Source organism: Ptychodera flava, chromosome 4, assembly GCF_041260155.1.
Source record: "Ptychodera flava strain L36383 chromosome 4, AS_Pfla_20210202, whole genome shotgun sequence".
In the NCBI taxonomy this organism is placed as follows: Eukaryota; Metazoa; Hemichordata; class Enteropneusta; family Ptychoderidae; genus Ptychodera; species Ptychodera flava.
In genome coordinates, this window is record NC_091931.1 from 37,168,326 (window position 1) to 37,298,325 (window position 130,000).

At 38.0% G+C, this 130,000-nt stretch overlaps 7 protein-coding genes and 1 long non-coding RNA gene across 8 annotated transcripts in view; 7 read left to right on the plus strand and 1 right to left on the minus strand.

Annotated features, from left to right (window-relative positions):
• Positions 1-1,346, minus strand: part of LOC139131648 (gamma-aminobutyric acid receptor subunit alpha-2-like) — a 39,973-nt gene extending 38,627 nt beyond the window's left edge. The window contains exons 1-2 of the mRNA XM_070697802.1: positions 1,105-1,346; positions 714-887 (exon numbers count right to left, since the gene is read on the minus strand). Of these exons, the coding sequence (XP_070553903.1) occupies positions 714-787 (74 nt within the window). The 5' untranslated portion in view covers positions 788-887; positions 1,105-1,346. The remainder of the gene's footprint in view (positions 1-713; positions 888-1,104) is intronic.
• On the plus strand, positions 1,291-8,654 carry LOC139131649 (uncharacterized). Its single transcript, XR_011552176.1, has 4 exons — positions 1,291-1,418; positions 5,883-6,053; positions 7,210-7,443; positions 7,808-8,654. It is a non-coding gene; the product is annotated as an uncharacterized lncRNA (long non-coding RNA).
• Positions 8,655-46,450: 37,796 nt separating this feature from the next.
• On the plus strand, positions 46,451-65,305 carry LOC139131650 (uncharacterized). Its single transcript, XM_070697803.1, has 9 exons — positions 46,451-46,575; positions 46,746-46,996; positions 51,396-51,543; positions 54,883-55,125; positions 55,799-56,020; positions 56,531-56,697; positions 57,085-57,251; positions 58,128-58,300; positions 60,914-65,305. The coding sequence occupies exons 1-9, from the start codon at positions 46,506-46,508 to the stop codon at positions 60,961-60,963; spliced, it is 1,491 nt and encodes a 496-aa protein (XP_070553904.1). The 5' UTR covers positions 46,451-46,505; the 3' UTR covers positions 60,964-65,305.
• Positions 65,306-67,884: 2,579 nt separating this feature from the next.
• LOC139131651 (histamine N-methyltransferase-like) lies at positions 67,885-72,222 on the plus strand. Its single transcript, XM_070697804.1, has 3 exons — positions 67,885-68,168; positions 70,682-71,002; positions 71,485-72,222. Exons 1-3 carry the CDS (start codon positions 67,958-67,960, stop codon positions 71,847-71,849), a joined length of 897 nt encoding a protein of 298 aa, XP_070553905.1. The 5' UTR covers positions 67,885-67,957; the 3' UTR covers positions 71,850-72,222.
• A 5,745-nt stretch (positions 72,223-77,967) lies between these two features.
• On the plus strand, positions 77,968-86,218 carry LOC139131652 (histamine N-methyltransferase-like). Its single transcript, XM_070697805.1, has 3 exons — positions 77,968-78,233; positions 81,332-81,645; positions 85,587-86,218. Exons 1-3 carry the CDS (start codon positions 78,023-78,025, stop codon positions 85,644-85,646), a joined length of 585 nt encoding a protein of 194 aa, XP_070553906.1. The 5' UTR covers positions 77,968-78,022; the 3' UTR covers positions 85,647-86,218.
• A 5,791-nt stretch (positions 86,219-92,009) lies between these two features.
• On the plus strand, positions 92,010-95,821 carry LOC139131654 (histamine N-methyltransferase-like). Its single transcript, XM_070697806.1, has 3 exons — positions 92,010-92,093; positions 94,163-94,483; positions 95,079-95,821. The coding sequence occupies exons 1-3, from the start codon at positions 92,036-92,038 to the stop codon at positions 95,441-95,443; spliced, it is 744 nt and encodes a 247-aa protein (XP_070553907.1). The 5' UTR covers positions 92,010-92,035; the 3' UTR covers positions 95,444-95,821.
• Positions 95,822-104,049: 8,228 nt separating this feature from the next.
• On the plus strand, positions 104,050-112,013 carry LOC139131655 (histamine N-methyltransferase A-like). The gene is made up of 3 exons (XM_070697807.1): positions 104,050-104,263; positions 107,526-107,846; positions 108,202-112,013. The coding sequence occupies exons 1-3, from the start codon at positions 104,053-104,055 to the stop codon at positions 108,561-108,563; spliced, it is 894 nt and encodes a 297-aa protein (XP_070553908.1). The 5' UTR covers positions 104,050-104,052; the 3' UTR covers positions 108,564-112,013.
• Positions 112,014-129,395: 17,382 nt separating this feature from the next.
• The window catches only part of LOC139131656 (histamine N-methyltransferase-like), a 10,026-nt gene continuing 9,421 nt past the window's right edge, over positions 129,396-130,000 (plus strand). Inside the window, exon 1 of the mRNA XM_070697808.1 lies at positions 129,396-129,611. Coding sequence (XP_070553909.1) covers positions 129,470-129,611 — 142 coding nt within the window. The 5' untranslated portion in view covers positions 129,396-129,469. The remainder of the gene's footprint in view (positions 129,612-130,000) is intronic.

Sequence of the window (130,000 nt, forward strand, 5' to 3'; positions counted from 1 at the left end):
CGTGTAGTCAGCAAGGGTTACAGCTGGTTAACGCGAGTTCGCTTGTGTTATCTGGAGAACCATATGTCCAAGATAAATGTAATATATGCAAACTCGCACCTCATCAGTCTAACACAACCACCCGACGAGTGTAGCCAGCTACTGGTTTATACTTGTTAAAATGGTATCAAAATTAACTTCAAATACAAAGTAATAATATCTGTTGCTTAAGTTTCATGCATCCTGCAATCTTCAGACAGAAGATAATCTGTCTGAAGATTGCAGATATTATTACTTTGTATTTGAAGTAATTTGTGTTTAACGCTCTGCTTTCCGCATCAAGCACTGTAATTTTCCACGAGAACATCTGTATACTTCGATATAATATACATATATATATATATATATATATATATATATATAATTATATAATTATATATATGATATTGTAAGCATAGGGTTTAACGTTGGTAAACAGTTCAAGGTAGTGCTAGATCTAGGCTGTAACAAGCTGTAATAGTTGCATGGTACCATTGAGAGTCTCTTCTCGCAGCTACCATATAAAAATCTCGTTTGCTATGCTTACTTGAAAACCATGAGCCAAAGGTGCAATTTTCTCCAATGGTCGATATGTATTATGCTGTTAATGAAACGTGATATGCCAAGTCATCAACAAGTATAGACACAGAGCTGGAGATCGATTGAATGATGGAGTTAATGGATTTCTGGCCTACCTATAGCTGTAAATCAATTGCAGCAGAAGAAATGCGCCAGGGTTTCTCAAAAGTAGGGAGGCTTTCTCTAACATGTTGCTTCAGCTCGACGTCCGGTAATCTCACAACGGGAAATGTTCTATCCTCGTAGCTATGTCGTGCAAAGTAGCGCTATTCTGTCGCCCAAATGTGTTCCTGTAACGAAAATTAACGCATGGTAGTCTGTTTAGAGGCGACGCAAGCCTTATTTCAAGTACGCATACAATCAAACAATCATCCGTCGCGTTAAAAGCATTCATCTGGGAGAACTGTAAATATCGTATTGTTCTCACTCTGTTTTCGCTTCGGCATTGTCCATCATGGCCCTGGTTTTTTAAACAGCCTCAAATGCAATTAACGGATCAGGCCTTACCTGTTGTCTTGTGTTGCTCAGCGAAACTGACAGATGCGATCTATCGGTGTATGATCGCTTTATGAATGAGCTGTCGCAACGATTCGGTGCGGCTAATACATCAGCTTGTTACGTGACCCATATCCTTACATGACGGCTGACGAGAACAAACAAACACCTCTTCAAAATCGCAACGTCGGAGGGCCGTTCGCAGTCAGGCGCCGTCAAAATACAACAGCCACACATTCACACTACTGGATAATGTTTCCCTTCGGGATGAATTCTGGGAAAGGTCGAGGGCGAAAATGACTGGTGATACGCACCGCAACAAACGTGTGAGTACCCTAGTTACTGCGAAGTACAGGCCAGTGATTTTCTCTAAAATATTTCCCATTAAGGATTTATTTTTGTCACTTAAATATTCCAAGACTCGCCGGAGGTGAAGCTAGTGTCGTCTGCTGTAATTTTATGGTTGGACTGTTCGTGGGCAAAAATTCCGTCAATTAGTCCAGCAGTAAAAGACAGTGTCGGTTGATTTGTATTATTTGGACAGTTCGTGAGCGGTTAGGCTTGTTTTTACAGATGGGCCCCGTCAGAGACCTCGGCGTGTCTCGGCTGATTTCAAGCCACTTCGTTTCTGCATCACGTAATGAAATCAAATGAAGCATAATAACATGAGATATCACTGTCGAGTTTCACTGTCTTACTAGTTCTATTTGGTCAGCAACAATTTTCCACGCAATATTTGCAGGCACCGTTAAGGGAATGATAACCCGGGTATGATATTTGAAACTTCGCCGGCGGTTTTTAACGAGCATATTTCACGGACGAAGGCGCGTCGGTCGTGCAGACAGTCAGGTCGAAAACAAGATCTGATCACTGTCGCTATGCTACCAGCTCATACCAAAGACATTAATTGCGTAGAAATGGCTCGTAAGTGGAAACTGTGGGAGGGATACAATTGCACACGAATACTTATACTCGATGAATAGGGCATTAATTCGATACATAATTGGAACATAATTACAAACTTTGAAATAGATGATTCATGAAGCTGCTGTATACTCCAGTAACCGTGGCAAAATATCATGTGGCCTGACACAATACGACAAGGAATAGGGGTATTATAGAATAGAAATAAAAAGTAAATTCACATCTCAAGAAAATGAAGTGTGAGTAATCTTAAGGCACAGAGTCGCCGCCGATAAATTATTTAAATGGCTAAATATAAACCCTTAATACTCAGTCTCAACTACAGTGAAATAATAGTAATTTATGTTGTATCGTCATGGGTTTTCATATCCCTGTAATGATAAAGGGCTTAGCTGTAACTTTTAATGATTTTTTCACCGTTTTTAATACTTTTAAAGTGAACTGCTGGTCCGAACTAGAACTCAAATTTAATCAATAGCAACGCATTTTACATGTATAGACACTATTTTTACAACCCAAATAGTGATACAACTTGGTTAGGGGATTAGAATAAATAAGAACCTGCAAACGATATACACAACAAAAGTGGTGAAAAAAAATCATCAAAAATTCCAACTATTCTGTATAATGCAATGTCTGCATTCGGTGTACGTTTAATCTCTTATCTTTTTATGTATAGAAAAGACTAAGAAAAAGTTTTAGCAAAAGTTTGAAAGTTTCGAGGTGTATACTGCTTCAGTGTGTCAACACCGTTAACATCTGCCTCTGTTTCAGCTGCCGAGCCATAGGATGACACTTCACGGGCGCCCTTGTTCAAAATTTGAATGTTTAAGGTAGCATCCCCCTCTCCGTCTGTCTGTCTGTCTGTCTGTCTGTCTGTCTGTCTGTCTGTCTGTCTGTCTGTCTGTTCTCTGTCTGTCTGTCTGCCTCTGTGTCTGTCTGTCTGTCCGTCCCTCCGCCCCCCTCTCTCTCCCCTCTCATCTCCTCTACCCGGACAAGCATTCAACGTAGTTGTAGCTTCTACTTATCAGTTACTGTCAAAGGTCAGCGTATGCACGTAGATATTACTATGGAAACGACCATCTCACTTTGGAACCTAACTCATTTGACACCAGTTGATTGCGAAAACACTACGGGAAAACAGCAATCTCGATCAAAGAAAACAATACCGACAGATGGACACAAAAAATATTTGTTTAAGGGTATATCATAACTACATGTGGCCAAGTGGGAACTGTGAACGTGAAATTCTGCTAATAACGCCACTGCTGCCTAGAATTACAAATTGCCAAGAAACTTTGTACCAAGGAGAAGTGTCCTTTCACAAACTTCCTGACAGAACCTTTTTCCGAAACAGTCTGTTTCAGCAAAAACTTCCTTCTCCAAATCGAAACTTTCTTACTCGGGACGTGATTAAAGATGGCGGGCGGTGAAGGGAGGAGATATGCAGTAAAACTATCTTTTTGGTACCCCCTCCCCCTTTAAGAGATAATATATTCAGTAAAATTGAACATTTTTTTTACAAATATCAATCTGTCTGCTTCTGGAGTAACATGTGTAAATATTGTTCTGTTTCTGGATTGAGCGACTGGAGACAATAATTAACAAAAAACCAAACAAACTATTTTAATGTGCTTTTTGACATATTTACTTTTGTTGTAATGTCTGCAATTCATATTTTCCCCAATTTTTGCGCCACTTTCAGAAATTTCAGATTTATGGCGTTTTAGTTGAATGGGCGGCAAATCGCACCTTTTTAATGGACACCTTGAGAAAACACTGCTGACATGTGACACGTGTTCGCAATGTCTAATCAGCCGTATCATATCAATCCAACTACTACAGTTTAATTCGTGACCTGAAATACTCAGAGAAAGTGGAGCATTCAGCAGCCAATGAAAAAGTAATATAACTATTGAGGTAACATTCGCAAACCAATTTAAAAAGAAAAACAGCAAAAGAAACCCCCAAACCGCTTAATGGCATCGTTTTCGCAAAATGTCGAGGACGAGAAACCGTTCATTTCTTTTGGCCTTAAGGTATACATTTGATTCTGGGAAACGAAGCACTATTGAAAACGTCATCCCATACATCAATTTCATAAAACTTTTAGTAGATCTTTTGCATGACTACTTTTTAGATGTGGGTCACTGAAGAGGTTAGAATTTAACGAGAAATGTAATAAGCTAAGTGTATCTTATTTCGTAGTCATTCTAATATATTTGACCTTTGAAAACTCCATCGAAAAGCTTTAACTTTCGCCTATGTTGGTTCTCAGGTAGCTGTAGGTGCATTTTAGCATTAACAGTAAGTCTCAGGGAAAATTTTATTTTAACGGTTGTACTGATTATATTTGCATCACACGAATTGGCATCTGCTGTGAAAGCTCTGGCAAAGAGGCCTCTACGGCTGTAATTGCTTCCAGTAAAGTTGGGAAGAAATCACTTTTGAGAGAGACAGGGCAAAAGAGTGGAGAGGTGCAAAGGATAATAGATCTACTGCGCATGCCCTAAGTGATGCAGGTAACTCAGTTGTAGCAGTCCGACAAGAGCTGGTGATGTCATAAAACAGACCCTCGACACTCTTTCGCTCGAAAAAAAGCATGGATTCAGTGATTGCGTAATAATGTTTTAAAAGACACTTTTTTCGGGAAAACCACAGTGCACACGACGGGACAACGTTTGATAAAAGTTAATTTTTTCTTCTTCAGTGCGTCAATAAGCGTTTCCTAACCAGCTGCCTCAAACATCCGCTATTCAGCTTTTTACTGCTGATAATGAATGTAAAGGAAAACTGCTTTGATTTTTTGGCTTATGAATTTAAAACCGGACTGTAACCCGAGCTACCAATGTGATAAAGATGAATTAATATTCTTAATAGCCGTAACTCAGATGCGATCCCCGGTCGTCTATCACTCTGCATAATTACGTAGGAATGCATACTCACAATTAGAAATTTTACACCCACTGAAGTTTCCGGGCCGGTGACATGTATCGCTGACAAAGCATGTCAGTGCTGTTTGCACCATTATTTGAATGCAGTTACGAATTCGAGGCGCCATCATGATTTAAGACCGATGGGAGCGGATGAATATTGTGGGCCGGAAAATGAGAAGTTTCAAGATTTTACTGAAAATGACACTTAAGAAGGGGAAACGGAAACATAGAAGAACATTCTTGTACATGAGTCAAATAGGATAATTTTTTGTCATTGTTGATGAGTACTAATTAGAAATAGTGTTTGATTTAGCATCTCCAACATTATTATTATCATCACGAGTACACTGAATTTCAATAGGGTAGTCTGAGTTATACGTAATTGTTATTGACATCAAAGCCCTAAAAACAAGACGTCCGAATACATATAAGATTACATGTAAGGTACTGATGTATCGGTTTTGAAATTTCAACCGCAACTAGTTAGAGATCTGTCAATGTTCCCGAAACTACATGTATCAGAATCCTACTGAGGGAACGTTTTTTTCAGCCGAACTGTACAGAAATGACAAGGTTCTGTTATCATGAAGACAGCAATGTTGCTATATGAATTTTTGAGGATCTGCGTGATGATGAGGATTACCTAGTCTTCTGTCTGCTGGGTGACATCCATAACGATGGAACTACGTTGAGAGAGGGGACTGTCAGGGTTTTCAGGCTCACCCTCACAGGATCCACAGTTGTTACCAGGGGAGGTGGGGGGGGGGCTGGCTCACGGACGAATACCCCAACAGATACATCTAAAAGCACAGTCCCCAATCCCTGATCAGTTCTTGTCGATACTGATATTTACTTTAATCAGTCCTTTTATTTTCGATTTTCCATTGCAATATTCATCCAAAGTAATCAATTTGTATTATTTTATTATAGCTGCTGAGCAACCAGCGACTTCATTAACACGAACTACACTCCTAGACCAGCCAATCTCTTATTTATAAATCAACTCTCATTAGTTCAAGAACTTAACACTTAAAGGGAGGGATATCCGAACTGTGCTCAAAGGCCATATGGGACATAAAAGACTGAAACACTGTATCCAAGGTACGTTGGCGATTGATGAAAGTTAAAACATGTTTGTCACTAAACAGCTTAAAATATAAATGTTGCAGCTATGTTGACGTGATGCGTCTACTATATCGTGCATGAAATACACTGTTTGTAAACAAGAAAGTAGCTCGGGCACGATTCCGACGACACTGTCCTTTTGATCACGTAACTTGAATGTTTCATACTTTGAGCCGAGTGTATGGATAAACACTGGTAGACTTTAGTAATCATCACATGATATATAATACAATCAATATTTATTATTCATCACTATTAATTGAAACAAAAGAATCTGTATCTTTTGGTCACAGGTAATTTTTCACTGTTTTTATTGAGTAAGTCAACTACAGATTTACGTTTAACTGCCTATAAAGGACGTTTGCTCATTCAGTAACGGGCTCTCAATACAGTCCCTTATGAATATTTGAATTGTTAATGCTTTCCCTTGACTGAACAATTCATTTGCATGTACCAGTAAAATATTTAAGTCGATTCAGCCTGCATCCTTGTAACAATGTTGGTCGCACATGTGAAGGCTCTCCTAAGTGGCCAAATACTGGGCAGTACGGCATGCTGTGGGGAGCAAAGCAGAAATCGGTAACACAACACAGACAAGTCTATCAAAGGTCACAAATGCCGCCCTTTTACTATTTCTGTATTCTAACGAATTCTTATAAATGTTATAGAAAAACTATTATCTCTCTGTTAGCAAAATAAAAATAAAATCAGGGGAGGGGTTACTTAATTTTCTTCAGAAGGCTAGGGATTACTACAATTTCTTAATTGAGGCAAGGGGTAAAGAAAAAGAAAATCCGCAAGATTTTATCTGTAATTTCTCTGCCCTAGGCCATAAGTAATGATGGCTCCCTAAACACAGACATACCAAACAGTAGTACAGATAAAATAACATTCAAATACATTTTCAAAGCACTCTGTCAATTCGAGTCAATTTAGTGGGAGTAGCTATGACTATTTATACAAGATTAATTTTTTACGAAGGCTAGACATTTTCTAAAAACGCTCTCTTTCAAAACCTTCTTTTCTGATGAAATATTGGAAAAGGTTTTGTGTACGTGATATGAGAAATCCCCGTACGGTGCCGTTCCTTGGTCTTTCAAACGATGTATTAATGCGTAGTATCGTATTTCAGACATACGAAGACTCTGAAAAGACACAAAAGAGAACGACAGAGATTTATTCATAGGCCCAGCGGCACAAACGCGCAAGAATACACAGAGGTCATCAAGGTACTTCGAGGTCAAATTACAGAGAAACCAATCGCTTCTTCGTTTTTCCCGGCAGACCTCCACGGCGGGCTGACATCAAGACGGGATATCTAGTCCGTTGCAAACTAGAGATATTGTTCGAAATGAGAGCAAGGCAGGTAATTTTCCCAGACGGAGATAATGGTCAATTTATTTTTAAATGTGTAAGGTCATGGCGAATACGTCTACCCCGACAAAAGCCTATAAAATCAAGAAATGTCATGTATTGCGTATAACATATGAGGTACATAGAATACGTTTAAGACAGTGATATAGAGAAAACAAAATTGGCTGGTAATTAGCGGTGACTCTATATAATATGTCTATATCACTAAGGTCGTCGGCAATTTTAAGACAATGCGTTCAAAACTTCACTCATGGCTGAGGCAGGATAGACTGCGAGGTAACAACGAGAACAATACTCAAAACGATATCGGAAAGCTTTGCTTGTAACATCGCTTATTGTTTTTATTTCTATTACAGTCGTGATGTTGTCGGAGGTAGGAGCAACAATGATGATGACGATGTCAATGATGGTCACGACAACGATGCAGACGACGACGACCACGACGATGATGATATTTACAAAACCCCCAGAGTTTGCTGTTATGGATGTGAGATGTCAAGGATGTTTCGCAAAGTTCTTCAATTGTCTTTTCTCTCAAATCTTCCAGTGAATGAGACATCAGCATCCAGACGAATCAGAGATTAGCTAGTATGCACCTGGAAATTCAAAGACTAAAACATTTGCTCAAACTTTCCTCAAGGAATGTTTCAATCATTCTCTTTCAAAATCAAGAATAAAAATCGGGGGTCAACTCGCAAATTTTGGTACTAGAGAAACAAATTACCCAAGATTTGCTGATATTTTACATTCAAAATGGCCGCCATCCCTGTGTTAACTCCATAGTGAAAAATAATACTTTCGAATTTCTAAAAACTAAGACCGTACGGTTAAAAGTTTTCTAAGATCGAGAGTTTTAAAATGAACCCCTACAAGTGCTAGATCAAAACAGATTTGAAAAAAAAAGAGTCCAAATTTCTGTCCCCGAGGCGCGTTCTACCGTAAAGGTGCTTCACCAACTGTATCTGTAAATAAACCTCTCATCTGCATTAACATTAATTAACTAATTGATTGATAGATTGATTGATTGATTGATTCAGGGTCTGGACATATAACTTTTTCAGCGAAGCAAAATGCTAGCACAATGTAAATAAGCAATGTCAAAAAGCATTTGTGCGAGAATCAGGGGTTGAAACCTGCCACTTTCTTTTATTTTCATTTTTATTCTATAAAAATGTCATAACAAATATATTTTTAAATGGGAAATCATTTCGTTTGTGTCCGTCGTTCTTTGGGGCGAGTGCCAACCACATATACATGTACCACAATCAGTAAAATACATCCGCACAGTTAGAGCAATAGTAAAGCAGACGTCAATGTGGCCAGAGATCAAACCCACACCTTGTAATCTAAAATAGCTCCTTTCGTGAGCTATCTCATGATAAAATAATTTTTTTACTTCGGGAATTTATAGAGCATCGGAGAAATATTACCGCCCTCAGTTAATCTTCTGCCCTGAGTGATGATCTCTTGAATGTTACTCATTAGACAAAGGTCACGAATGTGAATCCTAGGTCACCACGAGATAACATGTTTCACTAGAGCCTATTTGTTATACTATTAATATGCATACAACGTCTACGTTGCTTTACAAACGTGTTTAAGCGGGCGTGCATGCCGCGTGTGTGTTTTTAAAATTCACCTGACGAGATTTGTTGAAAGCCAAACTCCGCAGGGAGCCAATGTTTCACAACAAACACGGCTCCGCTACTCAATAAAACCAAATATTTGCTTAATGGTTACGATGACGGCCGAAGCTTTCACTGTTTCGTGTGAAGCAATATTTGTTTATCGGTTAGACATTGAAGTGCGTGTACCGAGGACTCGAGGGAAAAATCTCAAAGACTTGAATGCGATGCCGAAGTTTACTTACTGGCTGGCTATAAATAATTTACTTCACCGAGCCTTTCAGAAAATTTGAAACTAGGAAGATACCATAAACGAAGCGAAATCAAACAAGGCAACACTAAATCAAAATATGAAAAATGCATCGCTTAATACATCCATACATTCGTTGGATTTGAGATCTATATTTCATGTATAGAATTCGAAGAAACGGTAAATCTTAGGTATAATACTAATCGTGGAAAATGAATCGTTGTGTGTAAAATTTTAACCGGCAGTATATATAATGGCCAGTAATATTGCATGGCAAGTAATATTGCACAGTATTACTGTTAAAGCCCCAACTCCCGTATAAAAGCGCGAGAACCTACGAGAGTGGTCATAATGGTGGGATATTCAAACGTACTCGGTACGCTCTGGACGCCGTCCATAAAAACCGTTAATTAAGAAATCTAACGATTAATTTTTTTCTTGGAAATTGAGGGATATGTGTATAAGTATTTGGGGCACAATATACTTGGTTTCTGACGAAATTAAATTTGAAATGACGTCTGGAACCAGAAAAAGGATAAAATATTTGCCGGTAATATCGCCGGTATAACGTTCGATGTTCAGTTTGAATCTGCATGATTGACATGATATGCAAATTGCAAATGAGTCATTAGCGATACTTGTTTACTTTTTCCGTACGTAGCGTTGATTGTTCAAGGCGGGAAAAACACCAAATACTCGGAGCGTACCGAAAGATACAAACGCACACACACTGTGTATAACAAATACATGCAAACACATTTGATTCGGTAGTTCTCTTTTTGGAAAATTTGTTGGTCCTGAAAAGGACCGTTTTCATTTGTGTTGGCCTACCTGAGCCGTACATTTTACAGACAGGAAGGCCTATACTGTCATTCATGCCCGGCATAAAGTACGTCTGGTATGTTCGGGTTGAGACCACGGACAAGTACCAGCACAAATTCTGGCATGATCTTTCACTTTGTCTACACTGTCTGTATATCTTCTATCTTCTTTTCAAATGTCAAGTTTTACCCTCTAGTCAACGTACTGTTGAAAGCGCAATCATCGCAATGCGATATGCGTAACTATCGCTTCTTTATAGCTGTTTCCAAAAGTGATATACATTTTTTTTCCCGATCTAAAGCCGTGCATGCCTATGCAACACAAAGCGAACAAAGTCAAAATTCAAAAAGACAAGTAGCCTCCAATGTGCTGACAAAACCGGGATTTTTTTGACGCCTGCAATCGCCTTCGGCATATTCGGTCGTCACTGTGCTGGGTCACTTATACTGATCTCAGTGATCACACGTCGAGTTGACAAACGTCGCCGGCGGCAGCTGAGGTCACCGTACTAATCAGTCCCATAAGTTGCACTCAAATGTCCGCGCTCGATCCCCATCACAGTTAGCTCCAATTCATTCCTGGCAAAGAAAATTCCCGTGGCTACCTCTAGTGCTCTCAGTGACCGCTATCTTCATAAAGCCAGCTGACATAGTGTGATTAGCAGTCTGACTCTGACTACCACGCGTTTGTAATGAATAGTATCGCGACTGCGTGGAGAGTGTAGAAGTGCAGTGCACTCGATTTTGGCGGGATCGTTCAAAGTAGCGAAATACTAGAACTCACCATTTTATAAGGAGGGATGAACATTGAAACGAATGCTCGGAGAATTTATGAAATCACTTTATTCTGATTTTATTTTTGGTGATTAAATATTAACAGGTTTGATTTCTAAAATAAGTATTTTTCAGAAGCTTTTTGAAATAATCATAAGACAACAAATCGACACCACATTTCATTTCGGTCACCATAAAACTTGTAATCGAAGCCGGGGAATAGTCGTCGGTACCCTCCCATCCGACAGCGCCGAGTTCATGAGACAACGAAAGTTTTGAAAAGGAAACTACAACTACCATCCAAGAACTGTGGAAAACTACGTTTTATAATGGAGACACAGCCCTGCCTCGCTGAACTAAGGTCGAACGAGGAAAGGATTGTTTGTAAGACAAAAGCTCTACAAAATTTGGTAGACGACTTGGCCGTTGAGCATTGTGGTAAATGTCCGTCGTCCATTGAAATAACCACACTCGATAAATTTGGACATCTAGTAGGCGAATTTGCTGTTCTTTCAGAACTGTTTTGATTTTTTCCCGTTCTTTCCTGAAATGCGGCATTTCTAGGACGGCGTTTGGACAAAACGGTGCTTCATTATTATCTTCAATCAAGACTCCCTGCAAGAGTGATGTACACTATATATACTATGACTGAGCCGAGGAAAACCCCGATAATAGATCCCGTGGCAGAAAACTACATTTTCTACGATTTCTGCATCGTTTACCCGTATACAAAGATGCGGATAGCTATTGCCACTGTCATGATATGCATTATGTTGAATCATTCAAAAAGGCGCTGAATACAATGACAAACGCTTCGTTTTCGGACGAGAAACGTATACCATGACGCATGAGAACTAAGGAGTGTCGATCGATCGCCTGGCAACGTCATCACGGTTTGTACAAATCCGAGGCGACGCCGCGCCGAACCTCTGCTCCAGTAAGACTTCGAAAAAGTCTATGTTCAAGAAAAACCTATTGGGGAAATGAGTGGATGTAACGTATGGAAAGTAAACCGTAAAATTGGGTGAAAATAGTATACGTAAAGTCACCGTGCAGTCAATGTTTACAGTATGTGGCGTGCACGTTTTATTTTTGGAGGTGTTCAACCAGCTGTTTTAATTTGCTACTTTTTGTTCACAAAGAAACCATATTAGTTATGTTTTGCTCCGCCCATTTTCATCGATTTTTCTCGGTAGGGCCCTACCGAGAGTTACCGGTTTAATTAAACGTTATCGATGGAAATGCTATCGCTTTGTTTGACGTCAGGATTCAATATTGAAGATTATTCAGCTGATTTTTTCCTGCTAAGTGTATCCACCATTCCCTCATTTAATCACCCAGGTAAATTATGGGGATTTAATCAAGAGGGCTTGTTTCTTTTGTTGGCGTCTTGCACTCGTTCTTAAGCGAAACGGGCAGGAATAAACGAAGCCTTCGAAAAACCGCGCGCGAAATAGGAAAACACAAATGGACTCTGCTTATGAAACGTCCTCAGGTTCAGAATAACTGTTGTTATCGTGATTTTACCCATTCAGACAGCAGAGATGAGGAGAGGGAAACTTACGAGAGAGATTCTACCGTCGCCGCCTTTGACAAACTTTGCTAACCCCGGCATCACCAGAATGAATGTGAGCAATGTTGTAGGTGTTGTATAGTCATAAGCATTATGTTTGATAAAGATGATGATAATCATGATGATTTACATGATCTTTTTAACTTTTAATTCGTCATCCATACATTCTTTCTCTTCAAGGATATTTTCACCCGCCACAGGGGATATAACACTGATGTTTGATCGGTGGAAAATTGATCTTACATCGATCAGCATAACATTCGACTCATTATTACTATTTTGATTAATCTTTCATAGGGTAAACAGTCCTCTTTCAATATTTTAAATAGCGTCGAATGTTAATTGCCCATCATCCTGTCTGTTATTACCCGGTTCACAATCTCTTTGGTGACTCCATTGATGCCCGTTAATTTAATTTGTTTGCGCACGCGTGGTGATGACACTGGCAGATTTCAAGGTGAATAGAGATCTCGCGATGCTTCAAAGTGAACATGATGATAAAAGCAGTAATCAAGGTAGTTTGCACCTCGAAAGTGAAAGACTTAAACTTTTGCTTAAATTTTCCTTAATGAATCTTTCAACTTTCCTCTTTTAAAATCACGAATACAAATTTGGGGTTCCCGTGCAAATTGTGGTACTATAGAAACAAGTTACCCAAGATTTATCGATATCTGAAATTCAAAATGGCCGCCGCCACCCCCTATGTTAACTCTACGGAGAAAAACAAAATTTTTGATTTTCGAAAAACTAAGACTGTGAAAAGTATTTGTACACCAATGAGCCCCCACCCCCACAAGTGGCAGATCAGAAAAGAACTGTAAAAGTTTAGAAGTGGTAATATCTGTCCCCGAGGTGCATTCTACCTTTAAGTTAATGACAGTCTCTCCTTTCAATGATTTTACAGACTGTCTTCTAGGACGATTTATGACAAAACCCATCATTAACACGAACACTGTAATGAAGCTACATTATGTAAAAGGCACCACTATACAGATGGATTAATCCGTCATGTGGGAATCCATTTCATTCCGATTCGGTGTGAAATACAATCCGTACCCGAGTCACCTTTCGCGCCGCCAATGTCTACGGGGTTAGGTGTGTGATAGACCTTCCGTCTCCTCTCCCTTGTCATTTACAGCTAATTAGGTTCCATGCCTGTGTCGACGTAAGGATAATCAAGTAATTACCGAACGACTGTTCTCTTTCGTGACAGGCGTCGTTGAAGCGACGTTTCGACGTTGCGAGAGGACTGTATTCGAGAGCTAAAGTGCCTTTCTTACAGCCATTCACTCCTGTGTACCGTTGGATTTAAATGAGCTGGCACCTTGTACAGAATTAAAATTACCCAGGAAAAGTGACTGGAACAGATGTAATTAGCGAATAAAATGTACCACATTTATCGTTATATTTCTCAGGAATCGAATGGAATACTCCCTCAGTCCTCTCACGGTTCGGCCTCATCGCATTGCTCCTTCTGAGAGACGCCCACCGATTACCATTAATACATATCAAAGGAAAGAAAATCTGTGTCCTGGTTACCCCTGCACATAGAATGAGTGGGCTGCCGGCCGACCAGACTTACTTATATACTTCACGATATCGATCACTATCAAAAGAAACGTGCAATTAATTACCATGGCGTCTTCTCCTAGCGCAGTCACTTTAATACTTTGATCAGCACAAAGAACGGATGATCGGTTCTATGATGACGGGATCATCGGCAAAAATAAATCAAACCCGTGGAGATTTTTAAGGGAGCAAAATAAATAGCTTCATTTCCTTTCTGTTAGCGCTAATTAAACTTACTATAGTCATACAGAGAGGCAATATTCTGTGTGTGCATTCAGTTTTCTGTCTCCTCTGTATCTAGACTAGAATTCTCAAAGCATTTCTAAAGCGCTGGAACGATTTGCCATATGAATTTTACTTGTCATGCATATATGGCGATTATATATATATATATATATATATATATATATATATATATATATATATATATATATATATATAGTCATACAGTTTAAATTCCATCGGACGGAAATAAGTACAGCAATGGTGTATAGTAACGTCGTCATGCAAATGCAAAGAGTAGATCATTATGTGTTCTCTAAGATGGTGTCACATGAATGATGAAGGTATGGCATCAGCAGGATTAGTTTATAACAATTATCATGTAACAAAAAATGAACATCATCAAAAGCTCCGTAAGTGTTCATCAGTTATTTATGAAGGCGACTGTTTCTGGGATTTGAAAATAATACAGTCAACCACCACACCTTAAATTATTCGGAGTCTGATGTAATGTTTGATATCTTTAGGTGTTGTGTTGAATTTTTCAAAAAGTAGAGGATATCTTGACAAAGCTTTATGAAACTGTTTGTTGATTTTATGTTGTTCTCCCCCTTGAGACAGCATCCTGTTGCACAGCCTGGCAACTTTCGGAAGAAAGTCTTCAATAAGAAGTATTGCACGAAGAACACTCATATATATATATATATATATATATATATATATATATATATATATATATATATATATATATATATATATAATATATATATATATATATATATATATATATATATTGTGCCATTATGGTGATAACCGGAGGGCACATTGTATACATTTTGTGTATATATATATATATATATATATATATATATATATATATATATATATATATATATATATATATATATATATATAAAATACATCGTGCGTTTTTACGCCTTATTCGATTCTTGGATTGTCTAATTTATATGCAGCATGCATCGTATACTACAGTTTTACACAGCTTTATTAAAGCCTTGACTTGTCGTAGGAATCCTACGCTTGTATGAATACAAGGTCATCAATAGACGAAAAAAAACCCCGGAAAATATTTATTTTTCAGAAAACAATACAGTATGATCGGTCTCGTTTTTCATATATTTATGTAATCTTCGAATTATACAGCTACCTTTCCGACATCATAACCAGTATTTGGCTTTATTTTGCAAGAGCTATATATTTGTCGCCAAGAATCGTCTGAAGTTTGCTTTTTATGGTATTGAACTTTCGGATGCAGTCTCCTTCCACAGCTTATATATGGTGATACTTTCTGTGCCTTATTGACTATCTGGAGCATTTTTTATTCAGAAAGCGAGTCAAAAACGACTTCTCCAAGTTGAAGGAGTAGATCTTGTGTTTCAAGAAGGGAATCTTCGATGAAAACTAACCAGAGAAACATTTACGAGCGATTACATAGCAAACAATCAAAACGCATCAGCTATATCGCGAATAATTTATTTGCCTTTTCCTCCCACGGAGAAGTCTAAAATGTAATGTTATACACTGTTTACTGTCGTCCGTACGATGATAAGATATGTAACACTGATAGCGAAATTCTCCTGAATTCCCGGTTGACGCCGAAACTGTCACAACGCTTACATCGTCCTCACGGAGAATGCACTCGGGGCGTGGGCACATTTTGCGGAGTAAGTGAGGAATGCAGCGGAGATAACATTGATTTTAACTCGCGCTGAACGGCAATCAAAATTTTGTGGATTTAGGGATTCGGAGTATCAGCCATTCCAGTGATCTTGTTTTACTGCTGAGACGCTTTCTTGTCTTCCATCGCCGATCACAGAAGTCCGAACGATGTAAGACAACCGTAATGCAAGCGTTCAGAACCGAAGTCGAGGATTACTGTGAGAGCACGTAATTGATATTTTATGAGTCCCTGGCCTCGAAGGCAGGAAAGGGTTAGAGAAAAGTGTATGAAATTTACTGCAGTTAACTCATGCAGAATTCTCTTTCAAATATCTGACCTCGAGAATCTATTGACGGAATCTGGCTGCCCTATTAGACATATATACGCAAATGTAATAAAATTACCTCGAATGTCACATCTGACCATACACACGGTGCTGTGCAGATCTGATTATCAAAAATTGAATTTTCGCGCAGTTACTTGAAGTCGTGTGAGATCTCGCGAGACTTAAACATTGAATTTGGACTGGTTTAACAGTTGTACAATAATCCAGGCATGGTGTTACATTGCATGTTTGTATAATTCAACCGAAAAAGGACTTAAGTGCAATTTCAAAATTGTTCATGGTCTAGCCATAGTACGGCGTGAAGCAGTCGCCACCTGACACAAGCCGAAACCACGCAAAATCCCGTAGAGTCTCCCGCAACAGGGAAGACATTGAAAAACACTACCCCACCTGTTTGCCTGTCCTCTGTTGTGCCAAAATCATAAACTGTGCACACAACCTATTGCACGATGAATATCGCTGACTTTACATAATTTATTAGATGGTGACGCGTGTCATATCGAAGCTGCCTGAAGTTATGCTGGCACGACATTATTTTGAAATATGTGGGATTAGGATTAGAACAAGAAACCTATGCTCAGAATGAATGCACTGATGTAGCATATTTAACGTCGCCCATATTCAATAAATAATTTTTAAACTGGAATTGATATTGTGTCAGTTGTAGGTATGCAATTATGACTGCACTGTGCCATCTGTGCAGATGGAGAACCTAATATTATGATTTACGCTTTATAATGATATTTAGATCTGTATAAATAGAGTTCATCCTCCTTTCAGATAAATCATTTCATTTGAAGGGAAATGAAGAGCCAGCGATATCATCGTGATATGCTCGGATGCCTGTATGTTGTATGAGTGCTGATTATCCGGGCTCTATTTGTGAAATTTGCGCAGAGTGTTTGATGTTTCCATATTAGGCTCAACTCTTGAAGTGCATACATCGTTGGCCCTTTGATCTTTGACCCCGTGGTGACCTATGACACCATGTGAGGGGAAGTCATGGTCCAATGGATTGAGAGTGCCCCCTCAGTGTACCAGTGAGAGCTCTGAGTCTTTTTTTCCATAAAAACCATTAGATTTAACCACTGCTGCATTTTCTTCGTTTAAGGCATGCTTAGTAATGATCTTATAATAGGAAGGTGTCTTAACAGTGTATATGTAGCGGTCAATAAACGTATGGTTGCAGGTTCTTTTCAAGTTGACGATCAATCGGATTTCGTGTCATGTATATTGATAGAAACCAAACCGGTGTTTGAGCGAACATTTTCTTCACACACTTCTTTATAAACTCAGTGTCTAATAATACTGATGACGATGCAAGTGACGCAGAAACCTGACAGGGCTATTTCATTTTTCACTTCTGGGTCATCAGCAGGAGAATAACCGGTTAATAATACGAGTGTCAGAGTGTATCCATGCGTACCGTACGGTAAAGCAAAGAAGACAGATCGGAACGTCTCATTTGACGTCACACATGTATGAGACAATTTCTATGTGTCAGCTGTTGTTCATCACCGTATACATGTAGGCAGCGTGATTTGTGGAATGCGTATAAGGGTGTTTCCCGCCAAAAAGCCAAGATCGTCACTTTACACATTCCAAGTGTCAAATACCATATCATTAGCATGTTTGCGACCAAGTCGTGAGACCCGAATAAAAGGGCATCTCTCGCTGTTTTTGCATTTTCGACCTTTTCTTGCGTTGCTGAATACCTTGAAAATGATCAACGAACTCAAGTAACGTTTACACAGAAGGCCATCTAAGGAAAAAACGATACCTGTTCCTCTTTTTTGACACGTAGTAAAAGCTATGCCGTGGTGCGATATTTTTCTGTCTTATTTCCCGTAACCACTTTCGTATGAGATTACTACAACAATTATTTTATACAGATTGCAAATATTACTTGATTTTGTTTGTTAGCATTTCTGATTGGAAACACAAACAGAAACAGAACAGAGAGAACGTAGTTTTACACATTATAGTGTCTATTTTAGCCTATTGTTACATACGATTGACATGTATAATAGGGATGCGCGGGATGGCCAGAAACAAAGCTAATGTTTCGGCTCAATGTGACACGCCAAGATTTTAAATTCGTTGGAGCAGTTGCGCATTCATTTACATGTATTTCCAGGAGATACCGAAATACAGAACTGCGACGTGTGCAGTCTGATGTCGACAGGGGTATCTGGCAAGCCCTCTATAGTCGCTATGACGCAGCATCGCCATATATGGAAATAATGCCGCTCATTCGAGAACCCTTAAATAACACTATTTCATCGGAGGTAGTAGTTGCCTAGTAAATAATGCGACAATCTAAATCAGGTGCCTAAGATGGACTTAACGGTATCCAGATAAAGTCAATATTTATAATTCTAGATTTTTGATTTATCTAACTTATTTTACTTTACATCTCATGTCTTTTTTACATAAGTCTGTGCGATCAATTTCGCATCAGGTGGTGCCCCCTTCCTGGATAGAAATGAAACATAGAAACTAAAAGACAATTTCAATTTCGTGATATAATATTTAAGATAGCCTGCGTGACTTTCTTAATAATTCCTGTAGGTGTTCCTTTGTTCCATTGTGCGATATGTCGTACAAGGTACAATATGCAAATTTGGGCTCATTTTGCAAATTGCAAAGACCCGCCAAGCTGTAAATGATTCAGCGAAATAGCCCGTCGCGTTTTGGTGTGGGCCGTTCTCTCTCTTGGGTATATTCAATGCCAGTTGTCCCTCGCGGCATTTCATTCAATTTTTATGGTGATCGGTCGTGGCAGTAATTTTCCTAGCAAAGTAAGTTACTTTCCACCGGTTAAAAAACCGCTTCCAAACGCACCGAGAACGGATCTACTTGGACACCTGTAACGCTTCTAGGCTAGGACTCAGAAGATCGAAGAACTCGTATCGTTGGGAGAAGCTATCTCTGTCAGCACAGACGATGGGACGGAACTACATAAAGAGATACCGTGTTTTTATGTCGCAGAGACATATCTCAGAACGTATAGATATAGCATGTGTCTCAATCGAATATGTAGATAGCAAGGGATGGAAAACGACACTGCATCAGATATATCACTGTTTGTACGTCTTTAGTAGAAAACAAGCGATAACGGTATCTCAATAGTCAGAAACAAAACATGAACAAAGAAACGATAAAATATATGAATGGTTTCCACCTCATGTATTCTTTTAATACAGGGTGCTTCTCCCAGGGTACATTCCCTATTGCTTGTGACGAAGGACGAATGCACTGCGGACAAAATTTGCGACTGAACCTAGGTGAATGGCAAAGCAACGGTAGCAGACTATACTGCGAACGTGATCCCAAAGGCGCTATATTATGAGCTTCTGTACGCGGAGAAGGGAGAGTAGCCCGCTTAGTTTTTTCCCGCGATTTTACAGCGCTAATACCCACGTGGGTAATCTCAGCTTTGAATGCATAACATCAGTAAATCCTCCCCTAGAGCTATACAGTACATCGATGCAAAGAAACAGTCGAATGCCGCGTTCTCTTCCTAAGCAGAACACTTTACCTGATTGCTTTGCCCATTGACGCTGTTTCTTTTTTCCTCGTTTTTTTTTTCATTCAATGCTTATCGCAATTTCCCTTCGATGTTTGCAGATTTCATCGTCATCGTACACTGCGGGAAGAAAATGGAAATTACACTTGTCGAAGCATTGCCTCAAAGTTGCTACGAAACTGAAGCGGCAACAAAGAGAATAATATATTTTCTGTGAGTTTCAATTACTTGGATTTGTTCATTGCCTGGAGAGAAAGTTTACACCTGATCGTCGACGTACGTGTCTGTCGAAATCATAACACGCATGCCGCATGCTTAGCTGGCGAGCGGTATGAGGCAAAATATTTTTTCAAGGATACTGCGGCTGAGAGCTAACGTGATAGTCCGACCAGAAAGTGAACTCCAGTCTGCTCTTGTTGATGCACTCGCGCAGGTCGAGGCGCCGCTATGATGTTAGATGGCTTGTTACGTGACACAGTAAATCTCTCAGCGTGATGAGTATTTATGCCTGTAGCATTAAATGTCTGAAATAGTTCCAATGAACTATTACATGTACAAGTACTATGGCAGGCACACTAAACGTTATTGGTCCCACAGAGGAAAATTAAAAATGATACATATTGACATCCATTTCGCAGACAACGTATTTACATCTACCGCGGTGGCAAACTCAAATAAATCCTGCATTTATTTACCTGTCAAGGGTAACGACTGTGGGCATGTAGACACCATGTCCTTTCTTTTACGAGTGTCAGCTATTTCGAAAACACCGTGCGGAATTCGCTCTAGAGGGCGCAGTCACCGCAAAGCAGTTAACGCGCGCTGTTTTAAGTAATGTTAATCCATTATCGTCACCTGGTGATGATAGAGATAAGTTATCGTTTTTCATGACGTCATTGCACTGATAAGGATCACTACTTGTAGGGAAAGATATCAGATCACCTGTATCTTCTGGATTACACTGCGGATGCCAAACATGGCAGTCATCATGATGGTAATCAGCCTCATTTATTTTGAAGAATCATCGAATATGACCTGTGGTGTAAATAAAATTGAAAAATTTCCTGGAGAATGTACTAATCGAGAGATTCACACTGTGATATCAAACAGCACCTTCCTAATGCAAGCATGCACACTCTTGAAATTGGCGTCTGTGACGTGAAATGTGCGCTGAGCCGCTTAATGGCGAATAATTTCTCATTGTTGAAACCTTCCGTGTTTCAGTTAATTACAAAATACTTCCACCGTGTCGAATTCTAAAACCATTATAAACAATAAAAAAACGTGGGTGTTTTTTGGAAGACATCGTTATGTCTTGAAGACTAATGGTGTATTCCTTAGACAAATGGTGTCTGCTAATGGCATCGGTGATATTTGTTTTCAGGAATATTACTTTGACCACTTTGTGTCACGCTTTGTAGATTTTCATGTGCATTTCTACAGTGTTGGAGATCCTTCCCTCCCTGTGTCCAACATCCATCAATTTACATAGCAATGTCCGTATGTGTTCCTTTTGAGGATTTTATCTTACAATCATTGATATATCCGGCTTTTTGTCATTGTTTATGTGTGTAAACTCCTCTGAAAATGCATTTATGCCATTATTGCTCTGATTGTAGGTTTTTATCACGGATTGATATCATTGCAAGCAGGATAATTGAATGTCCCCGTGACAGTCTTACTAAATCCTCTTATAATACCCTCATATATCTGTTATTTCTAAAGTCTGCATTCAACATGAATATTTCAATATAAAATAAGGCATTGCAATGGCTTTAGCACGTCCTGTGTAGCAAACATGAACTGAAATGTTTGTGGGGGAATGACAGCATTCAAACTTTAAGCAATTTCGCGGGACGGCCGGGTAGTTGGTTCGGTGCCATGCGACAATCTGTTATCTTACGATTGCTGCACGTTCAAAATGTTAAATACACGATCTTTGTCAATGTTTTCGTCGACACATAAAAACTAACAGCTGAGCACATAAAGATTTACAGAAGAGAGGGACAATATTCACATGAGCGAAAATATCACTGTCACTGATGACTATTCGCGAAAATAGCGACATTATTAAGTGCGCCCTCAACGATCACATTTAACAAGTTTGTTGCTTTCTACTTTTGAGGACTAGATTTCCACATTCACGAAAATAGGCTCAAAAATGGCTGATTTCGAGATTCTTTGTCGGTATGTATATGAGCACGATGATGAAAATAATGGCAGAACGGGTAATATTGTACATGATTGCCGAATTTGATGATAGAATAGATTGAAATTAAACTTTAACTTCATGTTGACAATCGTTCTCGGTCTGCTGCAGTCGTATGTACATGTAGAAAGTGGTAGAAAGTGTAACGGTAATTTTCATTGGTTCACAACTCCTGACATACATTTGTTGGGGATCTATCCCATGCGCACCAATTCTACATGTACCAAGGGCCAATGCCTTTAATCTGGCATGCATTTGGACATTGTATCGTTTGTCAAGAATATTCTGCCTGTTAGTGTTACAGACTGGCATAGATTTTATTTTTCAAAGGTAAAATTGAATCTCCAGCACGTGAATGTAACGACTGCTTACTCACGTTTTACTTCATGAAGGCATTCATAATCATACCGCTCGGATAAAATTGCAGCAATCATATCTTTTACATTAAAAGTTTTCAATAGGTCATTAAGAACATTCAATCATTTTTTTTTTTTTGGGGGGGGGCGAGATTTTATGATGGTGAAATTATCATCAAAAGTTAGCATTACGGGGCTTTAAGAAAGTGATTAAATGGCATTACATACGGTTAAAATACTTTTTATAGTCATGTACAGTAAGCCATTTTCCTAGTACACGGTGTAACTTACATTGTTTTGAAATTTGCATACCCTGATCGTTCATTTACCTCTTGATTACCTGACCTCGATCAATATCGACTGTAGACTCCACTTCTTCGTCTCCATATGGATGAAATAGACCACAGCGCCCTCATGGGTCTCAGAGAGGTTCTGGATTCATAGAATCCACCAGCGAAAGCGAAAAGGCGTGATTGGAAAACGAAAGAATGTTCTAAGGGAAAGCTCATTATACCAGAAACAACTGACCGAGCAAAATGCAGGGACACAGTAACCTTATTGGTGATATCATGTGACGAAATCTGGCACGTGTCGCATCAAGATTGGCATTAACACGGGTTCGTTTCAGTGAGTCAAGCCGGTTTCTTTAAGGTAGAACGCGCCTTGGGGACATATATTCGGACTCTCAAACTTTTATACTTCTTTTCTGATATACCACTTATGGGGATTCATTTTAAAGCTCTTGGTGTCAGAAAACTTTTCACCTGCTTAGTATTTCGAAATTCGAAAGTTTTATTTTTCTCTGTAGAGTTAACACCGTCACAGGGATGGCGGCCATTTTAAATCTTATAAGTCGGTAAATCTTCAGTTATTTGTTTCTCTAGATCCAAATTTTGCACGGTGACCCCCGATTTTTATTCTTGATTTTGAAAGAAAATGGTTCAAAGATTCCTTGTGGAAAGTTTGAACAAAAGTTTAAGTCTACCACTTTCAAGGTGCATACTACCTTAAGGTAGTATTTGCTTCGAAAGTGAAAAACCTAGTTTTGCTCAAACTTTCGTCGATGAAACTTTCAACCATTCTCTTACCGAATCAAGGATAACAATTAGGGCCACTGTGCAAACTTTGACACTACAGAAACAAATTACCTAACATATACCGATATGTGTAGTTCAAAATGACCGCCATCCCTGTCTTAACTCTATGAGGAAAAATAAGATTTTCGAATTTATAAAAATTAAGACAAGAGAAAGTTTGTGTTACCCAAAGACCTTTAAAATGAGCCCTCAAAATCAAGCGAACGACCAGAAAAGTACTGAAAACAATTGAGATTCCGAATGGATGTTCCGAGACGCATTCTACCTTAATTAGATTGTCAGGCCGTTACTCTCATACGATGGTACTTGTGCGTGCATAACTGACCTATAATTAACGTTTCAGCCAAATGTATTCATTTCTGGTCCATATCGAATGTTATCCCAAGTATGGTGACCAAGGACAGTGATTTCTAGCTCTACTGTGGCGATTATATTATTACCTTGTACCTGAAGTAATTTATGTTATTATTCATAAGTCTCTGCTTTTTGCATACACACACACACACACACCACACACACACACACACACACACACACACACACACACACACATATATATATATATATATATATATATATATATATATATATATATATAACTATATATATATATAGGATATATATATATATATATATATATATATAATATATATATATATATATATATATATATATATATATATATATATATATATATATATATATATATATATATATATATACATATACTGGTTTCTTAAGTTTTGTCACCGTACTAGATGATAGCTCATGTTTGTCCGAATTTCGTTTTGCGCATTCGTACAAAAGTTGTGACCTCAGATTTTCTCCACTGACGGCGTATATTAAACCAGAGCCGATGGGAAGACTACAGGTGTTCCTGTCTCGGTAGCGTGCCGCATATTTCAAATTATGGTAATTCAATTCCAGTACTTTAGCAGTTAAAGGAATGAACAGAATATATATAAAGCGAAAGGAGAATTCTATTTCCTGGTTGGAATTTATCACCATTATGCAATAAAGGCAATCAATTGAAAAGCTGGCCTATCTTTCATAACACTTCAAATGTCCATCAATTCTACATGGAAGTTTTGCGTTCGAAGTAATGACGTCATTTAGATAGCCATGGAATCCTGCTGTGTATCAGTAATTACTGTATCTTTTCTCATGTAATTTTCTGTGATGACCCCCGACATGGTGCTCCCGCATTATACGGTCTATGAAAAGCGTCCAGTTCCGCTCTATTTTCTATGGTAAGGCTCGACAAATAGCTATCGTCTCATTATATCACCTTGCAGGCCAGGGGATGTCTTTGCCAGGAACATCAAAGCTATTCAAATTTTTCAGACGATCATTTTAATTAAAAGATTATTCATTATCTCCTCTCTATGGACTCGAACCGGGGCTCTAAACCAATCATTACATGAAACGGACACCATTCCGTATGAGAAACCTCAGTATAGCTTAACACAAAGTCTCTCCACTTGTGGAATATGTAATCCCCCTGGGGAAAATGTTACGGCATTTTCTCCGCGATGAAAAGATAATTGAGCTAGCTTTGTCGGAGGAAATGAATTGCGTAAAGCGATGTGGGATTATTGTTTAACAACTTTTAATCACTTCAAATAAGTACAAATGAGCACGCCGAGGGAATTCTATGATGTTTTGCAGAAACTGTCTTTACATCATCGAGATAAAGTTTCTCTGAATATATTGAAACAGCAGTTCGTTCTCTGCGTGGTTCAACGCTCCTTGTGTATTTTTGGAGTCTCTGCTACCGACGATTACTTCTATCTTCAACTGTCGAGCGTTTTTTACTCCGTCTCGTCATGGCACAAGGAAATGCCGATCAAATAATCACGTGATCTGTGTGAGTTATGACGGTGTTTACAGATAGGAAACAACTTCTACCACAGGGTCCTGCGAGCACTTAAGTGGCCTTGCACATAACAAAGCCTCTTTCTCTCAAAATCACATTTTTGTAAAGATTCATTCATTTTCTTTAATTTTTACCCCATGATTAGGTAGATTCACCTTTTAGCACGACGAGCAGCGGTAAGTTGGGAGAGACAGAAGAATATTTTTTTGTAAATCACCCGATATCCTGGCCTGCTCTTTTTTCCTGTTTTCAACTGACTTTTTCAAAACATTTAAGGTTCCATACAAGTAATTGACCTTTTTAATCTAACAATTCTCTGGTGGTCAATAAGCTCAGAACCCTCCTCAAAATATATATTTTCTGAGAACCTAGATATAGGGGAACATTTTGGTAACCACAGTGTTACCATTGTTAGAATTATCACGTGAAAGGTAAATAGCATAACCTTTCAAAAATCGGGTTTCCTTATGTTTTGTCTCAATGCTTCAAAATATCTGACTCAAACTTGCTGGAGTGCAAGCTGTCACAACGCTCTTCCAAAGTATGTCTCAGATGTTTTATATCTTGCTTAGTTTTTTTTGGAGCACAATCTCAAAGAAATCAACAAGGGTTAAATTCACCGCTCGGGAAGTTTTTTTGGCATAAGAATTGTTTCATAAGGTTAAAACAAATTCTGAGACACTCTTTTGAATATCCTTAGGACAGCTTGCACTCACTCAAATTTCAGCCACATATCTCAAAGCATTAAACAAAACATAGAGAAAACCGATTTTGAAAGGTTATGCAAATTATCTGTCACGTGATAATTATGTAAACAATAGTGACACTATGTGATCAAAATGTTCCCCTATATCTAGGCTTTCTGAAAATATATAATTTACCGGAGTTCTGAGCTTATTAACAACTAGAGAATTGTTAGCTTAAAAAGAACACGATTGGAACTAATTTGGGATAATTTGATTTTCATATTTTGCAAATTTCTAAAAAGTGTTAGGTGCCATATAGCTGAATGTTGGAATATCGCAAATTACTCATAAAAATAAGTGTGTAATATAAAATGAAAAGCAGATGAGATAACATTTGTAGATTCAATCGACATTATATATACTGCGCCTTCCAAATATCCCAAATTAGTTCCAATCGTATTAAGGTCAATTACTTTTCTTGGAAACTTAAGTACATTCTGGCTGGGTCAAATTTTGTGAAATTTTCAATCATGTCTTTTACATACTATACAACAAAAGAATAATTTTGTTTGGCAATAAAGGTCTTAGATTTTGAATACGAGTCATTCCAATTTTGCTTATTATGATTTTAATTAGGTTTTGAGTGTGAGTCTTTCAACCCCTGCTATTTAAAAGTGAGAATAGATTATGCAAAACAAAGTTGTCGTTTTTTGTAATTTACTCTAGTTTCAATTGAGATATCAAATGTTATAAAGTAGTATCAAGTTTTCGAGTCAAAATGGATTTTTATCATTAAAACCAAAATTAAGGTTGGTATATATCCCAAATATGTTTCCCCTTCATACTTCAAGCAAGCTATTGCTCTTATAGTAAACCTTTAGATTGTCGGCGTTTTAAAATATGTAGTATTTGGGGTTTTTATGTCACCTTTGACAAGAAATATTGCTTTTGAAAAATGTATGTTGGCTACGTGCAAAGCCACCTTAATTGACTCGTTAAATATGATAAATAAATATAGGATATTTTGCTAAACACAAGCCTAAGCTCTGTGGCCTTCTAGCGCTCTCCGTAAAGTGTTCATTTAGTCATTTTATTTACCCGTTTATCTAGCGGCAGAGTTACTATACAGTAATCTTTATTTGAGCTCATATAGAAACTAGTATGTTATTGCCTATTATTACACCTCACTCATTCAGCGTGCACTGCCATTGGTTAAACACGACTCACGTGACATGTAAAGAACGTGATGATGCCCTCTGCGAATGTGATGATGCCCTCTGCGAACTTGATGATGCCCTCTGCATTTGATATTACATGGATGACGTCATTTTACTTACTGCGCATCCTTTCTGCGCAAAACAAATTGTCGTTCGCTTGTTGTACTTTGCAGTCGGCAACTTATGGCTTCGAAACGTCATGCAGAGCTGTCACCGGCACAGTTAGACGATACTTTGATGCAAGTAAACAGCAAACGAACGAAAATGGCAACAATGAATGCAATTTCTGTGTTCAGCGACTATGCAAGCAACAAATTTGGATACGCCACCGAGGAAATCGGCAAACTTTAGCGGCAACCCTAGACTCGGCACTGACAACATTTTACGCTGAGGTCCGGACTCAGAAGGCGAACTGTACTCGAAGAAGTCTTTGTGTTTTTGTTTCTTTGCATGTTTGTAGTGCTTGTTCGGTGTAATAAAAATAATAACACATGAGAGCTTGGGCAATATCACGATTTTTTGCCTGCCCTCGGGCTGGTGGTCATGATCGAAATACTGATGATGCCCTCGCCTACGGCTCGGGCATCATCAGTATTTCGATCATGACCACCATCCCTTGGGCAGGCAATAAATCGTGATATTGCCCTCGCTCTCATGTGTTATTATTTAACTCTAATCTTCTCTATCGGTTGATCTCCCACGCTTGTAATAGTCAGCACCAACTGAAACGATTAACGATGCAAGACACTCGAGATAAAACAAAAAGTAAAAAAGTAAAAATGTAAATCCTAAATTTGGGAACTTATACCCCTTTTGATTAGGAGACCTCAACGGGTTTCTTTTGCTGAAAATAACGGTATCGGATGACTGCTCACTTGATATCGATAACCGACAACAAGTAGGTCACCTGCTTCGACAAGGAAGTGTGTCCTGTTTGAAGTTTACACCTCTTGTATCCTGCTTGTATCTCAGTGTGTCAACATCTAACTCTGGCCATTTTGCAGGCATTTAGTAATCTGCGCAATATACCATGCACGCAATATTGCGCCAACGGACGCGATAATTTTACTATGTGCGACGGTGCCAAACCGAGTTGGGTAATACTATGAATGACGGGGTTGGCAGCTTTGCAGTCCATGGCGCATTTTTCAACATAGCACAGAATAACAACTAAATTACTTGTCAACTTGACAGAAAAAAAGTGTTATGTACGCTTAATGTTAAATATATTCAAATTATGAATTGAAATGAAGTTTATGAAATCGAATTTAGGACGATCGGTGCTCGGTGGTCTCCGTTTTTTAAGTGAACCATTGCTGGTCTGCCCTGCGTGCAGTGATTACCTAGGAGCAACATCCAACAATCTCAGTCCTGTGCAACTTTCAGTCTGACCTTTCAAGATTAAACCCTTTACAAAGCACAGTTTATCGCCCCAAACTAAATATATCGTTATCATGTACACAATACCACATAACAAGAATCAAAATATTGGGCATGACGTCTGTAGTTTAATTTCAAACTGCAAACTTTATACACATGGAAAGAACGGTAAAGTGTCGCACTTGGTTGCAAAAACATCTTTGCGACAAAGGGATTGTAGGCCTAAATCACAGTGTTGGAAGGTTGTCTGTCGATCGTTTTCATTACCAGAAAGTCGCAGTGAAATATTACCGTGGTAACACAGCGTGTTGATAGACAAGTTGGCTACAGATGGGGACATGTGGATACGCTTTCCAATCATACGATCTCTATGTTGGAAGCAATTCACACTGAAAGTAAAGCCGAAAAGACAGAGTAAAATACTATTGGTTGATAGTTTTAGTTTTTCGCGCCATGATGCGATTCGGGAGCATCATTTCGAAGTCGATGTGCATGCCCCTGTGGCGCAATATTGCGATATTGCGGCGCAATGTTGCGTATTGCGGCGCAATGCTGCGTATTGCGCAGATTGCGCCGGATTAGTAAATGCCGATTTGGTAGACCATTACTGAATACAACCGCGATGAAAGAAACCGATGGTTTTCGCAAGCCTTTAGCTTCTGAACGCCAATTATAAGTCAACAATTCATTGTTGCCATGATCTCACCTCAAATTGTGTTTTTCTTTGCATTTGTAGATGACGCAATACATGCCATATAAGGAGAGCATAGACAGTGGTGACGTTACAATGCGTCGACGACCACATTCATTTTTTACGATCTTACGATCCGGAAACTTGAATAGATCGAGACATTTTCAATAAAAATGTCCAATCTCTTTTTTCACCCTGAGTGCCCCGGTTTGCGTTCGCAAACCTTTTAGTGTCAAACTTAGAGTAATTTGGAAAGTTTTTTGATTAATTTAAAGTGAAACCGTGATCTATAGTGATGGAAAGAGAAGCGCGATATCTGTAGGAAATGGCACTGCAAGGGTTTTAGCTCAGTCACTTAGTTTTCTACCGTCTTTAGTCACATTAGTGGGGGTCTTCACAATCAGCTTGTGTAGCCGCATTTGGTAATGTGGAAACCGTGTATTTAAAAGCCTTGAATACTGACAAGCTGAAAGGATACCTTGAAAAGTGAATAAAATTTCCTTTAAAGTAAGAATCATCGAACCGGTTAAAAGAAATAATTCAGACACACCATTATCCTATTTGTTGTCGTTGTCGGTAACCATTGACGGACATAAAAAGTTAACCCGTCACTTAGCACGCCGCTAGCAGAGATTTTTCCCATTTTACGCCCCGCTAACGTTTAATTTATGTACGCTTCTACCCGCACAATCAGCCAACACAATGAATTTCCGTGCTTTTTCCGTGTCAGAGTACCATTTCAAGTTACATATTATACATTGACATTTTTCACCAAGTTGTTTTACGAATAAGCTATGAAGATCATATTTAGCCTGTGAAAATATCTTCAAGCTGGTATTTGTCAATAATGCGAGCAATTAATATGAGATATCCAGCTTGAGTTAGGTCCCTTCCTGGATGACCATGATAACTAATACGGTGACTGCATTTTGTACTTTGAATTTACTGTCGAGATTCCAGTCGTAACTTCATCACTGCACATTTATCACGTGCCACATTCGAATTCAGGCCCTCATTGTTGTTGTACTAATTTAATAAAAAAGTACCGTTTTTGAAAACAGAACATAATCAAACTACAACAAAGATTTCTTAAAGGGAGCATGCCAAAATACGAAATGAAATCGATCATAAAAGCTTACTCTACGTAGTTTTTAAAAATCTAATTCTACGACGGTTACTTGAGAATTTGATAGCATTATTGCTTTATTTAAACCTTTGAAATAATGTAATTTAATTTCATCGACAAACACACTTTCTTTGAACTATAAATATCAAGAGATTATTTTTCTCCGTACCCACGCGTCTTAATGAGAACCTGGTATTTTTGTAAAGGCGTATTTTTCTTGATGTGACGTGCCTATTTTTTACCTAATATAGTAATTTATTTGGTTAAGCGCACATTGAAATTGCAGTGAAAAGCAGAGACAATGTTTTGCTCAGAATCGATTTGTCAATAGGGTTTATTTCTATGACGGTAGAAAATTTTCGAATTCAGTAACGGAGGAAAAGAAAATAACTGATCATTAATTTCATGATGGAAATGGACATACAATGAAGAAATCAGAGCTCTCTTTTACGGCATTCTGTTTTATTGGTTAATTTCGACCACAAAAGGCCAACAGTTTCACTTTTCACCTGTAAACACAGGACTCCGAGATTAAATAGCCAACCGATCATTCAAAGAGTAGGGCTAATTAAGTTTCAATGCAATTATTTCAAATTTCGCTTTCGACACATAAAAGACTTTGATTGCACCTTTATACTTTTGTATAAGAACTTCCCCCATGTTTTTACAAACACATCAATTAACCGAAAGAAATAGACGTTGACCCTTTCGCAAAGGAGTCTCTTGAATAACATGGCCTTTGAAAATCCAGACACCGGGACGAATGAACTGTAGTTTGTTACGAGGGTCATCGCTTTTCAGCTTGTCACTTTTATGTCAAACTGTACTGTTGGCGTGAAATGCCGCGCCGTGCTGGCATTCGGGTATTAAAAACCAAAATCAGCCATGGTTACAAAGACTGGAATCATTACGGTGTCCAATGCCAAAAAGTTTGGACAATTATCTGGAAGATGAAAGGCATTCATATGACGTAAAAGAAAAACCTATTTCAATAAGCCGACAAGAACCAAGTACAATCTTGACTTTCTATTCTTTTATCTGACACATGTGTCAGCGAGATTGTCGATATAGAAACGGTTCCCGACAAAAGTAAACCTCTTAGGAGTTTATAATGTAACGACAAAAGTAATCAGCCGGCCCGTGGCATGCATATATATATATATATATATATATATATATATATATATATATATATATATATATATATATATATATATATATATATATATATATATATATATATATATATATATATATATATATATATATATATATATATATATATATATTCGACTGTGGTTGGTCAGGTTGTCCCCAGTGTCGTCGCTTCCACTGTAACTCACTCCGTGGTGAAACCTTCTGTTCTGTAGCACCTGAGGAAGTCCTACTTTTAGGACGAAACGTTGTGCAGATATAATAAACTATTTGAACCAGCAGATTGGTACGTGTGTAATACCCTATAAACGAACATTTTGTGTGTATATATATATATATATATATATTATATATATATATATATATATATATATATATATATATATATATATATATATATATATATATATATATATATATATATATTATATGTTACTTAAGTTTTATGCATCCAGCCATCTTCAGACAGGAGTGAAAGGGTGTTTCGCTCTTCACTCTCATTTATATGGTTGGGACGTACCATTCTGTTTCTTTGTGGTGTTAAAATTTGATAAATGTTTGTTTTGGTGGCGACATTTTGAAACCAACTAAGAGCGTACATTTGTCAACATTGATATGTGTGTAGCTTTCCTGATAGATAATGATTGCATCGCTTGCTTATGGTAGAGTAACTTTGTCAATAATTGACCAGGAGACGCCATGCGATGGCAGGTAAAGAAAAACAGAAAAAAACACTCTTCTTCCTTTTGTAAAATGTTGTAAACATAATTATTACCCCTGACAGTTCAGTGAGAAAATTGTATTATATTACACTATATTATATTTAAGCAATAATGCACCCCTTCCCGGGCCATAATGGACTCAAGCAAACTTTGCACTCCATAATGTACTCGGCTTCGCCTCGTACATTATGTCGTGCAAAGTTTGCTTTCGTCCATTTTGGGCCGGGAGGGGTGCATTATTGCTATTATTTTATAGTTTTGGCAATGCCAGTGAATTTGTAGTTGTAGAAAACGAATAAAAAAGGAAATTTAAACTGAGTTTGAAGCCAGTGAGCGTCGTCCAGCATGATCGGCCCTGACTCCACACTGCACAGTGCACTGCACTGAACACGCACGTTCAGCACAAAAAAATGACCAGCACTTTCACAGTTCATTTTGAATTGAAAAACGATGTATTTTCGAAGGAAATGAAAAGTAACTGCATCCCTACCGTCTATATCAAACTTGAAACATCACCTTTAAATATCATGCCATTCAAAAAGTCGACACGGTGAAATGCCAGAGATGAAGAAAACGGAATGTTCATGCATCGACATCAGTATGATCAGCGAGCTGCATGCCATGGTATCAGCTGATCAATACGATCATTATTATGTCGCTAGTAGTACAGCATTCATTGTTAACGTTATCAACAGAGTTCAACATTTTTATTTAAATGTTTATATTTCAATAATAATTGTGTCTATAAATTAATTTTCGATGGCTTCTTGAGAGAGCTATTTTATTTCGGCGAACGACAGAACTGATGTAAACGGGTGCTTGAAAGGTAATTGACAAACATACTGGAGGTTTTTCGGTACCGTCGCGATCGACGAACAAAGGCAAGGTAAAATCACAGACATGGGAACATCAAAGTGAGACTTGAGTGGACACCGTGGGTCATCAGTATGTATTAGGGAGATGGTGCAGTGGCAAAGAATGTGAAATTTTCAGAAGAGTTACTTTCAGAATGTGCTTTGGAATACAATTCAGAATAACATTCAGACACTCACTATGTGAGATAATATTCTGTATATTCCAGAAGAGTCCTTTCAGAATGTGCTTTGGAATACAATTCAGAATAATATTCAGACACTCACTATGTGAGATAATATTCTGTATATTCTAGAACTAACAAGCTCTGCTTGTTAGTATGTATTGTCAATGTCACTGTTGGATGTTGTTGTCAAATGTCTGTGTACTAAGTGTGTGTATTCTGATTTATTTTGGCTCTTTTTTTAATTAGCAGCTGCAGTAAAGACACAGTGAATACCAGTACTGCAAAAGAAAGAAAAATATGTCAGAGATAGGTTGTCTAGCTATGATTCACTAAAATGATTTAAATTTCATATTAAATATTTTGATTTTACATTCAATGCACATTATGCATTTCCTCTGCGAACAACATTCTCCCAATAGCCACTGTAAAACTGAAATCAGATGGGATTCTTGATCAGTGTCATTATTCTAATTCAGCACAGATTTGTGCAATTCTGACATATAAATCCAATAGGAAACTAATACACCATTATCAGTTGATGTTTCAATTGCAGCTGGACTGCACAAAATTTACAATCTTTGTACAAAGTACCAACTATGTTATCATCACCACAAATATATGCATCAGAAATATCATCAGAATAATTTGCAAATTGTTCAGAAAGTTTAGAACACTGCTAAACAAATATGGACTAAAGAAATAAAAAAATACACACTAAGATGGGCTAAATTATTGAAATGAAATAACAAACCAGTAATTAATATGCATATGTTGAAACAAACTGTGGACTACACTTCATTTTTCAACATTTTAAACTGAAATGTTTAGCCATAATTTGAACGCCACACTATGACACAGAGGGTAATTTGAAAATTCGTTTTACAACCGAATGAAATTCATCGACCGTCATATCTTGAACACAGAAATGCCTTGCTATATTGTGAATATTTCCGGTGGCGATAGCCCACTGTCCATGCACCGCCGTACAATGGTCGGAAAGAAAAATGCGCCAGTTACATTTTGCAACACATGGGTTATAAACGTTTGATAATTGTTGTTTATTTAGAAGTGTTAAATGTCTTTACATATTCTTTGCCCCACTTCCGCACGCTCGTATTTCTCTTGATATTGCGTTTACTGAGAAAATTTACCTAATGGCCCCTATCGACATGCCGAAGGGCATGAAAACGCTTCCGCCAATCATAGCAACGATTACGTCTTACGATATCTTGTACTATGTAATGTCGAATGTATTGGAAAGCGTGCGGAAGAACGCTCAATCTGATTGGGCATAAAAAATGATGCCATTCGGGGAATTGTGTTTAACGGGAAAATGGCGTGGTCTACAAGTTCTATCGGGACATTTTGGCAAGTTTCACGATATCAGTGAAAATACAAGATATAGTAATTTACTAAGTGAAACCAGGAGGGTCATTGTTTTCAGACTCGGTATGCTAAAATGAAAATATATCCTAGTTTGAACCATGTAAACACCACATTTCGCTTACTCCGCTATGTCCGTGACGGCACAACCTTACAGGGGCCCCCGACTCGTACTCCACAAAAGTTACGATGCCCAAAAACAACAAAAATTCTCGCAAATCGGGGTTGAACTTTCAGTTTCCACTATAAGAATCCCAAGTGTGATAGACATCAGGGAACGGTTGTTTTACTTGACAGAAGTACCACCGAGACATTGATCCATGCCTTCGTCACATCCCAATTGGACTACTGCAATAGTCTCTTGTACGGAGTATCAAAAGAACAGCTTTCACGATTGCAGTCAGTTCAAAATGCTGCTGCACGTCTCGTTACACAATCACGCAAATTTGACCATATTACACCCGTGTTGATCGACCTGCATTGGCTTCCAATCGAAGCTCGAATAAGATTCAAGGTTCTGTTAATCACTTATAACATTATTAATGGTATTGCACCCATGTACTTGAGCGACTTAATTGAGTTTATGTTCCGGCAAGAAATCTCCGGTCCATGGAAAAGCTACGTTTAGTCCCGCCTAAAGGAAAGTATAATAGTCTATGGCCACAGGGCCTTTTCTGTTCATGCTCCCTTCCTTTGGAATTCATTGCCATCAGAGATTCGCTCTGCAAAAATGTTGAGAAAAGAATTGGTGCAAAAATAGCCTTTCCAGCCACCTTAAACGTTCTTTGAAGACTTACCTTTTTACTGAGTTTTATCATCTGTGATTTTAGCCATTTTGCTCATTTTACGCTGTTTTTACTTCCTTTTTAAATTTCTTTGCGATATTTGTGACTTTTTATTTTAAAAACTACCTTTGCTCTCATTTTAGTCATGTATTTTTTTTTCTTCAGTCATGTACAGCGCGCTGAGACGTTTGTGTAGTGCGCTTTAAAGAAGTTTTTGATAATAATAATAATAATAATTTTTAATGCACGCCCAAGCCCTAATTGTAAAACAATGGCGTCGTCATCACGCGACTAACATTTTCGAATGAACTCCGTGAATATTGAAAACACAATTACAGTCGATCCCTCGTAAATTTAGATACTCTTTTTAAACTAGACCATAATTAGGGCCCATATTGTATACTCGATGTGTGGTGAGATGTTGCCACACGTTTTGACACGACTTATCAGTGACGTGCTTTGGATAACTTTCGAGGCCGTTTCTTTCTGCACACAGCTTCTCAACTCTCATTCACTCACAGATATTATCGGTACACGCAAAGTTAACACATGCTCTAAATACAGATACAAAAATAAACCTCTTACCGAATGTCGTACTGGCTCCACTGGTGTGACTGTAGATAGACGTAGCAGGAACTGAATCTCGTAGCGACACACAGAAACCAAAAATCAGACCTCTAGCTCTATTGGCTCGCTCAAAATTAGATATGTGCATAATTAATGAGGAACAATATGTGGCGTCATAAGGTGTCCCATCATACCAAATATGAAGGGTGTAGCACTTGTGGTTACTGAGTTTTGGACAAATATGTATATTTGAGGTCAAAGGTCACCAAGGTCACGTGACATTTTGTCAAAATAATTGTAATGCTAATTATCCCTATATACCAAAAATCAGACCTCTAGCTCTATTGGCTCGCTCAAAATTAGATATGTGCATAATTAATGAGGTACAATATGTGGCGTCATAAGGTGTCCCATCATACCAAATATGAAGGGTGTAGCACTTGTGGTTACTGAGTTTTGGACAAATATGTATATTTGAGGTCAAAGGTCACCGAGGTCACGTGACATTTTGTCAAAATAATTGTAGTGCTAAGTTATCCCTATATACCAAAAATCAGACCTCTAGCTCTATTGGCTCGCTCAAAATTAGATATGTGCATAATTAATGAGGTACAATATGTGGCGTCATAAGGTGTCCCATCATACCAAATATGAAGGGTGTAGCACTTGTGGTTACTGAGTTATGGACAAATATGTATATTTGAGGTCAAAGGTCACCGAGGTCACGTGACATTTTGTCAAAAGAATTGTAGTGCTAAGTTATCCTTATATACCAAAAATCAGATCTCTAGCTCTATTGGCTCGCTTAAAATTATATATGTGCATAATTAATGAGGTACAATATGTGGCGTCATAAGGTGTCCCATCATACAAAATATGAAGAGTGTAGCACTTGTGGTTACTGAGTTATGGTCAAAGGTAATTGAGGTCACGTGACATTTTTTCAAAAAAATTGCATTGCTAAGTTATCAGTACATACCAAAAATTAAGACCTCTGGCTCTATTGGCTCGCTCAAAATTAGATATGCATATAATTAATGAGGAACAATATGTGGCGTCATAAGGTGTCCCATCATACCAAATATGAAGGGTGTAGCATTAGTGATTACTGAGTTATGGACAAATATGTATATTTGAGGTCAAAGGTCACCAAGGTCACATGACATTTTGTCAAAAAAAATTGTATTGCTAAGTTATCCATATATACCAAAAATCAGACCTCTAGCTCTATTGGCTTGCTCAAAATTAGATATGCACATAATTAATGAGGTACAATATGTGGCATCATAGGGTGTCCCATCATACCATATATGAAAGGTTTAGCACTTGTGGTTACCGAGTTATGGACAAATATGTATATTTGAGGTCAAAGGTCACGTGACATTTTGTCAAAGCGTCTGAGATATCTGCGTGAACGGATGGACTCACATGGATGGACTAACGGACTGACATGACCCAATCTATGAGCCCCCTGGACTTTATCTGTGGGGACTAAAAACTGTGTCACTGCATCCTTTTTGCAATATGAATACGATGAGAAACTAAATTTTTATTTTTCTTGGCCTTATACATGGGAGTCTATGGACTGCCTTATACATGGGAGTCTATGGACTGCCTTATACATGGGAGTCTATGGACTTCCTTATACATGGTAGTCTATGGACTGCCTTATACATGGGAGTCTATGGACTGCCTTATACATGGGGGTCTATGTAGGTGAAAACTAAAAAGTCCTCTAACACGGCCAAATTTGATCGCATTGTGAAACAAATCAATGTGCATCTGTATGAGGTAGAGTACTATCCTTGTACCAAGTTTGAACGAAATCGCTCCAGGCGTCTCTGAGATATCTGCGTGAACGAAAAAAGTCATAAAATATGCAAATGAGCAATTAATTAATAAGCCACACCCACCAAAATCTATCAGATCTAAGTCTCATCATAATAATACCAAATACCAAATTGCATGACATTGGACCTAAGGGTTCTTAGTTATGAGTGGAACAAAATCTGTCTACGGACGGACGGACAGACGGACGGACGGACGGACAGACGGACACACACACAGACATTGTGGCGACATAGGACACCTTTGGTGCTTCGCACCACGGTGTCCAAAAACGATGAATGAAAGTTGTCTCCGATTACAGTCAATGCATCAGAATTAGAGATGTTAGATCAACGGAGAGTCCACGGTCGTTATGATTGTTGGTAGTAGCTGACCTTGGACCGAGACTTTGAATGGCTCCGTAGTATATCCGTAGACACGGCACCGTCAAGGTTGATGACAGCAAGCCTGGCAAGCTGCCGTTGTTGGCCCGTTTACGGCTGGTTCGAGTAGCCCTTCACGCTTGCATCGTTTATAAGGCCACTGACATACAAATATGCCATGTGTCAAACTCAGTATCGTCTTGGAGTTCGCAAACGTACTGAGTTCTGTTTCACCTATACAGCAACGAAGCGAACCATGTTGTAAACAAACGTAGTAATACAACCAGCGTATCGGACGGGGACTGCATGCTGAGCGCCAGCCAGACAGGCGACAAGTGCGTGCGTGAGGACTCAAAAAATGTGATAATTGTACAGTAAGATATTATTATCAATATTGTGCACGATTATCAAGATTTATAGTTTTGTATATTACATGTTTATGCGATATTTCCCTCCTTCTAAATGCGGTCCTTTTTTCGTTTTCCAAAAAAACTTGCTCGCTGTGGGGCCGCAATGCTGAATAATGGGATGCATTATCAATAATAATCAGGGGGTATGACGTCACAAAATTCACTGGTATTGACAAAGCTATAATATAATATATTTTATTATATTATATTATATTATATTATATTATATTATTATTTATATTATATTATATTATATTATATTATATTATATTATATTACATTATATTAGTATATGCTATCATCCCCTCAGTTCATTGTAGGTTGTAACAACGCTATAGCAGATTATTCAAACATGTCACTGAAAAGAGTGACAATGTTTTCATTATAACTGATTGTGCGTCATCATATTTGAAGCAATTAACGGCATTTCGAAAGCAACTCAAGCGCTTACAAAGGTTCCCATTATCACATTCGCGTCATTTTAAAGAAATACAGCTAGTCTTCAGAGATCGCATGATCACATACATCACGTCGTTTTCACTGACAAGATAATCCTTTATTTGAGAGGACTCTTTCGCCCCCTGCTCAGTTAATAGTTTTGTGTTGGTATTTGTAACACCCTATGTCCAATTATCCGGCGAGAAGATTGTAGTGTCATTCACCGCATTGTCTACCACATACCGACACCGGAATTATGTTGGAGTAATATTCTCTTTGACACCATCATTATATCGTACACTCAGAAAGCTGTACATGTAGTTGATGCGTTAATGGATAGCACTTTGAAACACATATAAAGTACTCGTTCTAGCTGCACGAGCAGGGTCGTGTTATTGTATTTCGTGTCCTTGTTGCCTCCATGTAGCTGTGATTCCAAAGGTTCGTGAGCAAAGGTGCTGATAGCTTTAAAAAATCCGGTTAATGAACCTAAAACAAGAAAAACAACCAATTGTTATAGGGCTGAAGCATAAGATTTCGGAGATGACAATTTGCAATATGCATTCAATGTGTTAACAAACTAGATAATGTAACATCTGGGATAATTTCACTTAGCCTGCCATCCATCCAGGAAAGGCACGATCATCACTTCAAAACCCTGTCACCGAATGCACCAGCGAAAGGTACCAGCTCAGACGTGTCCATAAATCTGTCATCAAACACTCAACAATCCATCAGTATAATGCTTGAAGCATATATCGCATTGCAAACGCACATACTCGTTCATTCAAATACCGCTCATTCGTGTCTTAAAATAATTTAAATAGGTTGTGTATATTTTTAATATTTGTACTCATTTAATTTCTGAACTCTTGGCATGTCTATTTTTGTTTTTGTATTGATGATACTGTTGTCATGAGCTTCTGCGTGAAAATGCAAATACAAGCATCTTGTCTACAAAATATAAAATTGCCATTGAACACTGACACTGATCATTTTTTCTGACTCAGGGCTTCAAATAACGGCAATTTGATGACTCAGAATGCTAATGTTACTTATAAAACATTTTTTCATGAACCTTTGAGATGTGGAAATAATTGAAAAGTTTGTGTCGTTTTTTCGTCTTTATCACCCTGTAGGATATATCGGACAATAATTTATCTGACCGTACCCTCACATAGAGTACTTCACATATTGAAAAGCAGTATTTAATCAGTCACGCCAGCTACTATTTCGACAGTAATCGATGACACTCTCCGTCTGCTGTTGGCACACTTTATTCATCGTTCAAATATCCGAGATATCAATGCAGTTTCAGTGTTATTTCAACCATGGACTTGGACAACTGTGACTACCGCAGTGGTAGTCAGAGACTGCGATAGTTATCTGAGCCGAAGCACGTCAAACTGGAAAAAAATCCAAATCAATCGACAAAGCCTTTAACAAGCAAGTATTGAATGCTCACTACATACTCTAATAGAGTCACATGTCCCATAATGCAAGCGTACGTGCCGGAAGTCTACCTGTCTATGACCTTATATCGCGCAATCTAATGACCTTTAAATGAGTTATTAATGTCCCTGGCTGTAAGGTTATCGTACTTACCAACTCTTGCGAAGGAACCAGGATCATTATAGGGCATAGGCGGTGCTCCTTCTCTTCATTAATTGGGCAGTGAGAGAAATAAATGAACTGGAAAAAAACGGAGCAGAAAGAACTTATATGCACTACTTATATGTTCAAGGAACCTTCTGATACGAACATTTGTATTACACACATCATTACAAGTTACTGATATGGGTGTTTATGTTTGCACATGTCCTATCCCATTCTTACTTAAAAGCGAAATAAAAACAAACGAACAAACAAACAAACTTTCAATCACATTTTAAATCGTCATCCGACAGGCTGCTGGCAAGGAGCTGAAACCAAAAACGACAAAAACTGGCTAGTCTGTGTTTATCAGTGCGAATAGAATATTTCATCGCAACGCATCTGGTTGCTCTAGCTATGAAGGCCTGTATATTCCTCCTTCCTCCTTACTCTTCAAAGGTGAAAGGTAGACATTTGATTTTGAGTGGCAGACACTTCATACGCTTTTCTTTCTCGCCTTTCCGCCAAACACGCACCGCTTAATACGTGACGATCTGAATGAGAGTGCATACACTCACGGTAGTTATCAATCTATTACGGCTTACGAGCATGAAACAATTTTGTAAAGGTGATGTCAAATGACACAACATTCTTCGCAATCATTGCAAAGTCGACTTTTTAGTCTTTATGTCGCACTAGACTTAAAACATGAAGGGTTTTATAAAATTGTGCATTTACTTTGCCCAGGCAGCATTTTTCATCATTTTGAAATTATGAAACGTGGAAAGATCGACAAGCTTAAGTCTCTGTAAGAGAAGCGAAATTGCCTAAATTTACTGACGTTTTGATTCAAAACGATGCGGCGTTATTTCGTGAAGTGTTTCTTTGATTGTCACGAAATCAATTCGTGCAGGAGCTTGAAGTAAAATGTCAAAACGATGCGGCGTTATTTCGTGAAGTGTTTCTTTGATTGTCACGAAATCAATTTTTCACACTTTACTTTAAGCTCCTGCAACAATTGACATACGAATACTTCAGGTTGCACCGTGACGAATGAAAGAGAACTTGAGAACTCTAATTTTTCATCAAATTTGTTCGCAAGACGCATTTTAACTCAACAAACGGAAGAGTTTGTATTACTAGCATTACGTCGGGTGATATGTTCCTTACTCTAAATAAAGTTACGACGTCGTGATTGGCCAATCTGTGTTAATCAGTATCACGCGCGACATCGGTTTGGGAAGCCAAAGCCCGCGACTCGTGTTGCACATATCTAATCTCACACACGTAATGTTTTCGCATTTCCCGGATAAATAGAACTATTAGATAAGGATCTCCTTGGCAACAAATAGAAGCAAATTTCCGTTTTGCAGCCCGTGTCTCTATTTTATCGCCTGCGCAGGTGCGCTCATCTATAACCGAGCGAATGTAGTCACATTGCAAATAAACTATGTGACGTTTACACAATTTGATGCACACATACACATTCATTGCCAAATTTTATAACCGTCACTTTAAACACAAACGTCATAATGAATAAAAATAGTACAGTCATGTACAAGTACGTATGTATTTCCAAGGAAACCATTTGTCTTAAGTACAACGAATGTTAAAATTAGCCAGTATAAATTAATAATATGAGAAGCGTTTTAAATATTATTCCTTTGATGATATACCTTGTCGATTGATAAGTTTCACTTTAGAATTTTTTGGTGCACAATTTGTGTTCTTCATCATCATAGAACAACCACTCATATATTTTGGGTGTGGTACATTTTATCTTTGCCGACTGACTGTCACATGTCGATAAAATTCGATTGAAAAATAGATCTTTCCTAACATACCATAACATAACACGAAATACAGTACCTTTTTATGGTCAGCGACAGATGTATCCGTTGAGCGATATTTTTACTTTTCCTTTATTTTGTTATGAAATACTGACCATTATGAAACAGCAAAAAAGTAAGTGAGCGAGACCCAAAATAGATAGTGTGTGGTACAAATCATTTTTATTGTTGCGTTTGCTCAATAATACTACTGCTTTCAGATGTCTGGCTAAGACATCTGATCACGTGATCTGACATCGTCTCGTCCCGGGCAGGATAGATTGTGATAGAGGGACCGTGGTCAGGTCGTCGTAGCAATGTTTTGAGGGAGGGTCTCTGGCTAAAGAACACCCATGGCTTTCGAAGTTGGTGATCTGTTGGTACAGACTGGTGTCCATGTATGTTTTTCTATTTTTGTCGACGTGTATTGATTCTGAATTACCTTGTCATTCACATCACGTTACGCATACAATAGTTATGCTGTGAAAGGTTTTGACTGTTAGTGACGGAATTTTTATCATGGCACTGCAAAAAATAGACTATCTTCATGTTTTAGTTGTCGCGCAATTTTAATTTTTGGTTACATTAGTTAATATCCTTCAGGCAAATAGCCAACCGTGTGGACGCGAGCTTCTTTATTTTAAAACGAATTTTCTACTATGCATTCTAATTAGCAACTTTATCAAAAAACATTTTTCGCTTCGGTGAATTTGTCATGAATTTTGCCAAATATCACAACACGAAAAAAACAAAGACCCTTTAGAATACGCTAAATAGTCAAAAACGCGGTCCCCTAGGAATGCGTTTTGTGCGTCTTTACCTGTCTGTGAATTATCAAAGCCATGGGTAATATATTAAAGGGTGATAAACTATCTTCAAAAGGGAACCGGAATGAAATTGCTCTGTCTTACATCATTATGCTGCCTTGTTTAATTAACTACCATTTTTCATTTCAGATGCCCGTTGATGAATGAGTTTACTCCATTCATGCGTTGAATAGGGGTCAAGAAACTGGAGAAAGTTGAGTCTCTTCTGTAACACTCGCCTAGAGCGTTATCTGAATTTATTAATGCGATAGTTCTCTTCGCATGATTTGTCACTGAAATAACAGCCCTGGTGCCATGAATACATTTTCTATTACATTTGCAACCGTCAATCATGAATAACGATGCATGCATTTTGTACCAACTCTCTCCGCATCTCAGTAGGCTATCCAATGAAATTTATCCCTCAAAAGTAACTGCTCGAAGCAACTTCATAACATGTTGGTTCTTACAATAGTCGGAAAGTAGACTACAAAGGTATCCATACATACACGGCGGGAAAGCTCAATAATATCCCCGCATAGTGAATTAGGAAAAAAATTATGATGAAAAAGAAAGTTTCTCATGCGCGAATAGAGATACCAATTTCTTGCCGAGTGCCTGAGTTTAACGCATAAGTAACAAGATTTTCATTTTGCTTTAAGTCGTAACCCAGGTCGAGACCATTGGAAGAAATGTCTATAAGGGAAGAACCCATTCGAGGTACCTGTTATATACCTATTATTTACCCTCCTATACCAAATGCACTATACATACACTTACACACCTACACTATTCCTAACTGCTACTTACCGCCTCATATTCATAATGTTCTTACTTGCCGTATTGTCATTTCAGTACACAGAATTCGCCGTACATGTGTATTTTTTATCCTTACACAAATTGTCCAGCTGGTAAGAAGATGTTTTTGGTCAGATAGATCCTTCTGGCCAATGGGCCTTGGAATAGTTTGAGTTACTCTATAAAATGAAATACAAAATACATAAATTATGAGAGGAAATATTTCTCCGTTGTATATGGTACAGAGTGATCCTGTTTCACATTTTAATGTTTCCAAAGTACACCGTGTTGATTTCTTTGTTACCTCCTGCAATTGAGGTTTCACCACTGTGTTGATGGAATATTAACTCATCATCAATCTTCTTCACTGTCTAAAGAATACAGTGTATTGTTTACGGCATTGGACAGTTTGAAAAATATCATGAGCACGTACGCCAACCGTCTGTGCAAGAGTAAAATGCGCTGTACAGAAAGGCATTAACTTATGCAGCAATTAGGCAAAAAAGCTTCCTGGTCTAGTAGGTTAATAAAAATGGTTGTAAAATGTCGAACATTGTTACTCCCTTCTGTTAATGACGTCATGGCTGTTGCCCTGTCAGCTCTGTTGTATATCGCTGCAGACTTTCCACTTGTCCAACAGTTCCTCGGAAGATCGTAATGTTGCACCCAGCAGATAAATACGTTAAAGGATTACTTTTGGCAACCTTTGACAAACGATGGTGCTATAATTGAACTGACTCCGTGCGATCTATGTGTTTTGAGTCTTGAATTTGAGAGAAATCATTCCTTGCTCCTCTCTGCGTTATGTACATTTTAATAAGCAGCTCCGCATATCGAAAATTCACCTAAATTATTTCAGTATTTGATTTCTTTTTTGCGTCGAACTACGCATTTTAAAATAATTGACGAGGCTAATGGAATCTCATAAATCCCGAACCTACGACTGGAATATATTGCCAGCCATATGTCATGAGCCTTTTGTGCAAATTGAGTGTCGTAGGATAGAAAATACGGACACTTTTTGTCAGCTCTGAAGTGTTCTGACTGCACGATCGATGCCGTTTTTTTTATTCAGTGAGACATGCGGCTATAAGCTACAGAACATTCGTCGTGAAGACGGGAGTTTTTGTTGTTTTCCCGCTAAGTAGGCCATAAATTTTCGACAGAATAGCCCGGCTATATTGATACCACCTTCAGTGTGCTCGCACACACTCAGTAATGGAGAAGGTGATATAGGCACATTGTACAATGAAATTATCATATTGTGCGAAAACGCGTATGTTCGATTTGGCATCGTAAATTCATTGACTCAAGCAACATCAGCAATGAACGTCGAACTATTCTTATCGTAATCACGGTTTGAGAGAGCACTTTGAATGGTTAATTCTCGACCACTCTCTCGCGCAACAACCAGGATATCTGTTCATCATCGATCGCAAACCTTATGTTTTGATAATCCCTTTATCGAGGGAGAATTAGTACCTATAGACCATACGTATACTTTGTGCAAACGTTGTCATTCACTGTAATCTGTTATCATGTCCATTCAATGATGAAGATGTGATGTGAGTTGAACTTTTAACTGAGTAAGTAAGTAAGTAGACACAATATGTGATCGCTCATTCGATTGGTATTTTTGCAGATTTCAAAAACCGGGAAAGTGCTCCAACTGGATTAATGAAATATTCGCAGGAAGATTGGGGTCATAACAAATAAAGAAAGGTGGTATTAAAAATCTAATGAATTTCTCTGTTGATCCGCGTTTCTTTTTCTCGGAATAATTACATTCATCTCTTGATGATGTGTTTTGTAAAATTCCAGAGGTTGTTAGCGATTGCAACTGAGAGTTTAATTTTGGGTTTTAATGGTGTAGCCATGTACTGAATTCAGTACCAATATCAAGAATATACGTAAACAGACTCAGCGGCATTTTTGAACTACCAATGATCGTAAATACACCGAACACTTCGGCATGTAACCAAGTAATCTATGGTATTTTACATATCGACAGTTTAAAGGAAAAAACTGGGAAATTTTGGAAAGAAAAGTCGGGTAAAATAAAGGTCTGGAAATTCACCGACAGAGATCCAGAATATTTATAATTTCAACTCAACCGCAGGTCGATTCCGTGCGACTGAGCATGATGCAAGTTTACAGCATCGCAATATTTCGCGTGTCACCTATAATTTCCCCCTTCCACCCTTTCGTATAATGTTCCATTCCTGGTGGCATTACCTGTGCGCAAACGCGTTCTAATCCCTCCGGTGCTCAGTTCCGCCAGTGTAGTGAAGATGGACGTATTTTCTGGTTCCCTTCGTCTTGTCGTTTTGATTCTCTGCTTCGTCACCGCACAACTCTCAGGTAAATTATCCAAACGAATCCTTTTTTTAACCCTTGCAGTCCTTTTGTCGAGACAAATTTAACACCCTGAAGTATTTACAGGCTTTCTCTCTCCTCATCGTCTGAAGTGTTCTAACGCATGTCGTTGCGTATGCGTACTGCCAGACTTAAAATCTTTGTTTTGGCTGTAGGGTTTGTAACAGTAAGTGAGCCCTACGTGAGAGTTCTCAAGAGGGGCTTTTATCTCCGGCACCACGTTTTCCTGACGAAAGCCGTGGGCACACTCTTGAGCTGTGGACACCTCTGCATGAACACGCCGAAATGTGGATCCGTCAATTTCTCCAGGTCTCAGGGAATCTGCCAGCTCAGCGACACAGCGTCCTCGGACGTCGATGCCGAAGCTGATTACGACTACATGGAGATCGGGTACGACTACGAATCGGTCAGTAGGCATTTATTCTCCTCATTGCACTTACTCGGTACTCTATTAACATTTCCATTAAAATATGCTCACCGGTTGAATTTTAGGGAAGAATTAGGCATTGAATGAAAACAGACATCTCATCATCGCATTGTTGGCAATTTTCACCTTTCTATTTTTACCTAAAAAGCGCAATTAGTTTAAAAGATCAACGATGGCAATAATGAATCAACATTTTTGCCACGGGAGACAGTTACATTTAATTTGAATCTCAAAGGACATGAACAATATGTTGTGATATCAATCACACATACCGGGAAAAATTGATTATTATACGCAATTTTCAGTTTATTGTTACTTCGGGTCGTTTCTCGAAAATGATTAAGACTTGTACGCACGTCGCTGTTGGATTTTTAGTTTTGGAAAAAGATGTTGAAACTGTTTATTGCAGTCATTGTCTCAGGAGAAAAAGACAGCTCTACATAATGTACAGGAAGTGTTTGTGAAAAAAAATAGAAATATATACAGTATTATAATACTTCCACAACGTTCGACCACATTCTGTGGTAATCGGATCCTACCATTTACAGTTTGTGCACGCCACTCGTTTTCTAAAATTGAATAGAATGGTCAAACACTTACGTGAATAATCACTTTAACGGTTTTCGCATAATACAAGGTGTACTTGAAAAGTGTGAGTCCGCAAAACGTGATCTAGAGGACCCGCAGGTCGTGTTTGTTTGTCTATTAATAGCGAGTCGCTAATTTTAATTGACACCTTTTTATTGCTTTTGCTGTAAAACGGAGTGAACAGTTAAAGTGGCGTGCACACTTTGCCTTGAAAGTCTCACCTGTGTATTTTTAACTTGAGGACATCGCTGCACTGGTGATTACACAATGAACCGAAAGCAAAAAAATCATCAAGCTGTGTGTAACGTGGTTTTCACGCCATCAGATTTAAAATCCCATGAGTAAGCTGTTGATGAAATCGTATAACGTTTAGAACCATGACGCCTAGCGCCTTCATATCGATAACAAATTAAAGTAGGCTTCGTCTTGACGTTTTGTGTGTCCTATAAGAGGAAAAAAAACAAACTATGGAAATACTTGTTTAAAAAAATGGCCATTTTACTGCATTTCATTAATGAGGAATGCGTGAGTTTTCAAAATTATGTGATTAAAGAATAGTCATACTTCACTGCATTAAATTAATGTGGAATGCGTTCGCGTTCAAAATTATATGATTAAAAGACTTTTCCTCTGAGATTATGGTGTGAAATTGATCTTCAGAGAAGCGTGCTCAGCCGATGATTAATTTCTAAGCTGACGTCTGAGTAAATATGACCGACTATGACCGCTATGGATGTGGCGTTCGTTTTAAGCCGCCAAACAGTAACCCTGCCTTCTGGGACTTGAATTTACAATCGCCGAATTGAACACGACTGCTCGATATATCAGCACTTTGTGGTATATAGTGCACGATCCTAACTACATGAGAATTCACCGGCTCTTAAGAGTTATCGTAATACGTCTTGCATACGTGAGAATCAACAATGACATAGAACATAAATTTATTCCTATCACTAAAGCTCTATAAGCTGTATCTTTTGGCTATTTTTTCAGAACTTTGTTTTTTGGTTTCTCTACACTTTCTGCATTGAATCCCTAAACTGTGATTTAATGCCAAGTATTTAGCATATCGACACAACCTATATAAGTATAATCTCCATTGTTATTGTGACAATTGTATTCAAGTCCGGACTAGAATTCATTTGTAAACAATAAACAATGATCACTACACATATACAAGCTGTGTTGACAGAAAGAATACTCGAAATTTCAGCATGACAAATGGATTAGGGTCAGACACGGTAGTTGATATACAGAAGCAAAATACTGGAAAACTTGCCATAAATTATAGTTTATGTCCCTTTAAGACATGTTGTCAAAACTCGATTCTTCTTTTTGAAGCCTTCTGACAATATCAGCGGCCTGTACCATTTAACTCTGGACTGTACACGGTATTGACAGAATCACTATTTTCTAGATTTTTAATCGAAAACACAATATCCGTCCCTTGACCCTACCATTTCAACAACTTAGGGACAATTATTGAATAATTGACCAATACCAGCGAAGTTATTTTTGTTCAAGCAAAATAGTTAATCACTGTACGATAAAAACTAATTTAATTTTTTAATCTTTTCTCTCAATTATTTAAGTTAATGCCCCTTCAGGTGCACTCACTTGCGTAAAATGTCTGATGTAACAGTGTTTCCAAAGGAGAGAATGTAAAGGTAATGGATATAGATACAATTCAATAAATTTAATACCCGAAATAATGTGGGTTTTCCGGCTGATAGTTGATGTATCACAGTTGAGTTTTTTCTAAATGAGCGCTATCGAAAGTCTTTGACCCTCTGAGTCAAAGTCATGTACTAAATGTGCTTTTCCGGCAACACTGTGACCAACTTCAAAGGTAGTGATGTAACTTGTACAAAAATAACTTCGCCGGTATTTGTACAGAATTCAACAATTGTCCCTCGGTGGCTAAATAGGGTAGGTCATGTGACCTTTATTGTGTCTAAGCCATGAATCCAGTAGTAACCAAGCAACCAAGCCCCAGGGCAATTCTTAGAGTTGACTCATAGCGCACACTGTTATAGCTAAATATAGCAGTCATCTCTTTGGATGGAGTATATACGAACAGTGCAGCCTTGCACGTTGTACTCTGAAAAAATTCAACTTTCTTCGTTGCCAACCGCCTAGAATTGGTTAACTCCATGGCGGTTTAATGTTCCTGTCTCCCTGGTGTTTATTGAGTGGAAAATGTCGCTCTCATTCATAGTGAATGAATCAAAATCGAAAGTGTTTGCAAAGTGACTTATTTCCTTAATTTATGTTTTGCGTGATTTGATAAGCAGAATTCGATTAAGAGAAGTTGGAGTACTTTCCTTTTGGAACTAAAGCAATGGATTTACTTTTCCCTCTACAAACAAACGCTCTCAAAATGTAAATCGAGAATTCGCTAAACGAGACGAAACGTCGATACTTTTTAAGGGCGTTTAAACGTTAGTCTTTCTTACTTCCCTTTGCTCAATCATTTGCTTTAAGAACACAATCATATGCATGTGATGTCGACTAAAACCATAACAATGTCATTGATATCGTGGAGCTTTTTTGTTATATTGAAATCATTCGTGGTGATTTTCTTAATCTGTCGGTGGAACATTACTTTATGGCGTAGATAAAAACATTCTCGACAAAACATCACTAAAATTATCATTAGCAATATTGTACCGTCAGTCTGGCGAACTGCCCTGAGATTCTGTCTCAGAGTACCTAACCCGCCTCTCTTCATCTTGAGAAAGTTTGCTTGAATTTTACGTTTCCTCTTCAACAGCGTGATATAAAAGTTACCAGGGAGTGATATACTTTAAAACTCAGACGCCGGAAATTTTGGTAAAAGTACATATACCGACAATGCAGGAATGCAGAAAAAAGCTTGAATAAAAGAAATCAATTATTGCATCTTCAACGTCACTGTACGTGATATCCAGAAAAATTATCTTTTCAAAATCCTGATTTACCTATTCAAAAAGCCTGGCACACAGAATACAGCCGTTTTGTACTCATTCCAATAAAAGGCTCCCCGTTTATAATTAAAGGAAAAACAATTATTACTTGTGATAAAAATTGGCATCATTTTTGTGTAAGAAACACTAATGCATCTTCTTATTATATTCATTTTAAAATATGATAAGACATAAAGCATTACCCTTGAAAACATTTCTTTTACAACATTGAATGTTATTGCGGACAAAATGTAAAAAATAAAGAGTCCAGACATAGGGTAGTTCGCGCCTGGAAAGTGAAAGACTTAAACTTTTGCTCAAACTTTCTTGTAGCAAACTTTCAACCATACTCTTTCAAAATCAGGAATAAAAAGTCAGGGGTCACTGTGCAAAATTTGGTACCAGAGAAATGTTGCCTGATCTTTACCGATATTTGAAATTAAAATGGCCGCCATCGAGGGGGTTGAAAATACAATTCCCGATTTTTCACAAAAATAATCCTGTTGAAACATTATTTACTCCATGGACTTCAAAACGAGCCCCACAAGTAGTAGGCAAAAAGAATACTTGAAAAGTTTGAGAGTCCAAATATCTGTCTCCGATGCGCACTCTACTTTAAGTTCAGTCCGGCCAACAATACAATATGACATTACAATATTACATATAATATACCGACTGACAATTTAGAAGACGGGGTAGTCCACACTGCGATTTTGAGAAGAGTATAGGAAAATGTGTTTCATAAACAGAACACAAGTAAAGTAAACACAGACAACGTACATTTTATTCATTATATTGACACGGGGAATTAAAAAAAATCGCTCCAATGCGTTAATCCGTTACAGGCAAACGAAATCGGTAGCTGTGTTAATGGATGCTTGAACAACGCAACGTGTACAGTTATTTCAACGTGTGCTGATGAATCAGACAGACTGCCGTATCAGTACAGATGTGACTGCGTCGACGGTTACCGTGGACTCCGCTGTGAGAAAGGTAACTATTATAATTTACGTAATGTAATTCCGCGTGGAATGAATTCCAATGAAGTTATCGCTGACGATATTTCATGCCTCTCTCAAATCTGCTCTCGGGCACTTGATTAGCTCGCAAAGCAGCCGGGTCACAACCTTGATAATCTCCGAAGAATTTTGAATATCAGGACCAAAGTGCTTGTTTGTGATTTTCTATAGCTGCTAGTTCGGCTATTTTGTTCTGTAAGGCAGGAAAAAATCATCCCTCAAGTACACTACAACGTGACTACAGAATGACGCAGTGATGAGTGTTGATCCCTTTGGAAATATGATCGCGTGTTCAATTCACTGATCACTGACTCAATAACACCATCTTTCAGTCAAGGTCAGGGCCAATTCCATGATGTTGTTGATGGTATTTAAGCAAAACATGGCACGGCACAAAAGCATGTGCGTCACATAAACGAATGAATCAGTTTCTCTCAATATAATCCTCGGATAAATTGCAGCATGAATATAAAAGTATCAAGATTTGTCTATTGGTGTAACGACCGAGTATTTACCCTAGCACGAAATTTTGCAAAGGATGAGTCATAGTTCAAAAAATACTTTAATTATTTAAAATATAATGATTTAAATTTTTAAAAATTTCGTTACAAAATATAAATTTCATACGGTTTCAAATATTTTACATCGTATATAATTGTACATTGTTCTTATCTATCGTATATATTATCAATATTTCACTCACGTGCTGTAAAACGCTTGAGCGTTGACAAAGGAGCAGCAAATCGCTATACAAAATTTAAAGTTGTAAAGATTCATTGAACATTGATGTCGAGTGTACAATATCACTCTAAACCACAGACGATATGTGTTTGTGGTATACTTTTTCCCAAGTCATCACGTGTTTTAAACTAACTCTGTCGTCTTTGTGGAACCTCCGAGTCGGCGTATGTACACAGTACATTCTGCACAAGTGAATAACTTGTGGTGGCATCACTAATTCTCATCATTTTACAAAAAAGACGGATTTGTGCATTTTATCATTTACCCATTCCCATATTGCTACATCCTAGTGACGTTTAACGTAAAATATCAGCCGTGATATTTCACGGTAAACGTCGAGATATGCACGATGAACGTCATCAGTTTTAGAGTTTTCCCGAACTACATTAGCAGTTTGTTGGTAAACAACGTAAATAACAAAATGGCTGCCGCTCCCAGCCTGCGAAGCGATGTCGACGTAAAAACTTGAAGGGCTTCGAGGAACACGGGTATTTCTGGTTGCAAAATACGGAAATATCACGTTGAGTCTTGAAATGATTTCCCATGGTATTTTTTTGGTAAGTTCTAGCAAACATTCTGCCGTTCGCACGGCGCCGGCACTGTGCACGGTCTCCATCGAACAGGTAGTGAGCGCGTGGCGTGTGACAGCGATGTCGCGCGCGCGCGACGACTGTTGACATGGCAACTCTAAAGGTAAACTAACAAAATGGCGTCCCCTCTCCGCGCCAGCTCCGTGCCGTACGACGATTGAAATCAGGATAGATTTAAAGCTGAGCAGTTTTGATCGGTTACAGTTGTAATGGCATATTGCACCTTAAAATGTTCCTTATGTATGACGATTTTTGTATCCCGGTGTCTTTCTTCATGGATTTCATTGAAATATGGACGACTTGCAGCAATGTCGCGCGTGATGTTGACATCTTTGTCGTATACTTTATCAAAATGAAGCCTGTTCACATAAACATTCTGATATTTATGCGCAAGGTGTAATAAAGTAAAGCCTCAAAATTAAAGATTTTTCGTTCTATTTGTAAAAATTCCCTAAAATTATGGGCATGGGTATATGATAAATCGGTTATTACCCAATATCGCCTGTTCCGTGTGTCGTATCAGCATTCGTGTCATTTGTGCTGCGTCAAAAACTCGACTTCGTCTCGTGTCTGACGCAGCACAAATGACACTTATGCAGGAACAGGCGATGTTGGGTAATAACCTCTAATTATCACTACTATAGAATGCATTATTCAATAATTTGTGTTGAGTGAGGAGTCGAATACTCCACACAAGACTCTTTCGAAATATTGATAGCGAGGCATGTTCGTGTCTGTGAAAATATACAATATACTTGTAAAATTTGTATTTTCCATTCACGAGGGTAGGTCCTTAAAGTGTATCCAATGTCAGCCATAATTTCGTTCTCGACAAAAATCGTTTTCAGAAAGAAATACGACATCATCACATGAATTGGTGTCATTATCGTTATTTTGTATATAGTCCTCCTAAATAGTCGTTAAAATTAATCGATGTACTTTTTACAATCAAGAAATGCGTGTGTACAAAACAAGAATAAACCACGCTTGATAAGTTAAGACTTAATAAATACCCATTCGGGCAAAAGTTACGCAACTGTTTTTTAATGTATTGAAATTGATTTTCTTTAACCGATGGCGTTAACTCACCCGGTTCATGCAATGTTTGCACGAACATGTCACATTAAATTCCAACCAATAAGGTAATTATCCGAAAATTATCCAACAAATTCCTAACTTATTTCAGCATACACATTTCACATGCACTCCATAATTTTGCTTTTAAACTTACTTTCAAACGAAAGACACGCATATTCCTTACGAAGGTTTTCTGGCTGCTATGTTTTACGCTTTTAATTTCAGATTGAAATCATTCTTGAATAAGTCATCATCTTTATTGACTCGACTGCAAATCCTTGAGGATGAACTTCAACTTGATGATACATTACGAAAATATTTTGTGTTTTACGTGTTTGCGAGGATTATTGTATATCGGTAACCTGCAAAGAATTCCATTAAAGTCATGAACTTGAATAACCGAGAATCAACGGCATACCATCAATACAGAGCCCAACCCTCCTCCTGATAGTAAACACTCCTCTTTTAGGGGTGCCTGTAATAGTGCATAAAAACATGCATACTCCCTAGGATAGTATTGAATTGTACTACAGCTTAGCCCTGACCCAGCATACTTCATTCCCAAAAGCGAAGGTAAATCACATCGACTGTATATGTGTTAAGGGCAGTCCACGCCAACTCCCCTTACTGCACATGTAGTGCAGAAATTTAACTTAATATACAGTCAGTGAAACATCGGGAACATTACAACGGCGGTGACAAAATTACAAAATCTGAAAAAATATGATATATATAAACATTTTTTAAACGTTTCGGTAAGAAGACAACTGCGTATTACATTCCAGCGATGAATGACATAGCCCGGCGTTAGTTATATAATAAATTTGTGTTTGCTTGTCTATTTTTCCTTGCAAGATTTTCTTCTCGGAAATATAAAAATATCATGTCCTACGCTCTTTCTACAGAAATTGCTTACGTCAATGTCGCCAAGGGAAAACCTGCATGGCAAAGCTCAACTGTCTTCGGCGGTTCGGCCGATAAAGCCGTTGATGGAGCTACCACAGACCATTTCTACAATACTGTATACGGTAGTGGTACTGTGTGGTGTACGCACACACGCCCGAAAATTAACTCGTGGTGGATGGTCGATCTTCAGAGAAGTTATTTGATAAGATGGATCAATATTACGAACAGAGCAGACTGTTGCGGTATGGCAGCGTTGTTCCACCTACGCCATTATTATTAGTAAAGCGTTGAAAGCAAACTTAAGACTGACAGTCACCTTGTTTCCATGGTAAAATCAACAGATTGAGAAACGGAGAGATAGAAGGCATCACACAAACAGATATTATATCGACACTTCGACGATTGAGAAATTTAGTCTAATGTCACGGTGGAGAGAGTCCAAACCAAAACTGCCAGCCCCAGAAAAATATGAAATACTTGACAGCGATTTGTAAAATCATGTGAAAATCCGCCTGGAATATTAATCTAAATACGACAGTCAGCATGGCTAAATACAAATCTTTGCCTCATAATGATAGAAGTTGTTGCGCGACGTTGTGACCGTTTCCAAATATTGCTAATAAAATTTGCAATATGCACTCACTGAAGCAGCTTGGCCCTTTTTCCCGAAAGGCATGACAATCTGATCACTTGATTTAATAACTGCTTTTACTTAATTCAGTTATTTACTCTAAGGGTCAATTTACATGCGTGTTGCCAGGTGTCTTAAGGGGAATTTCTCAACCTCATATATAGTAGACTGTATACTCGTTATCCCTATCCGTTTATTATGACCTGACCTCATTTCCAATACTCATGCACACACACGTTTTCCTCGGGAATCTAACCCAATATCCTCGCCAATTTCCGTTTCAGAATTCCGGCTCCTTTCGTCGGAGGTCAAGGTAGGGTTCTCAAGTATCATGGATAATAATTTTGTCTGCGGAAACAAAATAACAGAAGTAAATATAACCATTTCAAGTCAAGTTCTCCTCGACTGCGGTAAAATATATGGACGGTATGTGAGCGTGAGGAGGACAGACGGAGAAAAGATGGGTCTGCAACTCTGTGAAGTCCAAGTTTACGCTGAAGATCCGGGTACGATAAATAGGATAGTGTATAACAGTGTAATGAAATTCTCCATGCACTAGAATAGGTTCTAATATCATAGCATCTCCCTGTGAAATAGATACACATGTTTCACGTGTAATCACACAGTGACCTTGTTAGAAAGCCTGTTCGAGCAACAATCGAATGAAAAGCAATCGAATCAGGAAAGATTTTTACATAAGCACAAAATCATGACTATAATGACATGTGAGCAATTCAGAAATTACATATAAATCATGGTTCATTTGAACTCAACACCGACGAGGAGCTCTGATTGAGTCGTATTGAATTTGTGCGCACAGACGAAGTCGGCCATGTTGGATTTACGCACCCAGATAGCTTCCGGTAATAGGTGTGCGGGTCGTTATTCAACCCCAACCTTTGTCGCAGTTAGTACCGACCGACACGGTCCATATTGATGATTGTTCCTGTCTTGCGCTCATGTACAAAAATGCACATAAAACACGTTGTCAATTCTAAGCTATTTCTATGTTACAGAATGGGAAACGGTTTTTCTCGGTGTCGGACGGTCAGGAATCAACCTTCATCGGCTGTGGCTTGATGGCTTACAAGTCGGGAATAAACCGAACATTGACACCAATGGCACTGTCAATAATTACGTCAACGGCATAATAAACAAATGGGAAAACCTTTATGTAAAATACGTGAGTAAAGCTTTAGGAGGAGGCTGTAAGAAAAATTATTGACATGATGGCAATATACGTAGAAATGTGCGTTATGACGGGAGAGTGAATCTTACTGTTCGGTTTCATTAACGAAACCAATTACGGCATCGTATTGTGACTAAATTTTTCATGAAAGGCACTTTGAGCCGTCCTTTAGAGTATGCACGTTTAAATGATTTAATAAGGGAAGGATTGCGAGCACTGCAGCACGCAACCATCAAAATCATCCATGCATACTTGATGTGTATTAGTTATTTTTTTGAAATATCTTGCCAGTGTTATAAATCCTGAAAGAGGGCACACAGAGTTGCCTGTCGCCCCCTTTGGTCGACCGATCACGCTGACAAGACTTTTCCTGTCTTGAAGGTTAAGCTGTCCCTCTTCAAAGATAGCAATGAAGTAGCGACTGTTGTATTCGATGGAATGGGTAGCACGAAGACCGACTGGTTCACATCCGAACGTATCCTAGCGTCTAGTTGGATGGACTTGACGAATGAAACTCAGGCACATATGGATGTTGGTAGCCAAGTCGGGTGAGTTGTTTTTTTTTTGTCAGTAATCGAGCAATCACAAGGAAACATGTAATTTAGACACTACATGATTTTAAAGTAAATGGCATGGCTTAAGAGAAACAAAGAATACAAAGTGAAATTACTTCACGGTGTTAAGCATGGTAATCGATGAATAGCGTAAGTCAGTGTTTCTGAGTGTTTGCCACCTGCAGCTGTATTGACAGCAAAATGACTTCATTGTTTCTTAACTGACATCTTGGGGACGGAACAGAATGTACCTACATATAGCAATGGTTAGACCCTTAACAGCGCAATTCATGCAATGACGCAGATGTTACGCCTTGAGCATAATAATTTTGATGCCTTTGAAAATACGCAATCGTCAGTGACGAATGGTTGATCTGACTCGAATGATTACTTTGAAATCGGTAACAGAATGTACTTTACATATTCTGAAGGCACAGCTAATGCAACCTTACTTGCAAGTTTGTCATAAAATTAACTTAATCTATCTCCTTTGATAATTATCATTGACCGTCTGGAGACAGTCGTCTACTCAGATGTGAGCATAATTGCGTTGTTTTCTTGTAAAATACGCTATTACACGCAATCTTGCAGTTCTTGGAGTCCTCAAATTGTTTTATGATTGCTTATTGCTTATGTTAAATGACTAAGAAATGATACAAGTACATTAAACCTGTGCATCTGGCAGTACTTCAGCTGAAGGCTTAGTAGTGTTATCTACATGATAAAACTAATTAAAATCATAACATTGCCAATAACATTACTGCAAGTATCATATTACCAGCATGATTTTCTTCATTGTTGACTTTCCTTTGATGTCTATTCCCTTCTGAATGTTTACAAACGTATTTCTCTTTAACGTACACTTTCAAGGAGCGAAGGGTTTTTGCTGTACGTCTCTGACGTCACAGACTGTTTGGTCCAATCAGGATGGCTTGTTTTACTGGAGGACACGACCGGCGGATGCGATTGGCAGACTGCTTATTCAAATACACCAGCCATTCTCTACAGTAACGCTGATACGTCAACAGACTGGGATAAATCAGGTAATAATTTTGATCTTGAATCGCGAAGTGGCGAAAGAGCTCTGAGGTATTTAAACTCGCGATAGACTGCCACCGTCACCTGTTGCAACTTGTGCGTCATAACGTCCAATTTTCAAATGTGTTTGACCACGTCACTGCTACGATAACCAATCTGCTTTAGAAACACCGCAATATTGTTTTTAGATTCGTGGTTAGGTTGCGTACAAGTCAGTGTTAAAACCCTCTCGGTAACGTCAAAATATAAAAACAAGTCTCAGTGTATTTAGGATTTTTTTGTTTCCCAAGCATTGTTTCTGTTGCGTGTATTTAATCAGAGGTAAATCGATCAGGCTTACCAAAACCATCTCTTAAACATCTAATGTTTGCGAGTAAGATTTTAGGCCCTTTTATCGCAGTTTGTGATACAGTATTAAGTGAAGAAGAAAACAGAAAAATGGCAGAGTATTAGTTGTCGAACGCTAAGCATCTACCGTTAGGTATCACCTTGGCTTTTACACCAACCCAAGCGCCTATTTTAACATTGCTAGATCGTCATAGTTGTCTTGAACCCCAAACCATGAAATTTAGTAAAATTTCACATTCTGTTGAAAAATTCACCACGGGCGTAAAACAGCAAAAAGAGCAGTGTCTGTTGTCCATCGACGGAAAGAAAACGGAATAGAAAGCGAAGGTTTATGGTAACATAGGGTTGGTTTCATAAAAATATTATGTAATCTTAAGAGAGTATCAAGATCAGCGGACAGGAAGTCAATTGCAGATCGAAAAAAAGAGTTCTTTGAAAGTCACCCAAGTGATATTTTATGGAAATAACAAATGCTTCCTGTATATGATTTGTCTAAAGTTTATTTGCCTTAAGAAATAATCAAACACGGTGCCTGCGTATACATGTGGCACCTCACGTTAAAAAAAATGTAAAAATATATCCTTACTCAAAGTAAGAATTCCATGTCAGTACAACAATAGATTTCTCTAAGATAACCTTGGGATATTCGACCAGTTTGAGCCGATTGGTCCCAGGTGCATACAAAATGTGCAATATCTAAGAAGGGACACTCTGCTACGCAACTCCGTAAGGCACCCCGTGATGGCCACGCAGTTTTCAATTCCGTAAGGCACTCTTAGTGAAGAATTTTTAGCCTGCTACGTATGACGGCCTAGAACCCTCCGCCCATCTTAATACAAGTGACATAATCAAAAGACGAACATCAACTCCTTAATATTCCATTCTTTACTTGCGGACAGTCACTCCTTCAGAGTTCAACGGAATCACCGAAGCTACTAAACCTACCTAGAGTATACTTCGATGGATTGTTTCCATTTCATATATACACTGAATGGCCAAAACTACTCAACACACAGTGGACTTGCAATTTATCAACAACCTTATTGTCAGCACATTAGATAATCCCTGCTCTGATAACAGCTGTCAAAACCAACCATGTATCACAATCAACCTCGGGCAACCAACAAACCCGTTCATGTTGCAATAGGTACATTTTTGGACTCTAATTGTGTTACGAATACCTTTTTCTGGTCTGTCACTTGGTTTGGGTCACTTCCTGTAAAGTCTATAGGGTAAATGAAATTTTCACTATTTTCTTGTCGTAAAAACGAAAATGCAATTTAGGGAAACATAGATTAATACGGGATATGATGGCCACTTTGAATTTTGAGTATCGGTAAATTTTGTGTAATTGTTTCTCTCAGCCCAAACTTAACACCCTGCCGTTTACTGTTGGTTAGTAAAGAAAATGGTTCTCATTTTTTCCTGGGGAATGTTATATTATCAGTTCAAAGCTTTCTGTTGCAACGAATAAATAGAATACACAGTCCGGGAAACAGCCAAACTAGTACAGAGGCTGTCGATTGATTGCGTCAAACGAGGTAATGCTTTGTAATCAGTATGATACATTGGTCGTTGGTGATATACATACATTTTATGCGGTGTTTAAGAAAACGTCATATCGATGCGTGCTTCTACGATATTAAAATCGATTTGCAAATAAAAGAATAGCAAGTATGCTTATTTTCTGCAATCTCCTTTTCAAAATTATTTTAGAACAAAACGTCGCCATAATTGTGTGGCAAAATTACTCCAGAACTAATCGCCGATCGTAATCAACGAATTATTGACAGTTCACTTTTTAAAGTATTTGAAAAATCATTGTACGTATATTTTAACAATTTTAAAAAAAGATTATTAAGGTAGTATGCGCCTCCAAAGTAAAAGACATAAACTTTTGCTCAGACTTTTCTCAATGAAACTTGCAACCATTCTCCGACCAAATCGAGAATAAAAATCAGGGGCCACCAAGCAAATGTTGGTACTAAAGAAACGGCTAATCTATCTAACATGTACCGATATTTGGAATTTAGAAAGGCCGCCTTACTGTGTTAATCTACGGAAGTTAAATAAAATGTTCGCAGAACTAAGAATGTGAAATTTTTCGTACTCCAATAATTTTAAAATGACCCTTCCCCCATAAGTGGTAGGTCGGAAGAGAATTTTAAAAGATTGAGAGTCCAAACACGGCGCATTCTATCTTAATAATGCATCTAACTCAGTGTGCTTCTATGCTTACAAGTGTAATGGTTGATTCCTGTTCGTTTCAGATAAAGAAGAAGCGGATTTCATGATGATAAGCCTATTCTATCAGTATTGAGTGAGCAACCCACTACGGACGAATCCCGGTAGTGGGTAGATGGATATTATCCGAGTTGTAGCGATGAACGCAAACTCGGTCACAATATTGTGTTGGATGATCACTGTTTCTTGATCATAACTAGGAGCACTTGCTCTCGATCTTATCGGGGGCGCATCTACTAGAAGTTGAGACATCTTGTCGAAGAGGGCGTAGCTCTCACGTACTACCATACCTTCTGCTGGTTGTGGATATATATAATGGCGACTCTTTAAAGACATCTATGGAAAATGATCATCAAAATCAAAAGACAAGTTTCATCCGGTGCAATGATGAAACTGGAAGATATGTGATAATAAACTTAATGTACTTGTTGATCACGGTCTACATCGTCAACAGAATGGCCAGGAGTGCTTGGCAGAAACGCGTGGGTGAAGACAACGCAATTACTATAGACGTACCGGTTTAAGCTTATTTTTGGCTTTGAGAATGATATACCGGACGTCAATTAAGTTATTACACAATGTCATGTACCAGAGTTTACTTGCGCCGGAGTGTTCGCGTACCATGTATTGATATTTGTACTGCAGCAGCGCAAATACCAAAACATAATGCCATAAACTTACGATAAAGATATCTCGTTACCCGGACTACTTTTTTGTCAACAGCAAGCATTGTCAACAGCAAGCATTTTATGAAAAAAACCCGAAAATTATCGGACTGTTTTAAATACTTCGCTAGAGAAACAACTTTTCGGCATGAAAGATTTCAAAGACGATAGCTACGACAATTAAACCGCGTTTCTATGTTGCTTACATTCCTACATGTTTGTAAAGGATTTAGCGTTTTGAAGACCATGTAAATTTTAAATGATTATTCAATGATGTTTTTGTACTTTTTCTTACCATCGTGATTGCACTAAAAGACAGATACCTGTTCCGCAAATACACTACATGTAGCTGCCGACCCGTAAACATGTAAACAACACCTTACACTACAAGTAGAAGGGGGGAGTTGAGACGTTGATAGAAACACTTGGAGGGACGGTGATAGAAAATACGTTCTTATTGAAAATAGCACAGATAATCATTAGATATACATTAAAAGGATGTGAAGATTTGGTACTGCTCCCTGTGGTCGTACCGGTATGATTTCTACGGTGTTTTTATTCGAACATATGTAATGATATCAGAACCCCATGGCGAGATAGTGCAAGCGCGCCTTACTGGAGGAATTTGGGGATTTGAACGATTTGCTCTGGGTACAGAGGGGGAATATTCCATTATTATTTTATCATCACTATGTTATAACGATCAATTAAAAGCGGCGTAATCAATTAAAGTGTTCCGTTGAAAGAATCCGATCGATTACCTCTGATGTGCGATATTTTAAGTATTTCTACAAACGGTACAAAGCCTAGCAGTTGGATAATGTCAAATTTGTAAACACCATTTCATTTTTTACAACACTTTTTGCGAAGTCGAAGAGTCGTGATAGTTCTCGCCTTCAACTCTAAGTGGTTCAAACCCTGCGTTAAACATTTATATCAATAGACAGAAAGGGTTCTTTCTGGGATAGTTTCCTGAACGGATGTAAACCAGTTCGAGTAAGGACACCCTGTGGGCCTTGACCGTCACGTGATGAACACATGACTAACCGCATGTACTACACAGTACTCCCCTGAGGGACCAATCAGTGGGGTGGCCCGGCAAAATCCAGGGGGGGTCATCGTAATTTTGAAATCCGCAAAGGGGGGTCATCGCTTTTTCACTGGTGGGAAAGGGGGGGTTTCACCACATTTTCAAAAACATAATACCTACAATAAAGTTCACTTTATGCCATGGCCATGATCGACCCTCTTTACCGGCGGGCCGCCTTCGGCGGCCCACTACAATAAATAGGTTTACTTCATGCGATGGCCATGATCGACGTTTGGCCTATGAACCTCTTTACCGGCAGGCCCGGACTTTGCCAATCCACTACAATAAGTAGCGGGCTGCCTTCGGCGGCCAACTCTTATTACAGTAGTATCTGGTTAAGTGCCTATCTCATCTTTGAAAGACCATTTACATGCTCGCGACCCTGAATGGTAGCACTGAAAGAAAAAGGGGAATTTGCATAACAGTGTGATGGACATGAGTTGTTAAAAATTGCCTTACAGTTGTCCTAATTAACAGACGTTTGCATGGATGAGGCTGAGAAGTTTGTGCACTGGCATCTCTATAGACTCTCCACAGTCGCTGTGCCTTGTTTTGTGCGCGCCAAAAGTGGGCCTGCATTCGAAGGCTACGCTATGCAGCTGTGAGCACATGCTGCCAGACACAGCGACTGTCAGTTCTTGCAAGGATATGAATATTCATAAGGATAGTGACGTCAAAAGAAAAACCTATCAAATTGGTCTTAGTGAATATTATACTAGTAGCTAGTAGACCTATATACGCGGTATGTTTTTATTTGTCATTTTACATTTTATTTGGCTATGGTACTTGTCATTTGTTTTTGATTAACGGACATGTGCAGTTCTATAAAGTACCCGGATCAGGCAGAAATCCGACCGGTCGCTTGCAAGAACGTCCAGACCCTGGGATTCGCGTCGCGTCTCTGAAGGGCGCGCGCGTGTTCCAACAGGGAAGAACGCGAATCGCAGGGTCTCTGCCAGACTAGTCATCTCTACTACACAGATAAAGTGCGCCGCGTACCGGAATTCAAATCCAAACCGTGCGGGTAAATTGACATATAGGTTTTGGTTATTTTTCAGCCTGTTGTGGGGGGGGGGGGTTCATCAATTTTTTTCGTCTGACAAAGACAAAGGGGGGGGGTCATCCTTTTTTCACAAAAAATGCAGGGGGTCTATATTTTTTTGAAAACCGGCGACAAGATTTTGCCGCCCCCAGGCCGTAAAAACTGAACGGTCCCTAAAGGCTGATATTCATACATGTGTGAAAAATGTTTCCACACGGTATAGCACATGGCAAGCAATTTTGGACTTGATGTAGCTACAAAACCCACAGCTTGATGACCTCAGTGATATGAAAGTTAATTAGGGCAGTAAGACTGGGAAGAACAAAATAAGGATAACATATTACAATCCACACATGCTGAAAGTCAGTATACGGCATGCAGTGCGAACATCCTCAGACTGCCCTATATGAGCTAAAAGACAATGACTCAGTCTATATAAAGGCAACGATGACGAGCAATTATGCGACTCAATTTGTTAGTCACATCATCATTATGTAAACAATTATTACAAAAAATCACCGTGAGAGCATTTGCAAATATGTAGGTTAAACAGAAAATATACACTTTCATGGAGTTTAGAGCTCCATTGTTACAGATAATCCCTAGTTTGGAAGAACGAAGGAAAAAGTTTCTATCTAGTGTACAACAGTCGTCTGCGTACGTACATGTAGTAGAGCTCAATCCTGCGCCGACGGCCGGCTGCACCTAGTGGTATACTTAGAGTTCACAGAAATGCATGATATGCAAAGTGGTCCTGAAAGGTGTTGATGAAGCTACATGAAGAGATGAAATGACAGAATAACTTGAAATTTGGTGTACAACAAAGATGATGACACATTAGAACTCAAACCAATGATGGCATTCAAGCCGAAGCTGATGAAAGCAATCTGCCAAGTCAACATCGCAATAGTTCTTTTATCGGTTCCATGATGCAGTGCACGCCAGGGTATACAAAGTGTACGTTACGCATAGAACTTCCTAGCCCTAGAACTTCACGTAGGGTATGTTACTCATAGAACTCTATGGCAGATTACACCCTGACCTAAATTTTCGTCGCTGATGGTTAGAATATACATGAGGCATTATTTGGCATTGCAAATTTGTGTTATTCTTCTATAACAATCCATTGTACAGCACAAATCAGTATGTTTTCGTTGTTTTGAGTTGTAAGTACGGTGTTTGATATAGCGACTGTAATGCATTGTGTGATAACCAGGAAAAGGTCTATACCAGTAGGTACAAGTCGAAACCAAATAGAGCATATCATGTCATGGAAAATTTCCGTACGAAAGGACGAAAGAATGAGCATATACGCTATGGTGCCGCTTTTATGATAGCTCGAGTAATGTAAGGAAATGTTATGGATGGGTCAAAGGACGAATTAGGGTTTACAATTGACGGATCAGTTCAACTGTTCTTCGCTGTCCCTCCAAATTCTACAACATTATTGTTTGATTATTTTAACGGGAATAATGAGAATTGCCAAATAATTTATTTCAGAATTCTGGATTATTGTGAAGAATGCTGCATAGTTTATTGCATATCTTTGATATTGTAATTTGCAATATGGGCCTGAGGCCTTAAAAAGCAATAAAGTATTATTCTTATTACGATTATCAATTAAACATAGCTGAAATTGATGTGAATAAATTCGATAGAAAGCTAACCATAATGCATTGCCTTTATCTGGCATTAATAGAAGCGCTGTTTACAATTGCGGCACGGTATTATTGAATATCACTTATCTCTTCCTGAGTCGGCTATTTCGCTATTTTTCATGCAATGTTTCTATATAGTTAAAAACGTGGGCTTATTTCCGTGTGGTATCGACTGCACATCCTAAATAATTGCCATAAAGCTTTCCGGCGAACATTGTGTTTGGTCTCGCTCCGCCAACCCGACTATGATTAGCTGATGGAGCTTCGGAAAAAGACACCAATGAGCAATTTTTATTTTTGGTGCTAGTTATTTGGTTTACCAATATATGCGATTTGTGTTGATTTTTGAGACTGTCATAAGGGAATGCTTAACAAAGTACGTTTCTCGAAAATGCGTTATGTTTGAAAAAATTGAAAAAAATTGGTAACAATCTACAGTTGAACTGAAGTTAAATTCAAAGTTAACACGATTGGAACTAATTTGGGACAATTTGGATGGTGAAGTGATGTCTATACAATCTGAAAACGTAAGCTAATCTGCTTTTTATTTTTACGTTACACACTTGTTTTTAATGAGTAATTTGTGTTATTAAGACATTCAGCTCAGGGCACCTAAGATTTTTGAGAAATTTGAAAAATATGAACATCCAATTATCCCAAAATAGTTCCAATCGAGTTAGTTATTCTTGACAAAATTTGTACAACAATGGGTTTCGATGACAAGATGACCTTTTTCTGCCAAAGGAAGTAGGATTTTTCTCAATGCTTACTTAAATCACTTTTTTCCGGAATCGATGACTAAGGGACTGGACAGAAATTACACTTGAGGCACATTTCATAGCAATTCAAAATTACAAGGAGAAAAGCTACAAAGTTTACTTTCAGTTATGGTTTTGCTTTTAGTTGTACAGATAGCATTATTATTGTTTGACGATAAACATATAACGGCTTAAAAGTATACATTTACTTATGAATATGTTTTAAATGCATACACACACTTCTCAGCACATTGGCACATAACTAAATAGAAAGTAAAAGGATAGAAAGCACAGCCACACATTAGCTAAAAAGAGAAAAATCACTGGATAAAAACAACGAAATTAACGAAGGGAATTATAGGAATTATAAATAAAACAGAGTAATAAAGGGTGAGCACTTTAATTGTCAACAGTTCTACCTGCCTTGATTTCAAATGACAAATCATTCCAGAGTGAGGGCGCACAAACAGAAAACATCTTCTATACCCCTATAGCGTTGAACGTAATTTGTCATTCTTTGGATCGCGGGTCTCTCGCCGGTACATATAATTTAATCAAATACCTCAAGGAAGAAACAGTTGTGTTTCCATGAACAATTTTGAAGGTTAACAAGAGTATGTTAAATTTAGTGCGGGCATCTACCGGTTGCCAGTGAAGTTATTAAGTATTGCTGTGACATGATCAAACTTACGAATACGAGAAACTAATCTCGCTGCAGCATCTGAAGAGACTGCAGTCGACAGAGTTGGCCCTTAGCAATACCAAATTAAAAAACTTTAAGAGTAGTCTAGTTGGAATGTCACAAATGCACGGACTATTTTTTTTATTTGTAGATCTATCAAGCAGTTAACGGATCTTAGCTATTCTATGTAGAGAAATGAAACGTTAAAATATGTAAAAATTTACATTAACAATATCTACATATAAATGCCCAGACATAGAACATTTAGTAGGGGAAAATAGTTTAAGGTTTACAACTAGACTACCATCTAAAGAGAATTGACATTTTTGGTGAAATTTCTATCACATATTTGTTTTTCACATCCGAGTCTGCAATGGTAGTCTCACTATTCTAATAAAAAATGCTTATATCTACAGGCCATTATCTATAAACGCACAGATGTACCTAGTCTAGTTTTGCATTAAAATATATTGTTCATAGTTTCCTCATAGACTACCATGTACAGTGTATCAACATGAAATTAAAAAATCGGATTTCTTATACACAAGTTACCACCCTATTCTGGTGGCGATGTCGAATGGTACGTGAGCCCTTATTGTCTCACTCATTGATCAGGGAACTTGGTTTTAACAAATACAGTAGATGGGGAGGGGGGGAGGGGGGCTTTATGGCCTTAGAAGAGACCGTAGTTTTAAAGGTTTAAGGTCAATTGTGGAGGGACCGTGGCTAGGGTATCTGTTTTCGTCTTGGGTGTAGGACTGTGTGTTATCTCAAGTGAAAGCATGGGGCGGGGGGGGGGGGGGTAAACGTGTTAGGCACGCCGTGGTCGATTTCTGCCTACTTATATGAGAGTCGTCTGCAGGTGTGAAAAGAGGGGGAAACAGCTGTCCTCGGGGGATAGTGAGAGAAATAATCGTTGTCGACGTCGTTTACGGACTCTAGTTCTCAAGCCGCTGATTGCAAATTGAACTATGTCTCGACCACTGAAAATCGTGGTGAACCAAGAACTGCAACTCGCAATTAGTGGTTTATTCGCGCACTTTGGATGGGATTTGCATTTTTGCATATATTAGCATATCATCGTTGGCTGCATGGATAGTCTGCCCACTCTCGGTTGTACCTCCAGGTGGCTTGCCATGTGATTTTGTCATCACAGGGGATCAATATTCAACACAATGGCGACCGACGCAACCATACGCAGCATTTATCACGATCCCGAGTACTACGCAAAGTCCTTCCAAAAATATGCCGAATTATCGTCCAAATTTCACGTACTTGCAGACTGGTGTGACTTAGTTTTTCCTGACGTTGTCTGCGGGAAACTTGAATCGGTTCATGCCAGATCCCAGTCAACTTTTAGGATGTTGGGAGTAGGAAGTGGATCAGGTCAGTATACTCATGTAGGTAAAAAGAGACAATTGACAGCATGGACAGTAGAAAAGGGACAAAAGCGAAAAAGTCGATTCTATTTCTGCTGTGTGCAGCTGTGGTCACAATTATTTTCTAATTGCGCAAATTGACAACGTTGGTCTGATGGAACTCCATAAATAAGTGACTGAACACGCTCCTGTTTTACCCCCACGCATTTGCGATTAAGTCGACTGTCAGTGTCACAGGGTCAACTGATAGATGATACACAGTCAGTCATGGAGGCATGGAGGTACCTTATGAACTTCTAACGAGTTATTTGGTCAGGGCGCTGAGTCCCCCGGTCACGGCGTTTGTGGTCGGTGAAAAAAAAATTAGTGAACGGAGTAGTTAGGGTAGTGAAACAATATTGACGTAAGAACTGTTTTATTGACATATATACAGGGATAGCGAGGGTAAAGTAATAGGTACACCACAGTTAAGGCTTGTATGATTAAAAACCTTTAATACAAGACATTTATTGATCGTAACTCCTTGACGAACATTGCCTGCAATATACACTGTGATTATACCTTTCCTTTTGTATCAAGGAGAAAAACAAGTATAATTGCCCAATCAAATCCAATCAAGACGTATTTCAATACTAGTATATATGGTAGCTTTATTCAAATTATTTTGCAAAACTCAGAAAATGGTAATGGTAGAGATGCATTCTACTATATAGGTATAGTACTCTCCCTTCTACCTCAATGGTTGCGCAGTGCACGGCCAATCGTCGCCGGGTACACGTATAGGCGCAAGGCCGTGGTGGAAACATCTTGCATAATTAATCAAAACAGCTGAACGTTGTTTTGAAGCAAACAGGGTGCTTAACAGAAACATCATTTCTCTCAGGCAAGCTGCACGATATTTGGAGCCTTTACATATTCCATGGGGGTACCTCCATGCATTTACCAAGAAATCTTTTAAACGTGTGTGACGAGGTTGAACCATGAATGTATTTTACGTCATTGTTCGAATTCTCGAAGCATGTGGGTGACACAGCGGCGAGGAGACCTGAGTACCGTTTTTCTCCTTGTCTGTGGTTCAAACCATAATTCCTCCACTGTCTACGTTCAAACTAAATTGCTCTATGGTCACACCGTGGAGGTAAAAAACACCCGACAAGGAGGACATACTTGTTTGCATATATGCATAGATACTGTCTTGGTTGTATAAGCTTCGGCCTAAACACAGTACCCCCAGCACGTATAGCATGACTAATCCCTCTTTTCCATTCACCCGGGCTCCAAGAGAAATTATTGACTCCTTGGAGATTGCGTAATTACTAATCCAAGTGACATTTGCATACGTAATAATACAGTAATTGTTTCCTCTCGGCAGCACAACAGTCCATCCAAAACTATCATTCCCACGTGGAGGGACCGTGCCACATGCAGCACCGAGCCCCTCTGCTATTAGACTTGGGCAAAATCTATGATTCAAAACTAATTTAGTATTAAGTGTGTGGGATGTAGTAGAGTAATTGTGACTTTTTTAGTCTGACCGCGATTAGGTGGAGCATGGATGTAAAAAATATTTTTACATCCATGGGTAGAGTAATCGCTAGATTCCCGGAGAAACTTACTGCCGATCACGTTTACTCCACGCATGCGCAAATCTATATACCCCCCAGAAAATACGCCTCCTGCGAGCGCGATCACGGCGAAGGATCGTACTGAAGAATCTCATGCAACCATGGATGTAAAAAATGATGCAACCAACCCCTAGTGATGAAGGGGCGCGGGGGGAGTCCCAGACAAGTTTATGATTTTGCAATTGATTTTCAAATGTTCTGCACAACCACGATGTGGGGTAGAGTATACCAGTGGCACAACCGAGACAGCAAAAATCAACAACTAATATTCTAGTCATTTGAGGTCACGCTCTCTGCTGAATGATGAGACAATATCAGAATGACCTTCTAGACAACAACATCGGTGAATTCCACCACGTGACATTTTTAGTTTTTGAGAATGCAAGAAATGTCCACTGTATTGACAAAGGCAAAGTCCGCCCTATAGCCACCTATATGCGAATACGGGAGAATGTGTATATCATAGAAGAGTCGTATGTATAAGGAGATATATATCACAGATTTAAAATATATATACCAGAATAATTTTGGATCGCTCAAGAAACTAATCAAAATCAGATTGCCCCAAAAAACTTGGCACAGGTCTTGAGAATATTTATCTCGAGGGTTGTCGGGACTTTAAAATGTGAGACTAAGTTTAGACAAAATTTCGCAAAGTTGTTTAGGTCATAGTTGATACAAGGATCTGAGCGCATACCTAGCGGTAAGCGTGTAATCATATGGGAATTATGACGAATATTCAAAGATCGCTGTCAACACTGTGTCATAGTTGATTAGGTCATCACGCTTAACGGGAAAGAGACATGATTCTATTAACTTCAGATCCATAAAAACGGACAATATGACTCAAGTTCCATGCTCATAATAATCGTGAATGGATAAAATTCATTTGCAGGTGAAATGGACTTGAGTATGATGTCACATTTACGGAAGTTATTCCCGAGTATACAGAACGTTGCTGTTGAACCAACTACCGACCACGTGGAGAAATACCAAAGCCTATTTCGAGCGAAGCAACACCTATTGGAGGGAGTCGAGACAGAATGGAGAGAGCAGACACTAGAGGGTTTTAAAAAGTCGGTCGGTTCATCAGTTTCCTATCACTTTATAAGTGCCATACATTCCCTGTATTACGTTGATGATTACAGAGCAAGTCTGCGTTATCTATATGACATGCTTGAAGATGGTGGCGTCATGCTGATTGTCGTGGTCTCAGGTAATTAGTTTCGGGGCCTATTATAGACACATTGCAACATTTAGTGCATGAAGAAAGGAATGCAGGGCCGTAGCCTGACCAAATTACTGAGGGGCAGAACCTAGCTTTGCGGGGATTTAGGTATTCACATATTGACAGTGTGGAAAATTGCGGGGGGGGGGGCAGCTGCCCCTTCCCCCTGCAGGCTACGAATGTAATGTTTTTTTATTTGACATAACATGCCACAAAACTTTCGAGCGAACGGATTACAAAATGAAAGTCTAACAAACTCTAAAACGAAATCGTTCAATATTTGCCAGACCATAGACTGTAGAGAAGCTGTCCACGGCCAAACTAAGTGAATTTGCGTTAACGGTAAAATTCATAGATTGCATGAAATTGAAAATAACATTGTCTTCTATTTTCGAGATAACATAGACAATGAAGATTAATAACCTTTAATTCAGATACGTGCAGTAAAATATGAATCTTCTTTTCTGCAGACGACAGCGGATTTTGGAGACTTTGGAAGAAATTCTCTTACCTGGAAGACAGTCGCATGAAATTCATAAATTCAGAGCATATGCGCAAAGCTTTAGATGATATTGGAGTGAAGTACCAGTCCCTCCGCCAACGGTCTCGTGTTGTAGCTACCGAATGTTTCAAGGCTGACTCGGAGGTTGGAAATTTGGTGTTGGATTTCTTGATTCACGTGATGCATTTTCGGAAAACAGCGCCACCTGAGTTACAAAAGGAAGTGCTCGATTATCTGGAAACCTCAGACTGCTGTGATCCCCGGGATGAGAATGGAGAGATACTATTCAACAACGACTGGGAAGCCATTATCGTTCAAAAATCCACAAACTAGTTACAAATATAGTATTTCTACATCCTAATCAGAAACTGTTACCCTTCATCTGTAGTGATAATGCATGTCTCTCTAACTAGTGGACGGCAGTAGTTTGAATTTTCAAAAAAATGTAATTGCCAATCGAAAGTTAAGACACTATGGCACACTATTCATGAAACTGTTCATTACAAAACGCGTAATGTATCGCAAAGTGTGTATCCCATAATCTTTATGTCTTCAGCATCATAAAAGTATTTGCTTAAAAAAGACTCCTTAAAAGTAGAATGCGACTCATATTGGGGGACCGTCAGACTTTTGGAATGCTTTTGTGATCTACCATTTCTGGGGCTTATTTTTATGTTTACGGAGTGAATAAAGTTTCACCGACTCATTTTTGTGAAAATCGAACATTCCACCGCATAGGGTTAACAGAGATGGCGGCCATTTTGAATTTCAATTTTTTTTTTTCTCTACAGTAGTACCAAATTTTGCAAGGTGGCCCCTGATTTTCATTCTTGATTTCGAAAGAGAATAGTTTCAAATTGTAGCGTAATTACGTGGAAGGTTTGAACACGAGTTTAAGTCTTTCAATTCTGACGTATCGCAGTTGTCATGAGATTCATAACTGAAACTACATGGAGTGTCTTTCAGCTCACGTGACATAGATGCCTCTCTTGACTCTGTGAACGACCGTATTTCTGTCATCCAGGTCAAAGCGTTTCGCACAAAAGTAACACTAATACTTTCATAACTCGCTACAATGACTTTAATCACAAAATGACCCCCGCCAATCTGAGCACTGATCGCCCGGCGCGTGATTGAACGTGTGACGGTCAACATAGCAAAAATCATGGCCAATTGTCTAAGCTGTATAAATTTTCTCGATTTTTCGGGAATAATTTATGCGAAAGAATGGGCAGAACACCGTTGTTGTATAAACGTGACGACGTCTTTCGGTGTCTAACCCCTGACCTTAACAAAGTATGCATCACACAAGCACAATACAAAGGTTAAGTGACGAATTCGAGGTCACCATGATATATGCTGTCATAACTGTGTGTTTTAAGGGCCTAGTCGTGTGTTAAAGCATTAGTTTATTGAAGTGACGTATGGTCAAACATTCTATCCGACAAAAGAAATGATGAAAGGTAACCTCCTAGCCTAATGGACTCGTATGTCACTTTAGAAACAGATCTGAAACAAAGAGAATACAATACATATCAGCATAGGTGTAACAATATTTGGGAAGCAGACTGATCATAAAGTACGTTAACTTTATATAAGCAATCTTATGATCTTTTATTTGAAGAAATGCTCTCTTTCAGTAAATTCAGCTCTGCTTCTGCCATCGTTTCTTGAAATATTAAGATATTTAGATATCCGAAATTTATAGAGTCGGCTATAAAGTGCTTTATCGTCTAACTTTTTTTATAATTCACCAAACTCGCAAAAACAATAATGAACACACCTCCACTATTGACGACCCGTGATTTCAGATCTAACCTAAGATAATATCATTGGAGTCACTTTGATCACTCTCAGCATCAGATTGGATGCTGAATATAGTATCTGTCTTACATACAATAAAGGTATCGTTAGTGAGATTGTTACAAGTTACTAAAATACGTTACTATTCGTTCGCCTTCGCACAAAAAATGAACCGAGCCTTTGCGATAAACGAATACTCCTACAGATTGACTCAAAAAACATCGACAGTGGCATATAGAGGCAAACCCTGTTAAAAATAATGTTGAGGACCTCTCACGTACGCACCATTTTGTGATATGACGTCAACAAACGTAATTTTAATAGACCAGTGAGACAAGTACAACAGGAACTCCGAGTCTGAATTCAACCAAAAGAAATGTTTGCAAGTTTCTAAATATGCTAACATACGTTCTTCAATATCTTGCTATGAACAGTGATTTCTTCCGGTATATAATAATGGTGTGCTCTAGACTGTATTACGGCCCCATCCCCCAAGACAACAGACCATGCAAGGCCGTTCTCAGTTGAGCGCAGCTTATTTTAACAAGCCTAAGTTTCGCTACGCGTCAGCACTAGCCACGGAGCCTTGCTTGAGAGACTGTTGATAATTCACCTTTGGTATTGACTTCATTCGTTGGGTACAACTTCGCTATAACAATACTTTAGATGTAAAGTGTCATACTAATAGCTTTCTATTTCGCACTATACAAATTCATGAGGGAGTGAGACAAGGTTGCCCTCTGTTGCCATTACTGAATGGCAGCAGAAGTGCTAGCCAAACTTTTTCGTCAAGATAACAGCATAGCAGGTTACATTCTACAAGCTAGAAGATAAATAAACGTTATGCAGATGAAACAGCTTTAAACTTTGTGGATGTAGAAAATATTACACAGTCTTTGAAAACTTTCATTAATTTTGAAAAGCAACAGGTGAAAAGCTGAACATGAAGAAATCTGAAGGTTTATTGGCAGGGAGTTTCAAAAATCGCAACGAACAACGATAACATATTGAAGGAAGTAAGTATCCTGTTCTATGAAAAAAAATGGTCGAAAAGTACTATCTGAAGAATAAACGTTATCTGGAATGATCTGGTCTGAAATGATTATCTGGCTTGAACTATTGAAAATAATTGCAAAAATTAGAGAAGGTACAAAAAGACGTCATATACAAGAGGGGATTAAGACAGAATAAGCAATACTACTCAATTCTATTCCAGACTTCTAGAAAACAACTAGTCAAATCAAATGTATCGAGTGAAGACTGAAAAGGGCTTTTTTAATTCTTGGCTTAGATAAATATCGTCTGACAAAGAGTGATATTAAACAAAATCTCTTTATCGGAAATTGTTTTGATTAGAAATGACATGAAGGCAAATGTCAAATTTCAAATTGTCAAAATTGGACGGAGTACCTTACTCAGGCCAACTATTATAAAAAAAACTTCTTTATACGAACATTATTAACGGAGGGGGCTAAAGAGAAAATATTTCATCGGCTTTGTTTTCGCGGTCCCCGTGACGTTAGCTCAAATTTTCAGAGGCCCTCTCCGGTGCGAGAAAATGTTTTGTGTCCCCGAGCAGGGAACCTTATCAGGTCGTTAGTCATTAATGCAACTGATCAGGTACATGGCCGTAGGTTTCCTGTAAGCAAATTATGTTGTCTTCTTTTCTTCACCCAGGGAGCAAAATGACCCTCACATATTGATGTGACTGTATTTAGCGATCTAAATGATGCTGTCATATTTAAAAATCGTAAGCCCCAGTTTTTAGATTAGAAGCGTCTCATTTTCTTCAGGACAAAGCCAATGGTCACAGAGAAAGAATGTCACTGCCTTATCGCTTTACAAAGCGCCGCCTTCCTGTGGTTCAAAATAATTGAACGACCACAGAATAGATTTAGGACGTGACTTTGGCCTTGGTGGCGCTTTCCTGTTGCATGTTACGCAAGAAGAACATGAAAACGTAGTAGAAGGGAGATGTTTAAGACTTGTTTTATAGGTAAAAGAAGTTTCCCTTTATGTCCTCTAGTAGTGAATGGTGCCCTAAGAGAAACCACTTTGTTGTCGGCAAGCATGAAAGACCCCAACAATTGGTGAACACGCACTTTGGTAAAGGTGAATTGTGAGTGATGGTGAAAACATCCTGCGTGTTTTTTTTTTTGAAAGGTACCCCACATGCAAAGACATCAATAAATACTCGGCATTCAAATCATACGACCCGTAACTGTATTGAAGCTTGACAGAACTTGTTTTGTATTGAGTTACCCATTTCATTAGAACCCCAAAACAATACCGGTGCAAAGCAATCTGTCCTTGATGACCTGATGAACTCTCGACCATTTCATGACTCGGATGTTTGCCAGACACCGATTGCTCTCATTCTCTCATTGTGGGTTATTGAACCCAATGCAAACCGGACGACTGATGAGCACCAGCGACTGACAAAATAATATAAAAAATAGACATTAAAAAGCAGAAGCCATCCCCTGAGCAATGGGATAAAGGCTTTTTTGTGTCCAAACCTTGTAAGAGATTCTACAATATATCATGACATTCGACACAACAATGGCATTTCTTAATTAAACTTAATTCTATTTGTTTTTACCAATGCAAAGTTTATTCGTAGAACAAAATTAATTATTTCTCTTTTAACTTAATTTTATGTAGAACTTTTAAAATTGTCACATGACCATCCTTAAGAAAAGGACGTCATGGGAAACAGACTTTGTTTAAAAAATCGGAAATAAAAGCGCTTGATTGTGAAAATATTACAGCTGCCACACATAGGACATTGTTAGTTACACTGATTTAGACAGTTGTCAACTTCGAATTTTCTTTCGTGAGACGGTTCAATATGTAACTTCCTCCGAATAATACCAATGCAAGTATGAATTAGGTTGAAAATTTGGTGCAATATTGTTTAATTCGAGTGTTGAATATTCGAAAAACCGCGCTATCGGAGTTACGAAAGGAAGTACCCGATTACCGGGAAACCACCGACTGCCCGCTGTGATCCCAAGGATGAGAATAGACAGGTACTATTCAACGATGATAGGAAAGCTATAAAGGCTTTCATCGTTCCAAAATCTACAAACTTATTATTGTATCAGGAAGTTGCAAGGCTTCAATCGGTAAACCGACGCGCCAATATTGGGCACCAATTGTGTTCAGCTTGAAAGTTTCCAAGGTTAACTCGTTGAATGTCAATAGAACCGGTCAATAGGTGTGGTACTCTGACGATATTCATTCAATTTGTGTAATGTAGTGTCCTCTACTAAGGGAGCGTTCAGTTTTTACGGCCTGGGGGGGGGGCGGCAAAATCTTGTCGCCGGTGTTCAAAAAAATATAGACCCCCCTGCATTTTTTGTGAAAAAAAGATGACCCCCCCTTGTCTGACGAAAAAAATTGATGACCCCCCCCCCTAATAACAAAAATAACCAAAACCCATATGTCAAATTTACCCGTATGGTTTGGATTTGAACTCCGGTACGCGGCGCACTTTATTCGTGTATCAGAGATGCCAGTGACACAAACTTCTCAGCCACATCCATGCAAACGTCTGTTAATTAGGACGACTGTAAGGCAATTTTTAACTTCATTTCCATAGACAACTCATGTCCATGGACATTGTATAAAAGTAAACTTTATTGGAGTGGTTCGCCAAAGGCAGCCCTCCGGTTAAGAGGGTCATGGGCCATTACGTAAAGTCAACTTTATTCTAGTAGGCCACCAAAGGTGGCCCGCCGGTAAAGAGGGTCGATCATGGCTATTGCATAAAGTAGACTTTACCGGACAGGGCCGCTGAAGCTTAGGCGCGCGGCCATTACCATTATTCAGTGCGTGATCCCAGGGGTCCCTCAAAAATGTTTCTAATACAAGCCGCGGCTTCAATTGGGAATTTTATGGTAAGATTGCCGTGGGGTTTACATAAAGTTAATTTATTTTAGTGGGCCGCCGCAGGCGGCCCGCCGGTAAAGAGGGTCGATCATGGCCATTCCATGAAGTAAACCTAGAGGGTCACGGGTAATACATAATGTATATTAATTGTATTGGGCCGCCGAAGGCGGCCAGCCGGTAAAGAGGGTCGATCATGGCCATGGCATGAAGTGAACCTAATTGGAGTGGGCCGCCAAAGGCGTCTGCCTGTTAAGAGGGTCACGGGTAATGCATAATGTATATTAATTTTATTGAGCCACTGAAGGCGGCCCGCCGGTAAAGAGGGTCGATCATGGCCATGGCATAAAGTGAACTTTATTGTTGGTATTATATGTGGTGACCCCCCCTTTCCTACCAGTGAAAAAGCGATGACCCCCCCCCTTTGCGGATTCCAAAATTACAATGACCCCCCCCTGGATTTTGCCGGGGCCCCCCCCCCGGCCGTAAAAACTGAACGGTCCCTAAATATGTATTATGTACTGCCTTTTGTGTATAAATGAATAATCGCAATGATATATTATTCACAAAACTCGAAAAATCATGAAAACAGCGCCATTATTGACCACCAGTGAGATGAGAGCCCCGCAGAGCAGTCTTAGTAACCGAGATTTCCTGTCCTATGGCATATATCCGAGCCATAGAAATGACCTGTGGTGTGCGTCTGACCCCAAGAATGCAGAGCTATTTATGACACCAGGTGACCCCAGAATGAAAAGTCTAGGGTCCGGTTTGAACGGGTTCCATGGGAGTCACAAGGCATCATAATAACAATGGCAGCCGAAAGAACCATACGCAGTCTTTATCACGATCCCGAGTACTATGCCAAGTGCTTCCGAAAATTTGCCGAAAAGTCGTCCAAGTTTCAAGCTCTTTCACACTGGTTTGACTTCATTTTTTCGGACGTCGTCTTCGAGAAACTTAAACTGGTTAACATCAAATCCCAGTCGACTTTCAGAATGTTGGGAGTAGGGAGTGGATCAGGTCAGTATGCTGTACAGCAAAGAAACTGGGGAAAGGACACTAAAGGCTTAGTGCAAGGGTATTGGTCATGAATATTTCGTTGACTTCTCCGTTTGCACAATATGCAACAATCGGGAAGAGACGATGAATCGCTGTAAAGTACACAAGCACGGAATTTAATTGAGTACCAATGTGCATGGTTGACATTAGTTGGTTTTATATGTCGTAAGGTCGAGTAACATCGTGTGCTGTATGCAGTAGGTCACGTGTCACAAACATCTAATGTGTGCCGCGACATTTAAGTCATTGCTATTGATGATCAAAACATGGGTTTATTTCCCTGCATCAGGAAATAGGACAGGTCATCCCCTCCTTTTTGAAATTCGATGCAACCCATACAAGCAACAGGAAAATTTGCTAAAATCATGCTTAAGTCGAAAGGTTTTTATAGGCCTAGGGTGGGTCAGATTACCGGAAACATGCATGATCGTGTTTTATTTTGCCCAATATGTTCGTATATGTAATTTCAACAAGTAATAGCCATGATTTGATGTAGACCATAAAATGTCAAATTATCATACATGGGTGTCTATTCGACAAACTATTAACTATTTTCTTCCTTTAAAACAAGGTTAATCTTTTCATTTAGATGTGTTTTGGCTTTTCATCGAAAATGATGATTCACTATATATGACAGTCTATTAGAAAACTATGTCCAACATTTTTCCAATAAAAAAACTGGCAATATTTGTGCATGTATAGATGTTTGACAATCAATATTAATCTACTTGAATGGAATGTGATGGTTACAAACGCATATGTGCAAAATAAATTTGATATTTGAACTTCACCGAAAATGTTAATCTACTAAGCTTATGGTAGTCAATGAGAAAATACGGTAAGCCATGACTGATACGGATAGTTTTCAATCGGATTCGAACCCACAACATACGGCATCAGTCGCCTAGCTGAGAGGCCACAGACAGACCCGCTCGGCTAAATCTCCACTCCCAAAAAAGAGTGGTTCAATAGCCGGCTAAGTTGTTACATTTTTCTGACTGAGACCGCTCAACACGTTGTAGAGTTCGTGAAGCACTCACGCACGCATGCTCACTATCATACATCGCACATACACACTTTATCGAAGCGAAGAAACGAATTTCATCGCTTTTTACGAGGTCGAACATCATGTAGTCATGAGTATCTTAACAAGTTGCGATGTGCATTTAACATACTTACGATGTTGTCCTAGGAATTACCAGTGTTGACCTTGGCATTTAGCATGTCATGGCTTTCCATGAGAAAACTATGAACATTTTTTACAATGCAAAACTAGCTAAATATGTGCTCTTATAAATGATTAACGATTGATATAATTGTTCTCGATAAAATAGGGTGTTTGGAATTTCATCCAAAATCATTAATTCACTTCTCATGATAGTCTAGGTGCAAATTATTGAACATTTTCTCCTACAAAACTTGCTATATCTTCTTCGCATATATATATATATATATATATATATATATATATATATATATATATATATATATATATATATAATATATATATATCATATATCATATATCATATATCATATATATGTATTATATATGAGATAGCAAGTGAATATATACATATGAGATAGCAAGTGAATATTATATATATATATATATATATATATATATATATATATATATATATATATGCATGTATGTATGTATGTATGTATGTATGTATGTATATGTGTGTACGTGTGTGTATACATATTGTTTAATATCCACTTTAAGGCTGTATTAAGTTTCTGAACAAACAATAATAGTCTTCTCTGTACACTAACAAGCCAAACAATGAATGAAGGTAAACATTAAAGCATTTGTCCTTTTTCATTTTGAATAGCCAATTGTACTTTAAGTAATTGATAGAATAACGGTGGAATGCAATCTCATTTTAATCACATTAATAGAAGGCTTGCATAAAAGTGATAATTTGTGAAGGTATCAAGTGGACTGTGACACTAGTGGGGGGTCATCGTTTGAGCGCATGGAAATCGGGCAGTGTCACTTGTTTTCTTGCAAACACTGTAGAAGGGTTACTATTTTTCGTGCAGCGTCATTTTAAAAAGACACCATCCCTTGTAATATATGCCAAGTCCCCAAAGTATGGATGGCTGTGATGATTGACTCTGTACTCGCACTGTAAAGTTAAGTGTTCAAGGATAGAACACCAATTAAACGCCTTTTTGTAACACTTTTTGAACGCGTCTAGACGTTCAGAAATTTAACACTACGGGGATTTTTTAATGCTTATGTTTTTGATAGGAGGCTGTTAACACTGTTGGTATTTTCCTCTGACACATTTTACATATAAAGTGGAAATGTTTTTTTGCTCATTTTACAGTGAATTATTGTATTTTACTCTAGAAATGTTTGTATATTTTAGAATAAAATAATTTTACTGAATATCAGTGGTCTTTAATGTTATTTCAAGGCTTGAACACCCCCTGAACGCCCAAAATTAAAGGTGTTCAAAAAGCGCGCATCATGTGTTCTAGCCTTTAACACACTTATCGTTGAACGGCATCCATGCGTTCAAAAAGTGTTACAGCCCTTTGAACGCGTAAATGCATTCAATTTTTTGAACACATTTCATGTGCAACGTGTGTTCAGATATGGAACACCACGGTGTTCGATATAATGTCTGATGAACATTAGCGTTCAAAATCTGCACACGTGTGTTCAAAAATTGGATGTTGGTTGAACACGTAGTGTTAAATTTCTGAACGTCTAGACGCGTTCAAAAAGTGTTACAAAAATTGTAATTGGTGTTCTCCTTGAACACTTAACTTTATAGTGTAGCTAGTGGTCTGCTTAGTCAACTGCACACAATTCTGAAGTTAGTGCCACAAGGGGTTGACCTTAGTTTATCAGTAAGCAATGTGCTCGATATAGTCTGACTTCTGACAACAAGCATCAACAAGTCAGTGTTAACGAAATGAAGTGCGACCCAGGACACAAACTTCTGATGTAACTCTCTCCAATTATACATGAAATGACCTATTGTATGAACTGTGTCTCCAAATTCCTTCTAAGTTTAAATATTGTGAACATTTAATTAACAGGTGAAACTGATTTGATGATGATATCGCATCTGCAGAAGTTATTCCCGAGCATAGAGAACGTTGTTATAGAACCAACCCCCGACCTCGTGGAGAAGTATCGAAGCCTGTTCAAAGAGAAGCAGCACGTATGGGAGGGAGTCAAGACAAAATGGAGAGAGCAGACACTAGAGAGCTTTCAAACCTCGGTCGGCTCTACTGTTTCCTTTCACTTCATTAGTGCCATTCATTGCTTATATTACGTCGATGATTACAGAGCCACTATCTGTATGACTTGCTTGAAGATGGAGGAGTCATGGTCATCATCATGCTTGCAGGTAATAAGAGTAGAATTGATGAAGCCTCCGATAAATGCTAAATAAGTGAAAATACGCATAGAAAAAATAATAACACTCCTTGTTTGAAAAAGCAGAATGAATTCAATACAGTTTACTATTCTTTATTTCTTTGTTTGACGTATTAGTATGACGTCGACTTAAGATTATACTACCATATCCCGTTCATGGCATTTTAATTGGTCGAGCTGAACCATATGTGACTGACTACAAATATACAATAATGGTTTGTTTGCATACCCGTGAATATATGAATAATAATATTAACAACTCACAGAAGGTAAACATCGTAACTTTACAGCTGAAACGTAAATTGTGATTTGTACAAAGATCATAAGCAATTGCAAATAAAATGGAGCTCTTGTTGGACAAGTTTAGACACTTTTTCGAAACAAAATTCCGGATTTGCAATATTTTTACAGCGCGCGTAACAGCAGTGTGTCCACACATTGTTCAGTTAATACAGATTTTTGTAATACAAGTTCTGGGGCCCCTTTGTTTTTTGCCTGTGAAATTTTCGTATAATTTGACGGTTTTCTTGGGTTTGTTGATAATATAATTTAAATAACAGGCTCCCCCTGACCATTCACATTTGTTTATTGGCGCGAGCTTGACGAAAACCAGCCATTACCCATAATAATGTTAATGGTCAGGGCGTCTCCCTTTATTTCTATAGCATATGGATCCAGAAGGCATTGAATGTGTCACAAGCTGCGACAAAAAAAAATATCTCTGGAAAGGAACTGTCAATGTCAAAGGCAATATAAATTCACGATAACGCAAGAGAAACTTCCGAATATTCATTTTAAAGAGAATACGTATTCGAATAGCAAACCCATGATTACATCCATGGATTTATAGTATAATGTCAAATGTTATATGGAAAAGACTATCCCCTGCAATTATATTTGTTCCTATTGATCTACTATAAAAGGCTAAAAATAACATTTGAAACATAAAGGTAGAAAGCGCCTTGGGGACAGATATTTTGACTCTCCAGCTTTTTCAATTCTTTTCTGATCTTTTCTGATGGATGGATATCAAAATCTCCCAAACCGCTGCATGTATTAAGCCGATTTTTGGTTTTGATGCAATATGTGGTGTAGATGCGCTGTTTTTAAAATGAACTTGTTAATCTCATAAGCAATGAGGTAGGAAAAGGCTAAAATGGTCAAAAATTAAAACTCAGGAACTACTCATCCGATCATTGACATATTTGGTTTTTAGGTACCCCAGGCCACACTTATTAAATCGTATTGATTTAATGTCAATATTGGCCCCTTTATATTTTTAATGATTTTTTCTCTATTTTTGCCATTTAGTAAAACAATCTTCTTCTCTGAAACCAATGGTCCGATTGCGTTAAAAATTTGTTTACAGGTTCCTAAGGATGATCAAAATAGGATCCGTCGACATCATCCTGAAATTTGTCTATTGGTATTTTTGCCAATTTTTGCCATTTTTGGTATAAAACTCTTCTTTGAAAATGTCTATCCCATCACTTTCAAAGTAGGTGCATAGGTCATTATGAGGAAGAGCATTTCATATTGCTGGGTGTAAGATTGATTTGCACTAGCAGTGGAATTTTCTTGATAATCATTCTGTAGGAATGCAATGTCATGTATTTACTACTACTTAGTATTTCTGTAAAATGGGAGCACTGTGTCATCGACACTATTTTTTGAAAATGTAAAATTTTATTTTTCTCCATAGAGTTAACAGAGGGATGGCGGCCATTTTGAAATTTAAATATCAGTAAATCTTGAGTAATTTGTTTCTCTAGTATTAAAACTGTTCTAACCAATCTGATTAAAATCATATGTAGAGTACGGCGACGTCTACTTATGCGTACGAGGTATACTCTCGCTGTCTGTAGTGAGAGCCGACAGCAAGAGAATACCGTGCACGCATAAGTAGACGTCGCCGTATTCTACATCTGATTTTAATCAGATATACCTCCACCAACTCCACTTACAGACAATCAATGTTCAACAAATCTGAAATTTTGGCAAACCATAAGTCATTCATGGATAATTTTAATATTACAACAAAGGATGACCATAATAAGTTGCCTAGCTTATACTGGATACCAAAGCTCCACAAAACACCTTACAAAGCTAGGTTTATCGCAGGATCTTCAAAATGTTCAACAACAGAGTTATCGAAGATACTGACTTCTGTTCTTTGTACTGTTAAACGGGGACTTCAATCATACTGTGATGTTGTCTTTTCTCGGAGTGGTATAAATCAAATGTGGATATTAAAAAATTCGAAGGAACTCTTGGAAAATTTGAAATCAAGATCTGTTTCAAAAATAACATCTATTAAAACTTTCGATTTTTCCACATTGTATACCACAATACACCATGATAAATTGAAAGAACGCTTGAAAAACATCATCAACCAAGCATTTTTCTACAAAAACGGTTCACGCCGTTACAAATATGTGGTATTAGGGTATAATTCTACATATTTTGTTAAAAATATTACTAACGCGAAAGTGTTTTATACCGAGAAAGACATTATCAGTATGCTTGATTTCCTCATTGACAACATATTTGTTGAATTTGGAGGACGCATTTTCCAACAGTGTATAGGAATTCCCATGGGCACTAACTGTGCTCCCTTACTTGCCGACTTATTTCTGTTCTCATACGAGGCAGAATTTATCCAGAACCTTATCAAGCAGAAAAAGGTCTCTGTAGCTCGTACTTTCAACATTACATTTAGATACATAGACGATGTTATTTCATTGAATAACTCTGAATTCAGTAAATATCTCGCTATGATTTATCCAGAATTGGAGATTAAAGAGACTACAGAAACGGCCTCTTCTGGTTCATATCTGGACATTTTACTTGAATTTGACTCTAATGGTCACCTTTCTACTAGGCTATATGACAAGAGAGATGATTTCAACTTTAGTATTATTAATTTTCCACACCTCATCAGTAATATTCCACTCTCACCTGCTTATGGGGTATACATTTCCCAGCTTATTCGATATGCAAGAGCATGCAGTTCATATGGTGATTTTGTAGAGAGACATGGCCATCTCTCTTTCAAACTGTTAAATCAAGGTTATACCAGAGCAAGACTTGTCTCTACATTCAAACGCTTTTTTGGCAGGTATCGCAAGCTGGTTGATAAATACGATATCTCTCTTCGACAAATGATCACTGATGGCATCGGTGACATGGGGCCTTAGTTAGTGACCACTACCTATCTGACTTACAGATTGATATATGGCGGGTGCCACATGTGGGGCAGGATGCGCTTACTATTTTCGAAACACCTGACATCACTTCTTGGTCTTTTGGCCAGAGGTCCATATATCTTTCTTTCATGAATTTGACTTTGTTTGTGTACCGTCTGTTTACTGTCTGTTCTGTGCTGTTTTGTGTCTATGTTTACAACTATTGTCTTGCGAATTTTGACCTAGTGTTATTGGATTGTGGATTGGTATGATTGCGATTATTTTAATGTAAATGAAAATATACATACAGAAACTGATAACTCTCCTTGTTTGAAAAAAAGAAGAATGAATTCGATATGCTATTCTTTATCTCGTTATTCGACGTAACATAGTATAACTTCGAATTTAGAGCATAGATCCAGAAGGCATTGAATTTGTCACAAGCTGCGACACAAAATGTCGTCTTGAAAGGACCTGTCAATATCAGAGACAATATAAAACTCGCGATAACGAAAGAGAAATTTCCGAATATTCGTTTTAGAGCGAAGCAATAATTCGAACAGCAAACCTATGATCATTTCCATGCATTAATAGTATAATGTCAAATGTTATGAGAAAAGACTGTCCTCTGCAACTACAATAATTGTCCTTATTGATCTACTATAAAGACCAATTAAAAGTAACATTGGAAACATTAATTTCAAAATATCAATATTCTTTTCTGCAGACGACAGTGGATTTGCCAGACTTTGGAGGAAATTCCCTTACCTGGAAGACAGTCGCATGAAGTTCATAAATTCAGAGCATGTACGCAAAGCATTTGATGATATGGGAGTAAAGTACCTGTCCCTTCGCCAACGGTCTCGTGTTGTAGCTACCGAATGTTTCAAGGCTGACTCGGAGGCTGGAAATTTGGTATTGGATTTCTTGACTCAGGTGTTTCATTTTCGGAAAAAAGTGCCACCTGAGCTACAAGAGGAAATGCTCCATTATCTGGAAATCGACTGCTGCGATCCCCGTGATGAAGATGGGGAGATACTATTCAACAACGACAGGGAAACCATCATCGTTCAAAAGTCTGCACACTAGATACTGATGGTATTCGTACATTCGAATGATAGCTTGCAATGTCTCATCAGGCAAAGTGAAGTCCCTCCGTTGCAGAGTAGTTCTGTTAAGCTCGAAATTTCAAAAATTACCTGTCCGATTGTCAATCGAGAGGCTGGTCATGGAACCGGTCATTGCGTATGGACTTCTGAATCTTTTCATGTACTTGTTAATCATATGATGTAAATGTATGGCCATAATGCGTATGTTGATCAAATAAAAACAAGCACCATTAAGAATTTGAGAAGAAAAGCGAAGTTTCCATAGGGCGTTTCCTTTTGCCGTTTTCTAATTGGGTGACTTTATTCAAACATTTTCGTTTTATTTATTTATTTATTTGTTTGTTTCTTCTTCTCTTTTCCAATGCCTGCGTTTGTGTAAGTGTGTCATAAACTACGGAGTATGTAGATTGAAGGTCTGGGATAGGCATTTCAGAAATTATGTAAAGTCCGAACGTCCCTGGAAAAGATATGCAGCATTTGCTTGCCTATTTGAACACGGCAAAATCATATAAATGGTATTTTCAACGATGACGTAGCTGGTAAAATTTCACACTGGACGATTGTGCCAAGTATACCAGCGTTTACTGCTCTCTGTAAGTCATTGAGGATAACTATCAATGAGAGTTACATTTCGATTATCGTATTAACCAGAACATGGTATCGTGTCACTTTTTCACGTAAACTGGTACCCCAATCACTCCATGCACTCGATATATTGACGTGACATCATGATTTCATCTTTATGATATCGACGAAAAGGATTGGATTTCAGGTCACATCGAAATAAAATCAAGCGGCTGCACATTATTTTAGAAATTTGCATTCAACTCAATTAGCACTTTGATGTTGGCCTCGCCGATCTACTTCAGTGATTAGCTCATTTCCACAACCTGTAATAATCAAGGTTGGTCAGTGATCCACATTATTTTCTCTGACATCCTCCCGAAACGAACAGGACGCCGACATTTAAGCTTGCGAATTACGGGATATGCTAATGATGCTGCGCGAAATGTTGTGACCCTTCAAAAGTGTTTGCAGAAAAAATAGTGACCTTACCAAATTTTAATGCGCTAGAAACTATGACCCTTCTCCTCTTTTCACTGTCGAAATCAATAATATCTTAATTGACATATAATGTTTAACCTGACCTTTGACCTTTCAAAGAATTGTTTTTAAACTTTGTACTCACGTATTTTTTTATTATGCAAAGTTTCAATTGATTTAATCGAATTTAGATCACGATTCAAAATAGATACTTCTACTTCTGCGATGTATTCGTTGCTTCGCTTCGATAAAGTTTGTATGTGTGATGTGTGATAGTGAGCGCGCGTGCGTGAGTGCTTCACGAACTCTACAACGTGTGGAGCGGTCTCAGTCAGATAAATGTAACAACTTAGCCGGCTATTAAAGGTATACAGTTACCTTTAATCTAAATATGCCCATATATGGCCAAAGGGGCGTTCCTTGTATTCAAAATGCCAATGTGAGGGCGCTGTTTTTAAAAAGCGGCCACCCGCTTAAAATCTGTGATTGGTTAGATTTTCTGTTTCCATGCTAACTGTGGCAAAATTGGAACAGGTGACAGTATACCTTTAAACCACTCTTTATGAGTGGAGATTTAGCCGAGCGGTTCTCTCTGTGGCCTCTCCGCTGGGCGACTGATGCCGTTTGTTGAGGGTTCGAACCCGATTGGGAACTAGCCGTGACTTCTATCAGCTACTTGAAGTACATTTGATAGCAATTCAAAATTAACAAGAACAAAGGCTATGTTTACTTTCATGAATAGTTTGTCTTTTATTTGTACAGAGAGCACTATTATTGTTTGACGAGAAACGTATAATAGCTTAAAAGTCTACGTTTATTTATGAATTTGTTTTAAATGCAATACACATACTTCTTAGCGCATTGTACATATATAACTTAATTAAAAGTAGAATGATAAAAAGCACAGCCACACATCCATCACTAGATAAAAACAGCGAAATTAACGAAGGGAAGCTGTATAAAAATTATAAACAAAACTGAGTAAAAAAAGGCTTTAAATTCCACTTAAAACCGTCAAAGGTTCTACCTGCCTTGGTTTCTAACGGTAAATCATTCCAGAGAGCTGGCGCACAAACCGGAACGCTCTCTTAATCTTCTTGAAATTACCACGAAGCGGTCTTAAACATAATTTCTCACATAATTTCGTATGTCACTTTAGAAACAGAATCAGAAACAAATGGAATACTTAAGCAATAAAGCAAACCCAGCGACGGTATACCGCGAAATTTTGACCAGTTCACGACATATATGCACGAGCGATAGCGAGTGCATATATGAAGTGAACTGGTCAAAATCGAGTGGTATACCGTCGCTGGGTGTAATTTGAGTATTGCTATTATATCATAACAGTATATTGAAATTCTGGCGTGGAACGTCAAAATCAGATTTTTGCTCAAGCTGAGAGCTCGCGCGTATGCCAGCCGTGGTATATCGCCAATATACCACGGTTCTTTTCGAGTCTCGACCAATCAGATCTCTGTATTTGCACCATCAATATACTAGCATGATATAATATATATTATTGCCTGAATACATGGGTTTATGTGCCCGAGAGCAGGTGACAATTTGCGCGATGCCAGGAGGGTATATTGTCTCCTGCTGCGAGGGCACTTTAACCCGTGTATTTATGCGATATATCTTTATTACAGGTCTCTTCACAGTTACCGCTAGATGGCATTTAGTTACATGCAGGGCATTTTCTAACAATTTTACCATTTATCGACCAGCATCAAACAGATTTCAACGAAAGTCAAAATAGCAGAGCGCGCATTGATATTTTACATTTGGCGTTAAGCGTCTACTTTGACATCGAAAACGTCTAAGGGCTTCTCCTGACCAGGTAAAACGGAAACCGGTCAGTACATCGTTTACAAGCCCGCCAAGTACTCGGATGTTCCTATTCAAATCAATGCACTAATTTGCACTCACATCGAGGCATGTAATAAAATACACATCAGCATACGTGTAACAATATTTGGGAAGCAGGCTGATCATAAAGTACTTTTATATAAGCAATCTTGTGATCTTTTCTTTAAAGAAATGCTCTTTCAGTAAATTAAGCTCTGCTTCTGCCATCATATTCTTGAAATATTAAGATATTTAGATATCTGAAACTTATAGGATCGACCATAAAGTGCTTTATCGACTGCCATTTTCTTTATTCACTAAACTCGCAAAAACCACTGATGAACACACCTCAACTATTGACGGACCGTGATTTCACATCGAGCCTAAGATAATATTGTTGGAGTCACTTTAATCACTCTCAGCATCAGATTGGATGCTGAATATGGTATCTGTCTTACAAATAATAAAGGTATCTTTAGTGAGATTGTTACAAGTTACAAAAATACGTTACAATTCGATCGCCTTCGCACATAAAATGAGCTGAGCCCTTGCGATTAACAAATACTCCTACGGTTTGCCTCAAAAAAATAAAAATAATGTTGAAGACCTCTCACGCAAGCCCCAAACGACAGCTTGGCCATATTGATATGACGTCAACAAACGTAATTTTAATAGACCAGTGAGACAAGTACAACAGGAACTCCGAGTCTGAATTTAACCAAAAGAAATGTTTGCAAGTTTCTAAATATGCTAACATACGTTCTTCAACATCTTGCTATGAACAGTGATGTCTTCCGGTATGTAATAATAGTGTGCTCCTGACTCAATTACGGCCCCTTCCCCAAAAACAACAGACCATGCAAGGCCGCTCTCAGTTGAGCGCAGCTTACTTCAACAAGCCTAAGTTTCGCTGCCTTGCTTGGCAGACGGTTGATAATTCACCTTTGGTATTGACTTCATCCGTTGGGTACAACTTCGCAATAACAATACTTTAGATGTAAAGTGTCATACTAATAGCTTTCTATTTCGCATTATTCAAGTTCATGAGGGAGTGAGACAAGGGTGCCCTCTGTTATCATTACTGAATGGCAGCAGAAGTGCTAGCCAAACTTTTTCGTCAAGATAACAGCATAGCAGGTTACATTTTACAAGCTAGAAGATAAATTAACATTATGCAGATGGCACAACTTTAAACTTTATGGATGTAGGAAGTATTACACAGTCTTTGAAAACGTTCATCAATTTTGAAAAGCAACAGGTGCAAAGCTGAACATGAAAAAATCTGAAGGTTTATGGGCAGGGAGTTACAAAAACCGCAACGAACAACGATAACATATTGAAGGAAGTAAGTATCCTGTTCTATGAAAAAAATGGTCGAAAAATACTATCATAAGAATAAACTTATCTGGAATGATCTGATCTGGAATGATTATCTGGCTTGACCAATTGAAAATAATCGCGAAAATTAGAGAAGGTACAAAAAACATCATATACAAGAGGGGATTAAGACAGAATACGCAATACTATTCAATTCTATTCCAAACTATAGTCAAATCAACGTATCAAATGAAGACTGAAAAGGGCTTTTTTAATTCTTGGCTTGGATAAATATCGTCTGACAAAGGATGATGTCAAACCAAATCTCTTTACCGGAAATCGTTTTGAAGAAATGACATGAAGGCGAATGTCTAATTAGTCAAAATTGGACTGAGTACCTCACTAAGACCAAAAATTACAAAAACATTCTTTGTTCGGTCGACAACGAGAACGGTAAGGGAGCAAGCATTATTAAAATATTTTGGTGCCGCCGATATATATATATATATATATATATATATATATATATATATATATATATATATATATATATATATATATATATATATTGGCGGCATCAAAGATTTGATAATTCAACTTTGCTATTGACTTCGAATTATATATATATATATATATATATATATATATATATATATATATATATATATATATATATATATATATATATGTAATATGACAGTGTTTTGTAGCGTGGAAATGTATTGTAGGAGCTAAGGAGAAAAATCACGCAACTACATCTGATCGTCTCCATACCGCAAATTTTTGTTGCTTGAGAAAATGACCCATGTAGGACTGAAACCCACGTCCCTTGATTTCAGTTCGGATGCTCTACCAGCTCAGCTAACGGATCAGTTTAAGTTGGTTTGACGTGCGCCATCCTGTTGGCCTTTTTTCTTCCCCGAAAGAAACCTCAGATTTACACTGGTAAATCAGTTATTTCTCTTTTAGCTTAATTTTATGTATAACCTTAAAATTGTCACAAGACCACCCTCAAGAAAAGAATGTCATGAAAGACAGACTTTGTTTGAAAAGTAGGAAGAAACCGCTTGATTGTGAAAAAATTACAGCTGCCATACATAGAACATTGGTATTTGAACTGATTTAGACGATTGTCAACTTCAATCTTCTTTCTTGAGATGGTTCAATACGTAACTTCCTCTGAATACCAATGCAAGTATACGGGTAAGTACACTTCCAGAACAGTTTGAATATTTTTTTCTCGGCTAATTTTTCTGGGCGATTTCTGAGGTTTGAAATTTGGTGCCAGATCGTTTGATTCGAGTGTTGAATATTCGAAAAACCGCGCTACCTGAGTTGTTATCTTGAAACCACCGACTACCCAGGCTGTGCTCCCAGGGATGAGAATGGACAGATACTATTCAACGACGTATAAATGAATAATCGCAATAATGTTTATATTCTCCACAAAACTCGATAAAAAATCATCAAAACACGGCCAGTATTGACCACCTGTGAGATGAGAGCTCTGCAGAGCAGTCTGGGTAACCAAGACTACCTGTCATATGGCATATATCCGAGCCGCAGAAATGATAAGCTTATGTGGCGTGCGTCTAAATTAGACTCCAAAATGCTGACTTATTTAGGACACTAGGTGACCCAAGAATGTGAACGCTAGGGTCCGGTTTGAACGGGTTCCGTGTTATCACAAGGGATCATAATAACAATGGCAGCAAAAAGAACCATACGCAGCCTTTATCACGACCCCGAGTATTACGCCAAGTGCTTCCGAAAATTTGCCGAAAATTCGTCCAACTTCCGATCTCTTTCTCACTGGGTTGACTTCATTTTTCCGGACGTCGTCATCGAGAAACTCGAAATGGTTAACAGAAAATCCCAGTCGACTTTCAGGATGTTGGGCGTAGGCAGTGGATCAGGTCAGTATGCTTTACAGCAAAGAAACTGGGAAAAGGACACTAAAGGTTGAGTGCAAGGGATCGGTCATAAATATTTCGTTGACTTCTCCGTTTGCACAATATGCAACAGTCGGGAAGAGACGATGAATCGCTATAAAGTACACAAGCACGGAATTTAATTGTATACCGATGTGCATGGTTGACATTAGTTGATTTATATGTCGTAAGGTCGAGAAGCATCGTGTGATGTATGCTGTAGGTCACGTGTCAAAAACGTCTAATGTGTGCCGCGATGGTCAAGTCATTGCAATTGATGATAAAAAAATGTGTTTGTTTCCTACATCAGGAAATACGGCAGGTCATCCCATCCTTTTTGAAATTCGGTGCAACCTATATAAACAACAGGAAAATTTGTCAAAATCATGCAAATGCGAAAAGTAAAGGTTTTGAGTCGAAAGGTTTTAATAGGCCTAGGGTGGGTCAGGTTACCGGAAACATGCATGATCGTGTAATATTTTGCCCAATATCCCCGTATATGTAATTTCAACTAGAAATTCCATGATTTGATGTAGACAAAAAAAATTCAAATTATAATACATGGGTTTCTCTTCGGCACTATTAGCAATTTTCCCTTTTAAAACAAGGTTCATTTAGATGTTTTGATAATTTATGTAATTGCACTTTGCTTGAAATAGGATGTAAACAGTGCATGTGTCTACATGATATTTGATTTTTGGCTTTTCATCGAAAATGATGAATCACTATATATGGCAGTTATGAGAAAACCATGTACAATATTTTCCAATACAAACATAGCAATATTTGTGCATGTATAGATGTTTGAAAATCAATATGAATCTACTTTATTGGAATAGGATAATTACAAACGTGTATGTGTAAAAGAAATTTGATTTTTGAATTTCACCGAAAATATTAATCCACTAAGCTTATACATGGTAGTCAATGAGAAAATACGGAAAGCCATGACTGATTTAAGTGGTCTAACATCATATAGTCATGAGTATTAACAAGTTGTGATGTGCATTTAACATATTTACGATGTTGTCCTAGGAATTACCAGTGTTGCCCTTGGCATTTAGCATGTCATGGCTTTCCATAAGAAAACTATGAACATGTTTTACATGTTTTACTAGCTAAATATGGGCTTTTATAAATGTTTGACGATTGATGTAAGTGCACTTGACATAATAGGGTATTTAACAGGGCAGATGTGGACAACAACAATGATGTTGGAATTCCATCCAAAATCATTACTTCACATCTCATGATAGTTTAGGTGCAAATTATTGAAAATTTTATCCTACAAAACTTGCTGTATCTGTTGATATATATATATATATATATATATATATATATATATATATATATATATATATATATATATATATATATATATATATATATATATATATATATATATATATATATATATATATATATATTAACAACACAAAACTACTTCAAGTACAAAGTAATGGTTACCGTATCTGTTACTTAAGTTTCATGCATCCCGTAATCATCTTCATCTGTCTGATGATTGCAGGTTGCATGAAACTTAAGTAACAGATACCATTACGTTGTACTTCTAAGTAATAGTAATTTTGAGTTATTATTTATAACGCTCTGCTTTAGCATCGAGCACTGTAATTCCAACGGGGACATCTGTATACTTATATATATATATATATATATATATATATATATATATATATATATATATATATATATATAATATATATATATATATATATATATATATATATGTGTGTGTTGTGTGTGTGTGTGTGTGTGTGTGTGTGTGTGTGTTGGCTAGCTCTTTGTACTGAGAGCATGCAACTTTGTTTAATATTTATGCCTTTGCGTGTGCGAGTATGGCTCTGTCCGATGTGATTGGCAGGTGTAAGCCATGGCCAAGCCTAAAATGTGTCCTGAATATACATATACTTTCACGCTTAAAAACAACAGGAAAGAGACATGATTCTATTAAGTTGAGATGCATAAAAACGGACGATATGACTCAAGTTCAATGCTCATAACAATTATCGTCAATGGATAAAATTCATTTGCAGGTGAAGTGGATTTGAGTATGATATCACATCTACGGAAGTTATTCCCGAGCATACAGAATGTTGCTGTGGAACCAACTACCGACCTCATGGACAAATATCGAAGCCTATTTCGAGTGAAGCAACACCTATTGGAGGGAGTCGAGACAGAATGGAGAGAGCAGACACTAGAGGGCTTTAAAAACACGGTCGGCTATTCAGTTTCGTACCACTTTATAAGTGCCATCCATTCTCTGTATTACGTTGATGATTACAGAGCCAGTCTACGTTATCTATATGACATGCTTGAAGATGGTGGCGTCATGTTGATCATCGTGGTCTCAGGTAATTGGGCGGGACTAAACCTCAGTCCGGGGCATGCGATAGACAAACGGCAACATTTACTGCATTGCATGAAGAAAAGAATGAATGCAGGGCCCTAGCCTGACCAAATTGCTTAGGGGACAGAACCTAGCTTAGCTGGAATTTGGGTAATTTAGATTAATTCACATATTGACTCAGTGTAGAAAATTCCGGGGAGGACGGGGTACGGAATGTGATGGGTTTTTTATTTGACACCCATAACATGCCTTAAAACTTTCGAGCAAAGGGATGAAATACGGTGGGTGCAAACGGGTTCGAACTCACAACGTACGGCACCCAGTCGCCTAGCGGAGAAGCCTCAGACAAAACCGCTCGGCCAAATCGCCAATCCCAAAAGGATTGGACGAAAGTCTAACAAACTGTGGAACGAAATCACGAAAGGGGCGTTCAATATCTGAGACTGTGAATTAGCGTTAACTGTAAAATTCATCATCATAGAATTCATGAAAATGAAAACTAAAATTGTCTTCTATTTTCGAGAAAACATAGACAATGAAGATATAGAACCTTTAAAAAATAGAAAAGTCCATTAAAATATTAACCTTATTTTCTGCAGATGACAGCGGATTTTGGAGACTTAGGAAGAAATTCTCTTACCTGGAAGGCAGTCACATGAAATTCATAAATTCAGAACATGTACGCAAAGCATTGGATGATATGGGAGTGAAGTACCAGTCCCTCCGCCAACGGTCTCGTGTTGTAGCTACCGAATGTTTCAAGGCTGACTCGGAGGTTGGAAATTTGGTGTTGGATTTCTTGATTCACGTGATTCATTTTCGGAGAACAGCGCCACCTAAGTTACAAAAGGAAGTGCTCGATTATCTGGAAACCTCAGACTGCTGTGATCCCCGGGATGAGAATGGAGAGATACTATTCAACAACGATTGGGAAGCCATTATTCTTCAAAAAGCTATAAACTAGTTACAAATATAATATTTCTACATCCTAATCAGAACCTGTTACCCTCATCGGATATTATATCACACCAGTATATTGATGGCGCAAATACAGCGATCTGATTTGTCGAGACGCGAAAAGAACCGTGGTATATTCGCGATATACCACGGCTGGCATACGCGCGAGCTCTCGACTTGAGTTAAAATCCGTTTTTGACGTCAAACGCCCGAATTTCAATATAATGTTATGATATAATAGCAATAAATCACACCCAGCGACGGTATACCACTCGATTTGACCAGTTCACTTCATATATGCACTCGCTATCGCTCGTGCATATATATCGTGAACTGGTAAAAATCTCGTGGTATACCATCGCTGGGTGTGCTTTATTGCTTAAATAATGCATGTCTCACCACAGGGGAAAGAAATCAGTCCTCCGGGTTTGGGAGGGAGGTTTTTTGTGCAACGGTTTACCTTATTTGATTTATTAATTTTCACTGTGATATTTCAAATAAAGAGTTCAACTCCAAACCGTCTGACTACTTTCTTTACTACTACTATAAGTTTTATTAATTTTGACTCTAGTATTTCAAATAAAGATTTTCGATTCCACAAAGTCTGACTGCTTATATATTACCGACAAGTCCTTATCTCCTCTCCAACTTGTGTATGCACCACTGTAATTGCACTGCAATTGCTCCGAAAACATTGCCAACTTGCTAATCCGCTGTCCGTATCAGCGGATTAATTGATTGCGTCAACACCACAGCCGTCCCACACACAGGAGACTGATTTCTCTCCCCTGTGATAGAGCTAACAGAGATGGCAACCATTTTGTATTTCAAAATTGTTTCCTATAGTAGTAGCCCCTGATTTTCATTCTTGATTTCGAAAGGGAATGGTTTCAAATTGTAGTTTCCTATGTTGGAAAGTTTGAACAAAAAATTAAGCCTTTCAATTTTGACGTAGCGAAGTTATCACGAGGTTCACAGCTAGAATCGCGTTCACCTAACCTGTATAGATGCTACTAATTTAGATTCTGCGTAAGACGATATTTCTGTCATCCAGGTCAAAGCGTTTCACATGAAAGTAACACTAATACACTAATACGTATATAACTCGCTACAATCACAAGTTTGAACCAAGTCTATGTTTATGGGCAGAACACATTTCTTGTATTAACGTGACGACATTTTTCCGTGTCTAACCTCTGACCCTCACTTCGGGTCTGTATAATCTGTCACGGCCAATGTGGCTCAGGCTGTGTCCGACGTGGTCAGTAGTAGAAAATAAGTACAGGATATATGTATGAGTATGGTCGTAGCAAGTTTTGGTAAAGCCTAAAATTTATGCTGACCATATATACTATCTGAACATTCACAGCTTGTGGTCTTCAAAGAAACACACTAACATGGTAAATTCTCTTCAAGTAAGCATATTTATTTCTCTGCAAAAGAATAGATAGACAGTATCCGGAAAGTTGGTGGGAGTACTAACGAAAATCTGAAGTCATATTAACTAGACGATACTGGATTTTATTATAAGATACTATCGAGTATGTTTCTTGGTTTGCAAGTCAGAGGATAAATGAAACATTTCAGAAAGTATCGGATACTATAGATAATATCGTCCAGTATCGTCCTGTTAATTTGACTGGAGACCCGTGTCGCCTCTGCTTTTACCGTTTTATCGATTTTTTTGAAACTTTTATTTCGCATATGAAATTGTAGCCTGTCCTACACATTTCAAACATTGTTCACGCCATGCCACACATTTAGAAAATTTCAAGGGTAAATGTGGATGATTCTGGTACGTTTTATGTGAAAATTCAATAAAATAAATATCAAAGACAAAGAGCAGCCTTGGTTGCGCTATTTTTATTTAGTTTATGTGCGCTCCGATTCTTCAAATAAAGATAAAAAAAATAAAGAAAATAATAAGTATGAATAATGTGCAGTATGTGAACCATGACAGCTTTTTGCCATACAAATTTCTGCGAGAGCTTTTGCCAGCTTAATGAGTTAGTGGGTGTGTGTCAATATGTACGCACTGATAACAATGAATTTTAAATTTGACGCCTAAACCAAGCATGGCCAGTGATTGGATAGAAACGCCGTTCCACTTATCACGAACACTCCCACCAAGTGTAACATTTTGTTTATCGGGTCCTAAACTCTATTTTTAGTGCAACTTCAGACGTGAGCTGAGCAAAATCACCTAAGTTTTCCAGACAAAGCATAAAGAAAATTTTCACTGGAGCTTGTCGCATGACTATGCTTTCTCAAAGAAGCAGGTCTTTAGTCAAGATTTCAAAACTTCAGTACTTGATGCTGACCGAATATGACTAGAAAGTCTATTCATCTGTGCAGTCGTAACTCTCGTTTTCCCGGACGAATATGGATTGCAACGGGAAAACCCCAAGTCATGCAACGGAAAAAGAGCTTTTCCGTCGCAACGTACGAGAGCTATGGCTGCAGCTACAGCGACATACGAGAAAGAACGATCATCATAATTTGAGTCTTGTTGGTTGAGTTTTAAGAGAAACGTCGTCTCTTGAACGGAGAGATCTGAATTCTGGTTTATGAAATCGAAAACTTTAGTGTATACACAGTCCATCATAATAGACTGGTTTGTAACAGTGTAATACTGTCAGTAAAATTGTCTCGGGTTTATTGGAAGAGAATGGAGAAAATTGAGACATGATTCTTGAGACGGATTCTTGAAGTGACCGGCATTGTAAGCAGTGAGTTGAGTTTCTGTTTGTCTGTGATTTGATATAGTGAATAAGTCAGCATATCAAAATTAGACTACAATATATCGAAATTGGACCATATATATATATCTCACATGGCTACACTAGGCTTACATTAGATAAAAGATAGTTAACCGCCGGCTAAGTACAAAGCTTGGATCGAGGTACGGGCTGGGATACGGGCGGAACGAATCCTTGTCCCGGGAACGCTAGCGCTTACAAAAGGCGAAGTTGGTCAGTTTTGTTTTAGTGTTTATGTCCCCTTGGCCGAAATGTTCTGCACCTGTGAATGCCGGACCCCTGTCCATAACAGAGCAGAAAACATCAAAACAGTTTTGCATATAGTCATTCAAGTCGCTTGAACTGGACCATTGATTCATGTCATACCGTCGTACCGATCGACACGATCGCAAGCGTAGCACTCGTCGCTGACGTGTAATGCATACCATTCAATGTCAGCTTAGAGCGTACGGACATACGCGAGCGCGTTCATGTATGGCCGTGGTTTGAGGGACTGTGGGGCTTAAATACTCGAAATTATCGTGTGTCGCAACGCATTTCTTTTCATTTTCGACCAAAAATGGGGACTTTGGTATTTTACAACATAATATGCACTTTTAATAGTTTGCTAGTATCCGTTTCAACTCAATGGACAACGGACACATCGTTTGGTGTCGTCGTTCTCAACTATCGAAAAATCCAATCCTTGTGGACTGACCAGGTGGGAGTGCAGAGAAATACTTAGAAGAGCCAAGTGTAGAATTTGGGACTTAGAGGAGATAATTTGTTTGCGTTCCTGCCAGCCTTATCCGAAGCATTCTTTGTAGTTTTATCGCCCTCGTTCACGCTGAATATTCATAGACGTGGGCACTATCCGGTTCTCGGGGCCTGAACCGGATAGTGCCCACGTCAAAATTTGTATGGCCAAAAGCTGGAATGGCGGTACGGCCTCCTTTTACAGGTAAAATTAGGATATTGGTCATGTCTTTGGGATTTTGACCATGCAAAATCTTACTGAAATAAGTATATATTACTCATGTGATATTATATACCCCTAACGACAGAAACTCCTCTTTCTTGGAACTCCGTGCTTGCTTTCAAATACTTGTGGTGTCCGTTTATTAGATCAATACTTTGATAATGCAAGAGGTAACAGAAACTTTACGATGAATCGCATCCTGGTGGCCGTTGATCGCCAAAAACACGGGCAGTATCATACAGCTGGGACACTAGTCACCGAAGGCTATGAAATATTCAATACAAGCACTGGTGTTCCGCGCTTCGACGTCGCAGATAAAGTTTAACAAGCATTTCAAGAGATTAATAGTTGTGAGCCGCTACGCACTTCTACCACAGGCGACCCAAGTATTACTGAGTTTTTCACACTGTTTTCTCTATCATTTTCTCTTCTTTCTTCATGCTCTGAATGATTGGAATAAATAAAATAAATGGTTTATATAACCTAACCTAACCTAACCTAACCTGTGACTCTTTATTTATTTTACACTCCAATACAAGGACGTATATCTCTCATACACACATGCTGTAATTAATTAGTCAACATAACTAATTATGCTAATCCGTGGACTTATCAGAGGTTGGTCAACATCGGAAAGATAGTGATGTTTTCCCGTTTTAGTAACCTTTCTATCTTTCGCGATGTTGACCAACATGTAAAATCCCTGATAAGTCCACGGATTAGCATAATTAGTTGTGTTGACTAATTAATTACAGCTGTGTGTATGAGAGATATACGTCCTTGTAATGGAGTGTAAAATAAATAAAGAGTCACAGGTTAGGTTAGGTTATATAAACCATTTATTTTATTTATTCCGATCATTCAGAGCATGAAGAAAGAAGAGAAAATGATATAGAAAACAGTGTGAAAAACTCAGTAATACTTGGGTCGCCTGTGCTTCTACGGGACCAGACAACCTTATCGGGTCGTTAGTCAGCAAAGCAACTGATCATATACATGGCTGTAGGTTTCCTGTTACCAATATTTTCTCGTTTTCCTTACCCATGGAGACCAAGATGATCAAATGATGGTGTCATAAAGAGCCGTTTACAACCTAAGAAGCAAGGTTTGCAAAAAGCTCCAATTTTTAGATTAGGAGCGTCTCATTTGCGTCAGGACTATGGTCTCAGAGAAACTGTGTCACTGCCACATCCGATTAATGCCGCCTTCATGTAGTTCAAAACACAGGGCCTCATAAGTGCCTATTTAAGTCAATATTACAGCGTTTTTCTTTCTTTTCGATGTTACAAATAATCCAGCTGAAGAGCACTACACTTGTGTAGCTGTCTTTTGTGTAGCGTGTATTGGCATGTATAGTGCGTCCTCGTAAATGTGACCTTTAGTTCCGTGACCTCTAGGCCCGGCTCTAGCCATGCCTACTTCCTGCCCTGCCCTCGCTATGCTTACTGTACTAATTTATAGTACAGTAAACACAGCGATGTCTGTGCACGTGGCCAGAAGGCATGGCCAGAGGAATTGGCTAGAGGTCACGGAACTAAAGGTCGTATTTACATATGATCACATTCCCCATTGAGGGCGCACTATACATGCCAATACAAGCTACACAAAAGACAGCTACACAAATGTTGTGCTCTTCAGCTTTATTTGTAACATTGAAAAAGAAAGAAAAACGCTGTAATATTGACTTAAATAGGCACTTATGAGCCCCTGTGTTCAAAATGAATTAAAGGGCCACAGAATAGATTTAGGACGTGACTTTGACCCTGGTGGCGCTTTCCTGTTGTATGTTATGCAAGAAGAACACAGATCATGAAATTATAGTAGAAGGGAGATGTAGTACAGACTTGTTTTAGATAAATGAAGTTTGGGTCTTTTTAAGGGAGCCTTCAGTTATTACAGGGGGTGGGCCGGGGTATTTGGGGGAGGCTCGCTTTTTAGAAAACAGTTTAAGGGGGAGGGTCACTTTTTATAAACCTATCTTGGGGGGATGGTCACTTTTGACAGAAGCTGATATTATAGCCAAAACTTTGATTGTCCGTGTGATATTTCTTGAAAAGGAAATCACCAACAAAATACGCACACACTTATAGACCCCATGCATTATGTATAGACATTTTTGTGAAATTCCAAAAACATATTTCTTGCACTACCTTTGACTTGTAACCTCTCTAGTCTAATCAAGAACAATAATCTAAATAATCAACCATACATAAATGCACAGATTTATCTAATTTTGTACTGAAAAAAAATATTCATAGTTTCATCATAGACCCGGCCCCAATGCATAGTGTATGGACATTTTGGTGAAATTCCAAAATCATATTTCTTGCACAACCATGGACTTGTAACCACTCTAGTCTAATCAAGAACAATAATCTAAATAATCAAGCATACATAATGAGCAGTTTTATCTAATTTTGTACTGAAAAAAAATTATTCAAAGTTTCACCATAGACCGCAATGCATAGTGAATGAACATCTAATTTTGTACTGAAAAAAATTATTCATAGTTTCACCATAGACTGCAATGCATAGTGAATAGACATTTCAGTGAAATTCCAAAATCAAATTTCTTACACAACCATAAACTTTTAACCACTCTCGTCTAATCAAGAAAATTAATATACATAAATGCAAAGATTTACCTATTTTTGTATTGCAAAAAAAAAACTATTCATAATTTCATCATAGACACCATGGATAGTGAACCAACTTTTTAGATGAAATTCAGAAATCAATTTCTTGTACAAAAATGTTCATTTTTTCCCTATTCAAGCAAAGTACATTTAAATACATTATCAAACATATATAAAATACAGATATAGCATGTTTTGTGGGGGTAAATTGTCAATAATTTGCCTGATAGACTCCATGTATTATGATTTGATATTTTTAGGATGAAGCACTAATTCAGCCACATCTTGCCTTCTTATAGTTGCACAAAATATGGTGACCCTCAGTAAAAAATGTATGAAATACCATATCTCTTCAAAAATTCGTGCGTGATAATTGCGACTGTCCCTCCAAAAACACCAGCCCTCCCCTCTGTAATTTGTCCCTAACATAACAATTGAACCAATTGTTATGTAAATTAGCTGATACTATTTAGTTATTCCCGGGGAGAATACCGCAGTGGTTGGGGGAGGGTCAAGTTTTAGAATGTCGGACAAGGGGGAGGGTCACATTTTAGACAGGAGGATAGGGGAGGGTCACATTTTACGGTACAGGTGTTTGCGAAATTCCCCGGCCCACCCCCTGTAATTACTGAAAGCTCCCTAAGTCCTCTAGTAACGAATGATGCCCCAAGAGAAACCGCTATGTTGTCGCCAAGCATGGAAGACCCAAATCCTTGGTAAACACAAACTTTTGTAAAGGTCAATGTGAGTGATGGTGAAAACATCCTGCTTGTTTGTTTGTTTGTTTGTTTGTTTTTTGAAATAACATGACTGCCATATACTCAGTCACTAGATGACCTGATGAACTCTGGACCACTTCATGATGTTTGCCAAACACCAACTTCTGCTCTCATTGTGTGTTATTAAGCCTGTGCAAACCGGGCGACTAATGAGCACCAGCGACTGACAAAATAATTTAAAAGAATGAATCCACCCCGTCAGCAATGGGAAAAAAGTGTTTACTTGTCTCCAAACCTTGTAAGAGATTCTACAATATATCATGATATTTGACACTTAATTACTTAATTAAACTCAATTCTAAACTTGTTTGTATTAACGCTAAGTTTATTCGTAGAGGTAATTATTTCTCTTATTTCTTAATTCTATGTAGAATGAACACGATTAGAACTTATTTGGGATAATTGGATGGTGAAGTGATGTCGATTTAATCTGAAAATGTAAGCTCATCTGCTTTTATTTTTAAGTTACACACTTGTTTTTATGATTAATTTGTCATATTGAAACATTCAGCTATTGGGCAACTAACAATTTTGAGAAATTTCAAAAAGATCCAATTATCCCAAAATTGTTCAAATCGTGTTAATTTTAAAATTGTCACGAGACAATTCTTGAATAGCAATGTCATGAAAGACAGACTTTGTTTAAAAAATAGTAAAAAATCGGAAATAAAATCGCTTAATTGCAAAAAAATATACAGTTGTCATACATAACATATTGGTAGTTGAACTGATTTATGTCGTGGTCAACTTGAATCTCACGAAAACAGATTCAATTTCACTTTTCTGTCGTGAGATTCAATATGTAACGTCTCCTGAATAATACAGATGCAAGTATGTATGGTTTTTACTACACTTATCGTATACCTACATTCACGTGCCTGTGTAAAGCTATGGGAAGAAAGCGCCCTCATACCCTGAAAGGAGCTTGCAATGCTTCATTGGGCTAGCTAACCAACTGTCCTACTAATAGACAGCAGTTGTGTTCAACTCGAAAGTGTCCAAGATTAACTTGTCGAATGTCAATCGGAGGGACACTGTATATGAAACTGGTCAATATGTGTGGTACTCTGACTGTATTCATGTATTTTAATACTCAATTTGTGTTATGTATTGCCTTTTATGCATAAATGTGTGGTACTCTGACTGTATTCATGTATTTTAATACTCAATTTGTGTTATGTATTGCCTTTCTATGTATAAATGAATAATCGAAATAATGTTTATTTTATTCAAAAAACTCGATAAAGTCATCAAAACACCGCCATTATTGACCGCTTGTGAGATGAGAGCTCCACAGAGCAGTCTGTATAACCAAGTCTACCTGTCACATGGCATATATCGTAGCCACAGAAATGATCTATAGTGTGCGTCTAAATTAGACTGCAGAATGCTGACTTATTTAGGACACTAGGTGACCCCAGAATGTGCAGTCTAGGGTCCGGTTTGAACTGGTTCCGGTTTGATCACAAGGGATCACATTAACAATGGCAGCCGATCGAACCATACGCAGTCTTTATCACGATCCCGAGTACTACGCCAAGTGCTTCCGAAAATGTGCCGAAAAGTCGTCCAAGTTCCAAGCTCTTGCACACTGGTTTGACTTCATTTTTCCGGACGTCGTCTTCGAGAAACTCAAACTGGTTAACAGCAATTCCGAGGCGGCTTTCAGGATGCTTGGGGTAGGAAGCGGATCAGGTCAGTATGCTGTACAGCAAAGAAACTGGGGCAAGGACAGTACAAAGGTTGAGTGCAAGGGTGTCGGTCATGAATGTCTTCCCCGTATGCACAAATTCAAACAGTCGCGAAGGGACGACGAATCATTGTAAAGTACACTTTAATTACACTTTAAATAATTTTTATACTAATTAAATTAATAATAATATCTGTCATATATTTTATATTAAATTTAATAAGTAGAAGCCTGGATTCCCCATGGTGTTTAATGATTGCTATGTAGATTGCGTGTATACACAGTCTTTGCGTTCATGTGTGATGTGAAAAGTGGTCAAGCCTTCAAATTTGACCTGACCATTTGACATTCGTTCCTTTCTTATCCATATAGTCAGCTGTACAAACATAAGGTCATGTCTCTTATATTTAGACCGGGATAGGCAGGCAAAATTCGCAGTCAGCTCGATGGAGGTCATCTGATATTGCAAAATAGTAAAATAGGTCATTTATCAAACAGCAAAGGAGGGGGTCACTTGATGTTTACAAATGCTCACCCCGTTAAACCCCTTGTTTCAATGTTGCAAATATAGTCATTCTCTGAAGTTAGTACACTCTGGTCTGAATGCAAGTACATATACTTTTTGCCATATTGACCGATTGCCTTTGCATGTCTACACAGGCTTCACTTACAACAGAGTTCGCCAGCAGAGTGGGAATGTCATGTTCTTAGCATGCTGTGAAGTGCACTCTACGAGACATGGCTTATCGCATACCTTATACATGAGTCCATTTAACACAAAAAATACGATAGTTGACACAAATTATTTTCACTCCACTGTAGATCTGTATCAAAGAAGGATGTAGTTAGGATAATACAGTCATTGATCTACATTCAGCAAAAGTTTCAACATCAACAAACTAGCTCGCTCATAAATATTTGGGAAGCGTTTATCCATAAGACACGGCCTAGCAAATGCCTCACGCATAGTGGTCCATGTTGCGCAAAACATTTGATATGTGACACAAATTAATTTTACCCCATGTTGAATATTTATCGATAGGATAATACATTTACAACTCCTCCAGGTGGATCTGTATCATAGTAATATCTATGTAGGATCATATATTTATTTTGCCATATATATCCAGTTGACCTTTCAATATTAACGGTTTCCAAATAAAATATGGATAAGTATTTACCTGTGAGACACGCTTTAATAGCCCACACCACATGGCTTTGCCTATATCAGTTATTTACTTTTGAGTCCATATAGCACAAAACATGCAATACTTTACTCAAATTCTTTTACTCTGGTGGGGTTAATTAAAGTAATATCTATCCAAGATAAAACATTTAGTGAACAATATGTTATTTGAAGGTCGAATATTAACAGCTTTTCAATAAAATTTCGAAAGTTTTTAGCTATGAGATATGGCTTTAATCGCCTACACCTTTATATCAGGCCCCCATACATAAGAAAGCATGTTATACTTGACACAAATTACTTATACTTAATGGTTGATATTAATGAAAGTCGGATCTACTAGTATTTCAGATAATATTTAGAGGTTATTACCCAATAAGTTTATCGCCTGTTCCTGTGTCGTATAAGCATGAGTGTCATTTGTGCTGCGTCAGACACGAGACGAAGTCGAGTGTCTGACGCAGCACAAATGACACGAATGCCGATACGACACAAGGAACAGGCGATATTGCGTAATAACCGATTTATCATATACCCATGCCCATAATTTTAGGGAATTTTTAACTAATAGAACAAAAAACCTTTAATTTTGAGGCTTTACTTTATTACGCCTTGCGCATAACAGGCTTCATTCATAAAGTTTACGACGAAGATGTCAACATCACGCGCGACAATCATCCATATCCTAATGAAACCCCAAGAAGAAAGACTCCGGGATACAAAAATCGTCATACCGAAGGAACATTTTTAGGTGCAATATGCTATTACAACTGTAACCGATCAAAAACTGCTCAGCTTTAAATCTATCCTGATTTCGATCGTCGCACGGCACGGAGCTCGCGCGGAGAGGGACGCCAGAACGGCAGAATGTTTGCTAGAACTTGACCAAAAAATACCATGGGAAAACATTTCAAGACTCAACGTGATATTTCCGTATTTTGCAACCAGAAATACCCGTGTTCCTCGAAGCCCTTCAAGTTTTTACGTCGGCGACATCGCTTCGCAGGCGGGGAGCGGCAGCCATTTTGTTGTTTACGTTGTTTACCAACAAACTGCTAATGTAGTTCGGGAAAACTAAAACTGATGACGTTCATCGTGCATATCTCGACGTTTACCGTGAAATATCACGGCTGATATTTTACGTTGAACGTCACTAGGATGTAGCAATATGGGCATGGGTATATGATAAGAGTACTCCATTTTCATTTAAGGTACTAAGTACACTATAAACAGCTTTCTAAGGATAATTTTTGAGTGTTTACCCATGGGATGTGGCTAAATGTACATGGGCCAATATTGAGCAAAACATTTGACACATGACTCAAATTATTTTTACTCCATTTGTTTTACTCCATATTTTTACTTCGGGTTGACTTAAACTAAGACATGTTTCAGACACGTTTATTACAATATTATATCATTCGAAGTTTCCATATCAATAGTCTCATAATAATTAAAAAAAAAAACAATATAAGCGACATAACACTGGGTTACAGATAAATGCGTCGATACAATGCGACGCATATGATGTTCTTGTCAATTAAATCGTTTAACCAATTACCATGCACTTTTCACACTGGCAAGTTGCATTGACGAACATAATGCTGACTATGTTTCAAAATGCTTCATTAAGTAGACCAAGAAACTGTAGCTGATACGTGGAACAAAAATGTAACAATAAAATTGGCAAAAATTTGAGTTACTGTACAGGAAACTTTAACACAACAATAATAATATAATATCAAAATTTTCTCAAGCAATATCATGTAGTAGTAAGTAGTGGCTGACTATACAAACTTAGCATTCGTAGCTAGTGGTCTGCTAAGTCAGCTGTGCAAAATTCGGCAATTAGTGCCTCAGGGAAATGACCGTCGCGTATCAGTAAGCCATGTGCTCGATCTAATCTGACTCCTGACAACAAGAGTCAAGTCAGTGTCACGAACTGAAATAAGACCTATGACACACATTAACTTATGGTGTAACTCTCCCCAATTCTACATCCAATGACCAAATGTACGAACTGTGTCTCAGCATTCCTTCAAAGTTTTAAATATTGTGAACAGACAAAATTTAATTCACAGGTGAAACTGATTTGATGATGATATCGCATCTGAGGAAGTTATTCCCGAGCATACAGAACGTTGCTATGGAACCAACCCCCGACCTCGTGGATAAATATAGAAGCCTGTTCAAAGAGAAGCAGCACCTATTGGAGGGAGTCGAGACAGAATGGAGAGAGCAGACACTAGAGGGCTTTCAAAGCTCGGTCGGCTCTACAGTTTCCTATCACTTTATAAGTGCCGTCAATTCCTTATATTACGTCGATGATTACAGAGCCAGATTACACTTTCTGTATGACTGTCTTGAAGATGGAGGCGTCATGCTTATTATCATGCTTGCAGGTAATTAGAGTAGAACAGATGAACTGCGGTTCCGGCCTGAGATAAATGCTTAGGGGGTAGTATGTGCTTCGAAAGAGAAAGACTTAAAGTTTTGCTCAAACTTTCGTAAATGAAACCTTCAACCATTTCTCTTACCAAATCAACAATAAAAATCAGGGGTCACCGTGCAAAGTTTAGAGAGACACAGCTATTCGAACAGCATACCGATGATCACATCCATGAATTTATAGTATAATGCCAAATGTTATGGGAAAAGAGTGTCTTCCACAATTACAATAATTGTCCTTATTGATCTACTATACAGACTAATTAAAAGGAAACATTAATTTAAAAATATCAATATTCTTTTCTGCAGACGATAGTGGATTTGCAAGACTTTGGAGGAAATTACCATACCTGGAAGACAGTCGCATGAAATTCATAAATTCAGAGCATGTACGCAAAGCTTTGGACGATATGGGAGTGAAGTACCAGTCCCTCCGCCAACGGTCTCGTGTTGTAGCAACCGAATGTTTCAAGGCTGACTCGGAGGCTGGAAATTTGGTGTTGGATTTCCTAACCCACGTGTTGCATTTTCGGAAAACAGCGCCACCTGAACTACAAAAGGAAGTGCTCGATTATCTGGAAACCGACTGCTGCGATCCCCGTAATGAAGATGGGGAGATACTATTCAACAACGACAGGGATACCATCATCGTTCAAAAGCCTGCACACTAGTTACTGGTGGTACATCTGAATGATAGCTTGCAATGCCTTATCAGGCAAAGAGGAGTCCCACCGTTAGAAAATAAGTGTATTCAGCTCGAAATTTCAAACATTTCTTGTCCTATTGTCAAACGTGACACTAGTTATGGAACCTGCCATTGCGTATGGAACTCTGAATGTTTTCATGTACTTATTAATCATATGATGTAAATGTATGGCCATAATTGTACAAACAATCCCATGATGCGTATGTTGTTGGTACTATCAAATAAAAACAGACACCATGATTAAGAATTTGAGAGCAAAAGCGAAGTTTCCCATAGGGCGTTTCCTTTTGCCGTTTTCTAATTGGGTAAACTTCTCAAACGTGTTTTGTTTTGTTTTTTTTTTGTTTGTTTCTTCTTCTCTTTTTCAACGCCTGCGTTTTGTGGAAGTGTGTCATAAACTAAGGATTATGTAGATCGAAGGTCTGGTATAGGCATTTCAGAAATTATGTAAAGTCTGAACGTCCCTGGAAAAGATATGAAGCATTTGTCTGCTTATTTGAACACGGCAAAAATATATGAATGGTATTGTCAGCGAACACCTAGCTGGTCAAATTTCATACCGGACGATTATGCCAATTACGTCAGAGTTTACCGCTCTCTGTAAGTCCTTCTGGATAACTATCAATGGGAGTTACATTTCGATTATCGTATTAACCATGGCGAACATGGTATCGTGTCACATTTTCCTGTAAAATAGGACCCAAATCAACTTATCACCGCATGTGCACTCGATATATTGACGTGACATCGATGTAAAGGACTTAAGGTCACATTGAAATAAAATCAAGCGGCTGCACATTATTTTAGAAATTTCCTTTCAACTCAATTAGCACTTTGATGCTGGCCTAGCCGATCTACCTCAGTGATTAGCCGATTTCTACAACCAGTAATAATCAAGGCTAGTCAGTGATCCACATTATTTTCTTTGATTTTCTCGCGAAACGAACAGAACGCCGACATTTAAGCTTGCAAATTCCGGATATGCTAATGATGCTGCACGAAAAGTTGCGACCCTTTAAAAGTGTTTGCAAGGAAAATAGTGACCTTGCCCAATTTTCATTCGCAAAAAACTGACTTTTCACTTCATAAGCGAGTGCGTATATGAAGTGAAATGGTCTAAATCGAGTATATACCATCGCTGTGAAAGTCTAAATCGAGTTGTATACCATCGCTGTGAAATGGTCTAAATCGAGTTGTATACCATCGCTGGGTGTGCTTTATTGCTTAAATAATGCATGTCTCACTAAGTAGTGGACGGCAGACTCAGTTCTATGTAGTTTGAATTTTCAAAAAAATGTAATTGCCAATCGAAGGACACTATGGCCACTGTTCATGAACTGTTCATTACAAAAGGTGACTCTGACTATATTTACGTACTCTATGCGTAATGTATCGCATAAAACAGACACCTTCAAGTAGAATGCGACTCGCATCGGGGGCCGTCAAACTTTTTGAATGCGTTTGCGATCTACCATTTGTCGGGCTTATTTTATGTTTACGGAGCGTATTAACTTTCACCGACTTACTTTTGTGAAAATCGAACACCCCCCCCCCCCAATAGAGTTTGCAGAGATGGCGGCCATTTCGTATTTCAATTTGTTTCCCTATAGTTGAACCGAATTTTGCAAGGCGACCCCTGATTTTCATTCTCGATTTCGAAAGGGAATTAATTGTAGTGTAACTACGTGGAAGTGTTGAACATGTGTTTAAGTCTTTCAATTTGACGTAGCGCAGTTATCACGAGGTTCACAGCTGGAATCGCGTTCACCTCACCTGTATAGATGCCACTCATTTAGACTCTGCGTAAGACGGTATTTCAGTCATGCAGGTCATAGCATTTCACATGAAAGTAACAATAATACTATATAACTCGCTACAGTCACAAGCTTGAACCAAGTCTATCTTTATGGCTGACAAGATGAATTTCCCCACCGCCGGCGCGTGATTTGGCGTTTGTGCGAGTCAAGATAGTTATCAAAAATCATGGCCTATAGTCTAATAAGTAAAACTTTCCCCGTTTTTTCGGAAATAATTTACGCGAAAGAATGGGCATAACAGTTTGTTGTATTAACGTGATGACGTTTTTCGGTGTCTAACCTCTGATCCTCACCTCAGGTCTGTGTGACATGGCCAATGTGGATATAAAGGCTGTGTCCGACGTGTCATTAGTAGCACAGAGAAACATAGATAGAGTCGCAACGCTTGCATGCCTTTGGTCCCATAGTCGTCTCGGTTGACTATTGGCTTTTCATATTTAAAATGAGCTTCAAAGGTGTTAAACTTTTTGGAGGCTTTGTTTGTGGTTGATAATTGCACGAGATTATGCGAAAAATACGACGAGATGGCATCGTACTGCCAGTCGCGTAGCAACCATAGTTACTTTGTGGGCTCTCAGGCCAGAAAACTGCTTCACGCCAATCAAAACATAACACGCCAGCAGTTTCATAAACATGTCCTTCCTTGACGCACGTGTAAAGACGGTATGACTGACCGTAAACCATTGAGTAAAACCAGACAGTATCGATGAAAGTCTTTCAAATTTGGTTCAAATACACTCATTATATATTCATAAAAATATGAGAGGAATTTTTAAACGGTAAAACTCACTTTCAAGAAGCTCAAAACACTCCCGTTTTCACCAGCACATCAATTCCGCTCAGAACCACACGACAACAACAACACAAACTTTGCCGAACATACTTTCGCTTAACAATTGGCGAAAATCCAAAAATTACCGAAGGATGCATGGTCGGCACTCTTCGGAAAAGAGAGGCAAGAGCAACCTGAGGCGAGGCGAACATGAATGGGTTAGTAACCGCTTCACGCCTTAACAATACCCGCTGCGACTCTGCCCATGTTTCTCTGTGTTAGTAGCAAGGCGGCACAGGATACATGTGTGAGTATGGTTTAGCAAGTTTTGGTAAAGCCTAAAATTTATGCTGACCATACAAACTGAACATTCGCAGCTTGTGGTCTTCAAAGAAACACACTAGCAATATTAAATTTCTTTTCAGTTGAGCATATTATTTCTTGGAAAGAAGAATACATAGTATCCAGAAGTTGGTGGGAGTACTGACGAAAATCATGAGTTAAATTAACTAGACGATACTTGACTATATTATAAGATACAATCGAATATGTTTCATGGTTTGCAAGTCAGAGGATAAATGAAACATTTCAGAAAGTATCGGATACTATAGATAATATCGTCCAGTATCGTCCTGTTAATTTGACTGGAGACCCGTGTCGCCTCTGCTTTTACCGTTTTATCGAGTTTTGTGAATAATATTTTTATTTCGCGTATGAACTTGAATTATGGCCTGTCTAACACTTTTCAAACATTGTTCACGCCGTGCCACACATTTAGAATATTTCAAGGGTAAATGTGGATGATTCTGGTACGTTTTATGTGAAAATTCAATAAAATAAATATCAAACAAAAAGACAAAGAACAGCCTTGGTTGCGCTACTTTTATATAGTTGTCTATGCGCTGCAGTTCTTGAAATAAAGATAAAAAATTAAGATAAAACAATTAAAATATGAATGATATACAGTACGTGAGCGGGTTGGGGCCGGGGCTCCTTTCTAGGGTAAAAGTTAGATATTGGTCATGCCTTTGGGTTTTTGACAATGCAAAATCTTAATGACTTTTAATTCAAGTGCATATTACGCAGATGTTTTTATATACCCCAAACGACAGAAACTCTTTGAGGAACTCCGTGCTTGCTTTTAAATACTTATGGTGTCCGTTTATTATTTCAATACTTTGATAATGCAAAAGAGATACCGGAACCCTTGCGACAAACCGCACCCTGGTGGCCGTTGGTCGAAAAAAACACTGGTAGTATCATAAAAGCTGAGACACTAGTCACCAAAGGCGATAGAAATATTCAATACAAGCACTCGTGTTCGCGCTTCAACGTCGCAGATAAAGTTGAAAGTTGGTAAGTTGAAATATTCTTCAAAAAACTCGATGTAGTCATCAAAACACCACCATTATTGACGGCCCGTGAGATGAGAGCCCCTCAGAGCAGTCTGGGTAACCGAGACTACCTGTCATATGGCATATATCTGAGCCAAAGAAATGATCTGTGGTGTGCGACTAAAGTGGACTCCAGGTGCTGACTTGAGACACTAGGTGACCCCTGAATGAGCAGTCTAGGGTCCAGTTTTTACTGGTTCCGGGTTATCACAAGGGATCATAATAACAATGGCAGCCGAAAGAATCATACGCAGTCTTTATCACGATCCCGAGCACTACGCCAAGTGCTTCCGAAAATGTGCCGAAAAGTCGTCCAGGTTCCAAGATCTTTCACACTGGTTTGATATCATTTTCCGGACGTCATCTTCGAGAAACTCCAACTGGTTAACACAAAATCCAAGTCGACTTTCAGGATGTTAGGGGTAGGAAGTGGGTCAGGTCAGTATATTAAAGCAAAGAAAATGGAAATAAAACAGTAGAAAGGTTGAGTGCAAGGTTCATGTTTTGTCGACTTCACAATATGCAAACAGTCGCGAGGAGACAAACTTGATGAATCATTTTAAAGTACCCAAGCACGGAATTAAATTGAGTACCGATGTGCATGGTTGACATTAGTTGGTTCTGTATGTCGTAAGGTCGAGTAACATCGTGTGATGTATGCAATAGGTCACGTGTCACAAACATCTAATGTGTGTCGCGACGTTTAAGTCATTGATGAATAAAAAATATATATGACATGTTCCCTTCATTCAGAAAATATGGTAGGTCTGTTCAGCCCTTTTTAAAATTCGGTGCAACAAGCAAGCAACAGCAAAATTTGTCAAAATCATGCATTCTTTCTTTAATTGCGCAAAGTATATATATATATATATATATATATATATATATATATATATATATAATATATATATATATATATATAAATATATATATATATATATGTGTGTGTGTGTGTGTGTGTGTGTGTGTGTGTATACATATATATATGTGTGTATGTATACACACACACATATATATATATATATATATATGTAACCCCGGTTACGATTGTAAGTCATGTGATTAGGTCTGCTGCGTGTTGTTTGAGTGTGATGACACATGTGTGGAATTTCATTGATAGCGTCTTCGCCCACAATGCATTGCAATGCTCTACTGATTTTCACTGCTGAAGACAGTACTTTGGTGTGGATGTACGTTTAGGAATTATTATCCGTTTTACTGCCAAGGAGAAATTCCAAGACAACGTGGTTGGTCTTTTACATGACTGTGCTTACAGGTATGTGTATTTGAACGCTTTGGTATTGAAAACAATGAACTTTTAAAAGTCTCAAAGTGTGAGACACACCCCTCAAGTTAAAACGTGGAAGGACCATGTGTTTTCCCAATTGACAGGAAAAGTTTCTAAGTTGTTATTCTGTAGTTAGTTTGATTCTAGTAGTACTTTATGATAGTAGTGAAGTTTTATTTAACATGTTGAAATTTGGGTTTTCTGATTTTGAAGGAAATTTTCTGTGATTCTTAGTTCTTTGTTTCATGGTATTTTTGTACAGTGTATTTGCTATCATGTTGACTTAGTCTCATCTTGAATGAGATAGTGTAAACAGAAGGAAACGCTTACATAACTGCCATTGGTCTTTTACATGACTATGATTACAGAGGAGATTCAGTTAATGAATTACTGGTAGACTGCGTGTGTTCCTGTGTGTTCCTATTGTGTGGCCCGAGTGAAGAGCCAAGGAGTGCCTGGAATTTGTTCGAGTCAATCATCAACTCGAGTATTGCTACCAGGGTTGGAATAACAAATCCCCAGGGAGGAGCGGCTGGAAGGACTCTGTGTGTGTAACGTAGTTTCCTATTGGATAGACTATCATCGTCATAGCAACCGGACGGACATTGACCTACAACTTACGGAGAAGCCATTGTACAGCCATATGAACAATAGCTAAGTGAATGAACCCTAGACAACAGCCATTTTAGAATTATCTGGAACTTTATTATGGTGGATGAACTTAGATTTTGCGCCTGGAAATTATTTTCCAGTGATACTGCTATCAGTTTTAATCATTGTAGACCCTTGTTTTTATTCTTTATTATTATTATCGTTAGTAGTAGAGATTTTAGCTGTAGTGAAATAAACCTTAATATAAACTGCAACGCAAATTGTACGATAATCATTCTTTCCTGGTTTGCTTATTGTGTGATATGAACCTTGGTCGGGTTTAATTATCTGGCTAATTTAATTGTCAGTTTAATTACCCGGTTACATATATATATATATATATATATATATATATATATATATATATATATATATATATATATATATATATATATATATATATATATATATATATATATATATAATATTTATTACACGCCTCGTATATCGAACGTCGCGCGCTCCATAGGATTCAATGGTAACTCGTCGATGACGTCGCGGGCCGCATAGTCATCACTGGACTGAAAGTGAACCGGAACTATTTTCAACTTTAAAACTTTTGGATGTAAAAGTCTTGAAATTTCATGTTTTTGCACAGAAAATCCGGTTTTTTGAAAATTTCGCATAAAATATTGATAAACCGCATAACAGTACTTTAAATATATCAATGCGCCATTCGATGATGAAAATCGTTCTATTTTTAACGGTTTTTAGTCTAAAATGAAAATAAAGCATTTGACTATAATTTGCAACTAAACGTAAAATATTTAGTGCAAACTGAGTAAGAGAGGCACGTAATAAAAACATTATAGCCCAAACAAGGGACTATGTACCCTCGGGGCAGGAGACCATTTGCCCTCCTTACGTCGGGCAAATGGTCACCTACCCTCGGGCACATAGTCCATGTTGGGCTATAATATATAATATAGTTAAATATTGCCTTTTAGGTTGTAATAAGTTTCCAGTAAACAATAATAGTGCTGTCTGTACATGATTTACAAGCCAAACAATAAATGATGGTAAACATTACATCGATTGTCCCTTTTAATTTTGAATAGCCAATGTACCTTAAGTAATTGATAGAATTATCATTATGGAATGCAATCTCATTTTCATCAAATTAATAGAAACCTTGCATAAAAGTGATAATTTGTAAAGGTTAAGAAGTATTCTTTGAAAGTTCAGAGGTCAAATGAGAAATCATATATCAAGTGAGATATTTTTGATATGGACTGTGGCACCATAAGGGGGGGGGGGTCACCGTTTTAGTGCATGAAAATCGGGTAAAATCACTTTTTTCTTGCAAACACGTTTGAGGGGTCACTATTTTTCGCGCAGCGTCATTATTACAAACATCATCCCTTGTTACAGTAATAAATGTCAAATTCCATAAGCATGGATAGCTGTGTGTAATGATTGACTCTGTACCCGGCGTATGTTCGCTTCTCGTGTGTAGTGGTAATAATGTCTGATACAGTCACACGTAGAAAGCTGTGATTGTGTGCCAAGTCGTCACTTGTATAGAGAGTACGAGTGTTTTGGTCGGTACTTGCAGTGGGAAGCTGTAAGTCATACAACGTCATGACTGTAAAACTGAAATTTTTCTTATTTTGAGTTATGCACATGTACACAATCAGGTTGATGTCACGACACTAACGCTATCGCCGTGTTTTGACGTACTAAATGGCTTAGTTTTTCAAAACTGGTCACAGCGTCGTCATCAAACAGTCTACCAATGGCTTTGTCAGCATTTTGAACTTAAGTATGAAGCTTTTGTTAATATTTATGCCTTTGCATATGCGAGTATGGCCGTGTCCGATTTGATGGGCAGTAGTAAGCAATGGCCAGGCCTATTAGGTGTCCTGACTGCATATGTACTTCTATTTTGTTGCATGCGGTCAGTGTTTTCAACTGACAGGTGAACATTTGTGGTCGTATGTGATGACTTTCTACACATACGTGAGTACACTATAGAAATAACGGGCGACGCGCTGACCATTAACGTTTATTTGTGGGCAAGGGCGAGAGGAAAGCCAAAAATTAACGGGCGAGGCTTGCCGAGTCCGTTAATTTGGCTTTCCTCGAGCCCGCGCCCACAAATAAACGTTAATGGTCAGAGCGGAGTCTGTTATTTCCATTATATTATCAGCGAACCCGAGAAAACCGTCAAAATTTGCGAATATTTCCGGAGCGAACGACAACTGGGCCCCAGAAACTGAGCAATACGCGACGCACTGTCACGCGCGCTGTAAAAATTGGCAAATCCGGAGATGTTTTCAGAAAAAAGTATCTCAACTTGACCTACAAGTGCTCCATTTTATTTTGTGATTGATTATGATTTACGTTTGAGCTGTAAAGTTACGATACTTTGAGTTGTTGATATTATTATTCATATTCACGGGCATGTAAACAAACATTACTGTATATTTGTTGTCAGTCACGTGGTTCAGCTCGTCCAATCAAAATGCGACGGGCAGGGCATGGTAGTATAATGAGATGTGCATGCATAAGGTCATATCTGTTTTATAATGACCGGGGCTGGGCAAGCCAAATCAACGAGCAGACAGGGCCAGGTAGGTCATCAGGAATTGCAAAACTGGAGGGCCCACCGTGAACCCCATAAACCTATAATACATGGGTTTTCTTTCGTGAGGATCTCTGAACAAGAAAAAATATGTTAGTTTTGGATATTTGATTTATTTACTGCGAAAAATGACGAAAACTATCGCGATGAATGGCTGTTAGTGTCATGTTTTGAAGGGTACCGTAAGGTCACAGTATTGCTGACTCATATGTGTTTTTGTTAAATGTCTCGTCTTGTAAGTCATCTGCTAAGCTTACCTTTTACTATAATCATAGGGGAAGCACAAAAGTCCGTCCCCAGTGGTTGGGGTGGGGTAGGGGTGTCAGCACAGGGTTCTTCTTGCTATAGTTTATTTTATTTAATACGTGTGACTGCGATATGTATTGCCAATAAAGATTTATACCACCGACCTTTCTTTGCAGCTTTGGTTTCTTTGTCTTATGTTAGCACTAGTTTTTGTAACGATTTCTTTTTCTCCTTCGCCGTGCCACCTATTTGTCGTTTGACAATCTTACGCCATGGAGCTAAAATGGAGCTTCATGCTCCGACGTTTTGTAACTGTGTTGCCTCTATTGTCTGATGAGTTTGATTGCCTAATTTGCCAAGGTAAGCAAGGGTAAATTACTAATCTGTAGACGCTGTCACCAGATTATCACCGGATTAACTTTGACAAATAGTCAACAATGAACGCACCAGTAAGATATGCTTAAATAGTGTGATAATACTGCTCTACATCTTATTCTGCTCTGAAAATGTGGTCCTTCGCAAAATTACGTGCAGAAAAATATAGAAAATACAGATGATAGGTCCATCTCAAGACAAGGTTTTGTTTGTCTTTGATCAGAAATAAAATGACTGAATAGACTCATAGGTTGAGTATAAATTCACTTACAGACCAAGAGGTCAAAGTAATATAAAAATAGATTAAATGAAAATATAGATATTATAATGCCTAAGTAATCGAAGTCAGAAAAAAGAAAGAAAGTATATAATAAGAAAGATAGTCCATAACTAAAGCAAAAAACATACACATTAAAATACATGATGAATAACAAGTCATTGTTGATGTCACAGTCTCCACTTGATAATGAGTACTTTGATTACAAGTCCTTGGTGAGGATAGTCTGGTTCATTAATTGGGTCTGGGACTAAAGATAAGATGTATGGTTGGAAAACGTAAAACCGATGTGAGCTGCCACCCTAATTACAAAAGGACATCAAATAAGTCTATTAGTAATAATCAACAGAATATTGCCATGTTATCATGTGTACTACATATCATAAGGGATACCACTAAGTATGAATGAATTGTATTACAGCACGGTTAGATCAATATCTGAACAAAGTTTAATCAAAGTTGATGACATGTTTCTGGACAAATCACTCTAATTAGGAAAGTTCATTAAATATTTAAATTCAAAATTGATTAACATGACACTGCTAAGTGTCTTTATTCGATGTTAACAAAATGTGTGCTCAACATCTGTACAAGTTTCATGAAATTTGATGAATCGTTTCTTGCCATATCAGCCAAATTATGAAAACCCATTAAATATCAAAATCAGCAGTTACCTGACATGATACTACAACTTATCTTTGCATGTAATAACACTACTGGAAAATCAACAACTGTACCACATTTCATCAAATTTGATACAGCATTTCTAGACATATCAAACTAATTATAAAAATTCATTTAATTCGTAAATTAACAATTATTTAAATGACACTTAAAAATGTCTTCATTCAAATGTTAAAGCAATGTGAGCTCAACATCTTTACCAAGTTTCATGAAATTTGATGAACCTATTCTTGACATATTAGCCTAATTACAAATATTCATTAAATATGCAAATTGTCAGTTAATTAACGTGATACTACTACATATCAAAGCACACCATTACACCACCCAAAATCAATAGCTTTGCCACATTTCATCAAATTAGATGCAGAATTTCTAGATATATCACACTAATTATGAAAGTTCATCAAATATGCAAAAAGGAATTAATTGACATGATACTGCTTAATGTCTTCATTCAGTATAAAAAGTACTGAGAAATCAACATCTGTACTATGTTTCATCAAATTTGATACAATGGTTCTGAAGATGGCTCTATAATTAGGAAAGTTAATTAAATATGCAAATTAGAAATTGGTTCCCATGACACTGCTAAGTGTCTTGGTACACTAATATGTGACTGTGTGCTAAAGATCTGTACAAAGTTTCATCAAATTTGCTGCAGTATTTCTAGACTTATCACACTAATTACAGAAAGTCATCAAATATGCAAATTAACTATTAATTGATGCAATACTGACTTTGTACAATTAGAGCTCTGAAATGTTCGAAGTCATATATATATATATGTATATATATATATATATATATATATATATATATATATATATATATATATATATATATATATATATATATATATATATATATATATAACTGTGTTAGAGGGGAATAAAGGTTTTAAAAGGCCGTAACTCTAAATTCAATTTCTTTGTAGTCAATGGTTTTCTTAGTAAAGGGTAATGTCATTTATATATATATATATTATATATATATATATATATATATATATATATATATATATATATATATATATATATATATATATATATATATATAAAGTCATAAATTAATGTTATCATTATGAATTACTTTTTTGTTTATTAAAAAAATATGGAGTTACGCCTTTCTTGCACTAGAATTTTGAGCAAAAATGGTAATACCTCATGAGTTACGCCCTTTATAGGGCGTAACTCATCATATGTCACTTCCTTTATGCACTGGTCTATTTTCTGTTTTAAATGAAATATTCATGAATAGCATCCTCATTATATGATGTTTTACATTTTGATGTTTTTACATTTTGCCCGTGCAAAACAGGCGTAAGTTGAGTTACGCCCTTAGTGCAGTGCAAAAGGGGCGTAACTCAAGTTACGTCTCTATGGCAACATGAGTTATGTTGACTTTTTTACTCAAAACTTACTCAAAAGATGCTTTTCACATTCCTGAACAAAAATATATCAATAACTCAATTATGACCAAAACATGAGTTACGTCCCTCTCGCACTGGGCTATCGATTTATAGACAGTCGTCAACAAGGAGAATATGACACTTTCACTACGTGGACATGTTTTAAAGTCTTCTATTTAAAGCTGTGCATTACTTTATCGCAAACCAATAAAATGCTCATTTACGATATACCAGTATAGCAAAACTTGGAAATTTAGCGAGCCGCTGTAAATCACTACCCAATTTTTATATTTTTTCTTTCCTCAGCACATTGCAATTAGTACATAAAATCCATAAATATGTTTGTCTTGCTTCATTGGAAGGAAACAATGGTTATATTTTATTCCGGTTAAAAATACTGAAATGAATACTCATGGCAACATGATTCAAGTCAGTGTTAACGAACTGAAATAAGACCTTCGACTAAAACTTTTGGTGTAACTCTCACCCATTTTACATCCAATAACCGATTGTATGAACAGTGTCTCAGAATTCCTTCAAAGCTTAAATATTGTAAACAGACAAAATTTAATTTACAGGTGAAATTGATTTGATGATGATAACGCATCTGCGGAAGTTATTCCCGAGTATACAGAACGTTGCTATGGAACCAACCCCCGACCTCGCGGATAAATATCGAAGCCTGCTCAAAGAGAGGCAACAATTATTGGAGGGAGTCGAGACAGAATGGCGAGAGCAGACACTAGAGGGCTTTCAAAACTCTTACTGCTCGACAGTTTCCTATCATTTTATAAGTGCCATCAGTTCCTTATACTACGTCGATGATTACAGAGCCAGTCTGCGTTATCTGTATGACTTGCTTGAAGATGGAGGCGTCATGATCATCATGATGATTGCAGGTAATTAGAGTAGAACAGATGAACTGCGGTTCCGGCCTGAGATAAACGCTTAGGGGGTAGTGTGTGCTGCGAAAGTGAAAGACTTAAATTTTGCTCAAACTTTCGTAAATGAAACTTTCAAACATTCTCTAAATCAACAATATAAATCAGGGGTCAGCGTGCAAAGTTTCGAACTGTCGATACAATTACTCGACATTGTGCAATATTTGAAATACAGAATGGCGACCATCCCTGTGTTAATTCTATGGAGTAAAACAAAACTTACGATTTTCAAAAAACTAAGTGAAAGTTTTTCTTTCCCCAAGAGCTTTAGAATAAGCCCCTAGAAGTGGTAGAATTGTTCAAATTTGAGAGTCCGAATATCTGAGCCCGAGACCTGTTCTAACCATCTGATTAAGGTAAAGGGCGACGAATTCGGACGCGCACACGCTTTAGAACATTTCTGCGCAGATTTAACTCCAGCCTGCCGCAAATGGGTTATTTTGTAGCGCATGTATTTAACATCACCTGTCATTGTTGAAATTACGCTTTTACCTAATTTTTTGACCCAGTGTCTTAGAAAGACATGTGACCTATAACCTTGTCATATTTTGACCCCCTAGGAAGCTGGTTTTTATTCAATATGAGCGAAAAATTAACATTTCTCTCCCATTTATATGGCGCAAATTACCCATTCACCTGGAGATATTGTAAAAAGTAGCATGGTGACACCCTTTTATTAAAAGTGTAAACTAAATGGTATTATGTCAGGATTTTATTCGCCAAGTTTGGTCAAAATGACACCATTCAAAGCGACAGGAAGAAAGTTCGAAAATTATGTAGTGATATAATTTCGATATCGTCATTTTGTAATCGATACTTATGTTAATATTTCGTCACAAACATCATGAAAACTATACATTCGATAGATATGGATCTTAAGTCTTGGTATTTATTAAAATTAACTCATTTGCTACGCGTTTTATAAATGCTTTCTTTAGTTTAAGTGAATTATATCATTTTTATTTATTTCTAACGACGCCATTTTAACGTCCGTTTCCAGGAAAGAAGCGTGGTGACCCCCATTTTTTATTTCATTTTTGTACCTGCACAACTTCCAAGAATATTTGTGTAAAGTTTCAAGAAAATGACACCACAACTCACAACTTAATTTTTACGTAATTCGTAGTACTTCACCTTAAAATTAGATGTAGGGTACGGCGACGTCTACTTATGCGTACGCGGTATTCTCTTGCTGTCTGTAGTGAGAGGTGACAGCAAGAGAATACTGTGTACGCAAAGTAGACGTCGCCGTATTCTACATCTGATTTAATCAGATTGTGTTCTAACTTAATGTAAATTAAAATATACATACAGAAACTGATAACTCTCCTTGTTTGAAAAAAGAAGAATGAATTCGATATGCTATTCTTTATCTCGTTATTTGACGTAACATAGTATAACTTCGAATTTAGAGCATAGATCCAGAAGGCATTGAATGTGTCACAGGGTGCGACACAAAATTCCGTCTTGAAAGGACCTGTCAATATCAGAGACAATATAAACTCGCGATAACGCAAGAGAAATTTCCGAATATTCGTTTAAGAGCGAAGCATTAATTCGAACAGCAAACCCATGATCATATCCATGCATTAATAGTATGATGTCAAATGTTATGAGAAAAGACTGTCCTCTGCAACTACAATAATTGTCCTTATTGATCTACTATCAAGACCAATTAAAAGTAACATTGGAAACATTAATTTAAAAATATCAATATTCTTTCTGCAGACGACAGTGGATTTGCGAGACTTTGGAGGAAATTACCATATCTGGAAGACAATCGCATGAAATACATAAATTCAGAGCATGTAAGCAAAGCTTTGGATGATATGGGAGTGAAGTACCAGTCCCTCCGCCAACGTTCTCGTGCTGTAGCAACCGAATGTTTCAAGGCAGACTCGGAGGATGGAAATCTAGTGTTGGATTTTCTAACCCACGTGTTGCATTTTCGAAAGACAGCGCCACCTGAGCTACAAAAGGAAGTGCTCGATTGTCTGGAAACCGACTGCTGCGATCCCCGTAATGAAGATGGGGAGATACTATTCAACACCGACAGGGACACCATCATCGTTCAAAAGCCTGCACACTATAGTTACTGGTGGTATTCGCACATCTGCATGATAGCTTGTAATGCCTTATCAGGCAAAGAAGGGTCCCCCGTTAGGAAATATGTGTATTCAGCTCGAAATTTTAAACATTACTTGTCCTATTGTCAAACGAGACACTAGTTATGGCAGCTGCAATTGCATATGGAACTCTAAATGTTTTTATGTACTTACTAATCATATGATGTAAATGTATGGCCATAATTGTACAAACAATCCAAAAATGCGTATGTTGTTGGTACTCATAAAAACAGACACCATGATTAAGAATGTGAGAACAAAAGTGAAGTTTCCCATAGAGCGTTTCCTTTTGCCGTTTTCTAATTGGTAACCTTCTCCAACATGTTTTGTTTTGTTTATTTATTTGCTTGTTTGTTTGTTCTTCTCTTTTCCAAAGCCTGCGTTTTGCGGAAGTGTGTCATAAACTAAGGATTATGTAGATCGAAGGTCTGGTATAGGCATTTCAGAAATTATGTAAAGTCTGAACGTCCCTGGAAAAGATATGAAGCATTTGTTTGCTTATTTGAACACGGCAAAAATATATGAATGGTATTGTCAACGAAGAAGTAGCTTGTAAAATTTCATACCGGACGATTATGCCAATTACGTCAGAGTTTACCGCTCTCTGTAAGTCCTTCTGGATAACTATCAATGGGAGTTACATTTCGATTATCGTATTAACCAGAACATGGTATCGTGTCACATTTTCGCGTAAACTAGGACCCCAATCAACTTATCACCGCATGTGCACTCGATATATTGACGTGACATCATGGTTTTTATCTTTAATGATATCGACGTAAAGGATTTAAGGTAATATGCACCTCGAAAGTGAAAGTCTTAAACTTTTGCTCTAACTTCCTCAAGAGATCTTTCAATCATTCTCTTTCAAAATCAAGAATAAAAATAGGGGGTCACCGTGCAAATTTTGGTACTAGAGAAACAAATTACCCAAGATTTACCGATATTAGAAATTCAAAATGGCCGCCATCCCTGTGTTAACTCTATGGAGAAAAATAAAAGTTTTCGAATTTCGAAAAACTAAGCCGGTGAAAAGTTTTCTTTCACCAAGAGCTTTAAAATGAACCCCCACATGTAGTATATCAGAAGAGAATTGTAAAAGTTTGAGAGTCCGAATGTCTGTCCCCGAGGTGCGTTCTACCTTAAGGTCACATCGAAATAAAATCAAGCGGCTGTACATTATTTTAGAAATTTGCATTCAACTCAATAAGCACTTTGATGCTGGCCTCGCCGATCTACCTAAGTGATTAGCCAATTTCTACAACCTGTAATAATCAAGGCTGGTCAGTAATCCACGTTATTTTCTTTGATTATCTCCCGAACGAACAGGATGCAGACATTTAAGCTTGCGAATTCCAGGATATGCTAATCATGCTGCACAAAAAGTTGTGACCCTTCGAAAGTGTTTGCAAGACAAATAGTGACCTTGCCCAATTTTCATGCGCAAAAAACTGTGACCCTCCCCCTGCCTTTCACTGTTGATATCAATAATATCTTAATTGACACATAATTTATCACCTGACCTTTGACCTCTCAAAGATGTACTTACCTGGTACCACCACTAACTATCAGTGGTTCAGGATGGTCCTACTTAAATTTGTAAATCTCAAATGTCCCATGGACCTGGTAATGTATTACCTTGAATGAAAATGATTATTGGAACAGTTTAATGTCATATTAGTCTAGTTTTGTGTCGAAAAAATATTGTTTATAGTTTTCTCATAGACGTCCCGGCGTTTGTGGTCGGTAAAACAAATTAGTGAAGGGGAGTAGGGAGGGTAATAAAACAAGACGTAAAAACTGTTTTTATTGACATACTATACAGAATTTAGAAATTAGCTGTATTTAAAAATCGGACTTTAATGAAAAAAAATTCCCAAGGATATATCGAAAAGAACCAGGAAATACTTTATTACATGCCTCGTATATCGAACGTCGCGCGCCCCATAGGACTCAATGGTAACTCGTTGATAATGTCGCGGGCTGCATAGTCATCACTGGACTGAAAGTGCTATTTTCACTATTTTCGGAACTAATTTCAACTTGAAAACTTTTTGATGTAAAAATGTTGAAATTTCATGTTTCGCATAGGTAATCCGGTTTTTGGAAAATTTTGCAGAAAAAAAATTGATAAACCACATAACAGTAGTTTAAATATATCAATGCGCCATTCCATTGTAAAAATCGTTCCATTTTTAACGGTTTTCGACTCTAAGATAGAAATAAAAGCATTTACCAAAAAACCTTAATATTTTGGGAGAAAAATGTGTGTAAGAGAGGCATGTAATAAAAACATTATAGCCCAAACAAGGGACTATGTACCCTGAGGCAGGAGACCGTTTGCCCTCCTTACGTCGGGCAAATGGTCACCTACCCTCGGGCACATAGTCCCATGTTTGGGCTATAATATATATATCAGTTTTCCCAAGCGGCAAATCCAAAGCTCAATGTGACTTTTTCCATAGACCCACGAGAAAAGTACCTCGTATTGACTTGACCATTGCAACGGGCAAGAATTGAATGTCGTGAAGTAGAGAAATGTGGCTGTGAGTAAGCATTTCCAAAAAATCTTTTGATGACGAAAAATCGTGAATGTTTATTTTATGACCGTAAAACACAAAGAACGGCAAATAGCCACCGCTAGTGTTTATGTGTGACGTGAAGACGAATGTAAATAACCTTACTGCCACAATTCAAATTACCAAGGGATGTTCAGACACAAACAAGGAGTGGTTCAGATTATCTTAGTTCCACGATGATCGCGTCCATTGTGGTGCAAATTAATGCTAATAGTCTTACCAAAGCTCATTAGCATTATTTGCATCACTGCTTAATCAGCACAAAATGACGCGATCGTAATTGAACACACCTTGGTCCATAGGGGTTGTACAAAAGTCCGTCCTCAGGGGTAGGGGCGGGGCTAGGGGTGTCTTGGTCTCAGCGTAGGTTTCTCCTTGCTATGGTTTATTTTATTGTTATACGTTTGACTATGATATGTATTGTTAATAAAGTTTTATACTGCCAATATTTGTTGTCTTTGTCTTATGTTAGAACTTGTTTTGTAACGATATCTTTTTCTCCGTCCGCATCGCTGTGTCATGTATTTGCCCTATGACAATCGTATGAAAACTTTAGCTCATTAGCATCAATTTGCATCACTGCTTAATCAGCACAAAATGACGCGATCGTAATTGAACACACCTTGGTCCATAGGGGTCGTACAAAAGTCCGTCCCAGGGATAGGGGCGGGGCTAGGGGTGTCTTGGTCTCAGCGTAGGTTTCTCCTTGCTATGGTTTATTTTATTGTTATACGTTCGACTATGATATGTATTGCTAATAAAGTTTTATACTACCAATATTTGTTGTCTTTGTCTTATGTTAGAACTGGTTTTGTAACGATATCTTTTCTCCGTCCGCATCGCTGTGTCATGTATTTGCCCTATGACAATCGTATGAAAACTTTTATCACTGTGCTGCGTCTATTATCTGATGATTGCCTGATTCTACAAAGCAAGCAATACCTTGCTGGTGCGTTCGTTGTTGACTTTGTCAAAGTTAATCCTGCGATAATCAGGTTACAGCGTCCACAAATTAGTAATTTACCCTTGCTTGCTTTGGCAATCATCAGATAATAGACATCAGGCAATCATCAGATAATAGACGCAGCACAGTGATAAAATTTTTCATATGATTGTCAAAGGGCAAATACATGACACAGCGATGCGTCTAAATCTTGTGGTATACCATCGCTGGGTGTGCTTTATTGCTTAAATAATGCATGCCTCACTAACTAGTGGACTGCAGTTCTATTAATTTGAATTTTCAAAAGAAAATTGTAATTGCCAATCGAAGGACACTATGGCACACTGTTCATGAAACTGTTCATTACAAAGGTGACTCTGACTATATTTACGTACTCTATACGTAATGTATCGCATAAAAACAGACACCTTCAAAGTAGAATGCGACTCGCATCGGGGGTCGTCAAAGTTTTAGAATACGTTTGTGATCTACCATATGTCGGGCTTATTTTTATGTTTACGGAGCGAATTAAGTTTCACCAACTTACTTTTGTGAAAATCGAACACCCCCAATAGAGTTACAGAGATGACGTCAATTTTGTATTTCAAATTTGTTTCTCTATATTTGAACCAAATTTTGCAAGGTTACCCGTGATTTTCATTCTTGATTTCGAAAGGGAATGGCTATGGCTATGGCCCTACTTGACAGCTCAAAATTGTCCATTTTCATGAAGTAGCGATAATAAGCTTTCAAATGACGTATGATGTGGCTGCATGTGTTAAAATTTGATAAATATTGTTATTCAAGAGGGAAAAATATTATTTTCTACATAAATATGAAGATATTTCAGTGAAATCAATGTAAATATCTCTTTAGATATTCATGTTGTATTCTAAATGAAAATCGTTTTCATTTGATATATTACTCGATAGTTTAAAAGTATGTTTACAGTAGTTAACAATGGATTTTCTTATTTTATATCGCACTTATGCAAATTAGATACCCGTGTGAATTATGCAAATTAGAGGGGTATGGCCCTACTTGGCAGCTCCACATAATAAGCTTTCAAATGACGTATGATGTGGCCGTATGTAAGATGGGTACATTAAACTCCTAAAATAGGCCCTTTTGCGGATTCGCCGCTCGCCTATTAGATAACTAGTTTTTTCAATGAAGTCCCTCATAATACCGGCGTACCGTAATCTCTCCTCGATGATCTGATGAACTCTGGACCACTTCATGACTCGAATGTTTGCCAGACACCACTTCTGCTCTCATTGTAGGTTATTTAGCCTAAGCAAACCGGGCGACTGATGAGCACCAGCGACTGACAAATTAACTTAAAAGAATGAATCCATCCCGTCAGCAATGGGAAAAAAGTCTTTACTTTTCAAAAACCTTGTAAGAGATTCTACAATATATCATGATATTCGACACTTCATTACTTAATTAAGCTCAATACTACTTGTTTATATTAACGCTAAGTTTATTCGTAGAGGTAATTATTTCTCTTATTACTTAATTCTATGTAGAATTAATACGATTTGAACTAATTTGGGATAATTGGATGATGAGTGATGTCGATTCAATCTGCAAATAATTGGAGATATTGCAACATTCAGCTATAGCGCACCTAACAATTTAGAGAAATTTTAATATATAAAGATCCAATTTTCCCAGATTACTTCCAGTCGTATTAATTTTAAAATTGTCACGAGACAAATTTTGAGAGGCGAATGTCATGAAAGACAAACTTAGTTTACAAAAAAGTAAAAAAATAGGAAGTAAAACCGCTATTATAGTTGTCATACATAGAACATTGGCAGTTGAAGTAATTTATTTAGTGGTCAACTTTAATCTCACGAAAGAAGATTACTTTAATCTTCTGTCGTGAGGTTCAATGTGCAACTTCTCCTGAATAATACAAATGCAAGTATGTATGGGATAGTAGTACACACTTGCCAAGAAAGCAATGATTAATTTTTCTCGGCTAGTTTTCTGTGCTTACTCTGAGTTTGAAAATTGGGTGTAAGATTGTTTGACTCGAGTTGAATACTCGAAAACTGCGCAACCTGAGTTACAAAAGGAATCCTCGATTATCTGGAAACCACCGACTGCTGTGATCCCGGAATGAGCAGGGAGAAATATTCTTACAAGGACGATTGGAAAGCTATCAAGGCTATCACCGTCCAAAAATATATAAACTAATAATGAGATTTTATACCGTGAAAGGAGCTTGCAAGAATTCATCGGGCAAACCAACTGTCCTACTAATGGACAGCAGTTGTGTTCGACTTCAAAGTTTTCAAGATTAACTTGTTGAATGTCAATCGGAGGGACACAGTATATAACGCTGGTCAATACGTGTGGTACTCTGACTGTATTCATCTACTCTAATACTCAATTTGATCTTATGTATTGCCTTTCTATGTATAAATGAATAATCGAAATAATGTTTATTTTATTCAAAAAACTCGATAAAGTCATCAAAACACCGCCATTATTGACGGCCTATGAGATGAGAGCCCCGCAGAGCAGTCTGGGTAGCCGAGACTACCTGTCATTTGGCGTATATCTGAGCCACATAAATGATCTGTGGTGTGCGACTAAATTAGACTCCAGGATGCTGACTTAGGACACTAGGTGACCCCTGAATGTGCAGTCTAGGGTCCGGTTTGAACTGGTTCCGGGTTATCACAAGGGATCATAATAACAATGGCAGACGATAGAACCATACGCAGTCTTTATCACGATCCCGAGCACTACGTCAAGTGCTTAAGAAAATGTGCCGAAAATCGTCCAGGTTCCAAGATCTTTCACACTGGTTTGACTTCATTTTTCCGGACGTCATCTTCGAGAAACTCCAACTGGTTAACACCAAATCCAAGTCGACTTTCAGGATGTTAGGAGTAGGAAGTGGGTCAGGTGAGTATATTAAATTAAAGAAAATGTAAAAAGAACTGTAGAAAAGTTGAGTGTAAGGTTCATGTTTTGTTGACTTCACACTATGCAAACAGTCGCGAGGAGACAACCTTGAATAATCATTTTAAAGTACCCAAGCACGGAATTAAATTGAGTGCATGGTTGACATTAGTTGGTCCTATATGTCGTAAGGTCGAGTAGCATCGTGTGATGTATGCAGTAGCCAACGTGTCACAAACATTTAAAATGTGTGCCGCGACCTTTAAGTCATTGTTGAATAAAAAATAAATATGTATGTTTCCCTTCATTCAGAAAATATGGTAGGTCTGTCCTACCCTTTTTTAAATTCGGTGTAACCAAGCAAGCAACAGCAAAATTTGTCAAAATCATGC

Excerpts from the sequence above, each read along its gene's own strand:
- LOC139131655 (XM_070697807.1), top strand. The coding sequence starts at position 104,053 with ATGGCAGCCGATCGAACCATACGCAGTCTTTATCACGATCCCGAGTAC. Across the intron at positions 104,264-107,525 it reads TGGGGTAGGAAGCGGATCAG|GTGAAACTGATTTGATGATG; the intron begins GTCAGTATGCTG and ends TTTAATTCACAG. Across the intron at positions 107,847-108,201 it reads GCTTATTATCATGCTTGCAG|ACGATAGTGGATTTGCAAGA; the intron begins GTAATTAGAGTA and ends TCTTTTCTGCAG.
- LOC139131650 (XM_070697803.1), top strand. The coding sequence starts at position 46,506 with ATGGACGTATTTTCTGGTTCCCTTCGTCTTGTCGTTTTGATTCTCTGC. Across the intron at positions 55,126-55,798 it reads GAACAGAGCAGACTGTTGCG|AATTCCGGCTCCTTTCGTCG; the intron begins GTATGGCAGCGT and ends TTTCCGTTTCAG. Across the intron at positions 56,698-57,084 it reads AAAACCTTTATGTAAAATAC|GTTAAGCTGTCCCTCTTCAA; the intron begins GTGAGTAAAGCT and ends CCTGTCTTGAAG.
- LOC139131651 (XM_070697804.1), top strand. The coding sequence starts at position 67,958 with ATGGCGACCGACGCAACCATACGCAGCATTTATCACGATCCCGAGTAC. Across the intron at positions 68,169-70,681 it reads GGGAGTAGGAAGTGGATCAG|GTGAAATGGACTTGAGTATG; the intron begins GTCAGTATACTC and ends ATTCATTTGCAG. Across the intron at positions 71,003-71,484 it reads GCTGATTGTCGTGGTCTCAG|ACGACAGCGGATTTTGGAGA; the intron begins GTAATTAGTTTC and ends TCTTTTCTGCAG.
- LOC139131652 (XM_070697805.1), top strand. The coding sequence starts at position 78,023 with ATGGCAGCCGAAAGAACCATACGCAGTCTTTATCACGATCCCGAGTAC. Across the intron at positions 78,234-81,331 it reads GGGAGTAGGGAGTGGATCAG|GTGAAACTGATTTGATGATG; the intron begins GTCAGTATGCTG and ends TTTAATTAACAG. Across the intron at positions 81,646-85,586 it reads GGTCATCATCATGCTTGCAG|ACGACAGTGGATTTGCCAGA; the intron begins GTAATAAGAGTA and ends TCTTTTCTGCAG.
- LOC139131654 (XM_070697806.1), top strand. The coding sequence starts at position 92,036 with ATGGTTAACAGAAAATCCCAGTCGACTTTCAGGATGTTGGGCGTAGGC. Across the intron at positions 92,094-94,162 it reads GGGCGTAGGCAGTGGATCAG|GTGAAGTGGATTTGAGTATG; the intron begins GTCAGTATGCTT and ends ATTCATTTGCAG. Across the intron at positions 94,484-95,078 it reads GTTGATCATCGTGGTCTCAG|ATGACAGCGGATTTTGGAGA; the intron begins GTAATTGGGCGG and ends TATTTTCTGCAG.